General features: G+C 49.3%; 1 protein-coding gene and 1 pseudogene across 5 annotated transcripts; both read right to left on the bottom strand.

The window, feature by feature from the left end:
• Positions 1 to 18638: 18638 nt before the first annotated feature.
• CPLX2 (complexin 2) lies at positions 18639 to 105696 on the bottom strand. 5 transcript variants are annotated; one of them, XM_020901684.2, is made up of 4 exons: positions 105421 to 105696; positions 23824 to 23942; positions 23517 to 23692; positions 18639 to 22756 (listed from the first exon to the last, which is right to left on the bottom strand). In XM_020901684.2, exons 2-4 carry the CDS (start codon positions 23852 to 23854, stop codon positions 22559 to 22561), a joined length of 405 nt encoding a protein of 134 aa, XP_020757343.1. In that variant the 5' UTR covers positions 23855 to 23942; positions 105421 to 105696; the 3' UTR covers positions 18639 to 22558. The 5 variants fall into 5 exon arrangements, with proteins under 5 accessions (XP_020757343.1, XP_070318468.1, XP_020757345.1 ...); XM_070462367.1 differs by lacking the exon at positions 105421 to 105696 and adding an exon at positions 31696 to 31787; XM_020901686.2 differs by lacking the exon at positions 105421 to 105696 and adding an exon at positions 31601 to 31623.
• Positions 105697 to 122273: 16577 nt separating this feature from the next.
• On the bottom strand, positions 122274 to 123058 carry LOC139033354 (ADP-ribosylation factor-like protein 6-interacting protein 1 pseudogene; annotated as a pseudogene).
• Between the last annotated feature and the right edge of the window lie 19815 nt (positions 123059 to 142873).

Raw genomic sequence — 142873 nt, forward strand, 5'->3', positions numbered from 1 at the left:
TACGGGACCCCATGGACAGTAACCCATCAGACTTCTCTGTCCATGGGATTCTCCAGGCAAGGGTACTGGAGTGGGTTGCCATGCCCTCCTCCAGGAGATCTTCCTGACCCAGGGATCGAACCCAGGTCTCCTGCATTGCAGGCAGACTCTTTACCATCTGAGCCACAAGGGAAGCCTTAAGGAGGAGTACAAGCCAGTTACTAAATATGTCAGTTCTGATTATCCATTTGGAGACCATTGGGTGGGGTGCAGCTGGAACCCCTGTGAGATGGTCCTGGGCTAGAACTCCATTTATCAGTCCCCTCATTTTAGCAGGGACCATGAGGATGCTTAGTTTTCCAAGTATCAGTGTGAGTTTCAGTTCTGTGTCCAGCTGTTCTAGAATTGCTTGGCTAACTCCTTTCCACAGCCTTCAGTTATCTGAGTAACTCTGGGGGAGGTCTGGGGTCCTTCTTCCTTTTAGCTAATGAGTTCCAGGTCCAAAAACCTGCTCAAGTATGAAACTGGGGAAGGGATTATTATTCTATATTGGGGTGCCTATTGTCAACCTCCTGACCACCCATCTCTGCTTTCTTTTGATTGTGCAGATGGGGTCATACCCTTGTTAGCTGCTCATCTCTGTTACCCTAGGGATGCTGTGTTCCAGTAACTCCATCACTCTTTGCAGGCTTCCTGTTTGCCCCTGTTTGCCCCTCCACCTTACCACGCATCACAAAATTTCGTCTTTCTGCCTTTGGATGGCTTCTGTTTTTTTTTTTTTTTTTTGGTTCATATCTTCCCCATTGCTGTGAACGAGTCCAGTTCTGTAACAGCATCTCCTATCTCCAGCACCAGCCTACAGGGAAGAGCCATCACTGAACTTCCAAATGACGGGGGCTGGGGTGGACTGCTCACCTGCACACAGCCTGGCTGAGTGGGGTGTCCTCTGGGTACTGGGTGTAACACCGGCCTCTGGAGGTGGGGTGGGGTTTCCAGCCTTACAGAGTACGTCTCCCCTGGCATGCCCACCTCTCTGAGCCTTTCCACCCCCTCTTCCCCCGTGTGCCATGCTGCTTCTCACTTCATGTGGGCCATCACAGTAATGAGTGTGCATCGTCTCTTGGGGTACTTGTCAGAGTATTAAATCCTGCATCCTGGAAGAATGCTCCCAAATTGATAAGCTTGCCTTGTGACTCAGCTGGTAAAGAATCTGCCAGCAATGCAGGAGACCTGGGTTCGATCCCTGGTTGGGGAGATCCCCTGGTAAAGGGAAAGGCTACCCCCTCCAGTATTCTGGCCTGGAGAATTCCATGGACTACAGTCCATGGGATTGCAAAGAGTTGGACCCAACTGAGCGACTTTCACTTACACTTTCCTTTCACCCCTGATCCAACTTTATGATCTGGGGCTCTTGACCAAATACCCTCTGTCCAAACCTAGTCCCACACTGACTCTGTACTGCGGCTCCTGTGTGGTATAACCCCCATCTTTCCACATCAGGACCAACATGCACACAGCTAGTTTCTGTTGTGACTTAAGCCTAGCTGTTGGCCCAATGGCAGCAGGAGAAATGGGGCAGATCCTGTGTCTGCAAGGGTTCTGCAGTCTTCCAGTGAAGAGGCGGCGCTAGCCCCCGGCAGGAAGGGGCGGGTCCTCTGCAGGCTTAGAGGGCTCGGGAGAATCTGGAGAGTCAATCCAGAGGTCTCCATCCCTGTCGCCAGGGCTCCACTCTTTCCTAGCTGGGGCTTTGACTGTGGCAGAGTGGACCTGCCTTGGCTGGAGTCAAGCCTTCTTTGGAGCCTGGGATGAGTTTTCGGTTCTCTGCCCTGCCAATGGAGGGAGATGACAGCTTCTCTAAATGCCAACAGCAGGGCCTCTGGCTTTCCCATTTAGCTTTTAACTGCTGACTAGCCACACTGTACCCTCTGTTAAGTTTTTCCAGATTAGCTGGGTTTAACAATAGCCCCCCAGTTCAGTTGTCCTGCCAGTTACTGTTTCCACCATATTTCTCAAATGTGTCACACCCGTTACTGAATTCTCTTTTCCAGGCTGCCATCCTAATTTATCACCTATGCCGGGGGCTATCTGTGGGGGGGTGGGGGGCAGGAATTGCCAGCTGGGTAGCAGGTATTTCAGCTCCAAGCTCTCATCCCAGTGTCTGCTTTCCTGACCCACTTTCGGTACCAGCTGTATGTAACAGGTTGGGCTCTCAAAAAGCAGATTCTGTGACAGAATTCTGTGTGTAGGATATTTATTAAGAATTATTCTTAGAATCAACACCTGTGGAAGGAAAGGGAAAGAAGCAGGATGGGGTAGAGAGGGAAGTTTGCATTGCCCTGCTCTACCAGTCGAAGCCTCAGCTGACCCTGCGGTGAGTTCTGTAGGTGGCATATCCTTAGTACGTTAAGAGCTGTCCTGAGTTGGGGCAAATGGGCCTGGCCTTTATACCCTCATTTTGATCAGTCACAGGATGTACGAAGTCCTGGGAACAGGAAGTCACCTTAGGTAAGAAGGCCCTCTTCTTGTGAGGCGATCCCTGAAGGTGCTGATAGCTGAGGACTGGCTGATGGAGGCACTTTTCTGCAGTTGGGATAAAAAGTTCTTTATTCTCGAAGGGGTACCTGAATGGTGTATCACAGTATCCATGCAAGGGGTGTACTTATTTGTAAAAGAAAGATGAAAAAGTTCTTAGCTGGTGTTGGCTAATCAATAAGGACCCCATTAACTACTGTATAGTTGATAGGTAGTTATTTGAGGATATTTACAAGTGATAGAACTTCAACTCAAAATAATTTAAGTAATACAAGAAATGTACTGTTCACATAATTAAGAAGATGGCATGGACTTCAGGAATGGATGGGTCTAGGAGCTCAAAAGATGTCATCAAGATGGGTCTTACTCTCTCGCCACGCTCACATACCTGTCTCTCCATCTCTTAAGCCTCGATTTCCTCTGCATTAGCTTCAGTCTGAGGCAGTCTGGCCTTGTGGACTGAAAGATGGCCACCAACAGCGCCAGGCCCACGTCCTGCCGGTTCAGCAACAGAGGGAGCCACCCCTCACCCCTCATTCCACCCAGGGGTAAGTAGTTCTAGGGTAAATCTCAGAACTGACACTCATTGGTCAGGCCTGAGTCATGTGCCCATACCTAGAGCTGGAGATGGTGGTGGGGGGGGGGGGGGGGATGAGATTAGCCCCTCTTGATGGGAAATTGGGGAGAAGAGGTTTCCCAAAGGAAAACTGAGAAACTCTGAGCAAAATAAAGGGAGATGCTAGTTAAAAAACAAAACAAACACCCCAAAGACAAGTATCCATGCCCTTTCCATCTGGGAAGACCTCTTTCATTCCATCTAGAGGATGAAGGGCATCAGACTGGTCTTGTCTATTTGGGGGCATGTGCTGCTTTCAAGGGTGTGTCTCACATGTCTACATGGGAAGCATCTATGTGGCTTCCTGGCCCACTGGACCTGACTCTGGGGAACGTCAGGCTGGGTCCTGGGACAAGAGCTAAATGCAGGTGGGTTGAGAGGCCACCTCCCACACCAGTCTCCTTAAATCACTCCTTCTGCAGTCTTGTGCCCACTCAGTACACATTCTTCAGCCTCTGGTTTTCCTAGCCCTAGTGCTGAGCCCTGGTGGTGGCAGCTGATGGCCCTTCTCCAGTGAGAGGCTGGGGGTGGCTGAGGGCCTGGCCACATTGTGTTCATGGGACAAGGCAGCTCAGAGCTCACGGTCTAGGGGCGTCAGGTCCAGAAGCCCCTAGCCTATCTGACCCTTGGGTGTGCTCTCTTTGGCTGGGCAGTATTTCAAAGCATTTATTTACATTGGTGGTGGTTTAGTTGCTCAGTCGTGTCTGACTCTTGTGACCCCATGGACTGTAGCCTGCCGGGCTCCTCTGTCCATGGGATTCTCCAGGCAAGAATACTAGAGTGGGTTGCCATTTCCTTCTCCAGGGGATCTTCCCAACCCAGGAATTGAACCCAGGTCTCCTGCATTGCAGGCAGATTTTTTACCGACTGAGCTACAAGGGAAGTCCTTTCATCAAACCTACTGTGAGACTGACTGAAGGTGTGCCTCCATTTAATGTACCATTAAGGAAGAAAAGCTCACAAACCCTGACATGCCATCAGTTGCAAGATTAACTCCAAATTCAGTGATTTTCACATGTGAAAACATGTGCTATGTTGACGAAATAGAGTCATTCCCAACATTTAAAAATGGGGCTAGTTCACATTAAAATCCTGTATTCTGTTTTCTTCTGAACTGCAAACTCTGGCAATGCAGGACCCACATCTTTGCGTGGCAACAGTCAGCTGGAGATAAGTGGGGCTTTCTTCTTCTGTTATTTAACATTTTTTTATTTGTTTTATTTTAAATAGATAATACATTCTTAGAGTTTGGAAATCAAAACAGTACAAAACAGAATAAAAAGAAAAGTCTAAACTCCCACACTTGTTGCCATCCAGTCTGTTCTCAACCCCTCACCACAAATAAAACCTTGTATTAGATTCTTGTGTAGCCCCCCCCCATTTTGGTTAAGGGAAACGTAGATATTCCTTTGACTTTCATTTATAATGGTGGTGGTTTTATCTGCTAAGTCGTGTCTGACTCTTGTGATGCCATGGACTGTAGCCCACCAGGCTCCTCTGTCCGTGGGGTTCTCCAGGCAAGAATACTGGAGTGGGTTGCTATTTCCTTCTCCAGGGGATCTTTCCGACCCAGGAATTGAACCTGGGTCTCCTGCACTGCAGGCAGATGATTTACTGACTGAGCTATTAATGATGTGTCTAGCAGATATTTCCAAATCTGTAGAGAGTCTCTGGCCACCCAGAGAGGTCGGTTCTCCTTTAACTGAAGTCTCCTTGCCACCCACTTTCTTCTTTACATACCCTTTGGGTCCCTGAGGCAATGACCTGTGCAGGGACCTTGTTGGTGCTCCCTTGTGCTCCAGGGCACAAGGTCTTTCTGTGTCCCCCATTTCCTTGATTATAGGAAGCAGCTTTCATTTAGCTTCCATGACCTTCCCTGAGTTCCAATGGGCAGATTCAAGCAGTTGTTAATTAGGGAAGGGAGGGGATGGGAGACCAGGGAGAAGCAGTCAAGAGCAGCCTTGGGGCAAGGTTCTGTTTCCCCATCAACAGATACACACAACAATATCTCAGAGCCATTCTGCAGATATTCAAAGCCCCTCCAGGTGGGAAGATTAATGATTAATCATGTGCTGCCCACGCGCATGTAGACCCCAGACCAGCTAGACCTGAAAGTTAATGATGCTGACTCCCACTTCCCTCACCACCAACCCATCAGAGGAATGTCCACAAGCTGATCACACCCTCTTTGGACAATTACTATAAAACTTCTCGCTGTTTTCTGCAAGTTGGGGCACATGGTTTTGAGGGTGTTAGCCTGCTGTGGCCCTCTTTGCCTGGCAAAAATAAAGCTCTGCTTTTCTCCTTCACCCAAATTCTGTCTCTGAGATTTTATTTGGCACTGATGTACGGAGAAGCTGAGCTTTCGGCATCAGCATTAGCTGCACCCTCCTCCTGCAATCCTGGGGACCCTTGGTGAATGTCAGGGCGATGCAGGTGGGGAGAAAGACGGTTAGATAAATAGGAAGGAGTGTTTATGAGTCTTTCTTGGTGGTCAGCCTGTGTGTGGATGCTTCCGACTGGTGGTAAAGGCTCTCTGGTGAGTGGATGAGGATGCAGGGCTGCCAAGGTCAAGGAGTTCAGAATCTTGTTGGGGGTGGGGAGGGGAGAATAACATGAAACAAAATGGACCATGATACCACCAGAGAGGAAGGTATGATCCTGGGTAAGTTAATTAAACTCTTTGAGTTTCTTATGCCTTATTTGCAAAATAGGGATATTTTAGCTCCCATCTTTTAGGGTTATTGTGTACTTTAATGCAATAGCACAATGCCTGACATATAGTAAGCACTCAATATGTATTATCTCTGTAGGGGCAGGGTTGGAAGGAATAATAAGACTACTTGGAGGTGACAATGAGTGGGGTTTTGAAGGCTAAGAAGGAGTTCACAAGATGGAGAAGTGGAAGTAGTACATTCTAACCAAGGAAATAGTATGAGGTCTTCTAGCTTGCCTTCAGGTGTTAACTCCATTTCAAAAAGAAAGTAACTGCATCTCATACAAAAGATGTAGCCTGCCTGAGGTTAAGCATGCAGGGATGCAGAGGTGGGGCCCATAACCAGTTCTATCTGACCCTGAGCCTGACAGTCAATGCTCACTTCAGCGCTTGGGAGTGCTGTCACTCCCAAGATTCATTCACGTGGCAACTCAGAGTTTGTAAGTGTGGTTGCTCTGGGATGTGGGCAACTTTGCTTTTTGAAGGAGGGGAGATCGCCTGCTGCTCAAGAGCTCAAATCAGCGTCTCTCACCATAGCTTGGCTCTGCGCTCCTCTGTGTAAGCTGCCTTCACAGATGAGTTTTCCACATAAGGAGTTAAAATGACTGCGGGAAGCTCAAAGCTCTTACTGGGCCAACTCAGCCACTGCACAGGAGAAATGGAGCCTCTTTCCTTGCGGTTTCAGGTAAAGTCCCAGGTAGGGTTCTCACTGGGTCACAGACCATTGCCAAGTCAATCACTATGCCTAGGAGCGTGGGACCCTCTCATTGGTCACACCTGGGTCATGTGACCATCCCTGAACCAATCAATTGGCTAAAAGAATGTGGCCTTCTCACAGGTCGGACCTGGTCACATGGCTATTCCTGAACCAATCAAATGGCTATAGGGCGTGACCTTCTCACAGGCCTGACCTGGGTCACCTGACCACACCTAAAGCCTTGGCCTCCTGCACTACAGGAGCTGAGAGTGTGGGAGAGGTGGTTCTCCAAAGTAATATTGGGGTCCCGCATCTAGAAGAGGAGATGACATGCAAACAGACTAAATGGGCATTCCTCACAGGACCCCAGAGGAGCCCACAGAAGTGCTTTGTGGAGACAGACCTGTCCACGGGTCTCCTTAGACCCAGGCTGGGGGAAATCAGGGGGTCAGGAAAGCCCTCATGCAGTCCTTTAGAGAAAGTCATCAGGGCCCCAGACAGCGGCACACTCGGGAGCACCACAGCCCTTGCTAGTGACTGGCATGGTCGCAGGCAGCCCGGTGGGTGGGGAGGTAGCATCCCGTTTCCTCCCCACACTGTGGATTATAGTTTGGAGTAAGGAGGTTTAAGGGACTTCCCAGGTGGTGCAGTGGTGAAGAACCTGCCTGCCAATGCAGGAGACATGAAGAGATGCGGGTTCAGTCCCTGGGTTGGGAAGATCCTCTGGAGGAGGGCATGGTAACCCACTCCAGTATTCTTGCCTGGAGAATCCTATAGACGGAGAAGCCTGGAGGGGTACGGTCCAAAGGACTGCCAGGAGTAGAACGCGACTGAAGCGACTATGCACTCATGCACGAAGGAGGTTTAATGGAAAGATCTGAGCTGCTGGGATCCGTGGGCCCAACTATGGAATCTGTCTGACAAGTCACTCCAGGGATTCGCGGTGATTAAGCAAGAGGAGGAAAAGGGTTTTCCAAATTAGTACCAACCCCTGGAGGGACAGAAACCGGCCTAGGGGAAGCCAGAGAGGGCAGGCCAGTCCCGCAGCATCCACTCACCCTTTGTACAGAGAAACCTGAGTTTCCAGGGCAACAGCCACATCCTGATTGGACACCTCACCTTGCCAGGGAGTGCAATTTGAAACATTCTGGCATAAAATTTATTGCGAACATTCTGTGCCCCAGGCCTTGTGTCAAGTGCTTTACATACATGACCTCCTTTTATCCGTTCTGCGTGAAGGGGTATCATTGTCTCCTGTTTTAAGTAGGAGAGATGCAAGGCTCCAGGAAGTTAGGTTCCCAAGGTCACACATTGTGAGGCAGAGACATTCATTTAATATCCAAACCCTGGTTCTTCCAAACCAGGACCTTTGATGCTGGGGGATGGAGACCCATGTGCAGCCTGGTGCCCTGACAAGTGTGGCGGGTGGGTGTGCTGGCTATTTCCTGCAGCCACTCAGCAGACACTCCGAGAACACTCAGATGTAAGACCCAGGAAGAGACAGTCTGGCCCCAGGGTCCCCCACCCCAGACAGGTGCCTCCTTTTGTGGCCTCTCCTGGAGCCTGGAGCTCCTTTTGTCATCTAAAGCCTGGCAATTTAGGGCCCAGATGGAGGCCCCCAGGCCTAAGCACTTCAAAGGGGAGAGTGGGAGGTTTGATAGGAGGGGTGGGAGTAGGCGGGGAGGGGCAGGGCTCAGAGCCCCAAGGCCTGCAGGAGGTGGAAGGCGGCTTCATTAGTCTGTCCCCAGGAGACCTGGCAGCCAGTTATTAAATGCTCCCTAGGATGGTGAGCTTGGCAGAGGAAGGAAGAAAGCAACTGTGGAAGTTGTGGGAGGTTGTCTGCCTCTGTCCAGACCAGGGAACCCCTTCTTCTCATTATATGAGGGGACAGTTGAGACTGGGGTTCTCCAGGCTCTAAACCTGTCACCATGGTACCAGCACTTCCTTGGCAGTAGGGATGGTGTCCTAAGCATCCTCGGATGCAGTCAGGGAGGTGGATTGACCCCAGAGCCGTCCCTAGGCCTCTCCAAGATGCACTGCCATTCTGGAGTCTCCTCGGCTGCCACGATGGCTAGGCAGGGAGCTGTGGGGTCCAGGGGACCCTCAGTCCTTGTCTTGTCTGTCTCTGAGTATCCTGACAACTCTCTTTGTAGTCTTGAAGTGTCTTCCTGCTCCCATTTTAGAGAAATCTGTTAAGTGACTGCATTGCCTGGCCTCTCCTCTTCTTTCCCGACACTCTGTTGGGCCATCGGCTTCCAGGGCCTTGGAACTCACCGGTGCTGACTCACATTACTCCCCCGGGCTCAGACTCATTGCCGAACAGTTGCCTCCTGGACATCTCCTGGGGCTGCTTCCAGGTTCCATTGACTTTACCTCTTCTCATTTTTCCTTCAAGTCTGTTCCGCCTCCGTGGCACCACCATCTCCGAGAAGGGCTCCCACTGGAGCAGAGTAGGAAGTGCAGTTAGTCCCAGCTCCCTCCCTTCCTGGGTGCACCGTGGGCAAGGCACACCGAGCCTGTTCCATTCTTTATCAGCTCTTCAGTGCCTCCTTCTCTGCGCCCTTCTCCATGGATGCGCCCTAGGGCATCTACCCTTCCTTCTTTCCTGGAGTCTCCATGTGGGTCTCTGAACCTCTGCGTGACCCTCCTTGCTCCCTGTTCATATCTCTCTCCTGCTTAAAATTCTCCATGGCTCCCCATGCCTGTGAGCTTCCCTGATGGTTCAACAGGTAGAGAACCCACCTGCAATGCAGGAGACACAGGTGACATGGGTTCAATCCACGGGGTTGGGAAGATCCCCTGGAGGAGGACATGGCAACCCATGCTAATATTCTTTCCTGGAGAAACCCACAGACTGAGAAGACTGGCGGCCTACAGCCAAAGTGTCACAAAGAGTCGGACATGAGTGAGTGATGGGCTTCCCTTGTAGCTCAGTTGGTAAAGAATCTGCCTGCAATGCAGGAGACCAGGTACGGACTACACATGCGTGCATGCCCTGCACCTGTGGATGATGCTTGTATTCATCCTGGCATTCTGGGCTCTGCGTGGCCCAGCCCCTGCTGGAGCCTCTGCTCCCACCCTCTGCATGCCCCACGGCCCGCAGTGCTCCTTGTTTCTTGACACTGAGTCTTTGTTTCTGCTGTCCCATCTCCCAAGAACAACTTTCCCTGCTTTTGGTTGTGATCTCAGCTTTTGACTCCTCCAGGAAATGCTCCCTGAATATGTCCCTTCTCCCCACCTTTGGTAGGTTTAGGTGCATCTCCTGTGGGCTCTCATAGCATCCCATATGCTTCTGCATCATAGTACTTAGCACTGTCCATCCAGATTGACTACACATCCTGTCATCTGCTCCAAGCTGGCTGTGGGAGCCTAGAAGGCCTGGGTCAGGTGTCTGGTTGGTGTTCCCAGTATCCAGCTTAGGCATATGGTAAATGCTCGACCAGAACTGCAGAAAGAAATGAGATGTTGGCCAATCTCTCTAATGTAACATCAAGGTCCTTTAATGTGCATATTACTTAGTAGTCATGTATGGATCTGAAAACTGGACCTTAAAGAAGGCTGAACACCAAAGAATTGATGCTTTTGAATGGTGTGTTGGAGAAGACTCTTGAGAGTCCCTTGGACTGCAAGGAATCCAACCAGTCAATCCTAAAGGAAATCAGTCCTGAATATTCATTTGAAGGACTGATGCTGAAGCTGAAGCTCCAATATTTTGGTCACCTGATGCAAAGAACTGACTTATTGGAAAAGACCCTGATGTTGGGAAAGATTGAAGGCAGGAGGAGAAGGGGACGATAGAGGATGAGATGGCTGGATGGCATCACCGACTTGATGGACATGAGTTTGAGCAGGCTCCGGGAAATGGTGAAGGACAGGGAAGCCTGGCATGCTGCAGTCCATGAAGTTGCAAAGAGTCAGACACAACTGGGCAACTGAACAACAACAGCATCACTATTATGACAAATCACCCCAAATTTAGTGGTTTAAACAGCACATTCATTCTTCTACAGTTCTGGAGATCAGAGATCCAATGGGACTCAATCTCACTGGACCAGCCTCAAACAGTGGAAAGGGCTAGGTTCCTATTGGAGGTTCTAGGGGAGAATCCATTTCCTTGCTTTTTCCAGCTTATGCGACCTTTTCCACTTTCCTTGGCTTGTGGGCACTTTCCTCACTTTCAAGTTCTGGAATGTTGGCTTGAGTCTTTTTCATGTTGCCATTTCTCTGGTTCTCCCTTCTGGCTTCCTCTTCTTTAAGGACCCTGGTGATTACACTGAGCCCAACTGTTATTCAGTTCAGTTCAGTTCAGTCATTCAGTCATGTCTGACTCTTTGTGACCCCATGGACTGCAGCATGCCAGGCCTCCCTGCCCATCACCAACTCCCGGAGTTTCCAGGATTATCTCCCATTTTCAGGTCAGATGATTAGCAACCTTAAATTCATCTGCAGGATTAATTCCTCTTTGCTGTGTATAGTAACAACTTATTCACAGGTCCCACAGATTAGGATGTGCACATCTTTGCAGGGGAGCCCTGTTCTGCCCATCACAATGTGGAAGAAGGGGGAAGTAGTACTGTGTGAATTTAGGGACCAGACTCTGTGAAACTCTAAGAGTTGGGGAGATCAAGAGCAAAAGGGGTGGGGGGCGGTCAGAGAGTAGGTGATTTGATGCAGGTGAGAGAGTTTCTGGGAGAGCTGGAAAGGGATTCCTGTCTGTAGTGGCCAGATCTTCAGGTAAGAGAAACCCACTTCAAACTGGCTTTAAGCACAGGCGGATTTATTGACTCACAAAGCTAAAAAAGAACCACAGGTGAGAGTTCCTCTCAGTATGGCTTGGTTGGGGCCAGAGGGTGTCCCTGCAACCCCATTTCTCTTCATCTCCCAAATGAGCTCTCCATCCCAGGTTGGCTTAGTCCTTAATCCACGTGAAATAACAACAGGGCAGCAGCCATTCCTGCCCCATAGCTCAAGGTCCCAGAGCAGCTGCTGCGTCTCTGGTTTGCCTCCCCTGGCTCCTGAGTCTTGCTCACAACTGATCACAGGGCCATGGGAATACTTGGTGCTGGGTGGATTGGATTTGACCCAATCCTGGGTAGAGAACAGGCGAAGGGTGAGTTCTCAAAGGAAATTCTGGGAGCTATTTTACCAGATGGACAGTGCTCCCTACGTTCTTAGGACAGAGGGTAGCAGAGAGAGCACTGAACTAAGAGGAGACCCGGATCCCCATTCTGCTTCTGCTGTGGGCTTGCCGTGTGACCTTGAGCAAGTTACTTCTTAACTTCTCTGGGCCTGGCTGTAAAATGAGGGGGAGAGGTGGGATGCTTTCCAAGGGACCTTCCAGCATCAACAACCCTATCACTTGGGGGCATTTCCCATCTGTTTAGTCCATCTGTTTTCTTATGCCTCTAGATGTTAGTAGTAAGAATTCTTGGAAAACCCAGTAGTTTCTCTGTGGGGGAAGTTTCGAGAGTAGGGCTAAGTTTGGGATCTGCAGTAGGGCCAGAGATGCTTAATCTTCCAGACAAAGTGCTGGATTCATGTGAGAATTGGGGGCCTGAGCAGATGGTCAGGGACTACCAGGACTTCGGGCTTGTCTGCCACTGGGGCTCAACCTCACCCTGTGCCTGGTGTCAGGGTTAGAGTGTGACCAGGTGGGGGTCTTTGTGAGAGTTGGGCTCATATACGGCTGAAGTGGAGACTCAGCTTGGGTGTGGTCAGCAGTAGGGGGCAGCTGCTATAAGCTGGTGCGTGGGTGACCCAGGTGTCATATAAAGGAGGCTCTAGCCACATGTGACTTTTCAGGCATTTATTCTCATCTAGCATATTATGTATTTTCCTTATAATTTTGTATCTCATCTGCCTCTGATCAGAATGTCAACTCCATGAGCTCGGGCACTGACTTTGTTCTTTGTGGACTCTCCAGCTCCTAGAATAGTGCCTGGCACGTTGTCCATGTTCAGTAAACAACTGTCGAGTGACTAAATGAGTGTGGAGGGACGTGCATCTAGGTGAAGCTACTGCTGTGTGCACCAGACGAGCAGTTCTCCAACTCTGCTGCCCATGAGAACCTCCAGGAGAACTGATGAGACCCCCAGTGCCCAGGGAGCACCCCTTACCAACTGGATCAGAATATCTGGAGGCCTGAGCCAGGCATCAGTATTTTTTAAGGATCCCCAGGTCGTTGCACTTTCTGCAAAATTTGCCAACTGCTCACTACATTAGACCACGTGAAGTGTCGGTGTGTGTGTGCCAGGGCTGGGGCGGGGGTGCACATGCCACCTCGTGGGGATGCACGAAGCAGGCCACACGCAGGCAGGAGAAGGGGGACCAGCGATGAACAGCAGTGAGCTCGGGTTCTGGGTGGCAGGATGGAGACTTTTGTCCTAGATCTCTATCACTGTCTCCGCACACCTGCCACGGAGGTGATTACTTTGCTATCACAGAATAGATTTTGGCTGTGAGTCAAGAAGAGCTCTCGCTTCCCAGCTAAATGATGGCAAATCAATTTGAGGTCTCGGCTGGAGCTTCTGATTAGGGCTGGCAGCCAGGAGCCTCAGGCTGTCAGAGTCACCGCAGGGCTCAGCTAGGCCTTTGGGAGGAGGTGACAGGCAGGACCCAGGGGGCAGCCTTGGGGTCAAAGAGCCCCAATTTTCTCTTGCGGGGCAGGGGAAGCCTAGATGGGGCCACTGTCCAGATTTGGGAGTGCAATCTCCATTTATTTAAAGTAATAATACTGAAAGTATCAGTCATCATTTATTGAGAACTTGCTATGTGCCAGGCATTTTAAGACACTTGTTGCGATTGCTGGCCAGTGCAGATATTATCATCATTTTGTATGGAGGCCCTGAGGGGTAAAATAACTTGCTCAAGGTCAAATGGCTTCAACATTACAAGTGGGGTTTGGGGCCAGAACTGATGGGAAAAAATCCAAATGTTTGCTCACAGTGATTTACCATGTGTTGGTGTGTGTGTCTGAATTCTCAGCTCTTATGACTACGTCATTCAGATTGGAAAGTCAGTGCCTAGCCCAGCATTTGGCCATGAGGAGGCACGTGGGAAGAGATTGCCGTGTGGATAGATGAATAAAGGAATGTTTGTTGACTAGAGTCTAAAGGTGGGCTGAAGGAGCCTGCCTCCAGGATGCCCCCCAACCTCCAATGCCCTTTCCTCCTGGTGCCCATGTCCTGTGCAATATCCTCCCACATTGAATCAGAGCTAGTTTACGTGACAAACAGAATATTGCAGGAGTGATGGTGGTGACTTCTGAACATAGGTCATGGAAGATGTCGCAGCTTCTACCTTGCTCTCATGGATTACTCACTCCAGGGGAGGCTGGCTGCCATATTGTGAGAACATGCAAGAAGCCCTCAGGAGAGGCCCTCCTGACAAGGTAGCCTGCCAGCAGCCAGCACCAGCTTGCCAGCAGTGTGTCTGAGCCATCTTGGCAGGGGATCCCCCAGCCCCAGTCAAGCCTTCAGATGAGACTGCAGCCCCAGCTTCACTAGCGATCTCAGTCCAGGACCACCAAGTCAAGTCACTCCAGAATTCTTGACCCATAGCAACTGCGAGAGAAAAGAGATGTTCATTGCTTGAAGCCACTAAGTTTTGCGGTAATTTGCTATGCAGTGACAGATAACTAATACATATTCCTAAGTCTCTTTTGAGCTGAAGAGAGCTTCTTGGAAAAGACAGTTTCTCCCTTCTGCCTTCCTTCTCACTTGTGACCCTTGTCTCCCAGCTTGTCTTGTGTTACAGTGGAAAGACATGAAATGCATTTGGCTTTAAATCCAGGCTTCTCAATTTACTATGGAAATTAATTCTTTTCCTTTTCATTTCCATATCTTCTCCCTCCTTTCCTGTCCTCCTCTTCATCAGTCTGCCCGTGGTAGAAGTAGCATTTTGCTATAATGGCTGTCACTTTTTAGGTACCTGCTCCATGCCGGGTACTGTGCCAGTAGACCTACAGACATTCTTTTCTTTAATTCCTTCAGAGACCCTGGTGGTGTTAGTCAGGTTAAGCATTATTGTACTCAATATTTTTTTTTTTTTAGATAAAGAAACCAAAGTTCAGAGAAATTGAATCATCTACCCAAGACCAGACAGAAAGAATCAGGATTCAAAGCCAGGTTTGTCTGAAAACCAAAGCCTGTGCCTATTCCCATTATAAACCTCTACTTCTGAGCACTGGTGTTCTCATGAGGAAAATGAGCACAAACCTGACCTCAGAGACTCCTGTCAGGATGAGCAGAGGTGATGCCTTTATTTTTTTTTTTTTTTAGTTCTACCAGTTTATTGCTACCAACCCATCTCCCTCCACCCTTGTGCACACATGCTCAGTCATGTAACCCCATGGACTGCAGCCCGCCAGGCTCCTCTGTCCATGGACTTTTCCAGGCAAGAATACTGGAGTGGGTTGCCAAGGTGATGCCTTTAAAGCAATCAACCCTGTGGATGCCGTGTAGCAGGGGCTTAGTAAGTGGAAGCTTCCACCCCCTGCCCCATGTACTTTAAGATGCACTGCCTTGACCCTCTTGTAGACAAGCTCATGCCAAGTGCCTCTTACTATGAGAGTTAGTGTGTGTCAATGTGGCCAAGAGCTGGAGACCATGGGCCTGTCCCAGGATGGAGTGGATGCCTGGCCCTGGAGCCCAAGGAGGTGGTAATAGCAGCCCCTGGCCCTACCCATTCAGCCTGTACCCTGCGTCTGTACCACTTGGCGCTGGCCTGGAATGGGGGCAAGCCCTGCAAGAGCCTGCGGTGTGGTCACACTCAGCACACCATGGAGAGGCCAGTGTGCAGAGACAGCTCCTGCTGGAGGATCCCAGCTAAGAAAACATTGTCCTTGGGGGGTATCAAATCATCTCTCAGATAAGGCAGAAAGCCCCAATTAATTACAGGCACTAAGTGAGTGGTTTGAAAGCAGAGTTTTGCAGCCAATTAAAGGGATACTGGAGGAGGCTTCATTAACTCCCTGTCTCCTGGCAGCTCTTGGTTTAGGACCTGTCCACTTCTTTCTGTAAGGATCTCTCCCACACTGTGGTGGTGGGGACGTGCAAGCCGAGTGCCCTTTACCAAAGATGGCACAGGAGGGACTCCTGAGTATCATAGGAGGATGCATTTGACTAAACCCTCTTCCCAGTCCAGGTTTCTTGATCTCCTGTGCTTTGATCCCTGTGGTGAACTAAATGGCCAAGGCATCACTCCACCGGAGGGCTAGCCCAGCAGTCACATGGTTTGTGCTTCTCCTGGACTCTTCCCCAGGCCCCTCAAACCCAGAAACCCAGACCAGACTCATTATCTTCCTCCACACCTGTCTCCTACCACCATCATAGATCTTGCAGAATGGAACTATTAATACTTAAGATGGAGACACAAGCATTGGCCTACACTCTCCTTCTCCAGACCCCTCACAGACAATCCTCAAGTCCTGCCAGTCTTCCCTCTTATCTGGCCTTCTGGTCTACCCACTTCTCCCCACTCACTCGCCACTGCCTGAGGTCAGGTGTTGCCATCTCTGATCTTGATGTTGCCCCAGTTCCTCCCTAGGCTCCTGGTTCATCCTCTTCACAACCCTAATGGTCTTCCTCAATATGATCAGGTCACACTCTTCTAAGGACCCTTCAAGGGCTCCCCACCACCTGCAGGAAGAGCCCAAGCTCCACTGTGGGACATCCCACCCTGGTTGATGTCCCCAGACTCTCAGCTTTTCACCGAGGACTCAAGTTCCTGTAGAAATCCCTCACCTCTTCCTACCCTACTGCACCACCCGTGTCAGACAACACCAGCTTCTTTGCCTGCGGGGTCCTCCGTCTCCACCAGCTTGACTCTTCCTCATTTAAGAACTCATTTCAGATGCCACCTCTGCCAAGGACCCTTCCTCAAGTGCCTGGAGTTTGCCTGCATCATTGCAAATATTTAGGTGGGTAATAGGCCCGTTTGTCTGCATGTTTCTTCCACTGACGAGTAGATTTCTGGATGGAAGGGCTGTTAGTTGATGCTCTTGGTACCTAGAACTACCTAGTGCTGCCTGGCAGGTGGTGGGAGCACAGTAAGTGCTATTTAACTGACTCTTTAGGACAAGACGTTCAAGGCCCGGAGTCAGGATTTCCCACAGGGCACTTTGGGGTGCATCTGAGGTGAGGCAGAGGAGAGGGAGGCAGAGAATAAACATCTGGATGCCTGGAGCTGTTAGTGTACGGAGGAGGGCCCGGGGCCTTGGAGGGACACGGCTGGCCCACTGGTGGAGCACACAGGTGGACTCCCGGGGAAGCAAGAAGCCCTCACGGAGCATTCTTCTCCAGCTCCCAGACTAGGAAAGAGCCTCGGAACCTCGCCCCCAGCTCTGAGAGTGGCCTCAGTCTTGCAGGAGCCCCAGGAGAGCACACCACTGGCCCCTGCCCTGCTCTGAGACACTTCCCCCAGCACTCAGGGTGCAAGAAGTTCCTCTGTGGGAGCAGACTCTGAGATGACCCGAGTGGTCCCTGTCCCAGCACTTGTACCCGTGTGTAGTCCTTTCACTGAACTGTGGTTGGAGCCTGTGACTCCTAACCAATCAGTTCAATTCAGTGCAGCCGCTCAGTCACGTCCGACTCTGCGACCCCACGGACTGCAGCATGCCAGGCCTCCCTGTCCATCACCATCTCCCGGAGCTTGCTCAAACTCATGTTCATTGAGTTGGTGATGCCATCCAACCATCTCATCCTCTGTTGTCCCCTTCTCCTCCTGCCTTCAATCTTTCCCAGCATCAGGGTCTTTTCCAGCATCACGCAGGAGATGACAGTGGAACTGGGTCTTGAGAAGTTAGAGAGGGGAAGGGTCCCGTTCATTTCAGCAGAGGGGACAGAATAGGCAAATATGAAACAGCATGAGATGTGTGGGAACTAGTTCGGGGGGTGGGGTGTTCGGAGCACAGTTAGGTGGGGTCAGACCTAGCCAGTGGGGGTCACATCACACATGGCCACTTTGACAATGGTGATGTTGCCCTGTAAACCATTGATGGGTGCTGGGCAGCAGAGTGGCTTGGCTAAGTCTGGGTTTCAGACGAGTCTTTTAGGTGGGATGGGGTGGTGGGGAGAGGGTGGGTGGAAGGGAAGAGACACAGTTTAAGAGACCAGGGTGTGGGGAATGAGTGTCTATCCAAGCAGAGAGAAGAGGTTTAGCTTAAGGAAGGGTTATGCGGGGGAGGGGTAGCAAAGGTGGACTAGTCCTGACTCCTCAACAAGGCCTGGCATGTGTCCGTGTCCAGGAGCAATGCTGAATGGCATCCTTTCTCTGGGTCGCTGGCCTCCTGCACACGGCCCAGCAGAGGTAGAAACTGCATCAATGTTGGTGGGACAATGAATGACAGACTTAGTTGGACTCTGAAGAAAGCTGAGCGCCGAAGAATTGATGCTTTTGAACTGTGGTGTTGGAGAAGACTCTTGAGAGTCCGTTGGACTGCAAGGAGATCCAACCAGTCCATCCTAAAGGAGATCAGTCCTGGATGTTCACTGGAAGGACTGATGCTGAAGCTGAAACTCCAGTACTTTGATGCGAAGAGCTGACTCACTGGAAAAGACCCTGATGCTGGGAAAGATTGAAGGCAGGAAGAGAAGGGGACGACAGAGGATGAGATGGCTGGATGGCATCACCAACTCAATGGACATGGGTTTGGGTGGACTCTGGGAGTTGGTGATGGACAGGGAGGCCTGGCGTGCTGCAGTTCATGGGGTCGCAGAGTCGGACACGACTGAGCGACTGAACTGAACTGAACTGATGTGACTTGACTCTGTGGCAGGATGCCACACCCAAGGAACTCGTGGGAAAGGGTGACAAGAAATGGGGCATGGGGCTTACAGTCAGGCTGAACCGCCAGCTCCTGGGGGTGCCAGCTGGCTTTGAAGGGCAGGATGATGGCCCTGAATCTCTGGAGCCAGCCCTCACTCTGGCCTCAGCTGGTTTCTGGGGCTCATTGCCAGAAGGTCCTGTCTGGAAGTGAAGGTAAAACGGAAGGTTTTCTGGGGCCTCTCCGGCTCTGCGGGATGGCCCCTCATCTCAGCTGGGGTCCCATGTCGCCCAGGCGGTGCCGATGGACAGAAGAGGACAGACAGACCAAGAGCTACTGTACAAGGTCTTTTCTTTGTGTCATGGTTGGTTTGGTACATCTTAGCATCTGCGTCATACAAAGGGGGAGCAACAGCCATGGCTTTTGGTCAGGTTCGGGGGGCGTGAAGGGGCGCCCCTCGCCTCCCCCCAGGCACTGACACATTTAAAGGGAGCAGAGCAACAAGGACACAGCACAGATGTGGGAAAGGGGGCCCCCACACGAGTAGGATGGTCGTCCTCGCCCGGGTCTCACTAGGACCCCCAGCCCCACCCGAGGGCCAGCAGGAGTGCCTCTTACTCTCTTTCCAGTGAAGACGGGGGACACGGGAGTGGGGAGCAGAGCAGGGGCCGTGTGGGGGGAGGCATGTCCCAGTGCCAGTCTGACCCCCAGCCCCTGGGCTGGTCCTCAAGTCAAGGGCGTAAGGAGCCCAGCAGGATGGAGCGGTGGCATGGTGGTGGTGGGCAACCCTGCCAGCGGGGCTCAGGGGCTCCTGGGGCTGCTGCTTTGCCCGCCTTTTACTCTAGCCAGGGGCCTGTGGGGAGGCTGCTTTGCTCACCAGCTGTCTCATCTGGAAGGGACCTGAGCTGAAGTTTTTCTGTCCCCTTCTCTCGCTGGCTCTTGCCCTCTCTCACAGCTGAAAGGGTCTCTTGACCTTGCATTTGGAGGAGACTGTTTCGTAGTTAAGGACACCTCCTGGACCTGGGGTGGAGGATGTACCTGTGTGGAAACCCCAGTCCTCACCAGTGCCCCACACAGGGGACCTCAGAAGCACCTTCTCTGCTCTCTGGTGGTCAGCTCCCTTCCCCGGCAACCTGGCCTTCTGTTCTGCTTTCACTCACGGGCGCTCATTGCTCCTTCCTTTCTCCTGGCTAGGGGAGGCCTCCCTTGTACACTGTGTGTGTACGTGGGGATTGTGGGGCTACTCCCGCCCTGCCCTGCCTCCTGAGTGTGTTGCAGGCACACTGCCCTGTTTGGGTGTGACATATGCTCTGCGTCCTCCCATCAGCGGGCCTCACGTCCCTCTCACCCCATGTACTTCTTGGGACCATCCATTCCTGGCTAGAGTGCCCCACAAATATTCTGTGCCCCCACAAACGTGTTGCCCATGACATCCTCTCTGGTCACATATTAGCCTCTCCCCACAGTGAGGTCTGTGTCAGGAATGATGGTCATCGTGTTTCCCTGGACCCAGGAGTCATTCCCTGGAAGTGTATGCCCCAGCAGAAATTCTTCCCATCTCCTCCTCCAGAAAGATGTCTAGTCCTGCAGCTCAGAAGCAGGCTGGGGAGTCCGAGGGGTGTACATCAGCCTGAAGCCAGACTGCCTGGAAGGCGCTTTCCTCTGGGAAAAGCCCTGAGCCCACTCTGGGGGTGCAGAGGGGCTGTGAAGACTGTGAGGGGCGCCCTCTGAGGGTGGTGCTCCTCGGGCCTGCCTGGGGTGTCCCACGTGCATGGTTGGGCTCCCCTGCGCCTCTGGGGCCCCTGGGCTCCGGTCTTCCCTGCTCATCTCGCATTCTCTGTGCCTTGGTACCACCTCTGAGGTCTATGGGCCCTCGTCAAGAGGGAGGCCTTTCTAAACACTTGGGGTCCATCCCTGTGTCTAGGTGGAACCTACACACAGGGTCTAGGAGGTCTGGGGCCCCAAGATTGGACCCCGCCTGTTTCTGCCTCAGGCCCCTAGGGCCTCTGAGAATGACCATCCTGCCCAGGATAACAGACACAAATAGACAAGCGGACAACAGGGGTGCAAGGTGGCTCCCCATCACAGACATAGGCAAAGACACGGGCCCCCTGGGGGGCAGGACACAAGGGCACAGCAGAGGTGGTGGGGGCGGGGGAGAAGGGCAAGTCCAGGGAACTGGAGCTGCTGAGGCCCTGCTCCCCAGAGGAGGGACAGACCAGGGGACTTTTCTGGTTCCCTAAACATATGGATTGTTTTGTCTTGTCTTTAAAGTATTGCAGTCTAACTGATATGGCTTTAACTATTGGAAACAGACAGAGAAGACACATGTCTGTCTCTGAAATAAAAGCATAAATTCACTAAAATGGAAAACCTGCAGAATGCAAACTGGGGCCAATGGGGCAGGGGTTTCGGGGCAGGCAAGGCGCCCCCTCCCTGGCCCCTGCTTTTGGGGCAGGCCCTGGTGGGGGCCAGCATGGCTTCTTGGGCACTGCCTGGGTCTGTCCCAGTGGACTTCTGAGGACTTCAGGCAGGAACCCCCCAAGGGCAGGAGGACTCCAGGCCAAGGACAAGGTCTCCTGTTGGGTGTGGCCACCCGTGACTAGTGGTTTTGGTTCCAAGAGCAGTCATCTTACCAATACTTTTTCCCCAAGCACACACCCAGTACGCAACTGCTTTTTCAGAGCCCACACGCATGCATACAATAGTCTCAGCATACCTGACAGCTCTCTCAAACACATACTTTTACAACATCTAACACGTTCTTATCACTCCTGATGTGTACACTATTTCTGAAAACAATTGCAGATGTGAGCTAACTCATGCAAGCTGCAACACATACATGAGATGGTGAGTTCACACATATGACACAATCTCAACTCATACATACCACCTCAAACAAGCATGTATATACAAGGCTGCCTGACATACATGGGTCTCTGACACAGGGATGATACAAACACACGCACAAAATCTCAAGACACTCTAATCACAGTTCTAGGTGTATAACCTCTGGACACACAGCTGCTGACACGGTCTCTGCCATGCACATTCATGCATGGCTGGACACACACCTTGCTCTCTCACGTGCTTCATGACTGCCTTGTTCTCACACAACTGGCTGAGAAGGAGACCTTGAAAATCTGGGATGGGGGGAGCAAATGGCTGTCTCACATCCCAGAGGAGACGTTGTTCTTGGCCAGTGAGATGAGTGGACAGACACCTTCTGTCAAGTGGGAACTGGCTTTTCCCCAAAAGCTTGGGGCTTTGGCCAGGAAGGTCAAAAGTGGTCTTCCTGGGGACTGTGGAGCCCTGGAAGCCCACGAACAGGACCATGTGAGGAAGAGGGGTGGGTAAGGATGGGGGCAGCGAGGCTGAGCCAGTGGGCCGTCCCACGGCACGGGCCATCGCTGCCCAATGGCTCCAAGTGTTTTCTGGGGGCCTGGGCAGCCCCTTGGCTGGGCAAGCTGGGCCCAGCCTGGCAGTGGGGCTCCAGACCTAAGCGGAGTGGGGGAGGGACAAGGGGCTGCCCTACCCTGGGGTCCCTCCATAGATGAGTCAAAGTCCACAGAGGATCCGTGTGGAGGGACTGGCTTGGCAGGAGCTGTGCCTCTTCGCGGGGGAGGGGGCGGGTGGGTGGAGGGGTGCTCCTGGACCGGGTGTCATTAGAGGGAGGCAAGAAGGAGAGCCCCAGCCTCCTGCCCAGCCCCGGGCCTGGCCACAACAGAGCAGGCCAGCCTCAGGCTAGGCCCTGACAGGCCAGACTTACCCAGACTCCCTTTCTCAGAGCCAGGCCACTCAACCCCTGCCCTGACCTGCAGGCCCACGGGGATTCAGAGGCCAAAGGTCAGCATGCTGGGCAGGGCTGGAATGTGTCATTACTTTGGCTGGCTGGGGACAGTGGTCCTCCTGGCAGTGGGGCGCATGAAGGAATGTATGGGGATCACCACACCGGCACAGACCTCAGGCTTCCGGAGGGGGTCTCCAGTGCCTCCCACCTTGGGTTCAACACCTCCTGTTGGAGAGAAGCTGTCTTCTTTTAAAGCAACTTGGGAGTGAGGTGATGGAGGCAGGATACCCTGGATGAAGGCGGGCGTGAAGGAGTGCTGAGGGGGAGGAGCCCCTGGCCAGGGAAGTGGGGCAGAGGCCAACTGAGGTTTTCCCCTTCAGAACTGAGACTTAACAGAATAAAAAGAAAAGAAAGAACCAAAAAAAAAAAGTGACAAGTGGATGGGGTTGGGGTGGGGGCGCCGGTTACTTCTTGAACATGTCCTGCAGCGGCCCGGGCAGGTATTTGAGCACCGTGTCCAGGATGCTCTCCTCCTCCTCCTCCTCCTCATCCCCGCAGCCTGCCGGGATGGCCTTCTTGGGCCGGGTCAGGCTCCCCTCGCAGGGCTGCTCCAGGGCTGCCTTTTCCTCGGCCTCCTTCTCCTCCTTCTTCTTCAGCCCATACTGGGGAGGGGAAGGGTGGAGAGGGGCGTGAATGGGGCGAGGAGAGAGCTGAGTCCCACCGTCATGCAGGCATGCGCGTGCAGCTGGGGCAGCCCCTGGGAACTTGCTAAGCCTCGGGCCTCTCATCTGTAAAATGGGCATAAGGGCATCTTCCTTATGGGACTGTGCCTGTCTTCTGTGGGCTTTTAACAAGAGAGAGACGATGCGTGGGGTTTCTTTTAAAATAAATACCTGCCCATAATTTCTCTGCTTTTGTTTGAAATCTTTCAAGATCTGAAAACTGAAGGGTCTCCCACATGCTTGGGGCCCAATTTTGGTGACAAAACTTGTCTTGAAGTGATGGAAGGCTGCTTAGAGCCTTGGTCTTTCTGCAGGGCAAGCAGACAAGTATTGAACTGTTTGGCACAGGATGGCAGCTGCAAATCCACCAGAAGCGACACAAAACAGTGCTCAGGGCACTACAGTCCTTCCCCCAAGTATCTAAATTCTGGATTCCAAACTTGTGTGGTCTCTAGGATTTCGGGCACAGGGTCATGGACCCATAGCAGCAAACGTTCGGGAGCACTTACTATGTGCACTGTCTTATTTAATCTCCAAAAGGCCCTTGAGGGAGCTGTTCTGTGACATGCATTTTTCTGATGAAGAGTGAGGCTGAGAGAGAACCAGGTCTAAGGCGAGCGCCGGGATCCAGGGAAACCCGAGGTTGCGGGGGACCTCTTTTACCCCCTACGCTCCAGGACGGGCAGGGGGCGGCGCTGACCTTGTCTCGGATCTGCTGCCGGACCTTCTCGCGCTCGGCCTCCATGCGCGCGTGTTTCGCCTTGCGCTCCTCCTCCTGCTGCCGAAGTGCCTCCTGCCGCTCCTCTTCCTTCTTCTGTGCGTCGGGGTCCTTCTCCTCCTCTCCGCCCAGCATCTTCCCCATGTCCTTGGTGGCCCCTGTGGGGGACGGGTTGGGGGGGAAGAGGGCGGCGTCATGGCGGCAAGGCTGGCATAGGGAGGCCCAGGGCACTGAGGCCTCTGGGTTTGGACTGGGGAGGGGGGAAGGGGCTGTAGGGCTAGAACCTCACCTCCAAGGGCCTGCTTCATGACGAAGTCCATGCCTGCAACTCGGGTTAGTGTGCCCTGGCCAGCAGCTGAATTTGCATGCAGCGCTCCAGGCAGGCCTGGCTCCGGGCGATGCGGCTACCTGCAAAAAGAGGATTTGGAGGTCAGATGGGCAAGGCCTCTGCATAGGCAGGATGGTGGAGTCAGACAGAGGAACGCCTCATTTTAGTTCAGCATCAAGCACCATCAGTCAAGGCTAAGACCCAGTGCTTGGTACTTCAGGGAAAGGGGATGGAAAGGAGCTGTTTCCTGAGCACTTGCTTCGTGCAAGGCATGAGTGCGTGAGCCTGCTTGCTCAGTCCCTCAGCCTGTCCGGTTCCTCTTTGCCACCCCACCAGGCTCTTCTGTCCATAGCATTTCCCAGGCAAGAATACTGGAGTGGGTTGTCATTTCTCCCTCCGGGGGATCTTTCTGACCCAGGGATCCAACCCATGGTTCCTGTGTCTCCTGCATTGCAGGTGGATTATTTTTTACTGCTGAGCTATCGGGAAGCCCTGTGCCAGGCACACGTACACTGCCAAATGCCTTTTGATCCATATTTTAAAGCCTTCATCGTATCTGTATTAATTTGATTGAGTCCAGGAAAGCTGGAGAAAGTGCGGACTCTGGATGCAGGTGGAGCTGGTTTCTAATTGCCACCCTGTAAGACAGAGAGGGCAGTGCCTCCTTTCTCAGGGCTGCTGTGGAGGCTGGAGAGAATTCCAGCCTGGGTTGCTGCATCAAGCCCTAGAAGGAGTGAGCTTGCACTTGGGGCCCCAGCAAATCAGAGGTGGGTGGAAAAATGAGAACAGCCAGCTTATATTGAACATATCCAGACTTCTGAAATTAGACAAATGGAGAAATAAGTTATTTTTATTGCATCATACATGTAAGTTTTGTGTTTTATAGCTTCATACTGATTTTTATGTTTAATTATGCATAGGAGGCTAGAGACTTGATAATCTTCCTGGGGCTTAGGCCTTTAAAGTACCAAGCACTGGGTGTTATAAGCACTCAGCTCGTGTTAGTCTTCCTTTCCTTCTCCCTAAATCACCAACTTTCAGTTTCTATTGTATTTTTTATTGTTATTTTTTTGCCTCAGAAGATTTTCTCCAAATAAAATCTTAATGGGAATCTCATTATGCAAAACACATAAAAATGGAAGTATTCCAGCAGCAGTGGGAGTGGAGGGGTAGCCTGGAGCCTTTCTCTACCCTCGGCCTCCTTCTTAACGCTGTTCTTCCTGCATCCCTGAGAATGTGAACCCAGATGCTCTAACTCTCAGACACTTTATTTTTATTTTAATCCTTCAGTTTCACTGGTGCCTTTGTAGGCAAATCCACCACAAATTCTTTCTCAGGTGTGGAGGGGGACATCAATGAGCTAATCAAAGTGTCATGTGCCCTGATGGTCAACTGAAGCCAGACCTACTCCCCAAGGCCTTTTATTGTACACAGCCTTGGGGTCTTTATGCTTGGCTAGGAGGATAAAGGGGTCCTAGGAAATGGTGGCAGAGGAGTCAGGCCGGATATTACAACCAGGTTGAGTGCAAGGTCACTGGCTGTTTTCTGATGATGAATTTTCCTCATTTCTTTCAAAACGAGAAGACATATCAGCTGACTGAGATCTTTTCATACAATGGGTCCTGGAAGTTCATCTGAGGACTTCTACGTGATCAGATCGCCTGACAGGTTGTTTTGAGGAGAGAAAGTCATGATGGAGTTGAAAACCATCCCCAGGGACTTTGGTATCAGACATACCTGGTTTGAAATCCTGCCCCCACCCCCCGTCCTCACTGGCTGCAGCTCCCTGGGAAAGCTTCAGATTGTTCCCTGCAAAATGAAGGAGGGTGAAAGGCTAGCCCTGCACTGCTGTTAGAAGGGGAAGATAAGATACTGGTCAGGTGCCTGGTGTGCAGCCGGTCCTCCTTAATGTCAGCCATCGCTGACTGCATGTTTATGAAGACACTCCAGAAAGGAACAGGATTTCCAGGAAATGCAGGAGAACCCACCCTGATCCAGAATTCTGAGTTTGAAGGCGGCTCACTCAGTCAATCAAGATGTTTTCATTTGACTAAAAATATTGTAAAGAGACTGCATTTCTAAGAACAGGAAACGAATAATAATCAAATGATTTCAGGAACTCTTGGGTTCCTCCTCTGTGTTTACTGGCAGCTCAAGGAATTGCCAGGTGGTGGTGGAGGACGCAGGAGTCTAATTTGAGATGTTTCAAATTGGTCCACAGGGCACCTGGGCTTTAGTTCCTGCCTCATCCCTAACTTGCTGATCTGGCAAGTCTCTCTCCAAAGTCAGATGATGTACCGGGCCCTTTCCCCAGCTCTTCTGCTGGAGCAGTTCTGAAGTGTTTGAACTGCTCCCCACCCCACTGTATCCTCAAACCCCTCTCCCTCCTTGCTTCTGTGACTCAGTTCTCTCCTTTCCCTCCTGCTCCTTCTTCCCTCCCTCATCTGCTGCTTTTCTTCCTCTTGTCTCCCCAAGTGGGTTCTCCAGGACTCTGACCTCAGTCCTTGTCTCTTTCTCGTCTCTAATCTTTCCCTGGGGGAACTCATCTTTCCCAGGGCGCTAACGCTGATGGCACCTAGACATCTTATCTGGGCACCAGACCAGATACTCATTCATCCAACAAGCATCAGTTGAGCCCCACCTACTGCATGTCAGGCGGTGTGTTAGGCACTGGGTAGGTAACGGTGAACAAGACAGATCAAGTCCTGCCCTCATGCAGATTACGTTTTGGGGTGCGTGTGAGTGAGTGTGTGTGTGTGTGCACACGCGCGTGTGTGTGAAATAGGCAAATTAGTCAAGAAATACACTTGCCTCCCTCTTCAATGCCTCCCCTTGAATGTCCCATGCCACCACTCATACTCAACGCCACCCCTCTGCCACCAAACCATCTCCTTCTCCAGACTCCTCTGTTTCCTGCATTCATTCAGAAAACTTCGATTACCCCCGCCCACTCCCCTGCATGCAAAGCAATCAACTCAAGGACTGGAGTCTTCTCCAGGCTACACCCCTGTCACTCCAGGTGCCTCTTACTCCCCGCTTGCCAGGATCACAGAGCCCAGCTTCTTGGGTCCACCACCAAGGTCCTGCGGCTGACTCCCAGCGTGGCCCTTTCACTTGCTGAGCCATTTCTTCACCCTGGTGAGACTGTCCCTAACCCATCTGAAGGTCCAAACTACTCCTTCCTCATCTGTCTCAGCAGGTGACTTCCTTCTCACTCTGTGTGGTGTGGTGCATCTGAAGGCTCGAGAAGTCTGGAGTCAGGCATGTCTGACTCAGATCCCAGATCTGCAGCTTTTTAGCTGAGTGATAGTGAGTAACTGACATAACCTCTCTGAGTCTCGGTCTCCTTTATAGAGTGAGGATTATAATGCCCTTTTGAAGGCTTAGAAATAATCTATGGAATGCAGTTGGCATAGGATGGAAGTTCAGTAAATGGTGGGTGTTATCATTATTAAAACAATTACTGTTTCGGTAGTGTAAGCTCCTGCACCTCTCCCCACAACTCCTAAGGGAGAAAAGTCTCCCTCCTCCCTGCCGAAGCCTATCCATCTGCCTTAGCATCAGAGTTTCTCTCTTTGCATCTTCTCCTGGATCCATTTATGACTCCCGTTCCCTCACATCTTCAATCTCTTCTCCTTGGGTGTCTTTCATCCCCTTCCTTCTCCAGCTCCTGCTCTGACTCCCATCTTTCTCTTAATCTCTGCCTCCTAGCTTCATGATCAAGAGGTTTCCCCTTGGTGTCACCACTTTTCCACCTCCCGGTCAAACCCTTGGTCTCTGTGAGATCAGAGACGTGTGACTGCTGCCCTTGCCGCTGAAGCTGCCCTGGCCGGAGTGGTCAGGGTCCTCCGAATCACCGGACTCAGGACAGTTTCCATGGCCCCCCTCCCCCTCCCCCCATCCCTCTGCAGCATCAGAGGCCAGTGAGGACCCCTCACCCCCTTTCACTCGCTCTGCTGTTTTCAACCTTCTTTGCGTCTCCTGAATTCCATGACACAGCCCTCCTGTGTCATCATCCTGCTTTTCAGATGCCTTCCTCTATCTTTTGCTGACTCCCCTCCATGGCCCCTCACTCCCCCACTGTCTCCCTGGGAAATTTCACCTCCCCTTAATGGTTTATGCCCTTCTTCAACCCTCTCTCTCTCCCCAAACCTGCGCATTTAACTCTCTGCTAGATAGTCTCACTTTGGATCTATCCAAAGCTAGTCTCATCCTTGCTCTTTTGCCCCTTACCCCCACCGACCACCTTTTCCTTAGAATGCTTTGTTCCCATGGCCTCAGTGGAAAACTCCAGAGTCAGTGAACGCTTCATTCATTCCTTCACTCACTCACACTACAAATGTTCTTTGAGCATAGTCTGCCAGGCATTGTTCTGGGTGCTGGGCTGCGGCAGGGAACAAGGGAGTCCTTGCATTTGGTCTCAGCATTCAGTCAGCTGGGGAGGTAGACGCTGAACAAAAACCGCAAAGGGAATTGGCAAGTTATAATTGGGACGGGTTTCTGAGGGAGAAGCCCGGGAATTATAGCTTCATAGTGTTTCCTGCATCCATACATCCCTCTCTTATGGCTGCTAATGCCTTGGTTCAGGGCCTCAGTGTTCTGAACTTGCGCATAACCTCTAACTCTACCCCGCCCCTACCTTTCATCCATCCTCCACAAGGCTGTCCGATTAATCTTCCTAAAGGGCAGATGTGCTCATGCAAACATACCCTGCAACGGCTCCCCATGGCCTGGTTAAACCAACTAGAGTCCTTGTGCTGACCTTCAAGTCCTGCACAGTCTAGCATCTGCCTGCCTCACCATTCACTTCCCATTCCTTGCATGTGGCTCGGTATCAGCTATACCTACACATATATCCTTTCCAAAAACTCCTGGGCATCTGTTCAAGCTATTTCCACAGCCCTGGAACCTCTTAACCTCATCTCTGCCAGTTCAAGCCCTGGCCTTTCAACTTAGAGTGACCTTGAGCAAATGACTTAATCTTTTCTCATCTGTAAGATGGGGACAATAACACCTATGCCCAATTCATGTTGTAAGCATTAAATGAAATAATGCAAATACAGTGATCAGTCCAGCATTTGGCACATAGTAGGTGCTCAGTACAATTAGCTGTCATCATCATCACCATCAGAAGCAGCATTAATTTTCAAAGGTTCCCTTCGTACATCACTCTTCCCATAAAATCTCCCAGATATCCCTGGTAAAATGTGATGGAGTCTTCCTCTTTTGAGACCCATGGCACTTTCTAGGGCAACCCTGCCTGCCTCCAGCTCATGCACTCTGTACACCTATGCGTCTTTTCCTTCCCAGCCACTCTGAAATCTTCCCAGGGCAGGGCTTGTATCTTGTGCTTTTTTTCCCCCCCTTTCCCAGAATCTGCAACCTCTCCTAGCTAATGGCAGAGCCTCAGGACATGTTTGCTGGATTGAATTGAATGTTGTGTGTTAGCGAGTATGTGAGAGTGTGCTCGTTCAAGGTATGCTCCTGCGTGTCTGAACTTAGGCATCATTGTGATTCTGCGTGAGCGTGTGTGCAGGCGTGCGTGTAGATGTTTTGCCATATGCCTGGAGGAGTGCTGAGGTCCAGCGGGTTGCCTGCCGTTGATGATTTTGGCCAGACCGCCAGGAGGCGCTCCTCAGCGGATCTGCGGGAAGCTTGGTCGATCCCTGCGCGGGAAGGGCGATGGTGGTGGTGGTAGTGGGGACGGTAGGCTGGGGGAGGGGATGCCAGGAGGGGTGGGGGAGGGATGCTGCTGCAGCAGCACTAGGTTTCCTTGCCCTTAGCGCGCCCGGGATGCAGCACGCGCCTTCAGCTTCCGCTCCCAGACTCTGCCAACCCATCCCAGCCCGAAGGCAGCCGAGGCACCTCCTCAGGCTCGACCATCTGAGCCCCAGGCAGTTTTTAGGACCGGGCCCCGCCATCTGACAAGCAGACTCGAGCACCTGCAGTGTTTGTCCTTGTGACTGTTTATCCGTTTGTGTTTCTTTTTTTTTTTTTAATAGCTCATGTCCGGGCCATGTTCGCTGCAACTCAGTTCAACACTCATTTGCTTTTTGCGGGGGACTCTATGCGAATGGCGGTGCAACGACAGGGGATGTCCCCCCACCCCCCTCCCCACCCCCACCCCTTGCTAGAAGGGAGAGCACGAGGGGAGAGGGAGGAGCCGTGGAGGGTGGGAATGGGTAAGGAACTGGCTCCTGGGGAAAAGCGGAAGAGGCGGGGGCTTCGTAATCCTCCCAGCAGAAGAGGGGGGCCGAAATCCTGGCGCCCCTCCATCGGTCCCCCCGGAGATCAACGCAGGAGTTCGTGGTTGGCCACTGAAAGCGCCTCTCCCCACCGCCCCCCAACACTCAGAGCTCCAACCTCAAGACCTGGCCAGGTCTCCAACTTTGCTGAGGGAGGGGGCAGAGTAGGGCCGGCGACCGTCCTAACTGACCCCAGGCAGCGGACAGGGGCAGCCTCAACCCCGGCTCCTCCGCCTCCCATGGCAAATAGAGTCCTCTCGATCCCTCACCCCCCGTCGACGTGTGCGCTGTCCTCCCCACCGCCCCACTCCCGCCGCCCTCTGACTCACTCCGATACCCGAACCGTACCCCTTGGCGGGTGGGGTGGGGGGGGGGACGTCGCTCTTTCTGGGCGAAGAGGGCCCTGGCGGTCTGCAGGTTAACCGCGAACCTGAAGTAGCTTAGATTGACGTGCCCCCATCCCTCCGCCAAGAGCTCGAAGTTGTTCTCCAGGTTCAGACTTGAGTCGCCCGCCGCCTTCGGGGCGGTCCCGGCTCCCTGGGAGCCGGGCAGTTTGGGGCTTCTGCCCGAGGGTCTCCGGCTCAGGGACCCACCCCTCCTTCCCAGTTGGCTAACGCTTCACAGCCTTTCCCTCCCGCCTGCAGGCGTCCCCTCCTCGCGGGGAGCTGTCCTTTCAGCACCACCGCGAGCGCGCCCGGGGCGGGGGTCCCTGCTGCGGCCGCGCAGCCTCCGCTTCCAGCGCCCGGGTAGTCGTGTGGAGCTGTGGTCCCCCCGAAAGCGGTACTCCGCAGCTTCCCGAGCTGCGCTGCGGCCTCGAGGCGAGAGCCCAGACCCTGTTGCCCACAGCCCGGCTCCGCCCTCCCGGCCCGAGGCCAGCACCGACCTGGCGGTCCTCGCAACCGTCTGAGCCACTGCAGGGCTCCGGCCGAACTCAGCGAGGCAGTTCCTTCTGCGATTCCAGCTCCCGCTGCCGCCTCGTGCAACTCCGCCCGGAGAGCTGGGGCCGCGGCTACTGCCGCGGGGCGGCTGCCGGAGGCGCCCTCCAATCACGCCCGTCAGCCAGGCCCTGACGTGCTACCGCTCCCCTTCCAGATGGGAAATTCAAATCTCTCTCTCTCCCCTCTCTCCCCCCTCTCTTCTTCCTCCGGCTCTCTCCCCCTCTCTCTCCGTTTCTCCGTCTCTCCCTCCCTCCCTCTTCCTCCTCCCCCTCCGTTTCCCTTTCCCATTCTTCCTCCTTTCCCCTCTTAAAAAAAAAGAAGTCTCCCCTCTCCTTCCTTCTCCACCTCCCCTTCCACCTTCTCCTCCAGACACCCCCAGCAATCCCTGCCGCAGGGATTCAGGATAGAGCTGCCTATCCCGGCCAGGCTTTCTGGACGGCAAGCTTGCTCCTTCAATGTTCCAAGGGGTAGTGCTGGTCAGGAGATGGAGGGAGGGTTTTTTTTTTTCTTTTTTTTAAAGCAGAAATCCAAGATCCACTGCTCAGGAAAGCCCACCTTGATTCCTCCAGGCAGAACTGATCACACTTGCCTCAGCACTCGCTCAACCCCCGCTCAACCCCCAGGCACACCCCTGCTTCTTATTTGCTTGCCTCTTGGCTGTGAGCTCCTACAGGATGACAGAACCACCGTCAGATCATCTTTGCAGCCCCGCAGCATCCTGTCCGGTTATGTGAGCACTCAGGAAACTGATGGATCATATGGGCAAGGACTCCCTAGGCAGTAAGGAACATTCCACACGGACCCAGAGGGAGAAAACTGCTGCAAAATTTCTGTGGACCTTGGGCAAGTCACTTACTAGGACCTTCTAGATCTGATATTCCGTGAAGAGCAAGAATAAGGAATTCTTTGGCAAAGTTTATTCTGGAAGGCCATATTTTCTCTCCTTTGCCCAGGGAAGAAAAAGGACTTCCAAGAGGCAGGACAACACATGCCCACCCCCCCCCACCCCCGCCCCGCCACCCCATTCCTCCTCTCCTCACACTCATCTTTTCATTTTATGACTCTCTCCTTATGAGCCTCTCTATTCTGCTTGCATCTTTTGGCTTTAAAATGCTTCCTTTAATCCAGCCCAATGTGTAGGAAAAATGGCTTCAGAGAGGAGGGGCCATGCACCAGGCCTTTGAAAGATTTGCAGGAGTTTATGCATCAATCAGGGTTATGTCAGAGTGGAGATGACTCCTGCTTCTGTAAGGGATGGCTTCCTTCCAAGAAGGGAGCAGTAAGAGCAGCAGAAGGACTGGATCTGGGAAAGGCAGGAGGCATGATTTTATTCCAATAAACGGGGACTCCTCCTTTATTCATGTCGACAACAAAGACCTCAAAATGCGGGACCCCCCCCCACCCCCCGCCACACACACAGACACAGACACACACACACGTCAGAAGTCATTGGAAGACCTGCTTTCCTCACCTATGCAGTCACCTTCTAAAGCTTCTCTGTTTTCCCCTTCCAGGCTGTGAGACTGGGTGTAGGGGAGCCCCTTCCTTTATGGCTGAGTGTTCCATTCCATGCTGTGTTGGCCCATCAGCAGGCTCATTTAAATTTTTTCTTCCTTTTTCAGAGGCGGACACTAATGGAGGGGGCAGAGGGGAGGTTGTTTGATTAGAGTGACTTAGACTTGCCACTAATGCCTGGAGGGGAGTTCTGGGCAGAGAGATCTGACATCCTGTCATTTCAAGAATCATAGTCCTCCTCTCTCCTCTCCCCTCCTTTTTCCCTGTTCTCCTAGAACAGAAGCTCAGTGAGTGGATCTGGCTGGCAGCACTCTAGTTGCAATTTGGCTTTTTCCACAGTGGGCATCGCCTTTGACATGGATGTTGACTAAGCTGGGCTAAAAATTCAACTTAGCCTTCAGAAAAATACTAAGCTCAATTTTGGTCACAACACTTTAAGATAGACTTTAGTAGGCTCAAATATGGTTAGAAAAGAAGCAGGGTGGTTTAGTGGTTGGTGTCTGGAAAATCAGGTTAAATGAGGGATGGTTGAAGGATTTGAGGATGTGTTTTACCTGGAGGAGAGGGTTCTTAAGTGGGATTAGCCCTTCAAGGACTGGCAAGTTTCGCTCAGTTTGTAATTCCAGCACTTAGCACGCCCCTGGCAAAGCAGGGGCTAAAGAATGGTTGTTGAATGAATAAGTGACCATTGCAAGGGAAAAAAGAGAACTATCGTTCTTCCCAGTGCTGATGACAGAACTGGGGCAATGGGGGAAAGGTAAACGAAGGCAGACGGATGCTCTAGGAGGAAAAGCCTTCTACCAGCTGGATCTGTACAACCACAGTATGGTCTGCCCATGTGAGGTGCTGAGTGCCCTATCCCTGGAAGACAGCAGGTGGGTGGTAAGTGACAGCTAAAACCCCTTTTGAGCCCCAGTTTCTCTGAGCCTATTAAAACTGCATGAGCTGACATGAGTCATGTCTAGCTGCAGAAAATCTTACTGGTGAATAAAAGGGCAGCTCAATCAAGTTTTGGTGGCTTTATCCTTTGAACGATTAAGACATGATATTAGCCATTGATGCTTCCTGTCAAAAAAAGATGGTAAAAAGATGAACACTTGCTCCTGTTCATTGTTACCACTGTACCAGTGGACAACGTTCAGTGTTACCACTGAACCAGTAGACATGGTTCCTAAATACTCTTTTATAACTGCCAAAATGTTGCTAAGTATTGTGAACATTTCCTACTGATTATATTATTGCTAATCATATGACCATCAGCCCCAATTATGTCTTAGGTACTCACTTCAGTGCTTTGCATAAAGTACATTCTCTCCTCTAGTTCACACAGATCCCTATTTTCAAGGTGCAGAAGGCAAGGTCCAGGGAGATATAGTAAGTTTTTGGCAGATCCAAGACTCCAGCCCATGACTGCATGACACTGGGCTCCAGGGGCCTTCCACCAAGCTGGGCTGCTTCTCTTCTGACACATCCCACAGCCTATGGAAATGTAACTTTTGCTCTGCCGATATATTTTTTTACATTGACATTTATCATCTTCCCTGTTCTCCAGTTTCTCGCTTGAAAAAAGAAAAACCTGCTATGAATTCACACTCAGATTAGGGTCCTCATGTCATGTGGGTTGTCAGCATTTCCTTCATCTCCTGCATCTCTAATCCAGCCTGCTGAAGTCCCCACCCCCCACCCCGAGCCTTGGACCTTGCAGAGCCTGCCCTGTAGACAGCTTCTAAGAGTCACTTGGTAAAACATGAATGTGGCTCTGCTTAAGGTGTCTTACCCTGGCTACTGTTGAATTTCTACTTTTATTTATGAGCCCTGTGGGCTGGGGCAGGGGGCCAGATTTGAACAGATTTTTAAAAATGATTATGTATATGTCTTGAATGCTCACTAAGAAGCCAATCAAGAGAGCGAATGTCAGTACTTTGTGTGAGGATTGAGGAACAGTGTGTGAGGACTGACAGCTGTCAGAGACTGTAAATGTGATCAGTGAGAATGGCTCTTGTCCAAAGGTCAGCCCATCTCTTTCCCACAGCTGCCTCCATCCAAGGGGCACCCCGGCTGCCATGTGGGAGATGAGGAGGGTCTTGCTGAGCTGGCCCTGACCTCAGCTAGGAGTTGAGCTGGTCAGTGCAGGGAGACACTTGGATGCTCCAGATGCTGAGTCTACATCCTGCCATTCTAGCTGGAGCCTGGAGGGGCAGAGCTGGTTTGAGGGGGTGGCTGCATGGCAGATGCAGGACCAGAGCTATGGGGGTGGTGCACAGGAGAAGGCTCTAGGCCGCCTTACTCCTCTGGTCAGTGCCTCCCCTCTCGTCCCTGATAAGGCTAGGGTGGCATCACTGTCGGGCGGTGAGGTCAGGGTCCCTGTTTCTCCTTCAACATGGAGTGACACGGGGTGAAGGCAAACCCGCAGATGTGCAAAGCTGCATGTGTGTGTGTCCACTTCTGGACACCGTGCAGGTACGAGTGGGCAGCATCCCTGTGGGGGGATACAGGGGCTAGCAGGGGGTGGGTCTGTCTCCGTGTGTGGGGCTGTACCCCTTCTGATCTGAAGTGACTCTGGTGTGAGTGTGTGATTTCGTGTAGAGCTAAGTGGCTTGTTGTTACAGTAGAATATAATGGCATGGGGTGATGATTTGGGTGTAAGGCACAGGTATTATATGCAGATAGACTCTTGAGTTATGACCAACCTAGACAGCATATTAAAAAGCAGAGACATTACTTTGCCAACAAAGTTCCATCTAGTCAAACGTTATGGTTTTTCCAGTAGTCATGTATGGATGTGAGAGTTGGACTATAAAGAAAGCTGAGCACCGAAGAATTGATGCTTTTGAATTGTGGTGTTGGAGAAGACTCTTGAGAGTCCCTTGGACTGCAAGGAGATCCAACCAGTCCATCCTAAAGGAAATCAGTCCTGAATATTCATTGGAAGGACTGATGCTGAAGCTGAAACTCCAATACTTTGGCCACCTGATGGGAAGAGCTGACTCACTAGAAAAGACCCTGATGCTGGGAAAGATTGAAGGCAGGAGGAGAAGGGGATGACAGAGGATGAGATGGTTGGATGGCATCACTGACTCAATGGACATGAGTTTGAGTAAGCTCCGGGAGTTGGTGATGGACAGAGAAGCCTGGCATGCTGCAGTCCATGGGGTCACAAAGAGTCGGACACAACTGAGCGACTGAACTGAACTGAATACAGGGTGTGCTGTGCACAGCCACAGAGCGTGCTCTTTATGTAGACCATGCCAGGAGCAAAGTTCTGGGGGCATGTCACCATTTATGTGTAATGACGGGTGTGCTAGTGTTCCTGCCCATGAGAGATGACGCCTCATGTGTCAGCATCAGTGTGAGATGGTGCTGTCACTGATGGTAAGGGTGCAGGTGTGAGTGTGTCAGTTAGTTGGCACACTTGTCACTGTCCCTGTGTGGGACAGAGGGGCTTGCACGTGCAGCCAGGAGTGTGTCCTCACCTCCGTGCAGGCAGACAGCCTAAACGTGTCACCAAGGGTGAGTGATGCTTTCTTTTCCATTCCCCCACTTCCAGAGAAACCCTTGGTAACCCAGCCTGCTCCATCTGGGAAGCCAGAAACTTTTGGCTCCCTTCTCCATCCTCTGCTTTTGTTTCTTAGGAAAGGGATCCCAGGTTCCTCAGCTGAATCCTGACCCTTTGGTGGCATGTGGAATGTGTGTGGGAACATTCTGAGGAAACCCTCTCTATTGCAGATCCTGCTCCCCAACTGAGAGCTCCTCCCCAGCCCAGCATCTGCCTGCTAGCTCCTCAGAGGTCCTCTGCTACCCTCCTCCCATCCCCAGCCTCCCAGATCCAGGCACTCATTAGCATGTCAAGGCAGTCCTCTTTCAGCCCACACATTGTACCCTGGGATATCCCCACACAGTTGGCTCCCTCTTGTCCTGGGTTTTCCTGAAACCTTACATTTTCATGTCTGCCAAACCAGTCTGCACATCCCCCACCATCCAGCACAGGCGCGGGGAGGGTGTGGGGGTGCATCCTTCCTCCCTTGCCACAGGTTCTTTTTTGAGCTCTCTGCTTGACTACTGCCTCCACTCCTCCAGCCTCAGCCCTTCCAGCTCTCTGGGACATGGCTGGATCTCTCTGTCCATCAGGAATCCCCCCGATGGTCCCACATGCGCGTGTCATCCCAGAGCCAGCCAACGCTCCCACCAAGCTCCTTCATTTGAGTCCTAGCACTGGACCTGCTCAGGTAGATCAGTAGAGCATGTGCCCGCAGGAAGTCCCCCTTCCAGAAAGAATGTCCCTCTAACCCCATGACACTGGGTCCCTTTTCCCTCCCCCAAGTAAAAGCCTTTACTCAGAAAGCTAATCTGTAGACCTTGGAATCTTGTTGTTAGGTATATGGAAACAGAATAAGAGTTCCAGAATACTAGAATCATAAGCAAAGGGCCATTTTAGAATCACAGAATCTAGAATGACAGGTTCTCTAAACACTGTATGTCCAAGAGTGGTTGCCTCCCACTCAGATCCCATGCAATGGGGGGAACTGTTAAAAAGATTGCAGACTTTTGGGGCTCATCCCGTGTGGATGGACCACAATCTTAGAGATGGGAGCCCAGGAATTTGCATTGGTTACCAAGACCCCAGGTGTTCTGGATACACCTGCTAGTTCCCTGGGGGCTCAGACAGTAAAGAATCCACCTGCAATGTGGGAGACATGGGTTCGATACATGGATTGAGAAGATCCCTTGGAGGAGGGCATGGCAACCCCCTCCAGTACTCTTGCCTGGAGAATCCCCATGGACAGAGGAGCCTGCTGGGCTCCAGCCCACGGGATCATAAAGAGTCAGACACGACTGAGCGACTCAGCACCCACACTAGTTGAAACATCCTTGTCTTGGGTCAATAGAATCTGACTACCATATGATCCTAGGTCTTATAGGAAAAAAAAAAAAGACTGAATCAAGGAATCATAGAATATTTTACAAGCTAAGATTCAACTAATCACACACATGTACTCACAACTTTAACAATGTCTTGAATTGTGGATTTGAAAGTGGTCCTACAGTGTGATTTTGTTCCTGTTCTAGGAGGAATTTTTCTTTCTCAGCCTAACTGCTCCTTTTGGAATGGAAAGCTTTTCCCCCTGTCCCTTGCAGGGCTGCCTCCATGGTGTTGCCTACATTTGTGAAGTTAAATGTTCTTTCCATCTGGGTGCAAAGGCGGCTGACAGAACCCCTGTGTTTATGGAGCAAGTGAGCTGGAAATGACTTCTACTTTCCATTTAGGACCAGCACACCCTGGCCCACAAAACAGATTTTGCTGCTTGATAAAATGAATCTGAGGGGACATAATTGCTGTTTTACTAAAGCAGTCATAGCTGAGGAACATGGACAACAATGGTTAGTAACCTCATGGAGCTTCTTCTGGTCAAGGAAATGAAAGACAGAAAATGCCGAGGGCTATTTTGGAGACTGACGCATGTGGGGTGTGTGTGTGTGTGTGTGTGTTTGGGGGAGGGGGTGAAGGGAGGAAATTAAACATGCATGAAAAAGCACATGCATTTCAGCAGCACTGAAAAGGTATGTTTCTGGTCTTCTCACCCAATATAATCAACTCACAGATGAGGGAACCAAAACCCCCAAAGGGGGAGGGACTTTCTCAAGGCCACACGGCAAGTTAATGAAACCTCTAAGTCCTGGGTAAGTAGTCCTTCCCAGTTGTAACTCAGCATCACGTTCTTAAAACACCTTCAGCACGCCAAACACTGTTCTAGGGATGCTACAGACATCAACCCTTTCAGCTCATGACAACCCTATGTGGTAGGTCTTTTTCACTCAATTATTCATTTATCAAACATGTGTGTAAGGCCTCTGACACCAGGCAGTCTCCTAGGCAGACAAAGATAAGAAGTTTCAGAGTTTCTCTTCTCCTCTTGATTCTGCAACGAGAGATGCAAATATTCCCCAGAGAGATAACGCAGGACCAATTCACACTCTCGAGATCTTTTCAGATCAGAGGCTCTGATTTGAAGCACTCAGGAGTGAGCAGGGAGAGGTGCCCACCAACAGTCAATGATAAGACAACATACTAAGTGCTATCCTAGTGAAGAGGCCGCTCTGAGGAGGAGAATCAAAAACACACAGCTTGCAAGCCAGATGGGCCTGGAAGCCCAGAGCAGGGAAGGACAGGGAGGATGGCTCCTGGGCTGTGCAAGTCATCTCAGAGGCACCGTGGAGGGGACAGCAAGGGGCTCTGCTCACACAGAGACGTGGGTGAAATCTCAGCAGCTCTCTGCCTTTTCCAGAGAGAGTGGCTTTTCTATGAGACTCAGTTTCCTTTCAGTGAAATGGGTTAACAATCCCGACCTCCCAGGGCGATTATTAGACTTAGATAAGACAGGGAATCACAGCACAGTTTCAGCAAGTGTCAACCTCTTTCCCTCCAACAGCCGAGGAAGGTGGGAATTTCTTCTGGTGTTTGGGGCAGTGTGATCATTAGACAAAGCCTCCTTTTATGAACTTCGTGGTCAGAGGACTGCATCACGAGCCCCCTGAGTTTGGTCAAGTTGGGGTGAGAAAGGAGAATTGGAAGCTTAGAGGAAGCTGGCTTTGGGGAGGGGGATGTTTCTTCTACGTCTTTAGCCCTCCTTGGGCTTCCTCTCCAGCACACATGGGGTCGGAGCATAATGTCCTCACGTGGGAATTGCCTGGTGGAAGTCCAGAGGGGGCTTAAACTCGAGCCTGTGAACATGAAGAATTTTCCACCCACAAATCTAAAAATGGCTGCTCTGTGCCACTCAACCTCCAGTTGTTTCTTTCTGGCAGGAAAAAAAAAAAAAAACCTTTTATTTGGCAAACAAGCAAGGGGTAGGAAAGGTCTTGGGAATATGAAACCTGGGAGAAGCTGAAGGGTTTGAAGAGGAAGGAGTTTTCATATCCTGAACCTCTCACTGTGCTAGTGATTCATATCTTTATCTGCTTAAATCCCCACACGACGCCTCCCATACCTTAAATGTCACCATGTCCACTTTATATTCAGGTAGTGATATTCACACTCAGAAAGGTTAAGGGCCTTGGGTAGGGTAGCACAGCTGAGAAGTGGCAGCATCAGCAGCACTGGAACTTGGTATATCTGTGCAGGTGGCCTCATTTTCAGAGGGGGACTAGGTGGGTTTCTGGCAACCAAGCCAGGATCTGCAGCTTTGGGGCAACTGGTCCCAGAGGATAGGTGACCCTGCTCGGGCACCTATATGGGGACCATGCCACAGGCTGGTCCTTAATGGGGCGGGGTGCTCCAAATCTGAGGTGATGATAGGTGATGAGGGCTGTAAGTCAGGGCCCTGAGGGTTTAAATGAAAAGAATCCCCTCTCTGTTACAGTCCTGGGCTCACTTCCACTCAGTCTGGCTCAAGCTGGCTCTTCACACTGGCATCTCATTGCTTCTGCCTCTGGTCTTCCTGCACGTTGACTTTCTAACTAGCTTCCAGATCTGTAGGAGAACCATAGCTTTCTAAAACACGGCCTGATTGCATCAGTCTCCTCCTCAAAACACATGGTGGTCACAGCTTATTTTGCCACCTCGCACCCACTCCTCCTGCGCGTGCCATCAGCTCTGGATGAGCCAGCCCATGTATTTCATCTGGAGCCATGGATGTGATCATGTGACCTGGGCTAAACCAATCATCATCGTGTTCTCCTTGCTTCCCCAGATCAGCTCAGGGATGGTGCCAGGGCCCAAGTCAGACCAGTCGGGGCTACAGAGACACTCCATTCTGGAATTACTGCTTGAACTAAGGGACACGGACTCTCTTTCGCTTCACTGAGCTCTACAAATCGGGTTTCCCAAGAGCTCCCGTGAGGAGCTTCAGAATGGGGACCAGCTCAGAGCCAGCAGAGTCAAGAACAGGAGAAAGGAAAAACCCTAGCCTGGTGACCTTCTTTTCCCCCTTGGCTCAAGCTGTCCCTAGAGCTCTCCTAGGTCTCATCATTTTTATGAGCCGATAACCACCCCTCCCCTTTTTGTTCTCCTTAAAGCTGCTTTAGTTTTTTTCTCTTCTTGCAAAGAAAAGGATCTTAACTGACACACAAAAAAATCCTTTAATGTCTTCTGATTGCCTTAAGGAGGAAGTGCCAATCTTTTAAGCTGGTCCTTCGGGCCCTCCCGGACCGGAAATGGTCTCTCCAGCTCCATCAACGCCATCTGCGCTGCCCGACCCCTGGAGCTCTGCACCTCTGCCCATGCTGGCTGCCCCGGCGGAGGTCTGCCTGCCCCCAGCGGAGGCCTGCCTGCCCTATTCCGCTTTGACTGGCAGCGGAAGTAGAAAGGAACCCTTCTGGAAAGTGAGGCTGAGTCCAGGGTGTCCTGTGTGTTCCCACACAGACCTCCTCATTGTAGCACCCTTGAGATTTACAATGGATGTTGATTTTCTTGTCTTTCTCCCTAGATTTTGAGCCCTTTAAGGAGGGGGGACTCCCTGAGCATGAGGGATTCATTCAGTCAGCGAATATGTACTAAGCGTCTACAACAGGCCAGAGGCTCCTTAGGTCCTGGAGATACCACAGAGAGAAAAAACAACTCACAGACTTCTGTCTTGTCTGAAGCGGGAAGCAAACGCTGCCCCAGTAAACAAACACAGCGCCGGGCTCATCTCAGAAGCCGCTCAGGCTGTGAGAAATAAGGGGAGGCCTGCGCCTGTCTCTGGGCTCAGAGGCTAGGGGAGAGCCAGGCTCAAAGCAGGCGCTCAGGAAGCAGTTTTTTCATGAATGTCGGACATCCCGACAGCCGGGTGCCCCTCAGCCGTCCTTGATGACGATTGCTCAGAACTCTACCAGGACCTCTTGGTGAGTGATTTACTCCCCACCTCCAGCCTATGCCCCCTCTGGTGGGGGTGGGGGGCCCCGTGACATACATGACATTTTTCGTTTGTGTGACACTCACCTGTCCCCACAGGGGTTAGACAAAGCCACCTTCTCTGTGACCTCGTGGTGCGGCTCCATCCGCAGCTCGGTCCCGCGCCAGAGAGCAGGGGCGCCTCCGCCCGACTTTGGCCTTCGTCTTCCGGCCCTCACTCTGTCGTCTCCCTCCGCAGGCCTGGCGTCGGCCCTTTGATCACCTCTCTGACTCTCCTTTGGACTTTATCTGGCTGCATAAAGCCGACGAGACCTCTTCCCGCTTGTGTAACCCCGGTGCTCTGAAACCTTCGGTGACTCGCCACTGCCCACAGCAAGTCCAGACCCACGAGGGCCTCCCTTGGTCTGCGTTCTGCCTCCTCCGCCAGCCGCTGCCGGCTGCGGTCCACTCCACACTCTGATGTTCCCTTCGTTCCTCTATCAGCTTATGTATCCTTGGTTGTCTTCTGCTGCTGGAGTTTAAGCTGCTTGAGGGCAAGGGATGTGTCCTGCTCATTCCTGAATCCCCAGCATCTAACAGTGAACTTCCTCACTGTGGATGCTCAATGACGATCTCCAGAGGCAACATCTGTGCATCGCATCGCCCTACCACTTGCGGTTGAAATGGCTTGTGGGCCTTGAGACCTTCATCTTAGCTGCGGGCGCTTGGAGACCTAGGCTCCTTGCTGGGCCACAGACCACAGTAACAGTGCTAGCATCCTCATTTGAACCTTGTACTGCTCCCCACTGTCCCCTTCTCTTTCTGTTTTTCGCATTTCTTAGCCCGTACACATAACCCCCAGAGTCCCTCCCACCCTTTCGCCCCATAACTATGGGGTTTTGTCATCGGGATGCTTTTGGTGTCTTTTGCTGTGGTGACGCACATTTTGGCCTGTTTGGCATCTCTTTGACATCTTTTTCTTCCCTGCTTTTAGACTTTATGATCCGGGTGGGCATTAGACCCACAGCCAGCCAATGAGCACTATTAGCTCTGTCCACTGTGGTTGGCTCAGGGTGGGCAAGTGACACAAGTTAAGCCAATGAGAGTCAGCTCTGGGACTTTAGTAGGAACCAATGAGAAAGAAGCTTTCTATTTCCTTGGGATTTGCAAGGTTGGCAGAATGTGGGCCTGAGCAGCTGGACCTTTTTGTCACCACCCAGAGAGAGCCTGCCTGAGGGTGATGCCAACACAGAGAAGAGAAGAGCCAAGAGAAGGGAAGGAGACAAATTCCTGATGACAGCGTTTGAGTGTCCAGATCTCGATGTGCCTTCAAGCATCATCTGCTCATGTACTTTTCCATTATGTGATCAGTAAATGCCATCTTTCTGCTTAAATTGTTTTGAATGAGGCTTCTACCTTTGCCACCTGCAAGAGACTTGCTGGAATCTGTGATATTGGAGCTCTATGTCCCCTCCTTCTGAAAACTTCTAATCCAGCAGGCTCTGACCCTGGAAGGACCCTCTGTTTAATGTTCTCACATCCCAGGAAAGAAAGAGCAGCTCATCCTGGTCCCAGTTTTCTGTCTCTGTCACCAGTGCAACATGGTCCCCACGGTCATGTTGATTTCAGCGAGGGAAGGAGCTCACATTGCTAAAGACCAAACTTTATATCCACAGATTCCAGTTCACATAGCTGCATCCCCTCAAAAATGCACATATTTTTGGCCAAGAGCTGTGCAATTTCACCCTTGAGTGGCATCAGCTTTCTTGGGTGGGTGCCATCTCTTTCTGGCGATTTGTCTGCATCTCGTTTGTCAATTGGAGTCAGAACATTTGCCCGTCAGAACAGCGCCTGTGGTGTCCCCACTTCCAAAAAGCAATTTGGGAGCAAGAATTTCCCTGAGGTCCTCCGCAGTCAAGGCTGACGCCGAGGCTCCCTCAGATAGTTTGGACTTCTCCTTTTTGTCTCTGAGCTCCCTCCCAGAACTGTGATCAGAAAGCATCTTGCTGGTCCTTTATCTGACCTCTTTCCATTTGATGGATATGAAAGACCTGTGATTCTTGTCCCCACAGTCCTTCTCAAGGTGACTTTTGGGGTGTCTTTGGACTGCATCATTTCAAGGTCTCACTGTCCTGGGTAAGATTCTTGAGCTTAAGACATTAGTTTGTAAAGGTTTTTCAAAAGTTGCCTTTCTCCTTGCAATGCCTCTGAGGCACCTCTCTTTAGCTTATTGTTTTATCTTATTTTGTTTCTGACTATAGTAGTTAGACCATGCTGAGCTGTGGCTGGGAGAAGGAGGTTCTATGCAAGGTTGATGAGGCTCAAGGAAAGTTCTACCATCTTGATGATGCCACCAACTTGATATGCGGCTTCCAGGGTCACTGTGGCAGGAAGGGAGAGCTGGAGTGTCACAGGGGTTCCCACGGCCTCAGCTGGGCGGTGATCTTGTGGGCTTGCTTCTGTTTGCTCCTCCAGATCCATCCTCCCCCTCCCTGCCCAGCTCTGGGCCCATGAGGCTTATCCATCTGGACCAGTCACCAGGCTCTCCTTGCCCTTGAGCTTCTGGTTGTTTTTTTTAATGGGAGTTACTGGCAGGGATCAGAGGATGTTTAGAGCAAAATGAGAGTGAGCCTTGTCTGAAGGCCACTGCTCCCGTCAAGTGGTCCCTTCCACATATGCACCCTCTCCAGGTTTGGCAACTACTCCCTCTTTGCCCTTCGGGCTTAGAGGTGGTGATGGCTTCCCACCAGTGCTGGCCTGGAGGAGCGGCACTGTCTCCATGGGACAGGCCTGTCCTGCCTATGTTTCCTCATTGGCAAAGGGCATCGCCACATTCTTTAAGCTGCACTGGATAGCTGAGATTGTGCATGTACAGGCCCTGGCACATGGAGGCATGCAGGAAAAGGCAGCTAGAATTAGCCATCACATCCCCGCCTTGGAAAGACCAGCATCCAGGTAACACGGTTCCCCAAGCACCTGCTCAGGGCTGGGTGTGTCTCGGTGCTGGAAGAGGGATAGACAAGGCAGAAGAGGTGTCTGCCTCGTGGTGTGTTTCTGGCAGGCGTGGTCAGGCAATTAACAAGGAAATGGAAAGGCAGATATTTCAGAGAGTGGCGGGTGCACTGACAGACCATAACAGGGAGATTTGAGAAAGAAAGATGGAGTGGGGGTGTCTGGGAAAGGGGCTTCTGGGGATGATACTGTAGCTTGGCCTGAATGTGGGATGATGTGGGGCAGCAGATTTGGGCCGAAGGAACCCCCCTCCCCGGGCTAAGTGTGGAGTGGCCTATTCCTGGAACAGAAAGGAGCCTGGGTGGGAGGAAGTGTAGGAAGCCAGGGGTAGAGAGCTGGGCGGTCCTCTGGGTCCTTGTCCGCCACCCTGAGAGGCCAGGGTGTTCCTCAGCTGGCATGGGGTCACATTTGCTAGGAGGTCAAGGGTCAGGTCAAATGCACGGAGAGTCTCTGGTTGAATTTTGTTGTACCCAGCCCCAAGTGCCCTGACCTCATCAGCCGGGGTGATTTCCTTCTCAAATGGTCATTTTGGGAGAACTGAGAGCCTAAGCAGATTGCAGATCTAAGCAGATTCCTCCCTTGCTTCCAGGGAATCCGAGGCCCGCAGTCCCTGGGGTCAGGCCGTAGTCTCCTTGGATCCCCCCGAGGGAGCTCACAGCCGCCAAAACCCCCCTGTGCTCAAGGCACAGTGCAAGCCCTGCATGCAGCTCTCCCCTTCCCTGGCTCCGTCTCCCAGAAAAACTGGCTTGAGCCCCTCGGCTCTCTCGATGTGGAAACTGAGGACCCAGCACCTCCCGTTCCCTCCTCACCTCAGGACGGCTCCCTCTCTCCTGCAGCAACCCACACGGCATCCTGTAAATAACCGCATGTTCCCAACACCTCTCCTCCTTCTCCTTGGAAACCTGCTCTCTCTTTGGATTCGGGCTGCCTGGTTGTTAGGTTCCCCTCTGTGGTTCAGAGCTGAGCGTGGCGGGAGCTGAAACGCTGTATCTAAGGGCCTGGGCTGGGCCCCAGCTCTTCCCTCATTAGCTGGGTGACCTTGGGCAGGTCACTTCACCTCTCTGAGCCTCAGTTTCCTCACCTGAAGCTTGGGTGGCAGATGGTAACTAGCGTTCATGATGGAGGTCAAATGAGAATCTGTAAACAAGGGCCCAGCTGAGTGCGGGACAGGCTCAGGGTGATTCATGAATGTGATTTACCTCTTTCCTTGCTTCTGTCATCAGCTCTGCCTCCTAGATGTTTGGGTCGGGGAGGGGGGTAGGTCAGGGTGCATACAGCAGGACAGCTGTAGGATCAGGCAGGTGACAGACAGGGAACACAGCTGAACTCCATGGGAATGTCCTGTGAAGAAGCTGGTTCTAAGAGGGAGGGGAGCCTGGTCCTTGGCAGGAGGTAGCCAGAGTAGCCCAGGGTTCTGATGCCCCCTCCTGGGAGTTCACTTTAACTCAGGGCTGGCTGCAGACTGCTCCAGATGACAGGGTCTACTCACTTCGATTTCCTGTTGCCCCAGAGTTTCATATTCCCATCTAATTTCACCACGTGGAAGGTCAAATATGGCCTTTCACTGGCTTTTGGTGGGTGTTCTGGAAGAGGGGGGAAGGGGCTTTATCTGTGGGGAGGGATGGATCAGCATGACCCCTGAGGTTCAGAACCTGTGGAATGATGGTAGTGACAGGAGCCAGCTTGACTGAGCTGCTGTATGCTTTATACCTGCTACCCTGTTTATGCCGCGCAACCACCTTAGGAGGCGTTACCGCTATACCCATTTCACAGATGAGGAAGCAGGCAGGGACAGGACAGGAAAGTTGTCAAGGTCACACAGCCAGAAGCTGCCATTGAGGATCTGCATCCAACCTGTCTGGTCCTGGAGTCGGCGCTCACCTCTCTGGGACCAGGGTATCTGCCTGGGGTGGGACTCACTCCATGACTAGGCTCAGGCTGAGACGACGCTGAGAGATTTTTGAGCACTGTCAGTGTGTCACCGGCTGCTGAAGCACAGTCCCCCTGTGCCTCTGTGTGTTTGCCGTGGTAGACACGGCTGTCTTATCTTGTCCTGTAGCTTTTATTCTGCTCAGCAGCTTGGTATTCCTTTGAGGATCCACCCTTCCCTTGTTCTCTGGCCATGTGGTTTGGATGGAGTCCTCTGGTCCTCTTTCTCTCGAGCTCTAGGGGCTGGTACATAACCCAGGCCTAGGGATGGATGTGTGACTCAAGAAGGCCCAGGGACACTCAGTCCTGAAGCTTGTTTTGGAAGCATTAGAAAAATTCTCTTTCTGTTGGAGTTACTGAGCTGAAAAGGTGTGAACCTAGAGCTGCAGGGTCATGGTGTAGAATGAGCCTGCCTAGGGGGAAGCCATGCCAGAGAGAAACAGAACTGATAGAGAGAGAGAGAGACCGAGCCCTGATGGTGGTGCATGACTCCTGGATCAAGCCTTTCCTGAAATCCACTGCTCTTGACTTTTTTCAGTTACATGAACTAATACAATCCTTTTGTGTCCTTAAATCAATCTTTTGATTGACTTTTCTACCATTTTCTATTTCTAAAATAGAATTGACTGGCATTGTGCTAACTATTCCATGTACGTTATTACATTTAATCCGGTGAGATTATTGGCATGGTGCCCATTATGCAGATGAGGGAACTGAGGCTCAGAGAGATTTATTATATTGGCGAAGGTGTCACAGCCAGTACACGTCAGAGCTGGGATTAGACCTCAGGCATTTTGACTCTAGACACCTTGATCATTTTGCCTTATGATAGAAGGCTGGTTTTGCCCCCCAAATAATCTTTTATAATCTCTACTCTCCTATCTCATCCAACTGCTCTCCTTGCTTCTCTGATCCCCTTTAATCCCCACTTCCTATGAGAAAGAAGCCTTTCCCATCTATACCCTCAGACTAAGCTCTGTTTCCTAGCAGACATTTTTATGGCACAATGTACTTTTTCTTCTTAGCTCCACTGAACTTCAATAATGATTTGTTCCAGGTTTATCTCTTCTACTGGGTGGGAGTCCCACGGGGGCAGAGATGACGTCTGTTTGGCCATTCTGTAGCGCTGATGCCTGGCACAGTGCCTGGCCTGTGGTGGGTGCCTGGTAAATGTTTGCTGAATAAATGAATTGTGCAGTTTTTTCGCTCCCACAGTGGCCCTGGATCACTGTGCACCTGTTTGACTGCAGTTTTGTATCATTCTGACACTGCAGAATTTGCTCATGCTCTATTCTAGTTCACTCCAGTGGAGGGTACCTGTGACCTTGGATGCTTACTTATCTTAGTGTATTTACCAGAGAGTGCATTCTTTGGAGACTGGGGCAGTGTCTCCAACCATCATCCCTCAAGTAGTAGTAATAATAATAACAACAACAATACAAGGAATAACAGTAGTAATGAGCACTTACTATTTGCTAGGCTCAGCTCTGAAGCTTTAACATGCATTGCCTCATTTAATCCTTATGCCAAATGTCTGTGTGTATACTGTGGTGAGTGACCCTTTATACTTAAGGGCAAACTCAAGCTCAGAGAACTTATGTGGTCTCCTATGCTTCTCTAGTTTACAGCTGAGATTCTGTTGCATGCAATCAAAAGAGAACCTGCTCTCCTTGTGACTTTAGTGGGGGAAGGCAAGCTGGGTGGGAAGGCAGGAGGAGTAGCAGAAAGGCTGAAGTGGGGCTAAAAGGGCCTGGCTGTGCCCTCTTGGAAGGAGAAGCATCTTCACTGTGAAGGTCAGTGGAGGGGTGAGCAGTGAGACGGGAGGGGAACCCTGAGGGCATGGGAGTGGGGGTACGGGGGAGAGCTCGGGGGTGGCGTAGAAAGGGCACCGGCTTAAGCTGGAGAGCCTGGGTTCCTGCCCTGGCCCCAGGGCTTGATGGCTGTGTGACCTGGGGTAAGGGGCTGCACTTCTCTGAGCCCACGTTACAGGGCAGATGTCAGCCTCGACAGAACACCTGGCAATTGCCTAGCCGGGGTCTGACACCGCAGGCACCATGCATGGGGTGGGGTGCAAGCCCCTTGCGGGGGCTGCTGTGAATTCTTCCCCTGCATGAACTCAGGTGCCCCTCTCAAGACCCCTAGGAAGCGGGCCCTGTGCCGGCCCCACCCTGCAGAGTGGGCCTGGCGGGCCGCGCGGCCTCTTGGCTCAGCATCCCCCAGCATGTGCGAGGCAGCTGGACCTTGCCCAGGCTGGGTGGGTCCACACCTGCCTTTACCCCTGTGCTCTTCTCAGGAAGGCTGATCTTGGATTTCAGTGGGAGGAGGGGCCAGGTGGGCAGTTACTTGCTTGGCACTGTCGCCTCTTTGAGGCTCCAAGTTTCTCTCTCCATGGTTCTGCCTCGAGGGCCATGCCCTTTCTCCCTGGTGATCTCAGGGGGCAGCTGTGTGTCCGCCCACCTGCGGGGGCCTGCGTGGCACCGGGCCCAGGAAAAACAAGGCCCCGAGCCCAGCCTGCTCTGCAGGCGGGGAAGTGCTGGAGCTGGCTTCTCAGGGGCCCTGGCAGTCAGTTCCAGGGACGCCGCTGGGGCTGGTGCCAGCCGCGGCCCAGAGGTGAGGCGCCCGCTGTGGCGGCCTCACTCCCTGGAGTAGCACCTTCATGGGTTTGTCACATCTGTATACCACCTCTGCTGTTTACTGAACGCCACCCTCTAATTCCACTCACTTGCAAAAATAAAACCCTTCACTGAGTTCACTTTAAAAGGAAACCTCGACTCCCCGCTTCACACCGGAAAACCGGTGTCACTTGCTGTAACGGGGTAACCGCGTGCACGCACAAGGAGAAGGACCTGCGTGCGGATGTCCAGCTCGGGGCGCGGGTGCACCCCACGTCTGCGGGCAGTGAACGGGAGGGCTCGTATTGCAGGGCTGTGAGGACTCAGGCCTGCCTCACAGGTGCCGTGGAACACTGAAAGAGAACTGGAAGGGAGGCGTAAACTCAGCCAACGACTTGCGCTCTGAAGGGGTAGCTCCCGAAGAACCCGCAGTCATCAGGGGAGCCCAGCTTCTGGGCCCTGGAAAACACCCGCAGACACCTCCTGCTCACCTCGCCTCCTCTCTGTCCAGAGGCCTCCCTGGCCTCAGCTCCTGCAGCACCTCCAGCACCAAGGAAGCCACGACCTTGCAGACTGGTTGCCGGAGGAAAGGCCCCAGGTCGCGACGGCTTTCCCTGTAGCCGGGCAGGAGGGTGCTTTGTCTCTCTGATCCTCAGTCTCCCCATCTAGAAAATGGGGATGGCAGTTCCTATTTCCAGGACTGTTTGGAAAATTAAAATGAGATGCTGTGTGCCAGAGTGACTTTGTATGGTGCCTGGCACAGTGAGCGGGGACTCGGGCGGCGTGTCTTCCTGCCTTTTTAATCCCAATCCAATCTAATTTAAAATTCTGCCACCACCTTTGCTGCAATTCCATTTCCTCTCTCAAAGGCTCTTCTTTTTTTTTTCCATCTAGAGACTCTGACAGCCTTGAACTCAGTTCTCTCCTTCATGTCCTCTAGGGTCAGATCACTTCTCTGGGCCTCAATTTGCTCATCTTTAAAATGGGAACAGCAGGGAATTCCCTGGTGGTCCAGTGGTTAAGGCTTGGTACTTTCACTGGCAGGCCCAGGGAGGAAATCCCTGGTCAGGGAATGGAGATCCCTCAAGTTGCAAGCAGAGCCAAAAGCAAAAAACCCAAAAAAACCCAAACAAAAGGGATCAATAGCAGCCGCCTCATCAAGTTGCTGTGTGGGCAAGAAGACACTGTCATTGGCAAAGTTTGGTACACATGGAACTACTTATTTTTTATGATTTGTGACCCTCTGGGATGGGAAGATTGTTGAAGTGTTTCTGAGGTTGGACTGCCCATACCCTCGGGGGAAATTATCTGAGTTTGCGCCCACATGAAAGACTTCTGGAGTTCATGACAGGCACGAGCTGATGGCTCTGCAGAGGGGGATGTCGTGGGCTCCAGCTGAGGCAGCTTCTGTTTTTAGCTGGAACCATTGCTGCTCAGTCCTGCCCCCCCGCCGCACCCCTCCCCCAGGTGGGAAAAGGGAATGTGGTGCAGAAATAGCCCGGTCCCAGGGGCTGCCCATGAGAAGGGCTTATTTTGACTCAGGATGCTGTAGAAGCTGTGGCAGGCTTGTCAAAATACATCTGCCTCTTCCCGAGCGGCCCACGGAGCCTCAGACTGGCGCCAGGACCGAAGCGCTGCTGCCAGACGTGCACATGTGGAACCTGGCCCCTGGGAGCCGAGGACAGGCCCTGCTTTGCTTCCAACAGTAACCACCTCCCAGACACCAGAGGGCAAAAATAGATTACCCCTGGCCGCGGCATGAAGGAGCCCACCTGGGTCTCCAGGCTTGTTCATCTCAGTGACTCCCCCACCCCTGCCTCATTCATCTCTGCGCAGGGCCTGGCAGCGCCTGAGAAGTGGATGAGAGGCGATCACAGCCCTTCCTCTGGGGTCCTTACGGAGGAGCCTGCCGTGAGGGTTGTTATACCCATTGCACAGGTGGGAAACCTAAGGCCCAGGCCTTGCAGGGACTTCTTGTGATGAGACCTCTTCTCCAAGCCTTTCTCTGCAGAGCTGCCATTGCTTTCCCCCCGGGGTGCCCTGCCCCCTCTTAGGATGCCTCATGACTCAGGACACACGTCTCCTTCTCTGCGCAGAGCTGGTCCCCGCCTCCCTGGGACCTGCGCCGGTTCCCAGATGGCTCTTGTTTGCCTGCCTGGTGCCTTGGCATAGCGGCTCGTCTCCGCGAGGGCAGCGTCTCTGCGCTGCTGGGCTGAGCCTGGCCGGCCCAGGCTGGACCTGACAACTGTTTACTGTGGGAACGAATGGCTCTGCAGTGTCTTCATCCAGGGTTTCCCCACTTAAACCACAGGGACCGACTGAGTGCTCAGTTTGGGCGGAGAGGAGGGCGGGCCTCCTTGGGGCTCCCTAACCCGAGGGTAGCTTCAGGGAGACAAGAAAGCAGGCTCATGGCTTTGGAGGGTACAGCCACCTGCCCACAGGCTCCTCCCGTGCAAGGCGCCTCAGCCTGGACTCCTGCACCCACCATCAGAGCTGACCTTCAGTGGCGGCTCTGCCATCTCCCTGTTTCCTCAAGCCCACAGCCCTGGGCAGTGAGTGCCCAGCTCTGAGTCTGGACTGCCCGCCCTGTGCCACCTCTGCCCTCCTCCCCGCGGAGCCCCCAGGCCTCACCAGCTCCCCTGCACTGTGCCAGCCACCTGGCGTGTCTCCCCGGCTCTGCCTGGCTCCCTCGGCCCCACCTTCCTCCACTCCCCTCGCATGAGGCTGACTCACAGCTCCCCTGTATGCTTAGCTCTGAGCACGCAGCGCTGACCCTGCTCAAAACACTTAGCAACTCACTCCTGTCTCCACTGGCGTTTTTCAAGTGGACCGTGCAGGTGTCCACAGGGATTCTGTGAGGAGGGGAGCCCTCGGTCAGGTGAGTGGGGATTGCTGGGCTAAGTGAAGTCCAACAGACTGTTCCCTGCAGGAATTTTCAGGGCCTTTGATGTGCTGTTTGGATTACGATTCTCTGAGAGGCGACACAGCGCCTGGCATTTCTAGAGCTTATTTGAGCGTGGGACTTTCCGGCGTGGAGGATCAAGGCAAGGGGTGTTCTGAGGCCTGCGCTTTGGGAAATGCTGCAGTGTTGGCTGGAGCCTGAGTGCCTTGCCCTGGCGGTCAAGGTCCTTCACAGCACGGCCCAAGCCTGCCTTTCCAGCTGCTAGTCCACTAACATCCAGGAATTTCCACCCAGAAAGCGAGCCTCCGGATGCTCCCTGTATCGGCTGCGGCTGTCTGCCGCCCCTCTCCCACCTGCCAGCTCACTCTCTCCATCTGTCCAGAGCTGCCCTTGCTTCAAGTGAAAGTGAAGTCGCTCAGTCGTGTCTGACTCTTTGTGACCCCATGGACTGTAGCCCACCAGGCTCCTCTGTCCACGGGATTCTCCCAGGCAAGAATACTGGAGTGGGTTGCCACGCCCTCCTCCAGGGGATCTTCCTGACTCAGGGACTGAACCCGGGTCTCCAGCGTTGCAGGCAGATTCTTCACCATCTGAGCCACCAGGGACGCCCCCAGCCCAAATGACAGCGGCTCTCCCGCGCGAAGGCGTGGGAGTCCTCTCGCCTTCCTCTGGCCCCACGGTCCCAAATCTTGCTGCCCTCAGGTCGTTCTGAGCATGACTTTATTATGGGGAGCTCTTTGGATCCCCTCTAATTTGCTTTGAAAAATTTGCAAACTTGAGTATTTTAATCCATATCAGTGCAGGTCCCTCACTTACGATGGTGTATCTAGCTGCTGAGGGTGAGGCTGCTGCACAGACTATGCCTCCCCTAAGGGCGACACGTGTGTGTGTGTGTGCGCGTGTGTGTGTGGTGGTGGGGCACTAGGAACTCCTGATTTGCTAGGCAAATAGGACCTTCGCAAAGCCGTGCTTCTGATGCTCAGCTCACAAGTTCATTCCCCCTAAAGGAATGATCTTATTAATGCTCTGGGAGAGGCTAGCGTTTACTGAGAGCTCTCTTGGTGCATGGCACTGTCTTGCACATCACCTGTTGGCCAGAAGGGTGCCGGGAGGGGAGCTCCCAGAAGGATGGAGCCACGGAGCGGCTGAGCGAACAACGAGGAATCGCGACCCCAGCCCAGGGTGGCGCCAGAGCTGGGCCGCTGCTCTAAGGCCCCCAAGCAGGACTCACGTCACAGGGCTCCTCTTCCAGAAGCCTTCCCTCGCCCCATGGACCAGGCTGCCTACGCTCAGCCAGAGCCTCTGCTCCTGTGTTTGTGCCTCCCCCACTGGGCTGGGAGCTCCTCAAGGTGAAGTCTTATTTGTCTTTACACCTCCAGTCTCTAGCATGGGGTTTGGCTGCATGCATGAAGTCGTGTGCATGAGGGAGGGATAAATGTGTCCAGGCTTAAGGAAGATTCTAGGCTTTTGTGGGAACAGTCCTGAGAAGATACAGGCTGAGGTCCAGTGCCCTGAATCTCGCCATCACACATTCCTATGAATTTCCCTCTCTTTTGGCTCCAGGGTAGCTGGCCTGCCTGATGACTAAGAACTTCACTTCTAGCTGCAAACAGCCACCTGGAGCTGGCTGGTGACAACAGATAGGTCAGCCCCACCCAAACGAGAGAACTGACTAACATTTGTTCTCTGTTGGTACCTGCTGAAATGTGGACGTGGTTACAGCATGCTCTGCAGTGCTGATTGGCATTAAAACACACCAACACAGTCTTCCTGGCATGCGGAGGAATCCTGAGAAAATGCAAATTAGATCATTGCATGCTTTTGCTCAAAACCCTCCATTAGCTTGGAAAAAAAAAAACAACAAACAACTACACTTGGAATGAAATCTGCTGTCCTGGGCCTTTCCTGGCTCTTCAAGGCCCCCACGGGAGCTGGACCCTCTTGCCACCACTTGCCCCGCATTGTCTCCACTCCGGTCACACCCACGCTGTGTCTTCCCTGCGCTGCAATCTTGTTGCTGCCCCAGGACTTTTGCACCTGCTGTTCCTTCTGCCTGGGACACCTTTCCGCCACATCCTCACCTGGCTGGCTCCTTCTTGATACTCACATTTGCCTCAAACATCCTCTCTTCAGAGGCTGCCCCTCTTTTACTCTATCTAAATTCTATTTAAAAGAGACCATCACTTCCTATCGCCATTTAACGGTCTTCGTGTCACTTACCACTGTCTGAAATGGCTTTATCTTTGTTTAGATGTATTTGTCTACATGCTATTGCTCATCTCTCCAGCTAGAATACAGTCTCCCTGAGGGCAGGAACCTCCTCTGGTCTGTTGACTGCCGCGTCCTGCCGCCTGTTTCAGCCATAGCCAACATGAGGGCAACTGGGAGCCACTGGGGTGTTTCAGAGTGTGGGCTTGGGCTAATGGCCAGGGTTCAAATCCCAGCCTGCCATTCACTGGCAGATGGCATTCCCACTTTACAGATGAGGAAACTGAGGCATGAGGAGGTTAAGTAGCCTGTACACAAAGCACCCTGGTGGCCCTGGGCAGGAGCCATGGTCCCATTAGCTGCGGGGCTCGGGGGTAGGAGCAGGGGAGCGGAAGCTGGTGATCTGCGGACTTTGGACCTGCGTCCTCACCCCGCTGCTTGCACCTCCGCAAGGCACTGCCTCCTTTACCCACCGTCCGGCTTGTCCCGAGGCCACCCTCTGTGACCAGACCCTGCACTAGGCTGGACCGCCATTTCGGCTCTCTAGCTGTACTGTGGTCCCCTGAGTCCCCCACCCCTTGTCCCAGATCTGATCAGTGTCACTCCCCCACACAGAAGCTCTCAAGAGCTCCTCCCTGCTTTCCAGATACAATCCTGCCTCCTCCATGTGGTAGACAAGGATCTCTGCCATCTGGTCCCTGTGATCCTCTAGGGCCTTAATCCACCTGCACCCACCACCCTGCCCCGGCATCTCTCCTTTAGCTGCTCTGAGCTGCCTGCGATTTCCTGGAAACATACCATTTGCTCTCGCCTCCATGTCTGGGCACCTGGCCCTTCCCTTTGCCTGGGACCCTTGTCCTGTCCCTGGGTTCTCACCATGCCTCAGCCTTGGATGCTCCTCCATCTTCCCCGCCCTTCTCTGTACCTGGCCCCTCACGCCCCCCAGCTCTGTAAGCAGGTGTGGTGGGCCCTGGGGAGCCTTCCTGAGTTCCTTGGCTGGATGAGGAGCCCCTGTCTCTGGAAGCTGGCTGTGCACCCCTATTACACACTTACCATCCTGCAGCTTCCCACCTCCCCCTCCAGCCTATGGGCTGTGTGAGGGTAGGGATCTGTCTAAATGTCCCTTGGTGTCCCGGGCCACGTCCGGGACCCGGTGTCCAGCAAGCACTGCAGACGGCTTACTGAATGGACAAGCAGTGACTGTCAGCCCTGTGAGGTGGCTGCCAGGTGGTGGCTGGGAGCCACGCTGACAGCATCACTGGCCGGAAACCTCACTGCAAGAAGACCTGAGCCTCACAGGGCACTGCCCAGCACAGGGTGTGGGGAGGGTCCCGGGCTGGGCCAGAAGCGCCCCCTTCTCCACGGTGCTCGGCTGTAGGCAGCTCTTTCTGTTGCTGACTAGTCAGGCCTGGGGAAGCAGGGGTTAACTCCGTCGTGATTGGTACCAAGTAATGGAGCCGGTCTGGATCCAGGGATGTTTTGTATAGGCTGGCTGATGCCTCTCCTGGAGTGGAGGGCCCTGGGCTGAGCAAGGCTTTCCACTCTAATCCTGCCCTGTACTGAGATGAGGGCAGAGAACGCCTATCAGAGACTCAGGGTTCCGGGGACTGGCCCATTCCCGCCCCCCACCAACTTCGAGTTTCTGTGACTGCATGGAGGGCCGTTGAACTCGATGTCCTGTAGACCTGGGTTCAAATCCCAGTTCCCATGCTTCAGCCGCAGCTCTGAGATGGACTGGCTGGCCAAAGGCGATGTGCAGGGAAGTGCTTTATCATGGTGCTAAGTCGCTCCGTCGTGTCTGACTCTTTGCGACCCTATGGACTGTAGCCTGCCAGGCTCCTCTGTCCATGGGATTCTCCAGGCAAGAATACTGGGGTGGGTTGCCATTTCCTTTGTCATTGCCGAGGGGCTGACAGCTCAGGAGAGGAGGCAGCTGTAGAGTTTCCGGGGAGCAGACCTTCCGCCTGGGGCCGTGAGTGCAAGCTGGGTGGGGGAAGAAGAAGCCCCCAGCCCCAGCCTGCTTCTCAAACTGCCTGGGATGCTGGAGGGCTGGGGGGCGGGGGGGGGGGGCCTCACTTACAAGGATTTTCCAGGCACAAATCCTGCTCACACTCCTCCACACAGCTCTTCCAACCCAACCTGAGCTGTGTTGCCAGAAGAATCTTCCTAAAATACTCCCATCACATCACTGCCTGCTCGGAAGCTTCCTGTGGTGGCCCCGCGTTGCCTGGGATGAGCCCCCCTCCTCTGCCAGCAGCCGCAGCCCCTCCAGCCTCGTGTCTCTCTGTCTCTGTGCTCAGGGTCCCATCTGGAGCCTCTTTTCTGTCCTCAGCACCACGGCCTCCTTGAGTCACATCAATGTCCCTCAAGATCAGAGGTGCCCCCTACCCATGTTGTATACCAGGAAGCTGAGGCTCAGAGAGGTGGTCTGACTGGCTTTGCTCTTTCTCTTTGGAGCTGCAAGATTCCTCAAAAATCACTGGATCCAAGCTGCTTTCCTTTTGCAGATGAGGGAACTGAGCTTCAGAGGGGGGGCTGATCTGCCCAAGGTCACTCTGCTACCAGTGGGTGGAGAAGCCTGGAGCCTGGATTCCCAGGTTCCACAGCCAGCCCTGTGGTCACGTCACCCCACTGCGGGGCTGGCCACGTGCTCCCTCGAGCCCCCGGGGACACACAGGTGTGGAGCACTGGTGTGTTGCGCTTGCCCTGCGGAGTCACGGTTGGCATTCTGGGGGTCCCGAATGGCTAGTGCTGGTCCTGTGCCCACCTCTGGGGAGGACTGGCCCGGCCCCAGGCTGAGGGGTACGTGGGACACGGTCAGCAGCGAGTAACTGCAAGGCAGGCCTCAAAGGGAAGGGAGGACAGCGCCAGGGAGTCCGGTGGCAGGAGGGTCACTGTCCCCACTGAGGTCGGGTCCCGGTGATTCAGGAGGCGGAGGCGTGAGCCAGGAGACTGGCCGTTTGTATCACTCGGGCTGCAGTTGACGTCACAGCTGACTCCCTTTCCTGCAACTAGGACCACCCATACCGAGCTCCCCCCAAGTCCTGGGGTCCCTGGGCCATCTCTGGCCCTAGAGGGTCAAAGGCTTGGGTGATCTTGGACACAGGTCTATCCATCCATCCCAGTAATCTCTCCTGGGCTCTTGCTCTGGGCCAGGCTGTGTGTCAGGCCCTACCAATGAGAGCCCGGCCCTTAGGAGGCTCTCCATCTAGCAGGGCCAACAGACGACCCCTAAACAAACCAAAGACAAGGTAACGTCAGACAGTGACAAGTGCTCTGAAGACAATGAGCTTGGGACGAGGGGGAAGGGGTCGTGGGAGGCCTTACTCTCAGAGAGCAAGCCCTCCCGAGGAGGTGACGTTTGCACTACAGGCTAATCTGCCAAGGGGAGGAAGTGGCAAGTGCAAGGGTCAAGAATGAGCTTGGTGCTTTGCAGCAATGGACAGGAGACCAGTGTGGCTGGATCTGCAGCAGTGGGAGTTTCGGGAAGCAAGCCATGAGAAGCCAGCGAGGGACTGGCCACACGGGGCCATGAGGGTCCCAGAGAAGACTGGATTTTAGTGTGAGTGTGGTGGATCCTTGTAGAGTTATAAGCGGGGGAGGGACTGGTCCAAATGCCTTTTAAGAAGACCTCTCTGGGTGGTGTGCAGAGAACAGATTAGGGTGGGGGCCTGAATCGGGGCCGATGGGTGAGACACGGGTGGGTGGGTGGTTTCCTGGGAGAGACTGACAGTGAAGGTTGAGAAGAGGTTGGCCCCTTAACATCTTAGAGCTTAAATTCTATGCCCCAGAACAGGGATCTGCTAGTGACTCTTGCACAGGGTTGCTGAGAAGTTAAAATGAGAAGCCTTCAGGAGAGTGAGCGGTTGGCCATGGCCTTGGCAGCCACAGCCCGTCCAGGGTGCTGGGAAGGCCTCCGGGAGTCACAGGTCAGGTCCGCCTGGGGTTGCTGTCTCTAAGAGCTTAGCACTTCTGGAGATATTCTAGGCGGAGGGGGAGTCTGGAAGCCCACCAAGCTTGTCTCTGAGCCTATGCCAGCCTCTTCTGTCTCTCCCAGGGGCTACTGCATTGAAACAATATTTTCCAAAAATACAACCCAGCTCCCAAACAGAGACGCCGCTTTCCAGCCCCTGCAATTGGCAAACTCCCCATTGGGTCCTCTTCAGTGTCCTACAGAGTCTTGTAGGAATTCTGTCCTACACAATGTGCTACTGAGTTCCCTCCTCTGGAAATGCACTTTCCTACTCCCACCTTCTCTACTCATTCACAGTCTCAAAGGCGCTCAGTCTGCTCCTCCGGGTGTGACAAGTTATTCCTGCCTCAGGGCCTTTGCATCTGCTATTCCCTCTGGTTGGGCTACCAAGGGAACATTTCATGAAAAGACAGGAACAATAAAGGACAGAAACGGTATGGACCTAACAGAAGCAGAAGATATTAAGAAGACGTGGCAAGAATACACAAAAGAATTATACAAAAAATATCTTAATAGATCTTTTAAGATAACCAGATAGCCACGATGGTGTGATCATTCACTTAGAACCAGATATCCTGGAGTCCGAAGTCAAGTGGGCCTTAGGAAGCATCACAACGAACAAAGCTAGTGGAGGTGATGGAATTCCAGTTGAGCTATTTCAAGTCCTAAAAGATGATGCTGTGAAAGTGCTGCACTCAATATGCCAGCAAATTTGGAAAACTCAGCAGTGGACACAGGACTGGAAAAGGTCAGTTTTCATTCCAATCCCAAAGAAAGGCAATGCCAAAGAATGCTCAAAACTACTGCACAATTGCACTCATCTCACACACTAGCAAAGTAATGCTCAAAATTCTCCAAGCAAGGCTTCAGCAGTACATGAACTGAGAACTTCCAGATGTTCAAGCTGGATTTAGAAAAGGTAGAGGACCAGAGATCAAATTGCCAACATCTGTTGGATCATCAAAAAAGCAAGAGAGTTCCAGAAAAACATCTGCTTCTGCTTCATTGACTACACCAAAGCTTTTGACTGTGTAGATCACAACAAACTGTGGAAAATTCTTAAAGAGATGGGAATACCAGACCACCTTACCTGCCTCCTGAGAAATCTGTATGAGGTCAAGAAGCAACAGTTAGAACCGGACATGGAACGGTGGACTGGTTCAAAACTGGAAAAAGAGTACGTCAAGGTTGTATATTGTCACCTTGCTTATCTAACTTATACATCATGTGAAATGCCAGGCTGAATGAAGCACAAGCTGGAATCAAGATTGCAGGGAGAAAATCAATAACCTCAGATACACAGATGACATCACTCTTATGGCAGAAAGCGAAGAGGAACTAAAAAACCTTTTGATCGGGTTAAAGAGGAGAGTGAAAAAGCTGGCTTAAAACTCAACATTCAAAAAACTAAAATCATGGCATTGGTCCCATCACTTCATGGAAAATAGATGGGGAAACAATGGAAACAGTGACAGACTTCATTTTTTTGGTCTTCAAAATCACTGCAGGTGGTGACTGCAACCATGAAATTAAAAGATGCTTGCTCCTTGGAAGAAAAGTTATGAGCAACCTAGACAACATATTAAAAACCAGAGACAATACTTTACTGATAAAGGTCTGTCTAGTCAAGGCTATGGTTTTTCCAGTGGTCATGTATGGGTGTGAGAGTTGGGCTATAAAGAAAGCTGAGCACAGAAGAAAAATTGATGCTTTTGAACTGTGGTGTTGGAGAAGACTCTTGAGAGTCCCTTGGACTGCAAGGAGATCCAACCAGTCCATCCTAAAGGAGATCAGTCCTGAATATTCATTGGAAGGACTGATGCTGAAGCTGAAGCTCCAATACTTTGGCCACCTGATGCAAAGAGCTGACTCACTAGAAAAGACCCTGATGCTGGAAAGACTGAAGGCAGGAGGAGAAGGGGACGACAGAGGATGAGATGGTTGGATGGCATCACCAACTCGATGGACATGAGTTTGAGTAAACTCCGGGAGTTGGTGATGAACAGGGAGGCCTGGAGTGCTGCAGTCCACGGGGTTGCAAAGAGTCGGACACGACTGAGCGACTGGACTGACTGACTACCTGGGCTGCTCTTATCCTTTACCTTCACATGGCTGGTAGCTTCCCATTCAGATGGCAAGACATTTTCAGGCCACCCCCTCAGAAGCCTTCTCTGATTTTTCCCTACCCACAAGCTACCTTCCTAGTCACTGGGGATAATTGCTGTATTTTATTTTTTCCAGCATTTATTGTCAATGGGGCTGTTATCTGTGTGCTCGTGGGCAGCCTTCTCCCACTAGATGGAAGACCCTTGAGGCAGGCCCTTGTCTGGCCCTGTTGGTCTCCATAATCCCAGCACCCAGTCCACAGTAGCAGCTCGGTAAAGGTTGCTGAATGAATAAATGACCCATTCTTTGAGACAGACACTCATTTTCCTGATGAAGAAAACAGAAGCTGCTTGCCTTCTGGCAACTCTGTTTCTTTGTTTCTTTCTCTCTCTTTCTCTTTTTAGTAACAAATACTTTATTTCATGTTAAAGAAATTTCAGAATAAAAAGTGTTTTTAATTTGACCCAGGATTAACTGAGTACCATATATCTGACTTTTTAATAAACTTTTACAGGAATTTTTTTTGTTTGGTTATCACTAATCACGATTTTCCTTTTTTGAAAATTGAAGTGTATCTACCACATTGTGTTCGTTTCTGGGGTACAACAAAGTGATGAGTTATACATATGTTTGTACATTCTTTTTCATACTCTTTTTCATCATGGCTTATTAGAAGATATCAAATATAGCTCCCTGTGCTAAGACCTTGCTGTTTATCTTGGGTGGCCCCGTTCCTATGGGTGGTCCCCACCCTCTCCCCGCCGCCTTCCCACTATGATTAAAATTGCGACTCTACCACTGGCCGTTCCTCCTTGCCTCGCCCCCAAACCCTGCTGGCCACCAGTAGCTCCACTTAGACAGTGCTTTCAGTTTGCAACACTCTCCGGAGACAGCCTCCTTTTATTAATAACAAGGCTCATTAACCTCGTCCTACAGACAAGGAAACTGAGGTCAGGAGTGAGGCTGAGCGTGCCGCCGCAGGCAAGCCCCTGGAGGAGAACCCAGTGAAGCAGAGCTTTCGCGCGGAGGAGATCTCAGGGGTGGAGGGTGGCGTGGGCCCCCCAGGGCTCCGCGGCTCCTGCAAAGCCTCTCATTCTGGTTTGCCCAGTGCCCTCCTCCCCATCATTCTGAAGGGTCATCGCTAGGGCCTGCGGAGCCAGCCCACCCCCTGTCTGGCACTCTTGATCTCTCCTTAACCTCTTGCTGGTGAGGAGGGGCAGCCTTCTTCCCCTGAAAGCTCTCTTCAGTCCTTTAGGTGATGGGTTTAGGCAGAGACCCTTGAGTGCCTCCATTACAGAAATGCGAGCAGACGGGAGGTGGTGTGTGTGCCCTGGTGCGGGGGTGTGTGCACACACGCGTGTGTTGCAGGTGTGTGTGCCTGGATGTGTGCTTGTGTGGATGCACATGACCCTGTAGGTGTGTGTGTCATATGACACAGTGTGCATGAACCCGTGCTTGTGGGCGGCAGGAGGGAGAGCGGGACCGAGATCACAGTGTATGCTCCCAAGCGCCACTGTTTACAGCTCAGGGCGTTCTGGCTGGTGCTCCAAGGCTTCGTCAGGGGCTGAGAAGGGCAGGCTGCCGCAGTGATACAGCTGAGCTTGGCCAGTCCTCCCAAGACTCTTGAGGAAGGCGGAGATGAGAGGGTGTGAGCCAGGGCTGGCTTGTCGTCGCCGTCTGACCAGCCGCCCCTGCCCGGCTGACTCAGACACTGCCTGCCAGACTGTGATGCTGTCCCCCCGGCCCGCTGACCTCCTGGGTCACTGGCTGGCTGACCCTGCTGGCTGGGAGACTCGCCTCTCTCAGGAGCCCATTCCCTGGGAAGCCCGCCTCAGTCCTAGCTCAGCCTGAGGGCTGGCTGCTGTTTGGAGATATGAATTCTGACTCCCCGGGTAAATTAAGAAGGATCTTTGTACCCTCAGACCCACTGTTTCCCCAAGGCCTCTGGACCTCACCTCCGGGGCTTCTGGCTGTACTGTCCTCAGTCTTCTCCCCTGTGAAATGGCCACAAGTCCGAGGTGCTGTGAGAACCTTAGACAGGCAGAGCTAGCAGATCCCGGGCTCGGAAAGGCTGCCTCCACACCCAAAGGCCAGGCCCTTTGCCTGGGCCAGTGAAGAACAGCCTGGCAACTTCAGGGGGGCAAGAAGGGCCACTGAGGCCATGGGCCAGGCAGGGCCAGAGGAGCAGGGCTGAGAAGCTGGAAGCACAACCCCATGGCTACGCCTCCCCAGGCTCCAAGCGCTCAAAGAGATGTGGGGCTGGGAGGATGCCAGGTGACTTCCTGTGAACGGGGAGGAAGACAGTCAGGTCATGGGGGCCTTTGTGACAGCAGCTGAGAGGGGCATGGAGGGGAAGAGCATAGGTTTTGGAGTCAGGCTTGGTCCAGACCTCAGTGACCTCGGGAAGGTCACAACCCTTCTCCTGGTTCCCTCTTCTGTAGGATGAGATAATAATAGCTATCTGGCTGTATCGCTGGCAGTGTTGGTTCATTAAACAGGAACATGTGTGTGAAGTACCCAGCCACGTTGGGGGTCGTCAAGGAAACGATTATGAGGGGGCCCTAGTGGACCAGCTGTTCCTGACTGTATGTGGCCCTGTGGTACCACTCTGCAAGGCAGCCCCAGAATCGCCCCGCTAGGCAGCCTCGCTGCATCTCCTCCTGTCAGCTCCCAGAGTGCCCTGGATCCCCTCCTTCCCAGCGCTTCCTGTCAGACAATTATTACCAGTTTGGATCTCTGTCTTCTCCATAATTCTCCGGCTCCTGGAAAAGGGGATTAGGGGAGAGATGCCTGACTGACTGAATGGTGTCAGTCTGTCTGTCTGCTGCATTGAGCAGTGAGCAATGGAAGGGCAAGGTCAGGGAAAGGTAAACAGATTTATTCAGCTCCTGCTAGCTGCTACATACTTCATATCATTTCTCACAAACTTTGTAAGGTAGGTGTCATACTCCCATTTTGCTGATGAGGAAATTGAGGCTCAGAGAGTAGGGGGACTGGTCTGAGATCACTCACGGCAGGGGAAGAGGGGACCTAGATTCCAAATCAGTCTGTGTTTCTAATCACCACGCCATTCTGACCTACGGGGTAGAAGGGAGACCCCTCACTTGTCCACCTGGCCCCCCTGAGCAGCACGCACCCAAGAGCCAGCTCTGCAGTAGGGGTGCCCATGTGTCCCTGCGAGCCAGGACCTCAATCCTCTGGCGCTGCAGGGGGGCAGGGGTGGGGTGAGGAGGAGGAGGAGGCTTGGGGTCCCTGGACTCTCAGGATTAGGTCAGGGCTTTGTCCACAGCAGGCGCCGGCACACAGCGGTTCCACGCTCCGGCTGTCTCCACCTGTATGTTCGGGCTGTGTGTTCCTGGCGTGTGTCTCCCATGTGTCTGGGCTATCTCCATGTGTGTGACTGCTCCCTGGCTGGCCTCTGTGTGTCGCTGTGTTTGAACCCACATGAGCACATGGGTAAGTAAACCTATGGTGCATCCGCTGGGGGTTTGTGCAAAGTACGCACCTGTGCGGCCATGGTTTCCGGCTGCTGGGCCTCTGACTGTTTGTATCCAGGCGCAGGTTTGCAGTTTGGGGGGGATGTTTGATCACGTGGGGGTCTAGAGTGTAGGGCGAGAAGCAGCCACTGACTTGAGTCTCACCTTCCCCTTCAAACTCTCTGCTTCTGGAATCATTCACGTGACCAAATGTAACACTTTCCTTGTCTCTACTTTCAAGCAGTTCTGACAGGGCCTCTCTAGTTAGAGCTCTCAGTTCAAACCTCAGCTCCACCATCTGCTGTGTGGGAGGCTGGTGAGTTACCCACCCTCCCAGGGCCTGGTGTCCTCTGTCAAACTGCAGTGAGACCCGAGAGGACACCCCCATGCCCAGCGCAGAGGAGGTCCTTAAGCTCAATGTGCTATAGAAAGAAGTCTTGTCACACGACGTGTAATCCCTCCTGCTTCCCCACATGTGTGGAAACCGGATATTCCCCAGACGTCATTACCAGACAGTCGCCTCCTTTCTGGCCACGCTCATCCCTTTCTCTGGCACCAACTAATGCAAAAGAGGCGAGACCCTGTCAGACCTGCTGTATCTGAGAATAAGCGCACACTTGGGACGATGTGGCTGGGTGGGCTTTCTTGACAGCCCTGCCATGAATTGTGCTGATTTTTCACCCTCTGTGGAAGGCTAGACATGAAGCTCTTAAACCAAAGACAAAGGTGTTTCCTATTTTTAAATGAATGGGTAGCCAAAATTTTTGGAGCTACAGGCTTGATAAATGAAGGTGTGAATTTGTTTTGAGGATCTTATGACCTTTTCAAGCAGGGTCCACCTACTGGTGAAGTCAGACATTGCAACTCAGCTCTATTCTGGCTTGTTAAATACCCAGGGGGAAAAAATTTAGGTTTAAATAAGCTTTTTGAGAGCCTCCACTGAGCCAAGCTTTGCACGGGTTTGTCTCCATGTGGTCTCATTCTTTTGGTCAGATAGCAAGCTCATTTTATAGGCTAAGCATCCAGCCTGCTAGGGGTCATTTGCTACTAAGCGATACATCTGAATTTAAATCCTGGTCTCCTGACTCTGGGTCATCTCCACAAAGACGGCTGTTTTTTCAACCTCTTTCACAGAAATGGAATTCTCTTTTTTAGATAAATTTGAAAATAGATAAGAACGTTAGAATAACTTTGCTGTCTGGGGTGATTGTGGGCCTGGAGACCCCTGCATGGGTCCTGTCTCATCCCAGAGGTGGACCTCAAGTCCTCTTGTTGAATATTGGTGTTTCAAAAACACAGCTGGCAAACCACACCCCCCCCCCCACCCCCCCCCCACGACTCCACCAGAAAGGCCTGGCTCTGGAAACCCTGGGAAAGTGGAAAGGTGATTGATATAAGAGGGGAGATATGGAAAATGCTAGAAACAGCTGACTCCTCCCTGGGGACGTAAGAGTGGGAAGCTGCTGTTGCCCTGGATTTGCCAGGATATGTTAGGGTGTCCCCAGCTCCAACAAAATCCTCAAGCCCATGATTCTGTCCACTGTGACCCCTCCCTCCAGTTTGGGAAAAAGTGAAAGTGTTAGTCACTCAGTTGTGTCTGACTCTTTGCAACCCCATGGACTGTAGCCTGCCAGGCTCCTCTGTCCACGGAATTCTCCAGGCAAGAATACTGGAGTGGGTTGCCATTCTCTCCTCCAGGGGATCTTCCTGACCTAGGGATGGAACCCAGGTCTCTTGCATTGCAGGCGGATTCTTTACCATCTGAGCCTAATTTCTAGATGAACATTACAAGAAAAATAAGTCATTTTGAAACAGGAGGGAAAAAAAAGAAGGGGGAGGGGCAGGGCACAACCTTTAAAAGAATGACATAGCCCTTGAGGATAGGGCATAAACTGCTTAGAACCAACTAGGTCAAAGATGTCAGAAGATTTGACTTCCAGTGGACCTTAAGCCTCATTATATGCTGATTATAATACAATACATCTGAAGACACGCCCACAGCCCCATGACAGTTCTGAGGCTGACCATCAAAGGCCAAAAAGCAGGCAGTAGCCCAATTCCTACAAATCTCTGCCCCTTCTCCAAACCAATTGGAACAATCCTCCCACTTATTAGCCTATGGAAGTACTCAGCCCATAAAACTAACCAACCCCCATCTCAGGGCCGGTCTCATCTTTTGAGATGGACAGAATTATGATTACAGAATGTGTGTCTCTCTAAATAAATCCACTTCTTACCTATCTCTTTGCCTCTTACTGAATTCCTTCTGCACTGAGACGTTAAAACTTGAGCTTCGGTAAGTCCTGACACAGATGAGCAATTTCAACTAAAAGACAGTGGGTTCAACTCCCAACCTGAGTTTTGGCTGGGTTCAAATTCCATCTGAAGTGTGGTTTCAACATTATCACCCAGAAGAATTTAGAGGTGTATTGTGGTTTAAAAAAATACATTTATGAATTTGTTTTCTAACAACTTCACTGTCAGCAGCTGTGATTATCTTGCTTGCTCTGTCTCCCCAGTCAGATGCAGACCAGCTGCAGAGAGCAGGAACCTTGTCTATCACGTTCTGCAGACTCCCAGGGTCCAGCAAGTTGGGTGCTCAGCAAACAGTGGTGAATGACTAACTGAAACAAAAGGGAACACTATTCCCATTTCATAGATAAAGAAATCAAGGCTCAGAGAGGTTCAGGGGCTGCCCATGATCAGGCAGCTGGTAGACAGCCAAGTCAATTTGCATCCAGCTACAGCTTTACTGTTCGCTGTGGAGCAACAATGAATTGGATGAATTTATTCACCCACCCCCGTCCTGCTGAGCAGAGATGGAGGTTGACTAGACTCTTGCCCAGGAAGCCCCCAATTCGCCCTCCAGCCTCCTGGTCTGGGTCCCATCAGCCAGTCTGCCGAATGGGGATATAAAGACAGAATCTCTCTGGGGCCTGGGGAGGATTAATCAGCAATTAGTGTGCAAAACATTTTCCAGACAAATGTTAAGTATTATTAGTATTTAAATTTAGTTTCATCTTCCCCTGCATCCCGACAAAAGGGAACAGATGGCCCTGGCTCCAGGTGGAGAGGGGGAGGGCGGGGCCGCACCACACCAAGCAGGAAGTTTCGGAGCTCTGCCTTCCAATTAGCCCCTGCCTGATGTGGGAGCCCAGGGCGTCGGCGCTGCAGTTGCGGGGAGGTCTTAATAAAAGACACATGAAGGTCATGGGATCGCAGGGTTTGGGGTCTGAATTTCCCTTCCTAGCTGCCTGACCTTGGCCAGGTCAGTGCTCTCCAAGCCTCAGATCAATGATACGTGCTTTGCAGGTTCGGCGTCAGGGGTGAATGAGACCCAGTGTGAGAAAACGCTGGCCGTGGCACCTGAGCCGTGAACCAGCGTCTCCTTCCCATCCATGCCTTCAGGATGCCAAGCTTGGGTCTGCTTTCCTCTGGAGAGGCTTCTGAGAACTGAAAAACCCTGGGGTGTGGAATCCTGGAGATGTGAATGCAAGCTCTGGCTCCACCACTTTTGGGTCCTCCTCCAGCCGTGACCACGATCCCTATCTGTAAAATGGGAGTGATGCTGGTACCTGCTCTGCGGCCGTGCAGGATGGAGATCAGCTGAGACGGCGGCGGCTTTGTAAACTTTAAAGGAAGGTGTGGGCGGCAGTGACTGCTACAGTCTGCTTCCTGTTTTCTGCTCCAGGCCTCTGTCCTTCAGGCTGTGGGGGACAGCAGTAGCAGGTAGGAGGCTTGGACAAATCCGCATGTAACTCACTCTGGCTGAACCCCACTTCTAGGCCCCATCTCTCCTCTTGCCCTCTTCAGTTAGGAGACCAGAACCCAGAACACAAGTGTTCACAAGTGGGCTCTGGATTCCAGAGTGGCAGGGAATGACCTGAGCAGGAAAACCAGGGCAGCCAAGATAGCTATGCCGTTCAAATTTCCCTTGGGTCCAGCAAACATGGCTGAAGTATTTGTGGGGAGCAGAGGGACTGTGGGCAGCCTGATGTGCAGTAAAAATAGGCTTCAGAGACACCAGGGCTCAAATCTAGAATCTGCCCCTTCTAATCTCTGGGCCCCTGGGCATGCAGTTTTCTCTCTCTAAGCCTCCATTTTCTGATCTGGAAAATGGGAATGCTAACACCCCCAGAAGGGCCACAGCAAGGATCAAATTAACAGAAAATATGGAACCCAAAGCTGGACTGCCTCCTGGGATGACTCTGAGTTTCCTTAAAGCAGAATAGAAAGGAGAAGGACTTCCAGTTGGGTACACTGTCTTGACATTACCATTACCCTTACCTCCTTACTTTCTGTGCCCCTTCTGATAACAGCCCCTTGCTGTATTGTCTGGGAAACTACCGTAGTCCCGCTGTCCACCCACGTCTAGCTCATCAGATCACTGTACCCCTCTAGTTTAGGGAGGCCACGTGGCCTAAACCAGCAGTCTACAACCTTTTTGGCACCAGGGATTGGTTTCCTGGAAGATCACTTTTCCACAGTGGGAAGGGATGGTTTGGGGATTATTCAAGTGCATTACATTTATTGTGCATTTTATTTCTATTATTATTATTATTATATCAGTTCCACCTCAGATCATCAGGCATTAGATCCTGGAGGCTGGGGATCTCTGACCTAAACAAGCCAATTCGAATGAAACCTAGGACTTCTGTCGGTGTTACAAGGAAAGGGGTCGTGCCTTTCCAGCTGGCTAGGAGAGCTGAGGGACAAACACTTGATGCTCACGGCAATATTTTGTGACCTGAATTCTTATTTTGGGCTGCACCAGGTGCTGACAGTTGTTATATCATCTGAATTTAGGTGTCATGGTTTTCTGTTTTTACTTAAAAAAAAAAAAATCAAATTGTTTGCAACCTGTTTAAAAGATACTAACATAATATAGCTAACGTTGATCTTATCTCAAAGCAGATACGCTCTGCTTAATTTTCAACTTCTTTCACTCTGCGATGTCCCAAATTGACCCCGTGGTCCTACCTTCTGGCCTCTGCCCATGTTGTTGCCTCTGCACCTCTCTTCCCTGACCTGCCCTAGGTTACACCACTGGGATCTCGCTTTTGCAAAGGTTTTTTTTGATTTCCCATGCTGAGCTGGCTGACTCTCCTGGCTATCCTTAACCCCTGGGCCTCTCCACAACCAAGCACAAATCATGTCATTTTGAACTTGTCAATGGCTATCTCTGTCCCAGACGGTGAAGTCTTTGAGGGCAGACCCTGCATCTACTCAGTTCCCTGTGGGATGCCAGCTCTGAGCACAGCGGCTGGCACATGGGTCCTAGATAAATGCTTGTTGAACGAATGAACATTTATCACTATTCATGCCCACAACCGCAGCAATAATAACACCTACATGTGCATGTGCCCACGGTCAGTCACTAAGTCATGTCTGACTCTTTGTGACCCCATGGACTGTAGCCCACCAGGCTCCTCTGTCCGTGGGATTTCTCAGGCAAGAACACTGGAGTGGGTTGCCATTTCCTCTCCGGGGGATCTTCCTGACCCAGGGATCGAACCTGTGTCTCCTGCATTGGCAGGTGGATTCTTAACCACTGAGCCCCCTGGGAAGCCCCTATATATGCATACCTCTGAACAGTCTGTGAGCGGTTTTCACATGCATCATCTCATCTGACTCTTCACAGAATTCTGTGCAGCTGGTATTATTGTCTGATTTTATGTTTGTGTGGACACTAAGGCTCAGAGCTGTGTGATGACTTCCCAAGCTGTGTAAGTGGCAAAACTGCCTTTCAAAGGTGAGTCTTCCTGTCTCTAGACCCAGTGATTCCCCTTCCATCTCCATTACATGCCAAGATGCTGCTGGTTTGGAAAATATCATAGGATTCACCCCAAAGTGAAATCTTGTGTTGAAACTGTGGCCAGCTGGGGGGGGTGGTGCTCCAGGGAGGAGCACTTGTTTGTGATGGGGGCTGCAGCGAAGTATCCTGCAGAAGCCTGCCCTTCCAGGTTTGAGAAGTTCACGGCTCACCAGGAAAGGAGATGGGATGCAGGAGAGCTGGAACAGGCAGCAGGAGTCTGGCAGTAGCTCAGCCCAGGGCCTGGGTGGGGTTTCCAAAAACGGGCCGGTCATGACAGGAAGGACTAAAGAGTTCTCTCCAGTCTGGGGACCAGCTGACTCTGGAGATGAGATCTACTGTCCCTTCTCTGGTCTCCCATCCCTACCTCAGACTCTAGTTGCCAAAGCTTTTCAGACCACGCCCATCTGAGGACTCTTGAAATAAGATTTCTCAGAGCAGGTAGAACTTGGGCTTTGGACTAGAAGCTTTGTTCTATCGCTTATCATCCCTTCCTACTCACATTTTCCTGCTTAACTTTGACTCACCCTCAGGTTTCAGTTTAGAGGTCTCCTCCTCCAGCAAGCCTTCCCTAATCTTCCCTGTTGGAAAAGGAGTCCTTCATGTGCTGCTATCTTCCTTCACCATGCTTCTTTCTATCACAGCCATGAGTACACTCAGTCTATCACAGAGAGATTGCCCAGGTGGAGCTAGTGGTAAAGAATCTGCCCGCCAATGCAGGAGATGCAAGAGCTGTGGGTTCAATCCCCGGAGAAGGAAATGGCAACCCACTCCAGTATGCTTGCCATGGACAGAGAAGCCTGGCGGGCTACACTCCATGGGGTTGCAAAAGAGTCAGGCACACACTGCTACTGAGTACTAGAGGCCCCTCTGTGTCTGCGTTTCTCGACTGTGGTTCTTGGAGGGTGAGGGCCACGGTTTGTTCATCTGCCCAGAGGCAGTGCTTGTCATCTGTGAATGGCGGTGGCCACTCCTAATCACAGGGGGGCGGACTGTGAAGATTCAGTCATAAATAAGATTTTGAAAACTTACAAAATGTTATGGCTGACACGCGATGTGGACTAGTCATTTTCTTCTTAGCTGATGTTATGGAAGAGCTTACTCCCAGCAAGCAGAATGCCGAGTCTCACGCGCGTGGCCTTGCTGGGTCCTCGCGGTGTGCACTTCCTTTCTTAGGCTGAGTAGTGAAGGGTTCTGGGCAGGGAGGCTTCCTTATTAATAGAAGGCATGGAAAACTAGGAGGTCCAGCCATGTGCCCTGAGGCCTCCCCATGTACTCTGACCTCAAATCTTCTGGGCCCACATGGGCTCCTTAGACATGGGCATTTGATCCCATCTTCTTTGAACCCAAGGGCAAAGAAGCTCCCTACTGCCTAGGGCCCTGCTACTGACTTGACAGGCATTTCCAAAAGGAACAGAGCTGAAAGCTTAGAGCACTCGATGAAGAGATGGGTACAGACAAAGGAACAGCAGAAGCAGCAGTTTCCAAAGCCTGTGTTCCCGGTCATGCAGACAGCCAGCTGGGCCTGGCAGAAAGAACCAGACTCCAGAGTCCCACAGACCTGGCTCGACTCTACACACTGTGCTCAAATACGTCAGTTCATCTCTCTGAGCCTCAACTTTCTTTTCCAGAAATGGGGCTCAGGACTTAAGTGTCTGTAGTGGGGGCTCACGCCTGGCATAGCAAGGCCCTCACTGAGCTTCCTTCCTTTCCCCCATGGTCTTCTCATCCCTCATGGCCTTGAGCATAGGTCCAGGGACATAGAAAATCAGGAGATGCTGCTGGCTGACTGTGCCCAATCCCCGCCTCTAGCTCCTGTGCCACTTTCAGGGCCAGGCACCTATCTGGGGCCCAGGACACATCTGCCGAAGGAACGAGCAGGTTCTGGGTGGTGGGGATACAGGAGCACAGGGGAGAGAGGTGGAGGGCAGACTACGCAGAGGGTTAGGGTAGATCAGGAAGGAGCTGGGTCTGGCTGGAATAGAGTGTGAGGATGTAAATAAGATCCCTTTGTACAGGCTGTGCCCCAGGCTTGGAATGCCCCTTCTCCTCAGTGTCTGACATACCACCCTGCCTCTCTGCAGTCCAAACTCAGACCTCACCTCCTCACTAGCGTTGCTCAGCCTTCTGGGCAGGCTCACGTGCCCCTGCCTCTGTGCAGAAACGCAGGCGCTTTTACCCCCAGGTCATAGTTTTTGGTTTGCCTGCCTGACCTCCTGCAGCCTCCTCGGGGCCTGCAACATCGAGCCTCTCTCAGGATCTCTTTGGGCGCAGGGTTCAGTAGCCAGTCAGCTCAGCTCATGCTCTTTCCCCGAATCAAGGCCGTGCTATTCTCGTGAATTCTCTGCTCAGAGCCCAGGACAGATGCGCCTGTGCCCGGACACCTCTCCCTTCTCAGTCGCCAGTTTAAAGCCCAGTGGGGACGAAGGGCTCAGCTGACCCTTCCTTGCATGGGGCAGGCAGGGGGCAGCTGCTGACCTTGGAAATGCAGCTTCTGTGGTGTGACTGGGTAGACAGGCTTTAATGGGGAAGAAGGGAACCGGGCTCCAGTCCTGTCTTCTGCTGCCTGACGTCAGGCAGAGCCCTTTCCTTCTCTGAGCTTTGAATTCTCCTTCTGTGACTTAAGCCGTGGAGATAGCAGGGGCTGAGCTCAAGAGGTAGCTTATGTTCCTCTAGCATCTAAAATTACATACATTTACCTTCTGGGCTTCCTGGAGACTGACAGACACACATAAACACTCATGTGTACACACACCTACACACAGAAGTAAACAGATACAGCTACCCAGACACACATGCGCGCACATGCACACACACACAGATTCACATCAACATACTGACCTTCAGAAGCACAGAGACACCCACTTGCACGTCACACTTGTGCGAGACAGAGAGACACTTGGGCTGCCGTGGACACACACCACCCCCAGATACACAAGACTCCACTTTACAATACTCAACAGATGCAAAGTCTCACTGGTACCCACGAGTGCTGGAGCACAAGCGCACACACTGCCTTTGAGGAATCGGAGGCCCCTTCCAGCTGGTAGGGTGGGGATGCTTTCAGTGAGACACACGGCCCTTCCCCTGGCATGTGACATGTCCCCCTGCCCTCTCTCCCAGGCCTGGGCCAGGTGGGGGCCCTGTGGTCCTCTTGGCTGAGCAATGAGCAGGATAAGCGTCGCTTCCCACCAACAGGGGTGAAGACTGGGCAGGGGACCCATCTCCCGGGTTACTGCCTATGGATGCAGCTTTTTAAAATAGCTTCCTGCTGTTTCCAGGAAAGCCCTGGGGAAATAAAGACTCGAGACTGGATTTTACTTGTTCCTTGCTGTCTGTGTTGCTGTGTGCAAAGTACCCCAGAGAGATCTCCAGCACACCTGCCCAGCCTCCCTGGTCGTGGCTGTGGGCTGTGGCCAAGAGGATGAGTGCATCTGATGGTGAGGGCTGGGGGGCACTTCACCACTAAACCTGTCCCTCCTGGAGGAAGACCACTGGCTTAGCAACCCTGGGTGGGGGCTTTCCGCACCACCTGGGGGTGGCATGACATAGTGGTTTATACCTGGTTCTGCCACTCCCTGGCTACGACCTGGAATCCCTTAACGTCTCCAAGCATCAGTGTTTTCACCTGAAAAATGGTACAGATCATCTCCATGAATTGTGAAAATTAAACCACAGAATATAGGTCCCATCCTGTCTCCCTGCATGCCTCCCTACCTTGCTCCCCGCACTGAAGTCCCCTCTGTCTCTGTGAGTTCTGGGCAGTCACCATCAGGGTGTTAAGGGTCTGGGCCTCATCCCCAGCTCTGAGCCCTCCTGACTGTGTGTCCTTGGGCACAAGACGCAGCCTTTCGTTTTTTCATCTGTCCTGGGGGACCTCTACTGTCCATGTCTCAGGGTCATTTCTGGGTCGACAGGCCATGGAAAGTACTCTGTCAGCCTGTATGTGGCCAGAAGACATCGTCCCCACCCAGATGGAGACCTGGGAGCAAGACTTTGGATGGTGGAATCCTCGACCTTAATGTTAAAGGGACTAGGTCAGTCCAGAGACGGCAACAGCCTTTCCAACAGGCCCAGCAGAATTCAGAGGGCAGGTGTTGCTCCGGGCCCGCCTGTTCCTCCTAATCCTTTGGCAAACACTCACAGAGGCACTGGAGGTGCTGGTCTGTCTCTCACCCACTATCCTGGCAAAAGGGGCACTTACCTAGGAGGAACTGATACTTCCTTCTGGAAAGTGAGCTGGTGAGCATCCTTGGGCAGGGAGCATGGTGCAAGGCATGTGGACCTCCTCCGGGCCCTCTCCACTGCTTACTTGCTGGCTGACCTCCGACAATTGGCAGCTTCTCTGAGCTTCAGATCTCCAAGAAATTGCCTCCCTTGCAGGGAGCAGAAGAGGAGTGAGAAAAGCGAGAGAACTGAGACCACTCATGAAAAGGCAGAAGAAACGTTCTGCCTCCATGACACTGGTTTTTGCATCAGTCTCTTCTGCCCTTTGCCTGACCTGGTGGGACGAGGCCAATTCCCAAGATGATCTGTGGGTGGAGGGCCCATCCTGGGTGAGAGGGATGATGCATGCTGGAGGCCAAGTCAGGTGTTTGGGATACATTCTGCCCCAGGGGCTGCTTTCCCTCCACAGACCTGCCTGTCCCCCTGGCTATCAATCACAGGTCTCTACAAACAGAAGATGCTTCACACCTGTAGGTTTGCTGGCCTGCTTTTCTCAGGCACTAGGAGCCTTGGGCTATACACAGGACAGAAGTTGCCTGAGGATACAGAGACATGTGTGAATACCTGAGGCAAGACATTTTGACGAAGAAGAAGATACAGAGTTATCTAGATCACTGAGGCTCAGAGAGGGGCAGGACCTCACCCAAGGCCACATTGTAAGACAATGACTGAGGTAGAACTCAACCTGTGGTTCAGGAATCTCCCAGTTGGAAGAGTCTGAATCTTTTGGTACAACTTCCTACCCAAAAGTTTCTGCTTACATGCCTCCAGGGATGAGGAGCTCACAACCTTGTATAGCAGCTTATTCATTTTGTGATAGCTCTGTCCTTAAATATTTCTCATTCACACTGAGCTAAAATTTTTTCCCAACCACTGGAACCTCTGCCCTGAAGATCAACATCACATTGCTTCCACAGGTAGATATTTGACAATAGGCATCACATGCCACCAGTATTGTGTTGTCTGGTCTTCAATCTTCCCCTGGTCTAACAGGACAGATCTTTACCCTCTTAGTCTGTGGAGAGACCACCACACCTTGTCAGGGCTCATATCTAGATTTCCAAAGAATAAGTCACGAAAACACCAGAGGCTGCCTCAATGAGAGTGTTCAATAAATGCAATAACAACTAGATTTTTTTTATTAGTAAAGAAAAAATTGACTCAGAAGTGAAAAGGGAATTTTAGAGGCCTTTTCAATTTGTGATTTTCATGGGAGGCAGTTAATCTAAAAGTAAATAAAAGCATCCAAGTGCCAGAAAAAAATATGCAGTGAAATGTAATTTTTGGAGGGTAAATTCGACTCTACTAAATTATCAGAGAATTACACTTAAAATAGCCTGTGAATTACTTGGGAAGAGTCTGGGTCCTTCCATCATCACCTACAGCAGGCAGAGCTGGCCAGGGCACATGCGCGGCCAGTGACTACATGAACGAATAGTTTCAGTTCGTTGTTACTTTCAAAGTGCAAGAGGCCAAGCACATCTCCTTGCTCTAGACCTTAAAGGTGTATTGAGCAGGCCTGGGTACGCGATCTAACACAGATGCCAAACTCCGGAAGGCATGGTGGCCTTTCTACATAGCTCCACGCTGCAATGGAAAGGAGGTCAAGAGCTGGTAGTTTTGCATACTAGGCTCCCATTTCCCTTTCTTTCAGTAAGGCACCCCATTTCCTTTGGGGGAACGGCTCCTCTCCCAGTCTCCTTTCACGCAGTTTAACTAGAATAAGCCAAGCAGCCTGAAGCTCCAGTAGACGGCGCACGGCCAGGGTTTGGCCAATCAGCGCTGCCTGTTCATCTGGGCTACAGTGATTGGTTCAAGGATGAGCATGTGACCCATGAGAGGCCAATGAGGCTCGGCGCTGGAAATGCTGTTGGAGATGTTGGGAAGCCTCCTTCTGTTGTGGGTTGCTAAGCTAGCGCAGTCTGAGTGTAGAACGGCAGGGACCGGAAGCTGACTGAACATGAAGCAAACACCAAAGGAAAGAAGAGCCAAGAGCTGGAGAGAAGCTGAGATCTGCTCTTATCATTCGAGGTGCCTGATTCAGCTAGGGAGGAAGCCAGTCGTCCTTTGAATTTCTCATCAGCTATGCCAATAAATTGTGCTTTTTGCTAAATTTACTTTCAACTGAGTTTCTTTCAGTTGCAACTGGGGGGGTGTGTTGACCAGCAGGAGAGTACAAGAGTTAAACTTCCTCTTCAGTTTTGGGAGGTAGCTGATAGGAAGTCATCCTCTCCAAGCTTCCTTGGGAACCCGAGTTGGCCTGGACACTGGTGGTCAGGTAGAGTAGAGAGGCAGGTAGGATCCAAAAAGCAAGGTGCCATCCTGAAAGATTTCTTGCTGTCTCTCATCCCCACATCCAATCAATCATAACATCCAATATATTCACCCTCCACAAAACCTCTCTAGCCTAGTTCAAGACCCCTCTGATTTTTACATCAACTGTCACTCATGTTTCAAAGCATCTGCCTCTAGTTTTGTCCTTGTGAATCTATTTTTCTACAAAAGAGAGCTCTTTCTAAAATGCTAGTCTGACCACAGACACTCTTGTGCCATGGGTCTCCATGGCCAAAGCCCAGAATCCATTACCACTGGCAATGGCATTCAAGACCTTTCACTACCTAACCTAACCCAACACAGTTTTCCTTTTGTCCACCCACTTCCATTCATACAACCTAGAATCCTCCTTAAAATGTTCTCCCATGGCCCTGTCTTTCCATCTGTCCCACTGTCTGAAATTGACTTTTATACCAGGTTCAGCATAAGCATCAGCCTTTTGTGAAGTTTCCCTATGTTTCTTTCTGCACTCAGTCAGCCCCACCTATCCCTTGGGCCCCCATACCCTGCCTAGAGTTCTAGCACAATCTCTAACCTGCCCAGTGGTCCTAGCTTGTCTTTGTGTCCGTCTCTCCCTCTAGTCTGGGAGCTCCTGCAGGGCAGAGCCAGGGCCCCCTCATCCGTCAGTCTTCACCACTTAGCTCACAGCTGGCCCTAGGAGGAGCCACACAAATCTCTGATACATTGCATAATGCCCAAGGAATTCTTGGTGTTCCATCCTACTTACCATGTCTATTGAGCTTAATCATTTAAAACCATTTTGGGGTGGGAGGGACCAGGTAGTCAATTGCTCAACCTCCCCCTTGTCCAGGGCAACGACCATGGCAGGTTGAGGAGGTCGCCCTCTCCAGCTGCTAGGAGCTAAGATTTCCACTTAGGAAATAAATGGGGTTTTCAGGAGGGTGGGGGTGTTGTGTGGAATTTTCAAGACATCTTGACCTGATACCAGCAAAACCAGACCTGGCATAAAATGGTGATGGTCAGGAGAGCGTTCACACTGGAGGGATAGACTTGGCTCTTGTCTTAGAATTATTGGACCAGAGGAGGGCAGTCCATTTAATTGATAACAGAGGGGGAACAGAGCAATACTTTTCTTATCCCAAGTCTAGGAGATGCCCCCAAACATAAGCAATCAGATCTCTCACCCTGACTTCTGTCAGTTTGGATTTTTAACAAATAAAGGGGAGTAGGAAAGGAGAAGCCAATTCCAAATTCCCCAAGGTCTGTGCTGGAGTCTTGAACATCCATTGTCTCTTCTCACCTTCCACAGTCACTCAAGGAACAAGATATTACCCCAGTTCCCCAGGTGAAGGAATGGAGGCTCAGAGAGATAGGATCAGTAACCAAACCACACAGTTGGTAAGAGGTGGGTAGAACTTGAGATCCAGTCTGAATGGCTGCCTTGTTTCCTCCCAGCTAGACCAGTGAGGTAGAATGAGTATGAATTTCACACTCAATGGGAGAACCTGCTGGAATCCTGATCTTTCACTTTCCAGCCAAGGGGATTATGTAACCCACAGAGCTTCTTCAATGCCCAGTTTCCTCATATGCATAACGAGGCATAGTAACCTCTCCTCTCAGGGCCATTGTGTGAGAACAAAGTAGGAGAGTATATCTACTGGGTCAGGTGCATAGTAGGGTTCCGATGAAGGTGCTGGCTATGAGGCTTTCCCCCCTGCCATCCTCTTACTTCGATATCCCTACCTCACTGCCAAGTTCCAAATCAACTGAAGCTGGAGAGGTCAGACCTCAGTCTTCAGTTCCCACTGATTCTGAGACTGAGTCAAGTCCATTCATCTTTCTGGCTCTCAGTTTGCTGCTCTGTGAAATGAGCCTGCTGCCAGAAGCCCTGTACCCTGGTTGCATATGCGTATGAGCTCAGTCACTTCAGTTGTGTCCAACTCTGCGACCCCATGGATTTTAGCCCACCAGGCTCCTCTGTCTATGGAGATTCTCCAGGCAAGAATACTGGAGTGGGTTACCACACCCTTCTCCAGGGGATCTTCCCAACCCAGGGGTCGAACCAGCATCTCCTGCATTACACACAGATTCTTTAACCAGCAAGCCACCTAGGAAGCTCTTGTTTTCCAAAAACAGTAATGAATGGGGGTTGGGGAGAGAAGGTGGTTTTTTTTTTTTTCTAAAAGCAAGGTGGGTTTGGCTAACAATGTTGTCAAATTTCTCGGTTTTGGGTTGGAGTGATATCCTTGTGACTTACTTCTTGCTGAACAAAGCTCTGACTGGCAGTTAAGTGTCTTTGATTAATAAAAAATGGGAAAAATGAATTAATCATGATTTAAATGCAGTGTGTTTGGGAAACAGAATCTTTAAAAGCTCAAATCTCCTGGGACCAGGAGAGGGGGAACAAAGTGTCCTTGATGGTGAAAGGCTGAGGACCCCCGATGTCCATGGACCCTCCAGCTGCGGAAACAGGACTGTGTGGCTGGGGTGTGTGTGGGCTGCCCCTAGGGACCAGAGGCTTGGTCTCTTTAAGGCTCTTCTCCCCTCCACCAAGCCCCGGGCCTCTGCGGAGGAGGACATGCATTATTGAAAGCGCATTTCAATACCTATTCACTCTCCTGCTCCTCCTCCTCCTGTGGGTGGCAATCACAGTTTACATAATCTGTCTCTCTGTCCTCCCAGGCAGCTGCTCCCTTCTGGCTGAGAGGTTTGAGGAGGGGGAGGGAGGGGAGAAGGGAGAGATGTTAACTCTGTCCTGCCCCCTCAAGGAGTGGCCAGGTTCCCTTGGAGTGAAACAAGGAGAGCAGACCTTGACACCGCACAGCCCTGAGTGCAAGTGTCTGTGATGTGCTGGGTGTGACCTTGCAGCATCACTCGCCCCCTCCTGCTCCCTCCCTGGTGGTCTTGAATGACTCTCAAGGCCTCCATAATCGCCTCCAGGCTGATAGCGCTCAAATCTCTATTTCTACCCCAGACCTCCCTCCTGAATTGCAAGTTCGCCTGTCAGCAGCTTAAGGGACATCTCTGTACTCACAGGCAGCCTATGCTTAGCACATCTCAAACTCATCCTACTACTTCTTTCATCTATCTAGCCAATCATCCATCTCTTCATTCTTCCATTCATCTTCATCCATCCATCCCTACACCCACCCAGCCACTCATCTATTCATCCAACCACTCATTCATTTGTTCATTTCAACCACCCATCCATTGTCCATTCATCTAACCATCTATCCATCATCCCTACATTCAATCACTCATCCATCCATCCATAATCCATCTGTCCATCCACTATTTACTAAGTGTCTAGCATTTGTCAATATGAAGGCTACCATAACACATAAGACAGGCACTGTGTTTTTCTTCCCAATACTATGAAGGAAACAGACAAGTAAGTAGAAAGTTATAATAAATGTTATGAGAATGACGGTAAGGGAAGCATAAGGTGCTGTACCCGTGAGAGTGGTGGTCGTGATGGTACCCTATACAGCTTTGAGGGGTCAGAAGAGAATTTTGGAGGAGATGACAGCTAGGCTGAGACCTGAAGTACATCTTCTTTTCCTCTGTGTTCTTTGTCTCCATGTTCTAAGTGAATTGACACCCGGCACCCATTACCCAATAAAGAAGGCTGAATGCCAAAGAGTGATGCTTTCTAATTGTGCTGGAAAAGACTCTTGACGGTCCCTTGGACAGCAAGGCGATCAAAACAGTCAATCCTAAATGAAATCAACCCTGAATATTCATTGAAGGACTGATGCTCAAGCTGAAGTTCTAATTCTTTGGCCACCTGATATGAAGACCCAACTCATTGGAAAAGACCCTGATGCTGGGAAAGACTGAGGGCAGGAGAAGAAGGGGGCAACAGAGGATGAGATGGTTGGATGGCATCACCAACTCAATGGACATGAATTTGAGCAAACTCTGGGAGATAGTGAAGGACAGGGAAACCTGGCGTGCTGCAGTCCATGGGGTCGCAGAATCGGACACGACTTAGGATAAGTCATAAGTCATAACAACAACAACCCGTTCAAGTAAAAAAAAAAAATAGGATATCCATTACCCCTACTTATAACAGTGTAACAGTGCCTCTTTGGGAGGGCCTACCCCTTTCCCAGTCATAGTCATGGGTTGGGTGGGAGGATCACGTCATCACCAGCTTCAGGGTGAGCATGTGACCCAGGTCTGGCTCTAGGGATGGACTAGGAATCAGTTCCCTGAGATTCATTCCCCACTGGGAATTTGGTATCCTATTTCCACTGGATTGACTCAGCTAGTGGAAGGTGCTTGCTGTGCTACCACGCAGGGGAGGATACCTGCCTAAGAATGATGCCAGTGTGCGGGACAGCAGGCCCAAGAGCTGCAGAAAGAGATGCTTGAGGCTATCATTTGAATCTCCGGGTCCAAGTGTGCCTGACACAAGCTGTGTCAGATTTTTCTTTTTTACTTTAAGCCATTTTGAGTTGAATTTCTGTCCTTTGCAGTCAGAAGAGCCCTCATTAACGGTAAAGAGCCTCATTAACAGTAGGAAAGCATTTTCACATCCTTTGTCTTATTTGATTTTCACAACAGCCCTAGGAGGCTGTTTACAGATGATGAAATGAAAGCTCAGAATGTTGAGTCAGTGAGACTCAGACCCAGGGCTTTCAGACACAAAGTCCCTGCTTTATTCAGGATTTCTTGGAGGTTAAGTCAGGAGGACACAGTAAGATTTCCATGTGAGAGGGGAGCACGGAGCAGCCAGCCCACGGGAGGCAGTCTTCCTCCCCACGGTCAGCCCACAGTCCGTGACATGACCATGTTCCAACGTCTGACTAAAAGTCACCTCCTCCATGAAGTCCCCAGGAGCCCCTCTCCTTGACTCCCTTCAGCCCCTATCTGTGTCTCCTTTATAACACTGGTCACTTACAGTCTCCCCATTTCACTTATTTAAGTGCATGACTCATCTCCATTCCAGGGAAGTGCATGCTTTACTCATCTTTGATTAGACCCAAGCTCCTTGCCCCATGCCTGGCATCCGGTAGGGGCTCAATGCATTTTTTTTTTTTTTTTAAAAATCAGTATTTGAAGTAAATTAATGTCCAAAAAAGACATACATTTAGGATGTGAATTAGAGTGACAGGGAGATGGTGGGGGGGGACGGGATCAAAACGAGACACAGATAGGTACACAGAGGATGCGTCAGCGAGAGGGTAAAAGAAAGAAGAGGGGGGTCTGAGAAGGTGAGATGGAGAAAGAGCGTCCTGGGCGGGGGGAGCCAGGAGGGGCTGCTGGCCCTGACTGGGGCTCTGTTGGCCTTGCCGCTGGTGCTATGTTGGGGGAATCAACTAGAAAAGACTGTTTTCTCTAAGTCCAGTAGGATTGGAGGGTTCAACCTATGGGATGGGTAGGGAAAAGCTGGTGGGTAGAGAAAGAATTCCCAGGACCATCTCCCTGCTGCTAGGGCCCAGAGCAGGCAGACTTTGAAGGAGCTGGTTGGAGGTTAGGGGGCAAAGCTGTTAGGGGTCAGCAGCAGCTATGATCTTCTGCTGCAAAGTCTTGGGACCTCCCCACCGTGGTGGCTGCGGTGGGACCCTTCCCTCCGGAAGCTGAGTTTGGAACCCAAACAAGAGAAGGACATAGCCTTGCAGGCAGTGGCCTATCCTCTCCCCCTCTACCCTGGGACAGAGTGGTTGCCCACCTGGCCCCCTCCATCAAAGCTTTCCCTTTCCCCATGTCATGGCTCTGAGTGCCATCCGAAGGGATCCTATTTACATACCCACCTGCTTGTTTATTATCCATCTCTTCCCCGAAGGGAAAACTCCATGATGATAGAGACCTCATGGGTGTCCCGATGCCTAGCACAGTGCTTGAGATGCTCCCTACATGCTGAGTGTGTTAATGAATGGAAGGACAGGCAGGATGGCACTGTGGGGTGTGTGTGGTGGGAGTGGGGGGGGGGGTTGCTTGGAGGTGGCGTTGACAACGCGCTTTACCAAGTGAGGCTCCCAAAATAAAGGTGTCTGGGCTCTGAGCTGAGAACCCTTAAGAAGAGAAAGGCCCTTCCGGGGTTAATTGTGTGGCTGTCAGCCCGCGTGGGCAGCTGTGGGGAAACGGAGCTCCTGGTGGGAGGGGAGGGCCGCCCTTCCTGCCCCTGCCACACCTGCGCTCCAGTAGTGAGGAGCCCTCCGGGGCCTGTTGCGGCTGCAGGAGGCAAAAGGATGCTGCTCCTGCCACTCAGGAAGGCAGGAATCAAAGAATGGGGCAGTGGGCAGGATGGGGAGCCCTGCTCCCAGTCCTGGATGGCTCAAGGGAGGGAACGGGCATGTCACCTAGATTGGGGCTACCCCTCGCCAGGCAGGGAGCTGGCTCGCTGGGTCCCTTCTGCAGGCTCTGAGGAAGGTGGTATTGAAACGGACGAAGAGCATCATGCCCAGGGAGGTAGTGACGGGTCTAGGGCCCCCAGTGGGCGGTGGAAGGCGGGGATCTGACTCGGGTGGGCCTCGCTCCCCACTTCACGCCACTGGGCACCCAACACAGTATCGGGGTTGGTGGGCAAGTGGCTTCTGATGGCCCTGCCCTCTGCTAGGCTTCTGGGGAGAAGAAGGAAGGGAGAGGGGAAAGGGAGAGACAATCTGCTCTTGTGTAAAATGAGTGAGGTGTCTGTGTAGTTGTTTCTTTACTTTTCTTTCCGTTTTTTTTCCTATTCTTTTTTCTCCCACAACATCCCACTCTAGTCTGAGACTGATGAGGATATGAACTGAGGGTCTGAGGCCCCCACCCGTCGGCTTCACTCTCAGCCCAACTGTGAAATCTTGGGCAAGTCATTACCCCCTGTTGTCGCAGTCACCTCATCTGGGAGAGGTTGGTAAGGAAGCATTTGAAGAAGCAGAAGAAGTAGATGAAGTCCAGCACCCAAGTGAGACGCCATTGGTACCAGCCAGAAATTTCAGAGAACCTGCTTCTACCATCTCCATCATCCTACTTGGCCACCCAAGATGACTTTCTGAAATGCAACGTAAACCTTGTCTCTCCTTTCCCAAGGACTTGAATAAGTACTTCAGGAAGGATGATGGTCAAATGGCCAGCAAGTCTACAAATAGGTTTTCAACCTTACTAGTCATTCGGGAAGTGCAAATTACAATCAGAGCATTCTCACAAGAACGGCTTAAATGGAAAAGTCAGAAAATGTCAAGTGTTCCTGACAATATGGAGCCACTAGAATGTTCATGCAGTACTGTATGGACTGTAAATTGGGACTACCATTTTGGACACAAATGTTTGTTCTCCATGGGGAACCTGCATCCTCTAGGATGCGTTGATTCTACTTCTTGGTATAAACGCAGCAGAAATGTACATAAATGTTGATCCAAAGCCACATATAAGAATCTACATGGCAGAACTTTTCATAGGAGCCCAAGGTGAACACAGCCTGAATGCCCCTCAGCACGAGAGCAGTGGACAGATTTTGGTACAGTTGCACAATGGAATAAAATTTAGCAATGAGAATGAACTCTGTGAAATAATGCAACATGATGCAACAACATGAAAGAATCCCAAACATAATATTGATTGAAAGAAATCAGACATAAACACTGCATGATTTCATTTACATGAAGTTCAGAAACAAGCCAGAGAATGCACGGGATTAGAAGTTGAGACAGGGGTTTCTTTGCCGGGGATGGTGTCTGGGAAGGTGAGTGAAGGGGGCTTTGTGCGCTGCTTTTAAATTTCTGTTTTTTGGTTGGTTATAGGGGTGTGTTCGTTTTGTGAAAATACAATGAGCTGTAAATATGTGATACGACCACTTTTACAGATGCAGGCTGTGTTGCCGTAACAATTTTCCACAAAGTCTCGCACCTTTCCAAGCCTCCTCCTAGCCTGGGGAGGGTCTCAGCTCTGTGCTGTCATTCCAGGCCTTCTGCTGCCTGCTCTGGACACGCCCCTGCCTTAAGCAGCAGGACAGTGCGTAGGTCTTTCCACAGGTCAGGATGTTTCTTTTTTTTTTTTTTTTTAGGATGTTTCTTATCTTTGTGTCTTTTCCTATGTTGCCCCACGGCCTAGCATCCCCATTTTTGCCCACCTCCTCATCTTTTCCTAAATCCCCCATCCCCAGGTGGGCCTGGGACCCCTCTTCTGAGCTCTCACAGTCCCCATACTTCCCTTTATCTCAGCTACTCCCATTATACAGATTTAATATTATTATCACATGGTCTTCCCCAAGATCAGGCCCTATGGCTGACTCATGACTCCAGTGCTCAGCATGGAGCCTGGCATAGAGGATAGTGAATGTTTGCGAAATGAATAAAGGAATGCTCATTCTCATTCTGAACTCCTGTTGGCTCCCTTGTAGCTTCCCTCATTTAATCCCAGACTAGGCCCGAATCATTATCCTGTGACAGTCTTCCAGATATTTTTCTTCTCTGGGATCCTGTCTCCCATGTGATGAGTTTCTCTGTCCTCTCTCTGTAAGCTGGAAATGGACACATATTCCGCCTCTCTGAAACCCTCATCTCCTTCATTCTCACCACACTTATCTTCTCCTAGGGCAGAGGTAGTGATCAGTCATCTAGAGAGGAGAGCTGGGTCAGACGCCTTTCCTCCACACTCCAGTCCCCAGGGACATCAGATCCTCTCATTACAGATACCATGGGAGTGGTTAAAAAATGGAGCAGGGTGCTTGGGGGTTGGGGGCCAGATATATAGTGAACTTCTTATCAACAGAGGCGTGCAAATGGGAACTTGCTGACTGCACTCAGGAGTGCTATTGATAGGTTAGATTCAGTCCTTTCAACCCAGTGGGGAAAGAGAAATGATGTCAGTTGAGGTATTACTGTGTACCAGGCCCTTTACATGTGTCACCTCATAGACTTTGCACAATTGTTCTGGGAGGAAGGTGTTACCATTGTCCGCATTTCCAAGATGATGAAACTGAGGTTCAGAGAAGTGGAGAGTCTTGCTTGGAATTTAACTTATTTGGAAAGAGCTAGAATTTGAACCCGGGTGTTTTTAGCTCTCAAAGCGTGCCCTCTTTCTAGAGCATGTCTACCATTCTGTGATTCCAATTCAAGGAAACATCTGCGATTGCATTGTGCCCAGCCTGTAGAAGGCATGATGTGTGTCTCCAGCCTCTGGGGGGTGCCCACTGACCCACCTTGGCTGAGTTTCTGGCCAAGGGTGGCAGTGAGGGTCAGGATCCCTGAATGCATCGGCATTTGATCACAGAAGAGAGACCCTTTGAGTAGTGGCAATCATTCCCAGGCCATCATGGACCTCAAATGAGATGCCAAGGACCCAGATGTGATTTCACTATAAATGGTTTGCTCACTGTTGTTTGACCTCTACTTTCCATCAATTTGATTTCCAGTTCCTAGTGTTTACTGATTGGGTGAAAAGTTTAAGCTAACGAAATCTCTCCCTACTTCTTTCCTACTTTTCTGGATGTCACAAATTAAGAGGTGTTTCCATGCAGTGACCTTAAGAGTCCCATTGTTTCCTGTGAATGATGGGCCCTGGCTGCCTGCCACCCATATGTCCAGGCCTTTATAGGGAGGCTGGTTATGCCTCCTTCTGGCCAGTGGCTGTGAAAAGAGCCGGTGAGAGTCGCTTCTAGGCTGAGGCTTGTCAGAGGGGGTGTGAGTTCTCCTCTGGTGCTCTCCCCCCGCTCCCTGATGAGGGAGCTAGTCTGGTTCCCTGAGTCACTGCTCGGAAAGAAGCTGCCTGGAGAGCTGCAGGTCCCACGGCAGACTCCATAGGAGAGAGAAACAAGCCTTTGTTGTATTAAGCCACAGAGATTGCAGGATTAATTTGTTACCACTGAATAACCTAGCCACCTTGACAAACGCAGTCCCCACAGCCCCCCTTCAGCAATGCCACAGCACCCCGTATGTGTCAGGCACTGTGCTGGGAAGAGACACGAGACACGGTGGGTGTCCTCACCCTTGACGAGGCAGCAGATGAAAACAAATGAGTTTTTATAATGCAGAGTGTCAGTACTGTGACAAGAAGAAATACAGCATCTACAAGGAATCCAAAGGAAGGGTGGACATGGTGGAGGGAGGAACAAGTCACAGAAGGCTTCCCGGCTGAGAAGTCCCCACTCAGCTGGGTCGCAGTGGACGAATAGAAGTCAGTCCGATGGCTGCAAACTGGTGGTTTGTACCATTTGGTCGGCACAGTATTTTAAGTGTTAATAATACTTAAAAACGAGGAGTCTTGTACCATTCTGGGTTTGGGCTTCACTTTAAAAACTCAGGATAAAGGGGTTTCCCTGGTGGTCCAGTAGTTAAGAATCTGCCTTCCAATGCAGAGGATGAGGGTTCGATCCCTGGTCAGGGAGGTAAGATCCCACATGATGCAGGGCAACAAAGCTGGCCTGCCACAACTCCTGAAGCCTGCATGCTCTAGAGCCAGTGCGCCGCAGCCAGCAAGGAGCTTCCACACACGCAGCCAGGCAAAGTCTTCATGCTACAGTGAAAAGCCCATGCACCAGAGCGAAGGCACAGCTCAGCCCTCACCCCCCAAAAAGAATCCAGCTCCAATAACTGGCTGGAGACGGCAGTGGCATCCCCTCCAGACAGGCACGGCTACTCCAGGTCATCTCAGTTACCCTCATGCATTTGCTCCCTGCCAGCCAGCAGACAGTTGGGTTTGCAACCCCTGAGCATGCAGTTCTCATTAGACTTTCTCAACCCAGCAGATCCTTCCCAGCCATGAAAAGTCTGAAGAGCCATGAGCCAGGCTTATCCAGCCACCTCCCTCTCCCAGACCATCGGAGGCTCCAGGAGCTCCTCATGGGAAGCATAAGAGGCCCCTGCCTCGGCTGACCATGGCCTGGAGTGGGAGGAACCTGGTCCAGCCAGGGTGGGGGAAAGGAAGCCCTGTTATGGTCCCAGAGAGGCAGGCCTGCACCCCACCCCTTGTAGAAGACATGCGCTACTGGGTTTTGACTGCGCAGAATCCATTCCTCCTCCTTTAGTAATAGTCCTTTGATTTTCTTTCTGGGAACAACCCCTTCCTCGGTGTTCAAACTTGGATTGAGTCTAATCAAATCTCCAGGCTCTCCATCGGCCAAGAGGAGGACACGGGACACGGGCAGGCTGGCTTGACCCCTCCTGGGACTGTGACTCACGAGAAGACTGAGGCAGAGGGGAAACAGCAGTTGTGACTGATGCATCCCAAAGGGGAACTTAGGGAAAAAATGACTTCAGTCCCCACTCCCAAACTCCTAGTCTGCCCCGGCCCCGATCCTTTCCTGGGTCTGACAACCAGCCTGGCCTTTGATTCTGGGAGCTGATACTCTCTTAATAATCCCTGCTTCTGTTTGAGTGAGGCTGATTGGTTTCTGTTGCTTGCTACCAACACACCCTAACTCATACCCAGCCCCTCTCAAAGACTGGTATGAATGGTGTGGGTTCATGCCAGATTTCCCCTGAGCACCTAGCTGGTGCAGGCTGTGGAGTCAGGCCTTCCCTGCTCCCAACCCTCAGCCCCTTCGTCCCCCTCAATCAGAGACATCTTCTGCCGGCCCAGCCTCACTGGGAACTAAAGGCCCGGCATCCCTCCCAGGCCCACCGTCTGGGGTCACCCCTAGCTGTCCTGACTACTATCTGGCCGCTGCCCTGGGCAGCCTGGCAGTGCAGGGTCATCTGCCCAGCAATCTGACCCCTTCTCAGGGTGTGGCCTCCTCAGCCCTCCCCAGGACAATGCTTGCCCCAAAGCTTGTGGCCGAGTCAGAAGACATCCTGCTTGTGGGCCGGCCTGGACTCTGGAGCCGTGCCTCTGCCAGGCTGGGATTTTTCTTGATCAAGGACTACATTTATCTGTTTCTATGTCTCTATCCTGCTTGTACTTTTATTATCTTTATACTGAACAAAAGTAACACTCTCCCTTTTAACCTTTAAAACATGTATTTGAAAAGGGAACACGAGATCCTTCTCATAAACAGAATACCTGTATTGTGTTCTATACATGGAAAGTAATAGTAAAAAAAATACATGGAAAAGACAACATTGTTATTCATTTTCAGCCAGAAACTCTTGGCAGCTGAAGACTGGGTCTCTGTCTTGGAAATGAAGATCAACAAGCATTAGCGAGGCCTCAAGGAGGTGCTACCCTCCAACCGAGACGTCCCCCGTGATGGAATCAGCTGAAAAGGAAGTAACTCTCTCCCGGGGGTATTTGACTTGTGCCTGAATAACTCTCCAAGTAATCTCATAGACCACTCATGGGTGGCACCATGGATGCTGCCTCAGCAGCCAACGTCTGCTTCAAGATCCTGTGGCCAGCTGGCTGCCAGGACCCGATCGGTGCTGCCCTCCGGGGCTTGACCACTGCTGTCTGCCTGAAATTGACCTTTGCTGCCTGCCCCATGCCCATCAAGCACTGGATTCCAGACTGACCAGGCCTGGACAGTTACTTTGCCTGGGTGGAGAGCTTGGTTCTAGGCTGAGCCATCCCAGCAAGGTACAGAAAGGTATAAGAGCTCACCATTTAGAGCCCTCCCTAACTGACAGGCACTATGATAGCTGTTTTATGTGCATCATTCCAAATATTGCCACCTGTCAGTCATTCATGTATCACCTTCATGATTTCTGCTGTTATCAGTGCTGTTCATTTGCGTAGTGTTTTTCTTTAAATCGATTTGCCTTTCAAAAAGCACAGAATTTTATTTTAAAAGGAAATGCTATATTATTTCCATAAATCATGGAGTCTAATATGCTGCTTATGTTTTCCTAACATGCATCAATTGTGAGCTATTAAAATAATAAATATTTATCCCTATACCACCTAAAACCATCACACACACCATCAATCACACATACACCAGCCTTTGGGAAACACTTCAGCATCTTAGCTAATGCTCACACACGCTTGGAAGAAAGATGGTTTACAGACAAGAATGTGGAGGCTCAGAAGACCCCATTCTGATGTTCATAGGTGGAAAGTCTAGGGGCTAGATTTGCATCCAGACAGCCTAATGCAGATGCCTAGACTATTTCAACATTGGTGTTTTCCAAATGAATTTTTTCAATCCAAAGAATCCTTTAAAAATGAAAATGTGTGGAAACCCAATATACATGTGTGCTAAGTCACTTCAGTTGTGTCCAGCTCTTTGCGGCCCCATGGACTGTAGCCCACCAGGCTCCTCTGTCCTTGGGGATTCTCCAGGCAAGAATACTGGAGTGGGTTGCCATGCCCTCCTCCAGGGGATCTTCCCAACCCAGGGATCGAACCCACATCTCTTATGTCTCCTGCATTGGCAGTTGGGTTCTTTACCACTAGCACCACCTGGGGAGCCCAATCCAATGTATAAAATAGATAAAATTGCAGTTTAAAACTTTGAATGGCATGGTCTCGGGTGGGTCGGGAGAATATCCCTTGCTCAAACTCACCCTAGGGTGGTCCCTGGGAGTCTGCCTCGGAAGCCCGGGACTCTGAGGACCAGTATTTTAAGCCTGCACTGCACCACCCTTTCTTGACTCTCCTTAGCCCAATTTTCTCCATAAGCCACACTTCTGAGGGACGACTTTTGAATCTGTGCTATCCTTTCTGGCTGGACGTCTTCACCCTGGGCTTTTGCCATCTTGAAATCTTGAAATTTTCCATCTTTCCCTCCTGAAATCTTCCACTGGCATTGTAAGCCTTACTCTGCCGTCATTACTCACTCACTGAACACTGACGTCTAACCTGTACCCAGGTTTTCCGACGGCACGGGGGACTGAGGAGAACAGGCAGGGCCTCTGATGGGTCTCAGGCCAGTGTGAGAGAGGGGCTCACACAGACCCAGCTGCACGCGATAAAGGCGGGGGCAGCTGCACTTCACTGGAATCCCATTTGCTCCCTCAGCTCCTTCCCCCGCAGACACCTGGCCACAGCCTGAGAAGGGTGGTGACTGAGACGGAGCTAGCAGAGGGGACCCAGCAGTGCTAGCTGGCCTCAATGGTGGGACGCCAGAGGTCTTGTCTGACTACTCACTAATGTTCCCGCATCGCTGCTCCCTTTAGTAACCACTGCCTGATGGAAGTCTAGACTTAGACTCATACTCCATCAGAACCCCAAACCTTCCCTCCAGCGGGAAGACCAGTTTATGACTCTGCCAGCGTCTGCAGTGTGGGGGCTCTGCCTAACTGTGGGCCGTCACAGGCCTTCTGCCCTCGTGGTGAAGCTGATTTGGCCCCTCAAAGCTAGAGCCCACCCCCCACTGAAGTAGGTATTCCCCAAAGTCCTTTGTCTCCCAGGAGAGAAGACTCTGTTGGCCTAAAATATGAGAAGATCCTCATAGAGTTACAGTAAGTTCTAAAGATTCCTATAGGACATTCAGCCTTGCGGTGCCCCTGACCAAGCCAAGGCTGCCACCTTTTTTCCTCAGTCTTGGCAATGGCCCTGTCCTCTCTGAGATGCCTCCATCTTTGGAAGGCTCTGAATGTCCCCATAGCATCACACTTGGGGCCTCCCCTGTGCTGAGGGACCATGTCTAAGTCAGGCCTTCACCCTTGGTAGTCCTTAATCTGAGGCCATTAACAAATGCAAAACAAGTCACTTCAAGCCAAGTCAACTCAAGTCAACTCTACTCAACTCAACCCAACTCTGTGCATTTGTTGTTGCTGTCCAGTCGCTCCATCTGAACTCTTTGCGATCTCATGGACTGCAGCACACCAGACCTTCCTGTCCTTCACCATCTCCTGGAATTTGCTCAAACTCATGTCCATTTAGTCAGTGATGCCATCCAACCATCTCATCCTCTGTCGTCCCCTTCTCCTCCCGCCTTCAATCTTTCCCAGCATCAGGGGCTTTTCCACTGAGTCGGCTCTTTGTATCAGGTGGCCGAAGAGCTTCAGCTTCAGCATCAGTCCTTCCAGTGAGTATTCAGGGTTGATGTCCTTTAGGATTGGTCTCCTTGCGTCCAACGCATAATTACTGCATACTTATACCTCAATGCGTACCTACCGCATATCTCTTTGTCTACTACCCTGAGTCAAGCTCTTGTTTGGGAAAAGTTAGAATCTGACAACCAGACACAATCTTTACTCTCAAGGAGCTTTCTGTTTTGAACCTATATTCAGCACAAGATTTCCTGAGGGGATGAATACTTTCCAAAGGGGCCACAGAAAGAACATCCCTCTCTGGCTTGGAGACAGCCTGACCAGTAGCTTAATCCCTGCGGTCGGTGCCACAAGACTTTTCAAACCGCCCTTGGACTTGTCTGACCTCAGTACTTCCGACTGCAGAGTCAGTGGTCTCACACTTCAGAGTAGGATAGTTTATTCATAAGTGTCCTGAGTAACTCATTCATTCATTTATTCATTCACAAACATATATTGAGCATTTTATGTGCCAGGTACTTTACAGCCATTATACCTTTTAATTCTCACAGCAATCAGTGTGGATGCAGAACCATTAAGTGGTCAGCTAGGATGTAACTCAGCCCTAGTTCCAAAGCCTGTTCTCTTTCTGTCTCATCCCACTGTCTCTTAGAACAATTGAGTAGAATCCATAATAAAGCATAGAGATCACCAAATGCTTAAACAAACACATTCTATATGGAGGGAAAGAGTGGATTAATGAATATTTTATGTGAGGCAAAATCCCACCTGACCAGTTTAGTAGAATGCTTTGAGAAGTGAACTATATACGGAGATAAAGGGTGACTTTTACAAAAAGCCTTTGTCAAGTTTTCATCCCAAAGCCTATTAATAAAATTGATTCATTATAGAACTGGGCAGAAGTGGGTGGTGAGTGGGAGGGAGTCTATTTTTGCATGGATAGAGAACTGGCTTAGAGACAAGAAAGAGAGGGTGGAGAGAAATGGGTGCTTTTTCAAACAGGGAGCTAGGATTCCCCAGGAATTGGTACTGAGTTTGGCCTTATATAACACCCAGGGCACTAGCATTGAGCCCCTAGAGTATATAGGTCCTGCATTAAGCATGGGGGGTATCCAAACAAGCCAGACTCAGTTCCCCTCTTGGAACAGCCCAGGAAAGGGGATGCTCAGGGTCAGCTCTGGGTTTACAGAGAGGCTCCTGTGAAGCGGCATGACCTTGGAGAGGAACTGAAGAAGCCTGCTGGGGAATGGAAGGGAGGACCAGACAGCACTCAGCAAATCCGAGCCCTGGGACCAGCTCTGCTCCCGACTGGCTGTGGGACACTGGACGAGTCCCTTCCGTCTCTGGCTCCCAGTTTCTGCTCCTATACAGTGAAGAAGCTGGACGAGATGAAAGGGCTGTGCTGTCCTGGGTGGAGGACAAGGATTTGGAATAGGGCTTGGTTATGAGACAGTCTGCACATACTGTGGCCAACACGTCTCCTTCTGTCCCTGCGTGGTGGTGGGAGAGACCACTCCGTCTCTGTCTCTCTCATTTGTGAAAAGTGAGGATGAGGCAAAGAGCCACGAGGTCTGTGATGCTGGGGCTCAGAGCCCAGCCTGGAATCCCTCAGTGGCATTCTCTGCGAGTGACTCAGCATCATAAATAGCTCCCATCTGGATGAGCAATGATATCTATAGCGATCAAGCGATCTCTATATCCACACACACTCTCTCTGTGCAAATATGTGGCTCAGTGTATGCTAAATACGAGGTGGCCTGGAGACGTTCCTCCTCTTAAAAGACTATTTGGTATGAAACTCAAGACTGTTTATTTAAAGAAACAAGTTTACAACTATGCACGTTGGATTACTGGTAGTGGGTGGTGAGGAAGAGGCGAGGTGGATGGATGAAGGGATGCTGGGTGTGATCCAAGCTTGGGGGCCACCTGGAAGAGCAACTAAGGCTGACTGGCCCACCTTTCATCATTTTGTCTGCTGCGGGGGTGGGGCTAATGAACATCACACATGAGACGCTTGAGGTCCTGGGGTGGGGGTGCAGAGCGGAGTGTTAAGCTCATCAACGCAGAAGCTCAACAAAAGGCATAGGAGCTGGGAGTGAGAGGAGAGTAAGCTCCCAGCTCTGCTCTGCCCTGCCATTGATCTTAGGCAGTTCATTAGTTCACTCATTCATCTGTCCAACAAATACCAACCACCTAAAAGGTACATGGGCCACTTGGGGATACAGACAGGAAAAGGAAGGTAGAAGCTCAGGCTTAGCCACCTGCAGCTGTCCGTCTTCAGGCAAGTCCTTCCCTTGCTCTGTGCTTCAGTTTCCTCATTTGTAACCTGGGGATGATGCCTCAGGTGTTTTGGGGAGGGAGCGTCATCATTGAATAAGGTAGCACACACACAAAGACGTTCTTCTCTGTTGTAATGTGAGCTAGTGCCATTCTAACCTGTTGCCAGACTGACCCATCTCATTCCCACTGGGGAGTGCTCTTGGTGACCACCATGGGGAGGTAATGTCACGACCACCTTCACCAGGAGTGGGGGGGGGGGCGCACTGAACACCGCGTATGGGCGTGAGCCTGGGCAGCACCCTTACCTTTGCTTCCTGGCTGAGCTGAGAGGCAGGAGCCTTCAGTCACCAGGCAGAGCCGGCAGCGTGCCAGAGACCCACAGACTTCCCGGAGGGGGAGAGGGTGGTAAGGGTGGAGGGGAGAGGGCTGCAGGGGGTGGGCGGCTTCCCGAATGGGCACCCCTCCCCAGACCCCCCTGAGAGATGATCCCTTGCCCCTGTTGAGGCCACACTGATCCTCTGGGTTCTGGCAAAGGGCTGGGCAGTTCAGGAGGGGTCCTGCTTGGCAGGAGACCCAACCCTGACCCCACCTCGCCTGCTCCTGACAGCAGCCGTCCGTCTTAGTCTCTGGTTCAGGCAATGCGGCTGCGGTACCACTGATCACACTGCTTTCTGGCGTCCTTGTGATTTCTGACTGGTGTCAGTGGGTGGGATTTATGGTCGGTCAGATCTGGGTTTGAGTTCTGGCTTTGGGGAAATCCACTCCATTTCTCTAAGCCTGTTTCCTCCTGTATAGAGTGGGGCTACTAATAGCACCAGCCTCATGTATTGTGCCATATAGGTGCTTGCTACTGTTATTGGTTAGTTAATATTAGAGTTAGTCACTCAGTCGTGTCCAGTCCTTTGTGACGCTGTGGACTGTAGCCTCCCCAGGCTCCTCTGACCTTGGGATTCTCCCAGCAAGAATACTGGAGTGGGTAGCCATGCCCCCCTCCAGGGGATCTTTCCGACCCAGAGATGGAACCCGGGTCTCCTGCATTGCCGGCAGATTCTATACTGCTTGAACCACCAGGGAAGCCTCTAGTATTATTGGTGGTGGTGTTATGTAAGATAATGCCTGTGAAGATTTCTATTACATGGTAGCCCCTGATATCCTAATTGCCTTCCTCTGTTCTCTTCTAGGAGGTACCAGATATACCTAAAAAGGCAAAGGGTACCCAGTAAGTATTTGTCGATTGAGCAGTGCTCAGCAAATTTGCTAGATTTGCCTTCACACGGCTCGGAAGAACGAGGGCGATGTTCCGCTCCCACGTCGTAGGTGCGCACACAGGGGCTGGAAGCGGACGTGATCCGCTCGGTTACTCACTCACAGGGAAGAGTGTGGGGCCGGGCGAGACCCTGCAGCCCTCACTCTCTCTCTCCTGCTGCAGTCAGCTCCTCTCTGGGCTGGACGCCAAGGCCTCAGCCACTGCAGGGACCTGAGCGCAACCTGTCATCTCCTCCTCGAATATTTTCTCTTCCTGCCGCCACCAGGGTCCTGCTTGCTGTGACACATGACGTGGAGATTCCGGTCTCGGCGACAGAGCTGGGGCTGGGGGGTTGGCCCCGGGTCAGGGGTTCCAATAGGTCAGCCCATTCAAGGCCCTTTCTGTCATTGGCGATCTTCCGGGACCACCCTGGGTAGCACAGCCCTAACCCGCTGGGTCTCAACAGCTCCTGGCACTATCACCTCCTAACAGAATCCCCTCTGCCCCCTCAGCCCCTCCACTGAGAGAGGAGTGGAGTGAGGAAGGGCCCTGCTCCTGGCTCCCTGGAGCCTGGCACTTGGCAGGGCTTGATAAATATCTGCTGAGCGAGTGAATGAACAAGTAAATAAGAGGCTGGACGACTGTGCCAGGCCCTGTTCTAAACGCTGGTAACAGCGCAGTGAAAGGGCGTGCGGGCTGCCTGCTCTCGGGAGGCTGACAGTATTTGAATTTAAAGCTAGCAGCTGGATTGGCAAAAGGGCAGAGCTGCTTTTTCCTCACTGGTGAGATGGGGGCCTGGGGAGGGGGGTCTTTGGTTGGGCCTGCTGGCTGCCAGGCGCGCCTCTGAGCAGGGTCTGCGTGTTGAGTTGGGAGGCTCACCCTGATAGGCAGTTTGGGGTCAGTAGATGTGAACTGTTACATTTGGAATGGATAAACAACAAGGTCCTACTTAGAGCACAGGGAACTATATCCAATCTCCCAGAATAAACCAGAAAGGAAAACAATTAAAAAAGAATATGTGTATAACTGAATCATTTTGTTGTATAGCAGAAATTAACAAAACATTGTAAATCAACTATACTTCAAAAAAAAGGTGGGGGGGGCAAGGAGAGAAATGTAGGTGTTGCAATCAAGTGCTTCGTGTCTACCTACTGCTTTGCCTGGCACATAGTAGGTACTTAATAAATTTTGTTTAGTGAGTGAAGGGTAGGCAGAAAGTGTGTTGGGACGACACAGGTCTTGAGACTTATGGGAATCAAGAGTGTTAACTACTGGAGTCATTATGACTCACACTAGAATGGGGCTTTGCTCTTTCTAGAGCTTTCGTGCCTGGTGATTCTCTCACTGGGCAGGTGAGGGACCCATTTGGCACAGGTTTACAGGGGAGCCCTCTATGCCTGGTGTCCGTGTTACTGACATAAGCAACAGGATGGTGACCACAGCTTCAGTGTAACTGAGTTGTGTCAAGTCCCTCACATCCACAATCTCTAATCCTCTCATTAGCCTGGCAAGGCCAAGGTCATCCTCCTCATCACAGAGGAGGGCACAGATGCTCTGAGAAGTGCTAATCTTGCAGAGCTGGAACCCGGGCTTACTCTAGAGTGAGGTGTTATAAAGCTCACAACCTAACTGGGACCCAAAGAGGGAAGTGGATACTTAAAACATGATGAGCCACCCACCTGAGGGTGGGCTGGTCAGAGGAGATTCACTGCCAGGAGGCAGTGGGGGGCTTCCCTGAGATAGAGTCTGGAGCTGAGGCTTAGGGAGAGTGGGGCTGGAAGGGTTTCCCAGGCAGAGGGAAGAGCATCTGCAAAGGCATCAAGAGAGCATGGTCTTCCCAGGCACTTGGAGGAGTTAGGTTTGGCTGGAGCCTTGGGGAGATAGAAAGATGAGGCTGGGAGATTGTTGGTGCCAGGTTGGGGGGCTCAGTTCAGCAGGGTGTGGGCTTCACCCCGAGGATCCTGGAGGGCCCTGTAGGGCTTGGCTTTGAGCTCTAGAGAGCTCCTTCTGGAAGGGAGCTGATGTGGCTGGGGGGATGGGAGGACTCAGGAGGAAGGCTTGTGTTTGATGAGGCGCAGGGCAGAGGAAAGAGCCTCTCAGCCCCAGGCTTGGGCGGTGTGTTGAGTACAGAGCTGTGGGTTCTCTGCAAGTCAGCCCTCCGGTTGGCTGACCCGCCCTGCAGAGTTGGAAGTCCTCCCGCAGCTCCAAGAAGACCAGAGGGTCAGGTCGTCATCTCTGCCCCAGCCTCAGCTCAGCTGAACCCTCCCCGGCCACCTGACTGCTCCCAAAATGTGTCCTAGCAACCTCGCAGGCTTCACCTTGGCAACGGCAGCCTCTGCACGCCCTATTCTGGCCGGGCTGGAGTGGAAGGAGGAGTTGGGGTCCCTCCCGTCCACTAGACTGGTCTTGCACCCCTGGCTGCCGGCACCCCAGCCCGGGGCTGATCGGGTGGAGGCTGGCCTGTGTGATGAGGGGTGTGGACACTGAACGAGGCCCGGGACTGAGGGCCTTGTGAGCTGCATTCTGACCGCAGGGCTGGTGCTCTGTCTGAGTAACCTTGGTCAAGCATCTTCCACTCCCAGGGCCTCAGTGTTCCCTTCAGTAAAATAAGGAGATTGAACAAGACCATCCCTAGTGTATAATATGGTCTTATTCCAGTTATTCCCATGTTTAATCTTTTCTGTGGTTATTGTTGGATGCTCTGATGATGGCATGGATTTTAGTGTTGGACTCCAGGCATTTAAATCCTGGTTTGCTTGGACAAGTCACTGCATATTTTTGAGCCTAGAGTACTTTCCTCTATAAAGTAAATAAATCTCATGCTTTCTCACCCAAAGGATCCAGAGTCAGGTGATGGTATGTAGGAAAGTGCTTTGTAAATGACAAAGAGCTACACGAATGTTACCTATTTCATCACATGGACAGTGCTCAGCAATGATGTATTAGACGCCACCCACCCCACCAGCAACAAGGGCAAGCATTCAGTGATCTTTAGCACAATGATTTCATATTTCACAACAATCAGTAAGGCAGCTATTATTATTCCCACTTTCCAGGTGAACAAATGGGGGGCCTCCATGCTTAAGTATAGAAGCTCGGCCAGACTCCCTGGCTTCAATACTTGACTGTTCAAAATTTGGTGAGATGGCCACACCAGCATCTCGCCTCTCCATCTTTGGTTTTTCCTCTTGCCTCAAGTCAGGATCTAACTCAGGGTCTGGTGGGTACAGGGGCAAGCCTGTCATTTTTGTGTGCATCTTCCAAATGGCAAGAATTGACCACTTTCTCAGGCTTTCACAAGCATGCCACCCCTTCCCAGGGAGTCTTGTTAAAATGCAGATTCTGATTGCATGGGTCTGGGAAGCAGCTGCACTTCCTTATTTCTAATACGTTCCCAGAAGATACTGACTTTCCTGGTTTGTGATCCACTTGGTGTAGCTGGGTCCCGTGTGTGCGTGCGTGCTCAGTCACTTCAGTCATGTTTAACTCTTTGCGACCCCATGGACTGTAGCCCCCCAGGCTCCTCTGTCCATGGGGATTTCCAGGCAAGAACACTGGAGTGGGTTGCCATGCCCGCCTCCAGGGGATCTTCCTGGCCCAGGGATCAAACTCGTATCTCCTGCGTCTTCAACATTGCAGGCAAATTCTTTGCCACTGAGCCTCTGGGGAAGACCCAGCTAGGTCCTAGAAGACTTAAAAGTGAAAGTGCAGTCGTGTCAGACTCTTTGTGATGCCATGGACTGTAGCCTACCAGGCTCCTCCGTCCATGGGATTTTCCAGGCAAGAGTACTGGAGTGGGTTGCCATTTCCTTCTCCAGGGGATCTTCCCAATCCAGGGATCGAACCCGGGTCTCCTGCATTGCAGGCAGATGCTTTACCTTCTGAGTCACCAGGGGACTTTATTTTATTGAATCCTGGGGATCAGGTTTAATTGGCACCAGGATCGCAGATGGGGAACTGAGACTTGAGAGGCAAAGTGCCTTACTTAATCCATCACTGTGCTTGCCCTTTGCCTGACCTGCTCAGGACCCCACCATGTGCAAGACATGGGTTTGAACTGCTTGACTAATGTTGTGCCCTGGGGGTTGTGGGCCTAGCAGCGCCTCCAAGCTGTGTGGTCCCTGCTTGAGCTCCGTCTCCACAACTGAAGCAAGCAGTGATCTCTGAGTTCCTGTTTGGAGATGTTTGTTTCTTTCAGCTCATCAAGAACAGACTAGATTTAGATGCTGGCTCCCTGTGGGAACAGGGCCCTGGCCCAGGAAGTGTCCCTGCAGGGGAGTGAGCATCTGAGAGTCAGGATTACATCCTGCACATGAATGACTCATCTTTCAACCTCTTTTGGAATCCTGTCTTTATTTGAAAATATTTTGTATTTTAATCATCATAGTTTTTTTGCCTTAATCTTATTAAAAAATACTGTACAAGACAATATTTGTGTTGATGGCTGAGCTTTTTAGCATCCCCTTACATTTTGCACCTAAGACAGGTAGGTGCCTCTCCCACCTGCCGCCCCCCAGCCGGGGCTGGCCCTGTGTCCTCTCCCTCCCTCTCTTGCCTTGCAGCATTAGGATGCTGCCTGCGAGGCACTGCAGTGCCCACCCGGCAGCCAGCCAGCTGATGGATTTATTTCCCAGCAGGAGAATCCATCACTTTGCTCGCCCTTTGGCTGACCTGCTCTGGAGACGGCAGTGGGGACTGTGGGTCTGAAGAGGTCCCAGGGATCTCTCTGATGTGGGCTTTGCCACATCAGGCCCCTTATGGCTAGGGAGATGGAGGTAAATGACTCAGAAGTTAGATTCTGTCACCTCTCTGCTTCAACCAGTCTTCAAGGCCCTGCCAGCTCTGCCCTCTTCTCTACCACCTTCCCCTTTGCTCAGTAGGTTTCTGTCCTGTGATCTTATCAGGCTTATTCCTGCCCCTGGCCCTTTGCACTTTCTGCCTGGACAGCTGCTTCATGGCTTCTCCCATCCAGATGTCGGTTTCCATGCCTCTTCCATCAAGCCTCCCCAGCCTGCCTTACCTAAGCAGCCCCCCTCTCCTTAGCACACCTCCTCTTTTATTTCCTTCCTAGCACTTATATAACTTGGTGGAATTATATTTGTTTACTTGCTTGCTTCCTCTGTCTCCACTAGAATGTGTTTTCATTTCATTCTTCACTGACTCTCCAGCTCCCGCAAGAGTTACTGGCCCGTCACAGGTGCTCAGTAAGTACCGAGGGACCAATGAGCCATATCCTGAGCTTCAGTTTCCGCATTTGTGAAATGACGTACAACCCTAAGCCCACACTGTCAGAATCAAAGGCCAAACGGCCTGGGTGGACTGGCTGTAGTGTCCCCATTTCACAGATGATGAACCTGAAGCTCAGGGAGGTGCAAGGACTTGCCCAAGCTCACCCGGCTGGGAAGGGCTGGGGCTGGGGCTCTCCCCAGTTTGGAGACATGCCCACTTCCGTGCCTGGCTCAGAGGAGGCAGCCGGCAACATGAAAACTGGATCTGAGTGCCTCTGAGTATCTTGCCATCTGCTGCTTGAACTGCAAGACCCTACTTGCCCGCCCGGCTGTCACAGCTCTCTGACAAGTCAGAGACAGGAATTCTAAAGGCTGGTTTTGTGGAACACAAAGTCCTGCTTCTCGCCAATGGAGAGATACATTTTTTCTGCATTGGCAATTACCACCCTGAATGTCTGCAGAACGGTTCTCATCTTCCAGGCACTTTACCAAGATTAACTTCTGAACCCCATGCAACACTGCTTGCTGCAGTTTGAGGGGGTGCCTGGCAGACTGTGGGCAGCAGTGTCTCTGCCACAGGGGAAGCTGGGGTTTGGAGGGGCTTGAGGCCCCCAAGTCAACATCTCCAGGAGTTTATTTTTCTGAGAGCAGTTTCTCCACTGTCCAAAATGCTCTGACTTTCTCGAGGATTCAAGGATTCTGACTTTCCCTGCCCCATTTGTTCATTGGTTCAGCAGCGTATCTACAAATATTTACTGAGACTATCCTAAGCATTCTTATAACCCTGAGGCTGCAATGGAGAACAAAATAAAATATATACTGTCCTTGCCCTCCTACAATAATGGATCTGTAGGGGAGACAGATGACAGTGTCTAGTAATTGGCTGTGTGACTCCGGGTAGGTTCCTTTCTATTTCTGGGCCTTTGGGTTTCAGTTTATTCTCCACTCCTAATCCCCCCTGCTTAAGAGACTTTGATGACTTCTCACTGCAAAAAAAAAAAAAAAAAAAAAACCAAGATGGGAAACTTCCCTGGTGATTCAGTGGTAAAGAATCACCTTACAAAGTAGGGAACCTGAGTTGATCCTAGTCAGGGAACTAAGATTTACATGCCCGAGGGCAACTAAGGCCATCGCCACAACTACTGCACCCACACGCTCTAGAGCTCACGCCCTGCAACAGGAGAAGCCCACGCACCTCAACTAGAGAAAGACCGAGTGCCCCAACAGAGACCCAGAGCAGCCGTAACAGCCACTGGCTTGCAGACAAAAACCAGACAAACCAAGGTGGGCCTCCCTGGCCTGATCCTCAAGGCCCTCAGTGTGGGGCTCTAGTTGAACTTTCCCAGCACATGTTTCCTGCCTTCCCACCCCCATTTTGCCGCATTTTTATTTAACCAACGCTCATTTGTCACTCTCTAAGTGCCAGGCACTGTCTAACTGCTTCACAAAATGTAACTTGTTTAATCCTGACAGAAGCACCTTGAAATGTGTTGTAATTCTCATCTCCATCTTAAAGATGAGGACCCTGAGACACAGAGAGGTAGGTAATTTGCTTGAGGATACACAGCTGCTAAATGGACCCAGGCAGGCTGGCACCCACCCCCTGTATCCTGCTGCCACTCCGTTCCCTCTCTGCCTGTTTCAGACACTAACCCTACCATCTCCTTTTCTAGATACAATTCAGCAGACATTGCCCACTTCCAGGAAGCCTTCCCTGATATCTCCGAGGTTGAATGAGTTCTTCTTTTCTCTGGGTTCCCGCGATGCCTTGCACATGTCGCCACAATAGCCCTTCCCATGGAAGACTGTTGTTCTGGTTTGGGTCTTGTCTTCTCTGTTGGATGCTGAGCATCTCAACGGGGGAGGCTGTGTTTCACCCTCTCTGCTCCCTCTTGCCCAGCCCAGCATTCCCGGATCATCCACTCTCCATGCAGCAACCAGAGGCAGCTTTTAAAAACAAAACTAGTTTTCATCACTCCACTGCTTAAACCATCCAGTGACAATCCATTGCACTTAGAAGGCTTTGCATGGGCTGGTCCCTGCCCACCCCTCCTTATCTGCCACCACTCCCTGTCTCCCTCACTTGGCTCCTAGCCACTTTGGTTCCTGTCTGTCCGCAGACAGTCCAGGCTCACAATAAACACTCCATCGAGCCATTTCTTCTCCTGGAACGTTTGCCCCACATCCACACATGGCCGGCTGTTTTTGTGATTTGGGCTTCAGTCCCATGTCACCTTTGCAGACAGACCTCCCCTATTATTCGTTTGCTTAGATGTTTTCACCTTCTACTTATTGTTGATGACTGTGTCTATTGCAACTCTGTAAGCCCCATGAAGCAGGGGTCTGGAGGGTCTTGCTCAGCACGTGGAATAGTGCCTGACATAACAGCCACTCAATGAGTTCATGTTGAAGGAAGAGTAGATACTCTCCAAGGTCTCTTTGGGGAGCTACAATTCAACTAAGCCCGGATAATATAATATAATTTATCTAATTTGGTCTCATCTCAGGCTAAAAGCTGGGATAATTTCACAAGCTGAAATTCATGATCTTCATTACCCTCCTACATCCTACCTGCAATCATGCTCCTAGAAATAAGGCCACTTTATCGACTATTCTCTGCTGACTTCTCTTCATCAGGGATGCTTAAACTTCTTATACATGTTTTAATTTGTCCAACTAAGACTCAAGGAAACTTGTGAGATATTGCCCTCACCATTTTGCAGGCAGGGACATCCCTGAAAAGCAAGACTGCTGACTTGCGAAGTGCCCAGAGCCCAATGGGAGCTCACACATTCATCACAGCCATCACAGTTCATCAATAACAGGGGAGACATCATGCTCCAGGAAGGCACAAGAGCTGAGTCTACCAGCGCCTGGGCCAAACACTACTCATTTAACACCCCAAAGGAAGGGCTATCTGTAACCAAGAGGGATGTGCAGGCAAATTCAGGGCGAATGGGAAGTCTTCACATGCTTCTGGTTAAAGCAGGCAGGATGGACACACATGCACAGAATTAAGGTCTAGATGTCTGACTGCAGAGCTATTGCTAATGTGTAGCAGCTGGAACAGGGGTACCATCATCCTCGACTTTCTCCAAAAACATAAGAGGGAGCTGTGTCAGCGTACCTCAGAGACCAATTGTCAGACATTGTCATCCTCTTGAGAACCAGAAAGGACCCTTCTTGCCCTACTTCTGCCTCTTCCTTCCAGCTTCTTTGAGATGGGGAAGGAAATGGCATCTTAACTGGAGGGGCTGAGAAACTCTAAGGCCTAATCTTTTGGGCAAAATGGAGAACTGAATAGAAGTCTGGGTTTTAAGGTCAAAGGCCTTGGCTCTGGTCTCAGCCCTGTAGGAACTTGGATGCATCCCCAACTGTGTCCCTTGTCTTCTTCATCTGTAAAATATGGCTGTTGGGTTGGATGATTTCCATGACTTCATACCTTCTATATTTATAAACTTATGATTCAGATGACTTGAAAGGGAAGCTCACTTTTTTTCTTCTTCTTTATGGGGCTCTATTTGTCTTTTGATCAGGTTTGCCAATAGTCACTGGCCCCTGGTCACTGTATAGGTAGTAGAGATTACTCTGGCTGGGTAAAATCTGTAGAGAGTTGATGTGCCCTTTGCTTTTCCTAAAATAGTTTCTCTAAAGCATGTGGCTTGTCACCATAGTGTGGGCTTCTCTCAAAACTTTATACTAAGGGACAGGAATGTTCAGAACACATTAAGAAGAGAAAGTCATGGTTTAAGTTAGTGACTTCTAACATAGAATGCCACTTGAATGGCAGAGGTTGTTGCTGATGTTAAAAATCTTTCTGTATGAAATGATAGGATGTCTTAGCTTTGCTTCAAAATAAGCCTGTGTTTGTGTGTGTTTGTACATGTGTGTGTGATGAGAGTGGACATGGGTACAGATGAAATAAATTGCCCAACTGTTGAAGCTAGATGATGGGTACGTGGGGGGTTTATTATACTATTCTTTCTATTTTTAAAAAATATGTTTGAAATATTTCATCACAAAAGGGCCTTTGGAGACTGACTTCAGCTTTCTCTACACTCTCATTTCCTAGTCCCCATCCTGAGGACCCTCTGTCACAATGACATCACCCTGGTGGCTGTGATTTCACACGTGAGGCCTCTACACACAGTTCCATCTGTTCAAGGTAGTTTTCCTCCTTTCCTCACAGTTCATCACTCCTGCCTCTGTGATCTCACAGCCTTGCACACTCACCTTAATTATAGCATGATCATATCATACTGCAAGTGTTTACTTTTCTGCTTCTTGTGCCGGTCTGTGTCTTTATTCAGGACACTTTTCTGCCTCCCTAGCTCACAGCCAGGGCATGTAAGAGCCCGCGGCACATGTTTACAGAGGGAATAATATCAGGAAAAGTAGTTATTGTTTTTTGAGCACTTATTATGTGCCAGGCACTGCCCTAATCTCATTACATAGGTATTTCATTAAAGCCTCACTACAAGTGGGTACTACTAACCTGTCTTCTCAGAAGGTCACTTCCAAGGTCACAGGCTAGTAAGTGACAGAGCTGAGATTTGAACTCAACTGAAACGACTTGGCCTTTCTTTGCACATCTGGTATTTTAAGACTTCCCTATCAATCTTACACAAGTCCAGGATTTGGGGAGCCTGAATTTTAGGCTCAATTTTGCTACAAAATTGCTAACTGACCTTGGGCAAATTACCTTTGCCCCCTAAGCTCGGTCTTTCCATCTCCCAGTCAGACTCTCAGTAAGCGAGGATCACGTGATTCCAGGGCCCTCCCTGCTTCAGCAGAGGAAAGGTTTCCTTTTCCACATTTGATCTCCTGTCGCCGAACCGGCCCCCCTGTTTGAGAATCTCCCAGCTTCTCACCCTCTTTCCTTGCCACTTGCAACCTCCCGGGGTCAAGCCATTTTCACAACCTGCTGCCCAGATCCCCTCCTTCCCCCTTCTTTCCTTGCGGGCTTCACTCTGAAGGTGGGGGCGGAACCCTAGGCAGGAGGGAGGGGGAGCGTGTAGCCGCCGGCTTCGTGAGGCTTCCCCGCGGTTTCTCGGCCCCCTTCCCCCCACGGAAACTCAGCCTCACACTTTCTAGGGATGTTCCGGGGACAGTCGGAGTCAGTGATTGCAGCTGCCAGCCTCAGGCATCTGTGTTAGGCTCTGCGATGGAAGTCCGCGGTCCCGAGCTAGCCGTGGAGGTGGGGATTTGGAAGAAAGAGGGGGCGGCGCACTCCTTCCTCTTAGCCTAGGCCCAACCTGCCCAACTGTAGCCCGGGACCTTTTGTGCCCGTCTCCCCTCCCATCCTCTTTCCGACTTCCAGCTGGGACCCGCCATTGCACCGCCAGGCCTTGGCGAACTGCAGACCCAAGGCAAGAAACGCGCGAATATGACTAGGCCCCCTCCCCTGATCGCCTCTGGCACTGCTCTGGGGGAAGTCGGAAGACCCCCACGGAGGCAACCACCCACTCCCAAGGAACGCGGGAGGCCCCTGCCAGCCCCCTGTCTTTGTTCGCGGCTCGCTAGGAAGCTGGCGCCCGGCGAGAGCTGTCCGCCGCTACGGTGCTGACGCGGGGAACGGAGCCCGCGGGGGCGGAGGACTGTCCTCCGCGACCGTGGTACTGAACCCAGACCGAACCATTAGACCAGCCGGCCGGGCGGGCGCGGTCCGCCGGTGCGAGAGCCGACCCCAGGGAGAGGACGCGGCGGGGCGCGGGAGCTGTCCCCGAGGTGGTGCTGAAGCGAGTTGGAGCCCGTGGCGCCCTCCGCCTCGCCCCGGAAGAGCCGGCGGCAGCGCAGAGCTACCCGGAGAAGGAAGGAGGGCGGAGGAAGCCGCCCTCAGGGAGCTCAGCAGCGCGGGGCCTGTGGCTAGGGTCTCTCCCGCGAACCTGCTCCAGCGGAGGAGGTGGCGGCTCCGCAACCGAGAGCGAGCGCGAGTTCTACGAACCTGTTGGAAGCTGCAGCTCCACCGCGGCCGACCAGGGCGCCCGGGACCGAGGTTGTGGAGCGCCTCTCCCTGCCCCCTCTTCCTGGACTCCTCCGCGGAGGCGCTCCCTCCTGCCCGGGCTAGCACATGTGCACGCAGGGGGCGCCGAGCCCCTCTTCGATCCGCCCCGAATGTCCGTCGGTCTGCAGGGCGCCGAGCCGACAGGCCTCCCCCAAGGGCAGACCCGCTCCCAGGGAGACCCAAGCTTCCTGAGAAGGGAGGCGGGGGCTGGCGACGGGGACGAGAGAGGGCGCCAGCAGAGGTGTCTGTAACTCAGAGGGAGGCATGGGGGAGCTCCCCAGGGCCGTTTCTGTCCTGAAGTGTAGAGACAACAGGGTCCTGATGCTTAAGGGACAAAGGGCATCCTGCTTTGGAAACATCTCTCGCCCACCCCGCTTCGTTTCTGGGATCAGTGACCATATGCAGATCTTGTACCTGCTCTCTGCAAACTCCACTCACTGGGCCAACTGCCTTTAGTACCTAACTCCAGTCTGTCATCTACCATTCCCTGGAGAGAGCTTTCTAAACCTGCCCTGTTTATCGGGCATCTGTAATAAAACACAGGCTTCCCTGGTGGCTTAGACGGTGACTCCGTCTGCAATGCAGGAGACCTGGGTTCGATCCCTGGGTTGGGAAGATCCCCTGGAGGAGAGCATGGCAACTCACTCCAGTGTTCTTTCCTGGACAAAACCCATGGACAGAGAAGCCTGGTAGGCTGCAGTCCATGGGGTCACAAAGAGCTGGACACGATTGAGCTACTAAGCACGAGTGCCAGTAATAAAATACAAGCTCGTTGGTGTGGAATTTAAAGATCTTTTACCAGGAAGACCAAGGGCCTCCTCTCCGCTGCGCGCTTGTCAGGACACATGAGCGTTCCTTCTGCACAGGGTCACTGCAGTGCCTTGGCGCCCGCTGCCCCTCCTGCTGGAACGTTCTTCCCCCTACTGCTTGCGCGTTGTCTGCGAGTTAAAGTGTCTTCATTTTAAATGAAAATTGCCCTAATCTCCAAGGCACAATCAACTCTTTCCTAGGCTCTCTCAGCCTCTACATTCCGTTATTAGGCTTCTTGTCACACTGTTTTGTACTTACTTATGTATCTCTGTCCTCTGTTGTGAAGTCACTCAGTCGTGTCTGACTTTTTGTGTCTCCATGGACTGTAGCCCACCAGGCTTCTCAGTCCATGGGGTTTTCCAGGCAAGAATACTGGAGTGGGTTGCCATTTCCTTCTCCAGGGGATCTTCCCGACCCAGGGATCGAACCCAGGTCTCCTGCATTGAAGGCAGACGCTTTACCCTCTGAGCCACCAGGGAAGTCCCATATCCTCTGTTTCCAGGCTCATAAAAACTGGGTTCATATTTTGTCTTTCTCTGTGTCTCTGTCTCCTAGCACGGTGGCTGACACACAGTGGAATAGTTGAATTACATAGGCTGAGTGAATGCACACATGAGAAGCAGGTCAAAGACGCTTCCCTTCCTCCATGTGATCACTCGTTTGAATATATATGCATATATATTGACTGTATCAATATATAATTCATTCAACATATGAATATATATTCAAGTGAGCAATCTTATAAAGGAAAGTAATATATACATATATGTATATATTAAATATATATATAATCACAGCCTGCAAAGTCCCACGTGGCAGCGTTCCTGCCTAGCCTTCCTGCCTCATCACCATCAACTCACCCCTGACTCAATCACTTCACCTACAGAAACTTCTGTTTTGTACCAAGCGGCTCTTGTTGTGTGTGTGCGTGTAGCAGAGTTTTATTAAAGTATAAAAAGGAGCAGAGAAAGCTTCTGACACAGACATCAGAAGGGGGGACAGAGAGTGCCCCCTTGCTAGTGTTAGCAAGGGAGTTATATACTTTTTAAATTAGTTATTACAATAAATCAAAAGAATGTCTCAAGGTTGTAAAGATCTTACTAGACCCACTCCCATAATTTACATTTTAAGATAACAGGATTAGCCAGAAGGTTTTCAGGAAGGAGAAACTGTCCTCAAGCAGGATACATTGTTGTTATATAATCCTTAGTACAGAGTTTAAACTGAGTTGTTTGTTGTGTAATCATCAGTTCCAGGCTTAAAGAAAAAAATGTTTTATGTGACTAAGACTAAGGAATGTAGAGAAAAAAAGATGTTTGTCCTTTCCTCCTCCTTGAGAATTCCAGACCCCTCTCTCCTCTTATGAACCTGCCTAGGAATTGACTCTCTCATCCCCCCTTTTCTTTTAGGAGAATTATGTTGCCAAGGGAAAGGGGTGTCGTTTCATTCCACAACTACTTCCTGCTGTGATGGTGCACTGTCCCTAAATTGTTGAGGCAACATATTCTCCTAACCCTCATATTGAGGGTCTCTGATCCAGGGGCCCCAAGTAATAGTTGGAGGAGGTTGTGGCACTCGTAGGAGCTTGGACAACCATTTGTAACCTAAAAGCTTTCAGATGGTTAGAAACAAACCCCATTTTACAGTTACAGATATAAGGCAAACAGTAAAAACAGAACAATTAGAATTATTATAATTAAGATAGTTTTCCACCATGGGGAGCTAGTTAATGTTTCCCAAAGTGAGGTGACTGAGGCTTCAGGAGAATCCATAGTCTGAATCATCTTGTTCATGTGTTTAGTAAAGTGAGTAACTCATGTTGGGTATGAATAATGGCACAAATTCCTCCTTGGGCAGCCGTTAGAATATCTAAGGCCAATCTGTTTTGTAGAACCACCTTTCTAATTTGTATTTGTTCAGCAGTATGGGCTGAAAGTTAGTCAGAGCATCAACTTGTAGCATAATATCTGATCTGCGGTTCCAGAGAGGGAGCGGATATTGTAGCCAGATAATCATACCAGTGAAATACAGATCTTGCCCAGTGAGTTTTAAGGTGTGGCAGATTAGCAGGCTTCTCTGGAAGCTCTGAAAATATGAAGCCATGAGTAAAAGCTAGACCTAGGGTGCATCTCCCTATCCAGCCAGGGGGAAGCCACACCCATAGGTAAGAGCCACATATCCAGTAGGTCCCGTTTGGAGCAAACCAGCATGACTGAAGGATCCAGTCCCACCAAGCTGCTTTTTAAAACTTTAAAAAAAAAAGTTCTTTTTTTCTGTTTTCTCTATCTTGGACCCTTGTAACCTTGGTCTGAGTCCTTCTTGTCTTTCGGGTTTCAGCTCAAATGTCTGCTCCTAAAGAGGCCTTTACTGGCCACACTAATATTTGCTTTCTTTGACATTGTCTGCTTCATTTTTCTTAGTAATTATTATTCTGACATTATTTTATTTGTAGGTTTTGTTGCTGATCATTGGCTTTCCTTCAACTGGAATTGAGACTAGGGCAAATATCATGAATGTCTTACTCCATGCAGTATTTTAGGTGATTAGCAATCCCAGGGGCACTTACCTCATACCAGTGCATCTATAGTCCCTTTCTCCCTGGGAAGATTTTAGCTATTGTGCAGGTCATTATGCAATCTTCTCCTAGGTATAAATTCACTGAGAGTATTTAAGGAAAGAAGATCACACTGACATTCCGTGGGATGGGGAAGAAGAGGAAGTGGAGGGCCATAGATATGTGGCTGTGAGATGACAGGCCTGAATCACAGCCTCTTCTCTACACTGGCTCCCTTCTCCATACCATAGAAAGCACTTCCATACCCACAATCCCATTTGATATTCATAGCAACCTTATCTGGTAGAGATTGTTCTCCCCAACATAAAACATAGCTGAGGTCAAAAGAGCAAGACTCACTTAACCAAGATCACACAACTTGTAAATGGTGATGCCATTCCTGGTACTGTGCTGTGTGCTGGGGATCTAGAACTAAGACATGGACCCTGGAGAAGGAAATGACACCCCACTCCAGTACTCTTGCCTGGAAAATCCCATGGATGGAGGAGCCAGGTGGGCTACAGTCCATGGGGTCTCAACGAGTTGGACATGACTGAGCAACTTACACTTTCAGTGCAGTTTAATGAATAACAGTAGTGGTTCTCAACCTGGAGATGGACGAGTTGGAAAAGAAATGAATAGGCTGCCAGGTGCAGAATAAACTGAAATTCTTTTCAATAACAATTTCAATTTGTTAAGTCCTTTCCAGGTATCAGGTACTATACTAAGTGTTTTACACATGTTGTCTCCATTTATCATTCCTACCTATTTCTATCCCCAGCTTTTCAGAGCTAATAGAACCTTGGGGCCAAGAAGGTCCCTGGAGGAGGGCATGGCAACCCACTCCAGTATTCTTGCCTGGAGAATCCAATGGACAGAGGAGCCTGGTGAGCTACAGTCCATGGGGTTGAAAGAATGGGACACGACTGAAGTGGCTGAGCATGCAACAGAACCCCTCAGGGAGGTTGACTAACTTGGCTAAGGTCGTGAGGCCGGTAAACAGCTCAGCTGGGACTAAGTGTGTTTGACTTGAAGCCTGAATTCTTAACCATCACACACCCCAGACCTGCTGAATCTGAATGTCTGGTGAGCATGGATGGCCTGGAATTTAAAGATGATCTTAGGCCATTCTATTGTATCCTAACCCCTTTGAGAAGCACTCCCATAGAGAGTGTGGCAGGAGAGGAAGAAGGGATGAAAGCTGTCCGTGGGGAGGGGAGGTTGAGATTTGGTCTTGAAGGATTAAGAGTTTCTAGGCAGACAGAAGGTAAAGTATTTCAGTCAGAGGGAATGGAATATACAAGATCTCTGAAGTATGGAAATTAAGGGACTTGGTTTGGTGTGAATGGAGACGAAGGCTGATGGAAGGGATGAGAGATGGGAAATGAATCTGGAATGCAGTTTGAACTTGACTGTATGCCTTTATCCTACAGGCAGCAGAGAGTCATTGAAAGGCAAGAGCTCTTCTTTAATAACTGCCATCATCACCTTGGTCATCTCGAAAGAACAACATTGGATAAGTCCTTTATAATTTGCAAAGTGCCTTCTATAATACTAACAGAAATACTGCTCTAGAGTGATGTGGACCTGAAGCTCCATGAGAGCCCCATGGACTCTTGGGCTTTTCTTATTGTTCCTAGTACCTAGCAGAGAAGCTGGTACAATGTAGGAGCTCAGTTAGTAAGTATCTGTTGAAGAGGGAAAAATTCGAGGAATCTAGTTTAGAGGCTGCCACAATAATTCAAGTAAGAGAGAAGTGATGAGAAGCATCACTTAACCCACGAGTGTAGAATTCTTTGAACTATTGACTCTGAAAAGTAAAAACCTATGGCCGCCTACCTCCAAGCACCTTCAAGAGGTTGGAATTTAGTTATCCAAAATGGTTGCTGAATAATTGCTACAATTTTCCTCTCCAACATACCAAAAAGAAAATTGGCACCTAGGCGGCCAACACCCAGCCAAGCCAGGATTTCCTCTGTTGCACGCTCTTTATGTCTTTTGGCTCTTGAATTTTGGTCCCGATGGTCTCTATTATGTGGCAATAACATTACATGCCATTGTTTGTGTCAGTGTTTTAAAGGGCAATCACCATGCTAATGAAACTCAGTCTTGGCTCAAGAACGAAAATCTACCTTCTGTTTCCCCAGCCCTCTGGGAAGTCCACATGGACCCTGATGATGGCTAACTTACAGATGACTGACTTATATTGGGCTCCTTTAGAGTGCTTGGGGCTTCCCTGCTGGCTCAGATGGTAAAGACTCTGTCTGCAATGTGGGAGACCAGGGTTCGATCCCTGGTTTGGTCTTGCCTGGAGACTCCCATGGACAGAGGAGCCTGCCAGGCTGCAGTCCATGGGATCGAAGAGAGTCACATGACTGAGCAACTAACAAATCATTTTTTTCCCACTTTATAGCCCTTGACATATATTAACCCTGTGAGGTAGGTATGACTCAGATGAAGATAAAAAGGAGTCATGAGGTTTGCCTGACAGAGGCAGACCTCAAACTTTGGCTATTTGATTTGAGTCTATAGTTTCTAAGGCTATACCTGACTGTCTCCCAGATACAAAATTTCCCATTCTGTTTCCTCCCAGACTGCCTATGTAAGCCTGGAAAATGATTTAATCTCTGAGAGCCCCAGTTTCCTCTTCTGTAAAGTAGGGATATAAGTAGCCACTAGGGCAGGTTGGTTAGGAAATAAGTGAGGTAATATATGAAGACAACTAAATGGTGCTGTTTCCTTTCCTGGTCTTCCTCATCTGGGCCAGCGGTCCCACATCCACTCAGTTGCTTGGGCCACTATTAAATTCTTCCTTCTCCTCAGCATCCAGTTCATCAGCAGACCATTCAAGCTTTCCCACCAAAATAATTCCTGGATTAGTCTACTTCTTCCCCTCTTCACCACATCCCATCTTGTCCACCCCATCATCATCTTCTTCACTGACTACTGCAAGAGCTTTTAAACTGATATCCCTGGTTCCACTCTTGCTCCCAAATGTGATTTTTTAAAATGCTTATCCCAAACAAGAAAGAACAAAAATTCTGAAAACAGGTGTTCAGTTAATCACCACAAAGTGATCACAGCTGTGCAACCAGCACCCAGACAGTCAAGTTCCTTTCATGGCATCTCAGTTATTGCTCGCTCACTCTGCCTCAAAGGTAGCCGCATGTCTGACTTCTGACACTACAGATGAGTATTGCTGACTTATAAAATCATATGCCATGTGTTTTGTGTTTGGCATCTTTTGCTCAATACCATGTTTGCAAGATTCATTCATATTGTTGCCTTTGTCAGCAACATTTTGCTTTTCATACTGTATAGTATTCCACTACACAGTGGAAAAGATATACCCATCTCAATGAAGAGTTCCAAAGAATAGCAAGGAGAGACAAGAAAGCCTTCTTAAGGGAATGATGCAAAGAAATAGAGGAGACAATAGAATGGGAAAGGCTAGAGATCTCTTCAAGAAAATTAGAGATACCAAGGGACATTTCATGCAAAAATTGGCTCAATAAAGGACAGAAAAGGCAAGGACTTAACAGAAGCAGAAGATATTAAGAAGAGGTGGCAAGAATACACAGAAGAACTGTACAAAAAAAGATGCTCATGATCTAGATAACCACAATGGTGTGTGTGATCACTCACCTAGAGTCAGACATCCTGGAGTGTGAAGTCAAGTGGGCCTTAGGAAGCATTACTAAGAACAAAGCTAGTGGAGGTGATGAATTCCAGCTGAGCTATTTCAAATCCTAAAAGATGATGCTGTGGAAGTGCTGCACTCAGTTTGCCAGCAAATTTGGAAAACTCAGCAGTGGCTACAAGACTGGAAAAGGTCAGTTTTCATTCCAATCCCAAAGTGCAATGCCAAAGAATGGTCAAACTACCAGACAATTGCCCTCATTTCACATGCTAGCAAGGTAATTCTCAAAATCCTTCAAACTAAGCTTCAACAATACATGAATTGAGAATTTCTAGATATACAGCCTGGATTTAGAAAAGGCAGAGGAACCAGAGATCAAATTGCCAACATCCATTGGATCATAGAAAAAGCAAGGGAATTCCAGAAAAACTTCTGCTTCATTGACTATGCTAAAACCTTTGACTGTGTGGATCACAACAAACTGTGGAAAATTCTTCAAGAGATGGGAATACCAGACCACCTTACCTACTCCTGAGAAACCTGTATTCAGGTCAAGAAGAAACAGTTAGGACCAAATATGGAACAACAGACTGGTTCCAAATTGAGAAAGAAGTATGTCAAGGCTGTATATTGTCACCTTGCTTATTTAACTTCTAGGTAGAGTACATCATGTGAAATGCCAAGCTGGTTGAAGTACAAGCCGAAACCAAGATTGCAGGGAGAAATAGTAATAACCTCAGATATGCAGATGACACCATCCCAATGGCAGAAAGCAAAGAGGAACTAAAGAGCTTCTTGATAAGAGTGAAAAGGGAGGGTAAAGAAGTTGACTTAAAACTCAGCATTCAAAAAACTTAGATCATGGCATCTGGTCCCATCATTTCATGGCAAATAGATGGGAAAAAGTGGAAACAGTGACAGACTTTGTTTTCTTGGGCTCCCAAGTCACTGTGGATGATGACTGCAGCCATAAAATTAAAAGACGCTTGCTCCTTGGAAGGAAAGCTGTGACAAATCTAGACAGCATATTAAAAAGCAGAGACATCACTTTGCTGTCAAACATCCATAGAGTCAAAGTTATGATTTTTCCAGTAGTCATGTATGGACATGAGAGTTGGACCATAAAGAAGGCTGAGTGCTGAAGAATTGATGCTTTTGAATTGTGGTGCTGGAGAAGACTCTTGAGAGTCCCTTGGACAGCAAGGAGATCAAACCAGTCAATCCTAAAGGAAATCAACCCTGAATATTCATTGGAAGGACTGATGCTGAAGCTGAAACTCCAGTACTTTGGCCACCTGATGCGAAGAGCTGACTCACTGAAAAGACCCTGATGCTGGGAAAGATTGAAGGCAGGAGGAGAAGGGGACGACAGAGGATGAGATGGTTGGATGGCATCACTGACTCAATGGACATGAGTTTGAGCAAACTCTGGGAGATGGTGAAGGACAGGGAAGCCTGGCGTGCTGCAGTCCATGGGGGTCACAAAGAGTTGGACATGACTTAGTGACTGAACAACAACAATAAGTATTCCACTATGTGACTAATCTCAATTTGTTGATGGATTTTTCAGTTGTTTCCAAATTTTTTGTAGATCTTTTGATACATATATGTAAGGTTTTAAAAAAAAATATTCCCATGAATGAAATAAATATGTGAGGTGTGTGTATATATTCAAATTTAGTAGTTATTTCCAAAAAGTTCTCCAAAATGGGGATATCAATTTGCACTCTTAAAAGCTGTGTTTGAGAGTTCTGCTTGCTCCACAACCTTGACAACACTCTGCATTGTCAACCTATTTTTACTTTCAGCCACTCTATGTATGCAGTGAATATGTAGTGGTTTCGATTTGAATGGCTGATCAAGTCCTTATTCACATTTAATGATTATTTAGAAAATTCCTTTTGTGAAAGTATTGTTCATTTCTTTTATCAGCTTTTCTATTGTGTTATCTGTCATTTCCTTATTGATTTATTTACATATTCTGAGTAAGAATCCTTTCAGGCTACATATATTGTAAATATCTTCTCCCAGCCTGTGACTGGCCTTTTTCCTCTCTTGATGGTATCTTTTGAGGAACAAAAGTTGCTAGCTTTATTTTGAATTTATCAAATTTTCCTTTATAGTTAGTGTTTTTTGTGTTCTGTTTAAGAAATTTTTGTCCATCCAAGATGATGAAAACATTCTCCTTGTTATCTTTTAGAATCTTTATTGCTTTATCTTTTACATTTAGATTTATAACCCGCAAAGAATTGATTTTAGTCATGGTATGAAGTAGGGGTTAAGATTAATTTTTTTGACTGTATGGCTACGCCATTGACAGAGCACCATTTATTGAAAGAAAGACCATTTTCTCTTGCACTGTTCTATATGCTATCTTTATCATAAATCAAGTGTTCATATTTGTTTGGGTCCAATGTGGCTTTAAAAAGTATGAAACAGATCAAGTTATTAGCCTCTTACATCTCTAATACATCTTTCCTGTTGAATCCAGAATAAAACTCAAACTTCCTATCATAACCTTAAAGATTCCACATGGTCTGGTCCCTATCTGTTATTCAATCCTTTTATTCCACCACTTACCCTCTTGCTCACTCCACACCAGCTGCACAGTTTCTTTTCATTCCTTGAATATATAACCTCTCATTCGCAGCTCAGGACCTCAACTCTTTCCATTGTTGAGCATCCGTTGATATGTAGACATTTTTACAAATGTCTCCTCTGGGAAGTTTTAGCTGCCTGTGTTCTCTAAAATAGCCCCCTCTCATCCCAAGCTATTCCACATGATTACCTTGTTTTGTTTTCAATAACTTTTTGCCCTTTGAAACACTTGTTTTCTGTTTCTCTTACTAGAATATAATCTCCATGAGAGCAAGTCAATTGCTTTTATCTCTGAGCCCATAGTGCTGAAAAAGTGGCTCAAGGAATGTTTTCTGACTCGGTGAGAGTGACATTCTTCGCTCTGCTTTCCACGTCATCCAGCTCTTGTGTCCGTGCAGTGCCCAGCATCTCAGAAGTTGTGGCGTTGTGTGACATGAAAATTTTCAACATTATCAATTTCATGCCTGACTTATTTTCCTATTTTTATTGCTGTTCTTAAAATCCCAGCTGTCATTATTTCATCAAATCAATTTATGAGGGGAATTCTCCTAATTTTTGAGGGGAAAAGGAGAAACACTGATATTTCTTGAGCACTTATCTCATTCAACCCAAAAAGAGCCATTTGAAGGAAAGTGTTCTCACCCTCAGTTTACAGATGAAGAAATAAGGATCCAGAGAGGCTCATAGTGTAGTCAGTCCTCATAAAAATAGTTTAATCAGATTGCACAAAGATTGCACAATGAAGCTAGTTCAAGCCAATGTCAGGGCAATTCCACAGAATTTGTGGCATGTGAAAATGAGGCATTTAGCAGAGGATTTAAATTTGGTTAGGGGACTAGGACTTGGGTTCTAGACTTGGTCTTATCCCTTAAATTTGTGATACTGGAAAAACCACATGAAACCCAATTTCCTCATACCTAAAGTGAGAATAAAATAGAATCTATTTTTTAGGATTATCGAGGGGATTAAATAGAAATATGCCTGTAAAGTGCTTGTATATAAAAAGAGCTCAGTAAACATTGGTTGCTATTATTATTGCTGTTTTGAATAGTAACTCAGCTTTGCTCTTTCAAGATTTGCTGAGGAGTTGTGATAGGAGATGATTAGAGGTAATTAATGTAGAACTTTAGAGTTGTATGTAAAATCCTTCAAACCAGAACTTTGAGAGTTATCTTCTTCTGGTGGAGAAGAACATTCTGAGTATGTCTCCACTTGCCTGTACAGAGAAAGGGAATAGGCTCAGAGAGGTGAACTGACTCATTCAAAGTCACAGAGTTTGGATCCAAACCCAAACCCATTTCACCCTCAAGCTGTACAATTCAAGGTACTTAGTCCCCTCCCCTGGCTCCTGAAATCACAGCCCCTCCCCTCTCCATTGTGTCTGCCACAGGGATAGAGAAAATCCAGAGATAATCCCCAAGCCTCATTTGAGCTAATAATCACATCATTTATCTCCCCAACAAGCTGCTTATTGCAGCAATGGACAAGCAGTCCAGCTGATCGGGGTCAGCAACTCCTCTGGTACTGCCTAGCTGGGGGGTAGAGAATGTTCTAATGACTGGGTGGGAGGCAGTCCTACAGAGAAAACAGCAGATAGTCAGACCTGGACTCATTGGCTGGGCGTGGCATCCAGGGCCTGAAGACATTACCCATAGCTCTCTCGGGCAAACGAGAAACAAGTACTTTATGAGCGTTTATTCAGGTTCAGAGACCAGAGAGGGTAGCTCTCTGAGCTTCAGTTTCCCTATCCACAAAAGAGAGATAAAGACATCTGTGTTGCAGGCTCCTTGTGAAAATTCAATGATATGTTGAATCACAGGGTGTTGAGATGGCCTGTTTCAAGCTCAGTGACACCACAAAAGCCAGAAATAAAATATAGGTGCCAAGCACCCCTAGGCAAAGTGAGGTGTCCGTCCACCCATGAAAGACTTACTAATTGATTCTGAAGCAAGTTTGTCGTCATCGTTGTTGTTCAGTTGCTCAGTCGTGTCCGACTCTTTGCGACTCCATGGACTGCAGCACGCCAGGCTTCCCTGTCCTTCACCATCTCCCAGAGCTTGCTCAGACTCATGTCCATTGAGTCAGGGATATGATCCAACCATCTCATCCCCTGTTGGCCCCTTCTTCTTTTACCTTCACTCTTTCCCAGCATCAGGCCCTTCACATCTGGTGGCCAAAGCATTGGAAGCAAGTTTGGCCAAACTTAAGGGCACAAAGAGATTGAAGTTAAAAGAGAGAAAGAGAGAAGTATCTTTGGAGTCAGTGTCCTTCTGGGTACCACCCTACCCTCCCTCTGTGATGGGGATGAGAGAGGAGCACCTTAAGAGCATGAAGGGCTCCAAGGAGATTCCCCTGGAGAGTCTTATCTGTATCTTCTGATGTCAGAAGACATGAGGCTGATATCATCTATGTCTAGAGAACCCTAAATAGTATGATTAGATGGCTATATTGATAGAATTCATTATTTCAACAAATATTTACTGAAAACCTACTATGTGTCAAGAATGGTTTCAGATGCTTAAAATTCGTCTATGAGCAAAACAATCCCTGCTTTTGAAGTGCTCACTTTCTCATGGGACGGGAGATGCACAATAAACATATATATGAGTAAGACATTTGCTGTGAACATTATCATGGGAAATTTTTGAGCAGAGATGGAGCTAGGAAGTCCTGGGGATTTTAATATTTTTTCTGGTGGGTCAGAGAAGTTTTCACTAATAAGGTGCTATTTAAGCAACAGCTTGAAGGAAGCGAGGGGACAAGCCATGTGGCATCGAACAGCGACTGCAAAGGCCCTGGGGTGGGAGTGTGCCTGGCACACCTGAGGAATCCAGTTGGAGATCCAGTTGGCTGGACTTGGGTGAGCACAGGGAAAGTGGTTAGAGCGGGAGTCAGAGAAATAAAAGTGGGGGAGCTTGACTGCTATGGTGAGGACTTTGGGCCCAGGTAGATGCTCGATAAACACTGAGTGAGTAAAGGCAAGAACAGAAGAAAGGACTGGAGTCCAGTGGGGTTGGTTTGGAAACTGGCAGTGAATCTACCCAAAGAGAAACAATGCTGTCAGCGGGCCTTAAGTCAGGACAAGTCATCCCCCAGACTCACAGATGGGGAATGCAGGGTTTTCAGAATCATAAACATAAAACTGGCTGTCACAGTGCATACGTTTGTGTACTAAGGGGAAGGCAGGGGCCTAGAACGTAGGCCTGGACCAGGTTTTGCCATTTAGGGGCAGGTTTGAATTTGGTTTTCTAGAAACTTATCTTGTAAGAAGTCAGTAGCACTTTCATGAAAAAATATAGAATTTAGGAGTTCAAGTTCATTTCCATTGCTGATCTGTCATGTATTCTTGGCTTGAATGTCAGCTTGCTCATCTGGACAACTGGGTTACTAGTATTTACCTTTCAGAGGAAGTGTGAGGCTCCAAGAAGGTGCTGCATGGAAGGAACATGGTAAAATGTGAAAAGGTGTGAGACTTAAATTGTTATAACCCCCTTGGGGGAGGTTAAGTACCTTAACACATTCTCCATTCGGAAGTATGTAGGACTTGTGGTCTGGGGTCAATTTCTAGTCATTCAACATCTATTTTCCCCTTTGTAAGACTAGCTTTCATCTCTCATCTCATGTCTCATCAATATTTTTCATCTCCGTAGTCATGGAAATTACACGAGGATCAGCCAGTGACATAATCAAAGTCAGCCAACCAGGGCCGATAAGACCCAACACTTTTTCTCTTGTTCAGCAACCTCCATCTCCTGTCCCCCTCACTTTTATTTTTCCTGGAGTTTTTTTTTTTCCATTTATTTTTATTAGTTGGAGGCTAACTGCTTTACATCATTGCAGTGGTTTTTGTCATACATTGAAATGAATTAGCCATGGGTTTACATGTATTCCCCATCCCGGTCCCCCCTCCCACCTCCCTCTCCACCCAATCCCTCTGGGTCTTCCCAGTGCACCAGGCCCGAGCACTTGTCTCATGCACCCAACCTGGGCTGGTGATCTGTTTCACCCTAGATAATATACATGTTTCGATGCTGTTCTCTTGAAACATCCCACCCTCGCCTTCTCCCAGAGTCCACAAGTCTGTTCTATACATCTGAGTCTCTTTTTCTGTTTTGCATATTGGGTTATTGTTACCATCTTTCTAAATTCCATATATATGTGTTAGTATACTGTAATGGTCTTTATCTTTCTGGCTTACTTCGCTCTGTATAATGGGCTCCAGTTTCATCCATCTCATTAGAACTGATTCAAATGAATTCTTTTTAATGGCTGAGTAATATTCCATGGTGTATATGTACCACAGCTTCCTCATCCATTCGTCTGCTGATGGGCATCTGGGTTGCTTCCATGTCCTGGCTATTATAAACAGTGCTGTGATGAACATTGGGGTGCACGTGTCTCTTTCAGATCTGGTTTCCTCAGTGTGTATGCCCAGAAGTGGGATTGCTGGGTCATATGGCAGTTCTATTTCCAGCTTTTTAAGAAATCTCCACACTGTTTTCCATAGTGGCTGTACTAATTTGCATTCCCACCAACAGTGTAAGAGGATTCCCTTTTCTCCACACCCCCTCCAGCATTTATTGCTTGTAGACTTTTGGATAGCAGCCATCTTGACTGGCGTGTAATGGTACCTCATTGTGGTTTTGATTTGCATTTCTCTGATAATGAGTGATGTTGAGCATCTTTTCATGTGTTTTTTTGCCATCTGTATGTCTTCCTTGGAGAAATGTCTGTTTAGTTCTTTGGCCCATTTTTTGATTGGGTCATTTATTTTTCTGGAGTTGAGCTGCAGGAGTTGCTTGTATATTTTTGAGATTAATCCTTTGTCTGTTGCTTCGTTTGCTATTATTTTCTCCCAATCTGAGGGTTGTCTTTTCACCTTGCTTATAGTTTCCTTTGTTGTGCAAAAGCTTCTAAGTTTCATTAGGTCCCATTTGTTTATTTTTGCTTTTGTTTCTAAAATTCTGGGGTGTGGGTCATAGAGGATCCTGCTGTGATTTATGTCGGAGAGTGTTTTGCCTATGTTCTCCTCTAGGAGTTTTATAGTTTCTGGTCTTACATTTAGATCTTTAATCCATTTTCAGTTTATTTTTGTGTATGGTGTTAGAAAGTGTTCTAGTTTCATTCTTTTACAGGTGGTTGACCAGTTTTCCCAGCACCACTTGTTAAAGAGGTTGTCTTTTTTCCATTGTATATCCTTGCCTCCTTTGTCGAAGATAAGGTGACCATAGGTTCGTGGATTTATCTCTGGGCTTTCTATTCTGTTCCATTGATCTATATTTATGTCTTTGTGCCAGTACCATACTGTCTTGATGACTGTGGCTTTGTAGTAGAGTCTGAAGTCAGGCAGGTTGATTCCTCCAGTTCCATTCTTCTTTCTCAAGGTTACTTTGGCTATTCGAGGTTTTTTGTATTTCCATACAAATTGTGAAATTATTTGTTCTAGTTCTGTGAGAAATACCGTTGGTAGTTTGATAGGGATTGCATTGAATCTATAGATTGCTTTGGGTAGTATAGCCATTTTGACAATATTGATTCTTCCAATCCATGAACATGGTATATTTCTCCATCTGTTTGTGTCGTCTTTGATTTCTTTCATCAGTGTTTTATAGTTTTCTATGTATAGGTCTTTTGTTTCTTTAGGTAGATATACTCCTAAGTATTTTATTCTTTTTGTTGCAATGGTGAATAGTATTGTTTCCTTAATTTCTCTTTCTGTTTTCTCATTGTTAGTGTATAGGAATGCAAGAGATTTCTGTGTGTTAATTTTATATCCTGCAACTTTACTGTATTCGTTGATTAGCTTTAGTAATTTTCTGGTAGAGTCTTTAGGGTTTTCTATGTAGAGGATCATGTCATCTGCAAACAGAGAGAGTTTCACTTCTTCTTTTCCTATCTGGATTCCTTTTACTTCTTTTTCTGCCCTGATTGCTGTGGCCAACACTTCCAAAACTATGTTGAATAGTAGTGGTGAGAGTGGGCACCCTTGTCTTGTTCCTGATTTCAGGGGAAATGCTTTCAATTTTTCACCATTGAGGGTGACGCTTGCTGTGGGTTTGTCATATATAGCTTTTATTATGTTGAGGTATGTTCCTTCTATTCCTGCTTTCTGGAGAGTTTTAATCATAAATGGATGTTGAATTTTGTCAAAGGCTTTTTCTGCATCTATTGAGATAATCATATGGTTTTTATCTTTCAATTTTTTGTTAATGTGGTGTATTACATTGATTGATTTGCAGATATTAAAGAATCCTTGCATTCCTTAATATTCCTTAATATTCCTTGCCCACTTGGTCATGGTGTATGATTTTTTTAATATGTTGTTGGATTCTGTTTGCTAGAATTTTGTTAAGGATTTTTGCATCTATGTTCATCAGTGATACTGGCCTGTAGTTTTCTTTTTTTGTTGCATCTTTGTCTGGTTTTGGAATTAGGGTGATGGTGGCCTCATAGAATGAATTTGGAAGTGTACCTTCTTCAGCAATTTTCTGGAAGAGTTTGAGTAAGATAGGTGTTAGCTCTTCTCTAAATTTTTGGTAGAATTCAGCTGTGAAGCCATCTGGTCCTGGGCTTTTGTTTGCTGTAAGATTTCTGATTACAGTTTTGATTTCCTTGCTTGTGATGGGTTTGTTAAGATCTTCTATTTCTTCCTGGTTCACTTTTGGAAAGTTATACTTCTCTAAGAACTTGTCCATTTCTTACAGCTAAATTCTGCACAAGGGAGAAAACACATGCTAAGACATGGAATGAGTTTCATCTTATTCCATGAGGCTTCTCCCACACTACCGAAACAGAATGAGGAATGACTCTTCATTGGTCTCTTCATCAGAAGTGGTAAACTTGGTCTCTATATTCATGAAGCCAGTTTTTTAAGCAGACCGTGGAAGCAGATGATAGAACGAGCTTCTTGAAACCACAGGCCACTATCCTCTATCCCACTTAAAAAAAAGATCAACTTGAACAGTTATCCCAAGTCACTGTTAACTGTACTAAAGGCTGAAGTTCACCACTACGTTATTTTAAAAGTAAGAGTTCAGTTAACCCTGGGTGACAAAAAACCAAGATGAGGAACTGAAGAGTTGTCCATATAAGGCCAGCTGATAAGAACACACCCATGAAGACACTGGGCATAAAGCCTTACTTGACAAGTCAGAATTTCTACTAAGGGCAGAGCAAGGGACAGCAGAGAGCTACTTCTGTAACATTTTAGTATCCCAACAGCATAACAGACACTGTTCCCACGGACAATGTACACTCCATTAATCACACTGAATAAAGCGAATGCTTTATTCATTTTTCTTTTCTTTTTGTTTTAGAAGCTTGTTTATCTCTCTTTTGGCCATTCCAATGTATTTCGAAATGATTCCATGTTGGTTCAGTCCAGGAAGCAAAAGTAAGAAAGTCACTATCAGGTAGGTGAGAAGGAGGTTGTGGACCTGCTGTCCGACCCAAGCAACCGCAGCAAGAGAAACGATCATGGTCATGAAGTACATTTTAGGCTTTTCTTCCTTTAGTGTAAAGAGGCGTTTCCACCAGCCCACAGCTCTGCGTCGAGTTTTTACTAGATTGCTGCAAATTTCATGGAATCTTTGTTGTTGCTCAGTGGTCCATTTATTGGAGCCAAAAATTCTAGGTGCTAGAATGGGAACAAGGTAGTCAGCCAAGCACAAAAACATAACAAAACAGGAAACACCAGATAGAACAGATGGATCTAGATAGTAGATAGTCAGAAACACCAAAGAAACCACACCCATGATGGCAGGTGGAAACCAGGCTCTTTCCCATCGGAGGACTTTATCTGCCATCAGCATCACTTCTCCCCATCCTTGCAGCTGCTCTTCCAGACTTGCAGTCTCTGCAGCCAGCAGATTGGTGCTGCGATTATCTCCTTCCACCATAGTTCTCGAGGTGCCGTCTCAGCGAGCACAGGACGCCACCAATCTACTCCTCCGCAGATTCCCTCGCCGCACCCCTAGCGCCTTCCTGGAGTATTTTAAAGCAAGTCCTAGAATCTTACCATTTGACTTAGTTTGTGCCTCTTATCAATAAGAACTTTTTTTCCCTTTTTTACAAATAACCATAATGCCATTATCATGGCTCATGAAATTAACAATAATTTTATAAAGATTTTTGACAATAGCAAACTGAAGCATTAGCTAGAGATTCTAAATAAAAACACTGGTGATTAGAAAGCCTGTAAAGATGTATTGATCCAGGGACAGAATTAGATGGTACTATTAGAAATTATATTGTAAAAGAATATTAACATAGGGAAAAGTTCAAAATGAGTGTATATAGTAATCATTTTGTAAAGTATGAAGTATGTATGACATTTTTATTGTGTACAAATGTATATATGTATGTATACATACACACATATATAACCTGCAGATGGTGACTGCAGCCATGAAATTAAAAGATGCTTGCTCCTTGGAAGGAAAGCTATGACAAACCTAGACAGCATATTAAAAAGCAGAGACATCACTTTGCCAACAAAGGTCCATATAGTCAAAGCTATGGTTTTTCCAGTAGTCATGTATGGATGTGAGAGTTGGACCATAAAGAAGGCTGAATGCCAAAGAATTGATGCTTTTGAATTGTGGTGTTGGAGAAGACTCTTGAGAGTCCCTTGGACTGCAAGGAGATCAAACCAGTCAATCCTAAAGGAAATCAGTCCTGAATATTCTTTGGAAAGACTGATGCTGAAGCTGAAACTCCAATACTTTGGCCACCTGATGCGAAGAGCTGACTCATTGGAAAAGACCCTGATGCTGGGAAAGATTGAAGGCAGGAGAAGGGGATGACAGAGGATGGGATGGTTGGATGGCATCACTGACTCAATGGACATGAGTTTGAACAAATTAGGTGATGGTGAAGGACAGGGAGGCCTGGCGTGCTGCAGCCCATGAGGTCCCACAGAGTAGCAGGTAACATGCTACTGAACATGAACATGCCTTAGTGACTAAACGACAGCAACAACAACATATATTTTAAGAAGCTGAAAAAGCATATACTGACATCTCCAGGATTATCTGAGAGGTGATACAAGTGTTTATTTTTCCCCTTTGCATCCTTTTATGCTTTCTCTCTCTCTCTCTCTCTCTCTCTGGGAATGTGTGTGCATGTGTGTACTGGGGACCAGGGGCAGGAAGAATGTTGGGGGAAGGATCTCTCTGATGGAGCTGAATTAATGTAATGATAAAGTCTCATTTCTGAGACTTTATATAGAGCTGTTGGCAAGTGAACTTAAGTAATCTTTGGAGATACTGACAGATGTCCTCTGACAAGGGATTAGCTAGCTTTAAAATGAAGATATTGTTGTAGTAGGCAGAGAGGAGAGATGGAATGAAATTGGATTCTTGGTGGCATCATTTGAGAGCCTGAACCAAGCCTTCCTTGAAACTAAGCCAACATCTGCCCTTTCCATTTATGTGAGGCAACAAATTTCTTGTATTGTTTAAACCAGTTTAAGTTAGATGTTCTGATACTTTCAACATAATGAATTCTAACCACTATCTAGTTGGTTCTGAGTCCCCAAAGATTTATGAAAAAAGATTGGATTTGGAATTTCCTGATGTGAAGTCCCATTCACAGACCTCTTGCCCCAAGGCAGTGTAGCTTGTCAATCTCAGTTTTCCTTGAGAACGAACACATGGTTAACTGCTACCTCTTTCTCTTGGTGATAAATGGGGCCAATCCGACAGAAATGTAATTGTTGTGAACTGGTGTTGGGGACTGGATGGAACTGGTCTGTGTTATTTCCTGGAAGAAGCTGGTATCATCTGAACAGACACCTGGAATGAAGAGGAAAGCAGAGGCGAGCACAGAGAAGAGGGTAAAGAAAGATGAAGAACTAAGGAGGCAGAGACAAATGGAAACGCAGAATGGGAGGTGGGATATGAGCTACCGTAGGTCACGGTGGGGTTATGGAAAGACACAGCTGTCCCTGATGCCCTTCGGCAGTGGGTTCGAGGAAGGCCTGGGGCTTATACTGAAGGATGGGCAGGCTGGCAGTGGGAGGATATCCTGAAAGATAAGGGAATATCCTCTTCTGATGGTGCTAAGGAAGAAGCAAGTCTGGTAGCCAAGAAACACAACAATTATATGTAGGTTCACGGTAATTAAAGAGGATCTTGATTTATCAAGATTAATTGGGGGCCAGAAAAAATACCCCACTCAACATGAACCACTTCAAGTAGGGGCTACCACTTAGTAGTAAGTGCAGGCTAATAGATTTGATTTGGACTTTGTCAAGGGTTTAAAAATGAAATAAAATGAATGATAGTCTATATTTAACAAATAAACGATATGTTGGTTTTAAGGACAAATAATTGAATCAGGTGTTGAATTTAAGGGTGTTTATTTTTTTTTTTTTCAGTAAAATTGGACAGCTCATTACAACCTTTTTTATTTTTTACTTGACTTTTGCAGTACATTTATCAAGAGGCTCATTTTTGAACAAATATTCATGGATTAAAAAAAATTTCCCAAGGGTATCTCTTAATACTTTGATATCAAAATTATGCTTTTTGAAGTGCCTTTGCATCCATTTGCATGGTGTTCCAGTTACTTTCGCTACATAATAAGCCACTTCAAAAGTTAGTGGTTTGATAAGAAACAATCATCTATTTAGGTCACTAATCCAGTTTGGGCAGGGTTTGTGGGGAAGGCTGGTCTCGGCTCCACGCAGCATCGTCTGGGATACTTGGCTGCTGACTTCAACCCTGAGATTGCTGACTCACACCCTGGCAAGTTGGTGCTGCTGGTCAGCTGGGAGCTCAGCTGGGACTAAGGGCTGAATCTTTCCACCTGACCTTGTCACAGCTGGTCAGCCTCCCTCACGTCTGGATTCCACAAGTGCACATCTCAAGAGAAGCAGGCAGAAGCTGCATGCCTCTCATCTAGCTTTAAAAATCAAACAGTGTCAATCTTTCCATACTCTGTTGGTCAACCAGTTGCTCAGTTTGGCTTTGATCCAAGAATAGACATAGACCCAAGCTCTTGATGGGAGGAATGTCAAAGAATTTTGGAGTCATCTTTGAAAACCACCGTGGTCTACTCCCTAATCAGAAATGATTTGTTTTTCCCATATGCAAAATATATTAACTCCTACTAGTACTTTCCCTAAATCTCATCTATTATGTGGTTAGGTGCAAGCTCAATGTCTAGAATCACGTTGTCTAAATCAGGTTCAGTTGTGGGTGAGGCTCTTCAGCGGCAGGATCTTGGTACAGTTCCCGGGGTGTCACTCCTCTTAATCAAAGAACTGGGGCACTAAACAGGGAAGTTATATGCCTCCTCCTTCAACCTAAGTGATGAGGCAAGCACAGTATATCTGCTACAAACACTTTCACTGGGAAAGGGGGAGAACAAGCCAGCCCCTTCTCATCAATCCCATATTAAACAGTGGGGTAACTGAGGCAGGAGATGTGGCCCTGGTAAAGTAACTTTTGGCTCCACTTTGGAGGTGTTTATTTTTGAGGTCCCATATCTTATTATTTGTTTGGAAGGCTTTGATTTTTTTTTGTTCCTTTATGCACAGCCAGCCAACCGAAGCTTAGAAGTTTCTTCCCAGTGCTCCCAACATTCTGAACAGCTTTGCTGAATACTCCCCCCTTTTCTATTATTCCCTCAGCAAAAATAAAGCAAATATCAAGATTATATGAACTTAACCTATGGGGGCAAAGCATGGGTCATTCACTATAGATATTTTTAAAGTTTTATTTGGAAATGATTTCAAACTTACAGAGAAATAACAAGAGGAATAAAAAGAAACTCAAAATGCTCTTTACTCAGACTGAAGATAAAGAATTTCAACTAATTGGCTCCCGACTCCAAAAGAGACTTTAAGTGAAAAGAAAGGGCAGGATGTCTCTGAGAATATAGGCAAAGCTTGGGCTCACCTCCAGTTGCAATTTGAGCACCACTCTTTAAAATATCCAGTAATGGACATCATTTGACTGCTGGCCAGCAACCTTCCCCCTTCCTCAATGTTAATAGGATTCCAAATTTTCAGACATGTGCTTTGCATGGGATTGACCCCACCATGGGTCTCTTACAACAACCAAGCATGGGCTTTGGTCCTAAGCTGGTCCAATCAGAATTAATTTGCTAGAATTATGCTAAGAATTCTGTGACAAAGAGCTGCTCTTCCCTGGTGGTCATAAAAGTAGAAACATATAGCCTATGGAGCTACTTGAGTCTATCTTGGGAATACTAGGGTAGCAGCTTTGGGATGAAGGCAACATCGTAGATGATAGAGCTAACAGAGGGAAAGAAACCAGATCTTTGTAATGTCACTGAGCTACTGGATCTAGCTTTGCCTGAAGCCTGAAATACTTCTAAAATTTTTAATGTCCATCAGCTGATAAATTCCTTTTATTTTTAAAAGTCAATTTGAGTGAGGTTTCCTGTTACTTGCAACCAAAGGTTTGTTGATGTACTCACCCAATGCAGATAGTCAGTTAGGGACTGGGGATATTGGGCCAAGGATAAATTCCAGCGAAGAAAACAGATCGTTAAGGTGAAGGAAACAGATCGTTAAGTTGAAGGAGAAGCGTGGTATTGTGTGATGTGCTTTAGAGAGTGCAGCTGGGTTTCTTTCAAACTTCCTGATTTGTCCAGAACTGGAACAGAACTGGGTCTGTAGAATGGTGGTCAGTGGGCCTCAGCTATGAGGATATGATGAGAGTAAAAGCTGGTACCTGATGCTGGGCAAGAGCACACCACCTCTGGAGCAGATCTGCCTAGAACCTGGAGAAAGATGAAGGCAGGGGCTGGACAGTTTCACGGGGCAGGCAAGCAGGGGAAGCCTCAGGCTCTCAGAAGCTCTGAGTGCAAAGAGCCTTCTTCTTGAATAGTTGTAGAGGAGGCTACACGGGCGCAGTGGCTCATAGGAGCACACAAATGTGACTTATCACGTGCCTGTGAGGGTGACAGTGATGACAGTGATGTTAGTAATGACGGCAGTGATAGCAACACAAATGATTTTGAGAATTAACCCTGTTTGTTGAAAATTAACAAACCCTACGCATGTTTATTGATGTCTATATTTTGACATGTCCAGTACAATTCTCTTATCTATAATAGCCTCCTTACTTTCCTTTGGATACATTTTTCTCCACTATCAGTCCTTGTTGGAACTGGGTGGGATTCAGCCAGCCTGAAATGGCCACTGCTTAAGCTTGGCCAGTGGGAATGTGGTACTTCCCTGGTTACAGTGATTGCTTGAGGAGTAGACATTTAGCCTAAAGTGTGCCAAGCAAAGCCCTTTCCAATCTTAAGATTATTGGTAAAGAAACATTCTCTGCTGGTAGAATATAAGTCTAGGGCTGCTTCAAGGGAATATTTATTTGAAAATAAAGCAATTTTGGAGAACAGTAGAACAAAGAGGCAGCAATAGAGAGAGATCTCTGATGGTGTCACTTGACGGCCTGGCTTTTGAAGTTAGATGTACTCTTGACTCTTCACAGTTACACCTTGAACCAATAAATGCCTCCTCATTTTTTTCCCGTGAGTTGCATTCAGTGAATGTTGGTCATTTCTAATCAAAATAGTTCAAATAGTGTGTCTCTTACACGACCCTTACAGTAACCCTATGAAGTAGACATGGATTATGTCTCTTTTACAGATAAGGAGACAAGCTTAGAGTGAAAAGTGCCTGTCTCCACTGGCAGAGCTGGTAGAGGGCCGAGTTCGCTGAGAAGCAAGAGTTTTTCTGGCTCCAGGGTCAGTGAGATGCACATTCCGTGGCCTGGATGAGTTCCACGTTCCTTCCCAGCACTCAGATTGGATCTCTCTGTCCTCACTGCCTCTGAGTTGGACCGGAGCCGGGTCGGGGGCAGCAGGTAGCGGACCAGCTGCTGCCTGGGTCAGGAGCCCAGCATGTTCTCAAGGACACAGATGGGCTGGCAGCCTTATGCATGGGCAGGGAGCCTGAGGCGGGGGTGGACATTGGTTCCTGGAGGAAAAGCTCATTCAAGACTCACTGACACCCAGCACCGGGCCCTAAGCCCCCCTGGGGTGCGGGCTTGGCTCGGTTACTCTCTACGTACCCAGTGCCCAGCATGAAGTGGCTGCTTAATTCAGCCCTTGAGAGCGCTTACACGATTGGGGAGAACCCCCCCTTGGCGATCGTGATTGTCCACTTGGATGTGTGTGTGCAGTGGGGAGAAACATGGCAAACTCTGGAAGTGTACCCTAGATTTTCAGCACCCAGGGGAGCCCCAGAAAACCTTGTTGAACAGAGAGGAAAAAATATCTTAAATCCCTTGGAGCTACTAGACCCATCACTCTAGAATTACAACTCTCAGATTTCTGTAGAATTAATAAAAGAATAGATGACATTTTCTAGATTACAAACTACTAATGACTAGTTAGCACCATTTAATGAACAACTATTATGTATTCGGTACTGGTTTGGAACTTTACATTCGTGATCTCATTTGATTCTCAGTATAGTCCATGAAGAAAAGAATCTGCCTGCAATGCAGGAAATCTAGATTTGATTCCTAGGTTGGGAAGATCCCCTGGAGAAGGGTGTGGCAACCCACTCCAGTATTCTTGCCTGGAGAATCCCCATGGGCAGAGGAGCCTGGTGGGCTACAGTCCGTGGGGTCGCAAAGAGTCGGACACGACTGAGCGACTAAGCTCACGGCAACACAGCATAAGGTCCATGAAGATGTATTTTTATTCCCACTTGAAGGATGAGGAAACAGAGGCTTGGAGACATGAAATTGCATATTCAAAGCCTCATGGAATGCATATTAGCAGAGCTAGGAGTTTCTACCCAGATCTGGATGATCTCAAAACCGTGTTTTTTTTCCACTGTACCTGTTCTGCTGCCAGTTATTGAATGGAGCAAGAGCAATCAAATATCCTCAAGGCCAAGAGTGGCTTTCACTTGATTTAAGCAGCTAGAACAGCCCTGCTTCTGAGAGGCCATCTCCTCAGTAGGTCTGAGCATCTCTGGAAATCTTCTGGCTGCCTCTCAAGCGTATTAAATGGCCAACACAGAGGACTTCATCTTCTTTACCCTAAACCTGTCCCCGGCCCTGCCTTCCACATCTTACTGGGGGCAGAGTGGGGACAGCTGATGAAGACAGAAGCCTGGACATGACCAGAGACTTTTTCCTTCCTAGTGTCTAATCCATTGTTAGGTCTGGTGCGGGCACCCCCATCCCCACCTTACTCCCCGTGTTAGTTTAAACCTCCTCGTCTCTTGCCAGGTGGCTGCAGCAGCCTCCTCAGTGGTCCCCCTGCCTCCTTCTCCTCCAATTCTCCCTTCTCTATGTCAACTGCTCAAGTGACCTTCTTGGGCACAGATTCGTGTTCAATCACTCCTTGTTGCCTGGAGGATAAAGTCCAAATGCTTTAGCCTGGTAGCCAGGACCTTCACAGACAGATGCCTGCCTGCTTCCTCCTTCCCAGCCTCATCGTCTACAGATGCCTGCCTGCTTCCTCCTTCCCAGCCTCATCGTCTACCAGATCCACTTCTCTCTCCAGCTGCTCACAGGATACGCTCTGATGATTTCCTGTGGCCAGTGTGAGGCAGGAGACAAGAGCTGAGAGCCCTGAAAGTGATAGGAAGGGAGGCGGCTGTGACAGGGAGCTGCCTTTTCCTGCCACATGCACCCTACCCACTGGTAAAAACAGGCTATTCAGAGCTGTAGGGTCCTGCTAGTTCTTTCTCCCTTTTGGAAGAAGGGGCAGAAGCATCAGGCCAGAGCATGGACCGGTCCTCCCCAGCATGGGCACTGTGGGAAGGGGGTCAGAAGTATAGAAGCGTCTCTATCTGGCTTTCACTTAACTACCTCCCTCCATAAATGACTCTTCCCTAATCCCAGAAGATGGTGGCAGGCAAAAACCAAGGCCAGTAGCTTTTTCTCCAGTTGAGTTGACACAACTCTTCATGTTCGGCCTGCTGAGCTGCAGTGTAGCAGGAGCCATTTGTATTTTTTACCTTGAAATAACTCATTTTATGGAGTGTTTCCTAAGTATTTAACCTAGCTTTCACAGAAACAACCACATTCTCTTTTTTGCATTCATATTTTATCAGTTCATGTCATATTTAACTAAAGAACGTAATTACAAGAAGGAGTTCAATACAAGTAAAATACAGGGAAGAAAGTCCTATTTCTTTGAGAACTAAGTTGAATGCTTTTGGAAACACTCCATAAAGGTCAGTTGCTAAAATTTCTTTTTTGCCAAATTATGTGTGGGTGAGATACCTGTAAAATATTAGGGAAATAAGCATAAAAATTGAGAAAGATTCTGCACTCAAGGTTGCTTTTTCTAGTTTCCTTTTGAGGGTGCCTGAAGTGTAAATGTTAGACATATTATGGCTATGGTTTATGGAGAAAAGAAAGGCAGAATTCTATCAACAGGGCTATTCTTCAAGGCCTCAGAGGCTTCCATCTAAATATTGTTCTGATACAGGTACATTTTACATGTTTTAAGTTAGAATAAGATGTTTAGCAGCAGTATGGGTCTGAGCATTTGAGTATCCCGCCCCCCACTAAATTTGTATGTTGAAATCCTAGTGCCCAATGTGATATTATTAGAAGATGGAGGTCATGAGGGTGGAGTCCTTATGAATAGGATTAGTGTTCTCATAACAGAACCCAGAGAGCTCGCAGCCCCTTCTACCACGTGAGGACACAGCCAGAAGGTGCTGCTAGGATCCAGACAGGGAGCCTTCACGAGAACACGGCTGTGCTGACACCTTGATCTTGGACTTCCCAACGTCCAGAACTGTGAGAAATTTCTTTTCTTTAGAAGCTATCCTATTTAAGCTATGTGGTCATATCTACCTGATGGACTAAGATAGGCCGCATATATTTTATTATCTAAATTATTTTCCTGCTTTCATGGACTTTTGTGACTAACCAGTCAACCCCCAGCCCCAGCTAGGTGAATTCAGTTATAGTCACCAGACACAGTGCAGAGTGAGATACCTGTGATATTTTTGTTCGGGGAGCTTAGGAGTTGGGAGACCAGACAGTAGATACAGACATACAGAGGGGAAATACAGACACATGTATAGAGACCTGTATACAGTCACCATTCTCCCACCATCCCCAGCTCATGAGGATGCTCTGTGAAGTGTTTCCTGCCCCCTCCCGCCCCAGGCAAAATCATACATTGTCACTTGCATTCTGTCTCACTTTCCATATTGTACACTAACTCTTTTGTGTTTTGGACATCCAGAGATAAGTGTGCAGTAGCAGGAGCCCAAGTTTTGAGACCAGACAGACTTGAGTTGGAATTTCTGTTCTGTCCCTTGCTGGCCGTGTGACCTGGGGCAATACTCACAAACCCTCTGAACCTGAGCTGTGGTCTTCAACAGGAGCACATACAAACAGCCTAATAAATAAGTGAAAGGTGTTATAATTCTTGCTTTGGGAAATCCTCTTGTTTTGTACAGTTCTGTTGATGCATCGTTTTTCTCTGGAGCTCCCCAAGTGCACGGCGATGTCCTATTCTACTTTGTATTCTCAGCAGCCCTCGATCAGAGTGAGAATCCCCTGAATTTGTAGAATTAAGTCATCTTGTACTTCTTTGATGGTAATAATTTTTGAATCATCATCAGGGGCCTTAGGGTGCTTCCTTGAAAGTTTCAGGGGGGATGAGGGGAAGGAGAGAGGAGTCAGAGTTGGGAGGAAGACAGAGGGAGAGAAAGAGAGAGACAGGGACTGGGGAGCCAGGCTGGCTCTTCCATCCCCTTCACGGCCTCATTAGCTGCTGGTGACCAGGTGGGAGGGCCCTGCTGCGGAAGACGCCCGAGATGGGGGGCAGGCTGATGGAGATGAAGCTGCTCTGTCAGCCAGAATGTCAGTTTCCTTCAGTCACTCCGGTCCCTCTGGCCGGGAAGGAAGCTGGTGCCAGGAGCCCCGGGGAGGCAACGACAGACGCACTGGTGGGCGCAGGGCAGGGCGTGATGGAATTCTCGGAGGCCTTGCTGCATCTTTGGCACGGGGCTGGTCCTTGTTACCCCCATCCTCATTTCCTGCTCAGGTCGACCCCAAGGAGGAAGGCAGTAATTATACTGCCGAGTTAAGTATCAGAAGCTGAAGACAAGGGGGCTAAGTGTACAGTCACACAGTCACACAGCTGCAAAGAGGGTTTGAAACCAGATTAGCCTGAAGCTGTGTACTAGGCTTTTCTCTTTTTTTTTTTAGTAAGGTGTCCTCCAGTCTTCTGCTCTGGCAGAGCTGACCAAAAGCCGACCAAGAACACAGGATCCTGTGAAATAAACCACCTTAGGACTCTTGACATGGATTAGGGTCAGGAGCCCAGTGCAGAGTTCCCATCCTGCCATTTCCTGGCTTTGTGACCTTGAGCAAACCATTCCACCTCCTGCAAAAGGGGGCAATAATATGCATCCTGACTAACAAGGGGACATGTTGGAAAGATGGAATGTATTAATAACAGTTATGGAGTGCGTGTCCTATGTCAGGTACTGTGACAAGCCCCTACGAGTGTTATTGCATGTAAACTTCACACAAACCTGGGGATAGATGTTACTCTTAGTGCCATCTGAAGAACATGGAAAATGAGGCTTTGAAATGTTATATAAACTTCTCCCCGCTCACACCTTTAGAGTTGGAGGGAGGCTGCCTCATAGACCACCTGATGCAGAGCCTGGATGCTCACCTTCCCTAAAATGTGGGTAAAAGAGCTTTTTAGAATGTAAAAGAAGAACAGAAATCTGTTACTTAGTGAGGCTACCATGGAGCAAGTCTTTGCTTACGGCTTCCCTCGTGGCATCTGCCTGCAATGCGGGAGACCCAGGTTCGATCCCTGGGTTGGAAAGATCCCCTGGAGAAGGAAATGGCAACCCACTCCAGTACTCTTGCCTGGAAAATCCCATGGACAGAGGAGCCTGGTAGGCTACAGTCCATGGGGTTGCTAAGAGTCACGAATGAGTGATTTCACTTCTTTACTTCATCTGCATCATTTCACATACTCCCCAGCTGCCCTGGAAACCAAGGTCCAGCACACTGTGCCTCAGAGAGGCTGATTCATCTGCCCAAGGTCACACAGCCAAAAGTGGGATACAAATCAGGGGTGCCTGATCCCAAAACTCTAGGGCTGATGCTCCCATTGTAGATGATGATGGCGGCTGACTTGGTCCTGGGGTGACGAATCCAGAAGGTGGCCCCAAAGTGACGCCATCACCTCCCGAGCGCCTGGATGAGGTCATGTCCTCAGCGGCCCTCTTGCGCTTCCGCCAGGAGACAGCCCTGCGGATGCTGCTGTTTTGTTTTCCTTTTAATATTTTCACTCATGTTTCAGCTCAGCTTTTCTGTCCCGAGGCGCTTTAATCACCAGGGGCCCTGTTCCAAACGTGCCATGCATAAATAATGAAAGAAATAAAGAATGCCTGCTGCTTCCACTACCAAGTTGAGTGCGGGGGTGGGGGTGGGGGGCAGGTGCAGTGAGGGATGCAGGATACTGGGGAGAGGCAGGGATCTCCCAGGGTTTGAGCCCCACCCTGCCTGTCCTGCAGTGTGACCTCTGCCAGCCCTCTGAAGCTCTCTCCGCTTCAATTTCCTCATTTGCCAAATGGGGAGGAAAGCGCCACTGCAATCCTCACAGAGACAGCCAAATCAAACCATTCTCAGGAACGTTTGGGGAAATGTGAGCAGGTGAATAAGGCAGGCTGAGGGTGTGATGGTGGTGACAGCTAACTACCCGTGCAGTTTAGGTGGATGACCTTCCATCTGCTTCTCACCAAGGCCCAGCCAGGAGGCACCAGGAGCCCAGGTTTACCGGCAATCAGAGGGGAAGGTTCCAGCATGACACCCCAGATCTGGGATCATGTGTCTCCTAGGCAGGTGCTTTTTACATCCAGGCTGCAACCCTGTGGGGAACAGGTGTCCCAGGCTGTTCCTCCCCGGGGAGGAGGTTTTTCTTTTGAGCAGAAACCCAAAGACCTGCAAAGCTCCTGCCTGCTCAAGACATAAACAAGGGCTTGTCAGTTGGAGTGGATGGGGCCTGGTGCCTCTCTGCACCCACACGTGCAAGCCAGATGTCCTTAGAGACACTCAGGATGGACAGGGGTAGAGAGCGATTTCAGAGGGAAGCATGCTGAAGGTAGGCCCACTGTTTAAAGAGCAAGGACCACCCAGGGCCTGGAGGTAGGGGACAGGCATGGTACCGAAGAGGCCCCCGGCGACCATCCCTAGGACAGTGGTGGACCTCGAGGTCCTGGAGGAGTCATCCAGCCGTATTCTTTTGCTATCAGGATTGCAGGCTCTGGAGGCTGGTGGGATTGAATCCTGTAGTCTTGTCATCTCTCAACTGTGACTTTCAGCAAGCGACCTCACCCTTCCTCATGTTAATACTCTTGTCTCATAGGCTGGTCATAGAGGTTGAGTGAAGATACATAAAAGGCTTGGTGTGATGCCTGGCAAACTGTGAGTATTCAAGAATTTCTGTCGGTTATTCATGTTTGCGAAAGTAAAGTTTGAATATCCTCCCATCCATACACTAATTCATCTGCTCATTTGTCCTTCCATTCATTGGTAAATCCATCAATCCACCTGTTCTTCATTCTTTCACCCATTTATTCAGTGAACTTTCATTGAGCTCTACCCACGTTCTAGCTCTTATCCGTGCCGACCCCTGGAGTTCTGTGATTAAAAACAAAACCAAGCAGAACAAAAACACACAGTTTTGAGGCCCTGGGAGCTCATAGCTGAGCTGCGGGGTTGGCTATGCGTGTCAGATCAGGGCCTTGTCAGAAACAATTTGAGGACAACTGAAAAGGGCTCAGTGCACAGGATGGGGCCAGGTTAGAGGGCCAACAGGAGACGGGGTATCACCAGGGAAGCTGTTACCACCCTCGTGGGACACGGGACAACAGGAAGAAAGGGTCACTGGAACTCTACCAGAGCTGTGGCCCAAGCTGGAAGGAAGCGAACCTGGAATCAAAATTGCCGGGAGAAATATCAATAGCCTCAGATATGCAGATGACACCACCCTTATGGCAGAAAGCGAAAAAGAACTAAAGAGCCTCTTGATGAAAATGAAAGAGGAGGGTGAAAAATCTGGCTTAAAATTCAACATTCAAAAAACTAAGATCATGGCATTTGGTCCCATCACTTCATGGCAAATAGATGGGGAAACAATAGAAACAGTGACAGACTTTATTTTCTTGGTCTCCAAAATCACTGCAGATGGTGACTACAGCCATGAAAATTAAAAGATGCTTGCTCCTTGGAAGAAAAGCTATGATCAACCTAGACAGCATATTAAAAAGCAGAGACATTACTTTGCCAACAAAGGTCTGTCTAGTCAAAACTATGGTTTTTCCAGTAGTCATGTATGGATGTGAGAGTTGGACTATAAAGAAAGCTGAGCACTGAAGAATTGATGCTTTTGAACTGTGGTGTTGGAGAAGACTCTTGAGAGTCCCTTGGACTGCAAGGAGATCCAACCAGTCCATCCTAAAGGAAATCAGTCCTGAATATTCATTGGAAGGACTGATGCTGAAACTGAAACTCCAATACTTTGGCCACCTGATGCGAAGAGCTGACTCATTGGAAAAGACCCTGATGCTGGGAAAGATTGAGGGCAGGAGGAGAAGGGGACGACAGAGGATGAGATGGTTAGATGACATCACTGACTCAATGGACATGAGTTTGAGCAAACTCCGGAAGTTGGTGATGGACAGGGAGGCCTGGCGTGCTGCAGTCCAATGGGATCTCAAAGAGTCAGACACAACTGAGCAACTGGACTGAACTGAACCAAACCAGAGATGTGACTCTAGGAGGAGCATTGCCTAAGGGCGGGGTGGGGTAGGGGGCAGCTGCAATGAAGCCAGAGACTCAACCCCCACCCCAGTCTCCCCCTCACTCCATCCTTTGCTGGTGCCTTCCATTTGCTAAGCCAACCATATTGAGAGCCCGGCTGAGAGGAAGGTGCAGAGGTGGAGGGCGAGCGGCAGTCCACTCTGTTCTGTAAACAGCCGGGGATGATGCGTGCATCTTGCAGGGGCAGGCGGCTCTGTGGCATCACAGCAGAGAACTCTAAATGCTGTGGGAGTGACGAGGGCTTGTTGGACGACAGGACCGTGGGCTCCAGCGATGAGTACGTGTTAGACTGCATTCCTGACCGAGAGCTGCCGGAGCATGGAGATCTGGGCGCAAAGCTGGGCAGCATGGGGGTGCATATGCAAGAGGAGGGGCAGACAGAGGGGCTCCCCTGGGAGGGGCAGGGCGGGTGACGGGGGGAGGCGGGAGTGGGGCGCAAGTGCTTCCTGGTGGTCCTGGAGTGAGGAGGGGAAGGACTGGGGTTGCATCCAGGTCCAAGGGCTTCTCCGGTATTTTCCTTCCTCTAGGACTGCATTTCCCAGTTAGAGCCATTTTTGAAAAATTAATTTTTAATGACACAAGTAAGCCCTGAATATATTCTCCTTGTCAAAAATGAAAGTGCTGTGGATCCATCACTCCTGCTGGGCTTTGGTCTGTGACTTCCTTTGTCTAGTAGTTCTCAACCAGGGGCAACTGTGCCTTCCAGGGGCATTTCTGATTGTCACACTGGGCGTTGGTACTACCCGCATCGAGCCGGTAGAAGCCAGGGAGACTGCCGAACACGCTCCAATGACAGGACAGCCTTAGACAATGAAGACTTCTCATCACAAAACGTCAGCAGGGCTGAGGCTGAGAAATGCTGGTCTAGGCTAGGAATTCTTTACTTGTTTTTTTCGTTATTGCCCCCTAAAGAGTCTCTCTCTTTTTTTCCTAAATGTTAAAAAAATACTAAACACATCTCCTCTCACCCATGAATTATTTTTACTGTATCGTTTATCTGCTATGTACTCTATGCCTATCTGTGCTTTATATACAAGGAGAGTAAGATTTCTTAGCCTCCCTCAAATTGATTTTTGACCCTTGGTAACATTGTTGTCATTGAGAATGTAGGGTGTGGGTATTTACACAGTAGCCACATTCTTTGTGTGTGTGAATTTTAATATAAATGGTACCATTCTACATAAAGAGTTCTGCGACATAGCTTTTCAGGTCAGAGAGAGTTTTTTTTTTCTTTTTCCTTTAGCTTCTACCAATATTCCATGTTATGGAGCTGATGTTATAGACAACCATTCCCCTTCTTAAAAATATGTAATCTGTTTCCAGTTTTTTCCCTTGAATACAAGCAATGCTACAAACAATTATTTTTTAATTAAACTATTTTGAGATAATTGTAGATTGACATGCACTTGTAAGAAATGATACACACAGATCCTAAATACCTTTCAATCAGTTTCTCCAATGGGAACATCTTGCAAAATTATAGTACAGTATCAAAACCAGGATATTAACAATAATAGAGCTGAGATACAGAACAATTACAACAGAGTGATATGTATATATATTACATTATATGGTATATATACATGTGTATATATATATGGTATATACAATGTTATTATATATAAATTACATACTCTTAGAACTTCTCAAATATATATATAAAATAAATATATACTTCATTTACCCTAGTTACTTGTCCTTGTTGGATATGTAGTTTATGATATCTTCTTCTAGTGTGTAGCTTGTCTTTTCATTCTATTAACAGGATCTTTCACAGAGAAACTTTTTTTTTTTTTTAATTTTAATGAGATCTATCCAACTTATCAATTTTTCCTTTTATTGATTTGACTTTTCAAATCAAATCTAAGAACTGTCTGCCTGGTTCTAGGCCCTGAAGATTTTCTCCTATGTTTTTCTTTTTTTTTCAGAAACTTTTATAGTTTTACATTGAACACTGAAATCCATTTTAAGTTAATTTTTATATAAGTGATGAGATTAAGGTTGAGTTTTTTTTTTCTCCTATGGATGTCCAATTACTTCAGTATTGTTTGTTGAAATGCTTTTGCACCTCTGTCAAAAATTGGTTGAGTGTATTTATGTGGGTGTGTTCCTCGGTTCTCTATTCTCTTCTTTTGTTTCCTGAATATTCATTGGAAGGACTGATGCTGAAGCTGAAACTCCAATACTTTGGCCACTTGATGCAAAGAACTGACTCATTGGAAAAGACCTTGATGCTGGGAAAGATTGAGGGCAGGAGGAGAAGGGGATGACAGAGGATGAGATGGTTGGATGGCATCACCAACTCGATGGACACAGGTTTGAGTAAGCTCAGGGAGTTGGTGATGGACAGGGAGGCCTGGGAGCTGCAGTCCATGGGACCGCAGGGTTGGACACAACTGAGCAACTGAATTGAACTGAACTGAATATCTCCATCAACACCATACAACCCTGATTACTATAGTTAAATAATAAGTCTTCAAATCAGCTAGAATGCTTTTCCTACTTTGTTCATTTATTGAGGCCTCACTGCATGGCATTCAGGATCCTAGATCCCTGCCCAGGGATAAAACTCTGAGATGGAAGCACAGCATCGCAACCACTGGGCCACCAGGGAAGTCTAGTCTTCTTTTCAAAACTTGCATTAACTATTTCAGTTCGTTTGCCTTTCAACATAAATTTTAGAATAATCTAATCTATATCCATAAAAATATTGCTTAGATTTTGATAATAATTTTTTAAAACTTAAATATTAATTTGGGGAAAATTGACCTATTAAGTCTTCCACTCCATGAACAGAGTATGCTTTTCCATTTATTTAGATCTTCAGTTTCTTTCATCAGCATTTTATAATTTTCAGTGTACAAGTTCCATACATGTTTTATTAGATTTATGCCTAAATGTTTCTCTTTTTCCAAGTGTTTCTAAATGGCATTGTGTTTTTAATTTTGGCATCCATGTATGCATTGCTAGTATATAAAAATACAATTGATTTTTGTATGTTTATCTCATATCTTGTGACCTTGCTAAAGTCATTTATACTCAATATGGTATAGGTTTGCTTTTGATTTTTTTTTTGTTTGTTTTAAATTCCTTGGAAATATTTGTGTGTCTGTGTGTGCTCAGTCATGTCTGACTCTTCACAGCCCCATGGGTTGTAGCCTGCCAGGCTCTTCTGTCCCTAGAAGAATACTGGTGTGGAATGCCACTTCCTACCCTAAGGGATCTTCCAATCCTGGGATCAGACTCATGTCTCTTGTGTCTCCTGCATTGGTAGCATTGGCACCACTAGTGCCACCTGGGAAGCCCAGGAAATGTTTATATATAAAATTATAATCAGGTCATCTGCAAATACTGGCAGCTTTATTTATTACCTTCTGGCCTCATGCCTTCTTTTTATTTCCTTATCTTGCTTTATTGCACTGTCTAAAACTTCCAGCATTGTGTTGATAAGAAGAGTGATGAGATCAGACATCTTGGCCTTGTTTTTTAATCTTAGCAGGAAATGTACACTGGGCTTTCAACATTAATGCTAGCTATTGATTTTGTGTAGAAGCTTTCATCAAGTTGAAGAAGTTTCCCCCATTTCTGTTTTTCTGGGAGTTCTTATCATTCATCATGAATGGATATCGAATTTTATCAAATACCTTTTTTGGACCAGTTGGTATATCCTGTGATTTTTCTTCTTTAGGCCATTAATATAGGTTTCATTAATTGTTTTTCAAATATAGACCAATGTTGTGGTGTATAATTCTTTTATATAATGCAAATTCTATTTGCTAATATTTTGTTAAGCTTCTTGTGTCTATATTTAAAAAATTTTTGTACTGCCTTTATCTGATTTTGGTATAAGAGTAATAGTAAATTCATAACATGAGTTAAGGAGTTTTTCCACCTATTCTACTTTTTGGAAGAGATTGTGGAACATTGATGTTAACTTTTCTTAGATGTTTGGTAAAACTCCCTGGTGGTCCAGGTCTGGAGATTCCATTTTTGGAAGTTCTAATATTAAATTGTGAATTTAACATCTTTAATAATTTTGAAAATGAAAGCCACTCAGTCTTGTCCAACCCTTTGTGACCCTGTGGACTATACAGTCCATGGACTTTTCCAGGCCAGAATAGCCTTTTCCTTCTCCAGGGGCTCTTCCCAACCCAGGGACTGAACTCAGGTCTCCCGCATTGCAGGCAGATTCTTTACCAGCTGAGCCACAAGGGAAGCCCAAGAATACTGGAGTGGGCAGCCTGTCCCTTCTCCAGTGGATCTTCCAGACCCAGGAATTGAACTGGGGTCTCCTGCATTGCAGGTGGATTCTTTACCAACTGAGCTAAAGCCCTTGGGGCTATTCAAATGATCTATTTAATATTTGATGAGTCGGGGGTAGGATGTGCTTTCCAAGGACTGATCCACTTTATCAGAGGTGTCAGTTTACGTGTGAAGAGTTGTCACAGTGTTCTCTTATTATCCGTTTGATGTCTGCAGGGTCTGTAGTGATATCCCTGCCTTTAGTCCTCATTCTCCCTTCTCCCCTTTGCTAGTCATGCAAGAAGTTTGTCAATTTTATTGATGTTTTCAAGGAACCAGCTCTTTCTTTCCTTGACTTTTCCCCATTTTTTAAAATGATTTTCAGTTGTATTTATTTCTCCTCTTTATTATTTCCTTTTCTCTGCTTATTTGGGGTTTATTTTGCTTTCTTTTTTACTAAGTTCTCAAGGTAGGAGCTTTGATTACTGATTTGAGGCTTTTCTTATTTTCCATTGTAAGCATTTAGTGCTATAAATGTCTGTCTTACCCTGAATTGTGGCACAAATTTTGATATACCCTATTTCCATTTCTACTCAGCTCAATGGACTTTTTGACACCCCTTGAGACTATCTCTTTGACTCATGAATTCTTTGGAAACATGTTGTTTATTTTCCAAATATTTAGAGATTTTTCTGCTATATTTGTTATTGATTTCTAGGTTTACTTCATTGTGTTTGAAGAGCATACTCTGTGTAATTTCAGTTGTTTTAAATCTGTTGAGATTGGTTTTTGTGTTTGTTTGCTTTTTTATTTTTTTGAGTATCAGTGGCCCAGAGCATGGTCTATCTTAGTACATGTCCTGTGGGCACTTGAAAAGAATGTGTATTCTGCTGGTGTTGAGTAGAGTGTTCTATAAATGTCAATTAGACCCTGTTTGTTGTTAAGCTCTTTAATATCCTTACTGATTTTCTGTCTAATTATTATGTCTAATAGTTTTCTCAGTTATTGAGAGAATATGTTAAAGTCTCTAAATATACATTAAAATTTGTCTTTTTGTTTCAGTTCTATCCAGTTTTACTTCATATATTTTGCAGCTGTGTTTTTTGTTGCATGCACAGTTAAAACTGCTATCTACTTATTAAATTGACTTTGTAATCATTATATAATGTCCTTCTCTGCCTCTGGTAATTTTCTTGGTTCTGATGTCACTTTATCTGATATTACTATCACCACTCCTGATTATTTTAGAAAATTTTGTCTTTGTCTGGGATTGCAATGATGTAAATGTTAGATATTTGTTATAATCTCATATGTCTCCAAGATTCATTTAATTATATTTTCAACTTATTTTCTGTCTGTTGTTCAGATTTGGCAATTGCTACTATTCTTTTCTTAAGTTCTCTGATTCTTTCTTCTGTTCTCTAATTCTACTGCTGAACTCATTCACTGAGTTTTTGTTTGTTTTTGTTTTTAAGTTCAGTTACTGTATTTTCAGTTCTAAAATTTCCATCTATAGTTATCTACCTTTTGCTGAGGCTCTGTATTCCTTTTCCCAACTTTCTATTTTTTAATTTCCTTCAAGCATATTCATGATTGCTTGCTGAAGCATCTTTAGGATGGCTACTTTAAGATCCTTGTTATGTATCTAACATCATTGTCATGTTAGTTTTGGCATCTGTTGATGCCTTTCCTTGTTCAGTGTGAGATCTTCCTAGTTCTTGGTATGATAAG

This window comes from Odocoileus virginianus, unplaced genomic scaffold (assembly GCF_023699985.2).
Source record: "Odocoileus virginianus isolate 20LAN1187 ecotype Illinois unplaced genomic scaffold, Ovbor_1.2 Unplaced_Scaffold_3, whole genome shotgun sequence".
Taxonomy (NCBI): domain Eukaryota; kingdom Metazoa; phylum Chordata; class Mammalia; order Artiodactyla; family Cervidae; genus Odocoileus; species Odocoileus virginianus.

Coding starts and splice junctions, on each gene's coding strand:
- CPLX2 (XM_020901684.2), bottom strand. CDS start 23,854: ATGGACTTCGTCATGAAGCAGGCCCTTGGAG. Junction 23,693..23,823: donor CATGAAGCAGGCCCTTGGAG/GTGAGGTTCTAG, acceptor CGTCCCCCACAG/GGGCCACCAAGGACATGGGG. Junction 22,757..23,516: donor GGCAGCAGATCCGAGACAAG/GTCAGCGCCGCC, acceptor TCCCCTCCCCAG/TATGGGCTGAAGAAGAAGGA.